Source organism: Leuresthes tenuis, unplaced genomic scaffold (assembly GCF_036924035.1).
Source record: "Leuresthes tenuis unplaced genomic scaffold, fLeuTen1.0.hap1 SCAF_21, whole genome shotgun sequence".
NCBI classification, from domain to species: Eukaryota; Metazoa; Chordata; class Actinopteri; order Atheriniformes; family Atherinopsidae; genus Leuresthes; species Leuresthes tenuis.
In genome coordinates this window covers 4,153,033-4,274,928 of record NW_027325375.1, presented here as the reverse complement: position 1 = coordinate 4,274,928, position 121,896 = coordinate 4,153,033, and the positions used below count along the sequence as shown (strand labels likewise).

General features: G+C 40.6%; 4 protein-coding genes across 7 annotated transcripts; 2 read left to right on the top strand and 2 right to left on the bottom strand.

The window, feature by feature from the left end:
• The first annotated feature begins 1,758 nt into the window (after window positions 1–1,758).
• On the top strand, window positions 1,759–4,202 carry LOC140279242 (cytokine-like protein 1). Its single transcript, XM_072374352.1, has 4 exons — window positions 1,759–1,911; window positions 2,004–2,048; window positions 2,326–2,472; window positions 4,141–4,202. The coding sequence occupies exons 1-4, from the start codon at window positions 1,759–1,761 to the stop codon at window positions 4,183–4,185; spliced, it is 390 nt and encodes a 129-aa protein (XP_072230453.1). The 3' UTR covers window positions 4,186–4,202.
• Window positions 4,203–7,877: 3,675 nt separating this feature from the next.
• Window positions 7,878–44,703, top strand: stk10 (serine/threonine kinase 10). Its single transcript, XM_072375066.1, has 20 exons — window positions 7,878–8,270; window positions 17,608–17,772; window positions 24,005–24,053; window positions 25,770–25,919; window positions 27,616–27,688; window positions 29,480–29,674; window positions 30,260–30,341; window positions 34,414–34,548; window positions 35,655–36,005; window positions 36,105–36,506; window positions 38,812–38,936; window positions 39,742–39,865; window positions 40,084–40,263; window positions 40,384–40,476; window positions 40,584–40,713; window positions 40,836–40,960; window positions 41,094–41,282; window positions 41,367–41,492; window positions 41,638–41,751; window positions 42,371–44,703. The coding sequence occupies exons 1-20, from the start codon at window positions 8,112–8,114 to the stop codon at window positions 42,509–42,511; spliced, it is 3,108 nt and encodes a 1,035-aa protein (XP_072231167.1). The 5' UTR covers window positions 7,878–8,111; the 3' UTR covers window positions 42,512–44,703.
• Window positions 44,704–44,940: 237 nt separating this feature from the next.
• Window positions 44,941–83,004, bottom strand: sh3pxd2b (SH3 and PX domains 2B). 4 transcript variants are annotated; one of them, XM_072375067.1, is made up of 15 exons: window positions 82,538–83,004; window positions 79,951–80,031; window positions 70,241–70,316; window positions 64,745–64,821; window positions 59,054–59,145; window positions 55,251–55,276; window positions 54,875–54,910; window positions 52,992–53,123; window positions 52,222–52,323; window positions 50,717–50,800; window positions 49,287–49,404; window positions 48,145–48,359; window positions 47,874–47,920; window positions 47,643–47,768; window positions 44,941–47,484 (listed from the first exon to the last, which is right to left on the bottom strand). In XM_072375067.1, the coding sequence occupies exons 1-15, from the start codon at window positions 82,607–82,609 to the stop codon at window positions 45,943–45,945; spliced, it is 2,826 nt and encodes a 941-aa protein (XP_072231168.1). In that variant the 5' UTR covers window positions 82,610–83,004; the 3' UTR covers window positions 44,941–45,942. The 4 variants fall into 4 exon arrangements, with proteins under 4 accessions (XP_072231168.1, XP_072231169.1, XP_072231170.1 ...); XM_072375068.1 differs by lacking the exon at window positions 54,875–54,910; XM_072375069.1 differs by lacking the exon at window positions 50,717–50,800 and having other exon boundaries at window positions 82,538–83,003.
• Window positions 83,005–84,644: 1,640 nt separating this feature from the next.
• On the bottom strand, window positions 84,645–91,315 carry LOC140280186 (leukocyte cell-derived chemotaxin-2-like). Its single transcript, XM_072375479.1, has 5 exons — window positions 91,206–91,315; window positions 90,862–90,929; window positions 87,679–87,769; window positions 87,190–87,335; window positions 84,645–85,086 (listed from the first exon to the last, which is right to left on the bottom strand). Exons 2-5 carry the CDS (start codon window positions 90,908–90,910, stop codon window positions 84,920–84,922), a joined length of 453 nt encoding a protein of 150 aa, XP_072231580.1. The 5' UTR covers window positions 90,911–90,929; window positions 91,206–91,315; the 3' UTR covers window positions 84,645–84,919.
• Window positions 91,316–121,896: the final 30,581 nt, after the last annotated feature.

The following is a 121,896-nucleotide window of genomic DNA, read 5'->3' as shown; positions in this document are numbered from 1 at the left end:
ACACGCTCTGTGTGGGCCATCCATCTTCACATGACGACCATCTCAACACGCAATGAAAAGTGACGAGCATCACTCAAAACCAGGCCAATCCCTTATTGAACATTTGGCGGCATCAGGAGGTGTTCTATTCTTTTAGATGGAATGAGTGATGACTGTGTCATATCATACCTTGACAGAGATGAAATGAAGCTACTTAACATGCATAGGGCCTCAGCATGGAAAAATCAACCACTAGTTTTGTAAATAAAATTCTTTCTTTGGCTTGCAAAATTAAGTCCTGGTTTGTATTAGATTCCATTTTTATTTAAGAGATGGAGACTTTCCAGTTCAGTAACCTAGACTAAGGTAAGTGTAGAGATTAGAAGTGTTGAAAATTAGCTTCCTCTAGTGGATGTAAAACACAAGACAGTATGATGGCTGCTGGTATTTGTTAGGGTTTTCTGGGAAAGGAATTTTCAGCATACCACACTTAAATAATAAAAATTCTGCTGTTTAACACCAGCCCTTTATACTGTGCAAAAAGGTTTAAAATATATGTGGTGAGTTTTTGTCCAGTATAGAAATATAAAAGGATTTTTGTGTTTGAACTCAAGTCATAAATGCACATATTATGGGAATTTGATGAATAATAATAAAGAGGACATTTCTAAACAATGTTTGTAGTTTATGGCCAGTTATCACATCGACTCTCTGTTGGAGAGATGTTTTGCTTGGACGTCTCTTTGTAAACTTGTGATACAGTAAATTCTTTTGATGATGCTACACCACAACTGCATCACAGATCCAGTCACCTGAAGTAGGTGGCCCTGCTCAGTAAGTTTCATATATAAAGTATATTCCACTGCAAGCAAACTCATTTTTATAACATGAAATGATTTCCACACTATGATGAATTAAAACAAAGTCCTTCATCTTAAGTTGAGGTCTTAACAGTTTACAGGCTGTTGGAGAAAACTAGTGTCATTGTTGCATTTGATCATTTAACGCGTAGGATACATTTCTATCAAATAATGTTCTTGATAGTAAGAAATTAAATGAATGGAAACAAATCCTCTGGAGGAGAGTTACTTTAAATAGTCAAAACAGATATTGCACATACAGTTCTGTGGTATCTTACTCCAGAAATGAAATGTTTTGGGTTCATGACACAAATCCACTGGCCCTTCTCCAACACCCCTCTATTAATTGTATAGCTTTAGTTTTCAGTCCCTTTGCAGATTCAGATATAATCCTCCAAAATGTGTACATGTACAACATGCTTTATTATTATAAGTTGTACTATTAGTCCTTTTCAGTGATCTCACAAACTATCCAGCAATAAATGAAGTAATTTAACTTGATCCCAACATTAAAAGCTGCAACAATTAAATAATAAATCGATTAATGCATCAATTATTATAATCCAGAAATGTAACAGACATTATTTTGACACAGCTCATTATTTTTACTATACATTTTTCATAGATTTGTTGTTTAGCTTTGTTTTGACTTTAAAGCAGCTCTGCTGTCCCCTCGCTGCCACATTTCAACTTTCACTTTAGTAAATAAAAAAGATCACTTCTATGAATTCTGTTGGAGAATATATTCTGTAGCTCCATCTAAACCGAACAAGTTCTTTGCCTGCCCTCCTTCCACAGTTGTATGTTTTTAGAGTAAAGAAAGGGGTGTGCTAAAAGGCGTCCACTTGCATACGTGGCTGCATGTGTTCGTTGGTCAGACAAACGAAAGCTTCATTGGGACAGCAGGTGTCAGTGAGTAATGTCGATTTTAAACCACTTGTTGCTTGTTTTGTTCTTTGTGCCACTGGCACTGAGCTCCCCTTTCTACCCGCCAACATGTTACTCTAAGATTCTGAGCATGACAGCAGAGCTCACCCAGATGGCTGCAGATTTGAAGAGGGACCCTGAAACTGTAAGTCAGCTGCTGTGTCGTTACTTTCCATTTCTGCTCCACATAAAGTTGATTTTAAAACTAGCTTCACCATTTTTTTCTTTTTAATCCAGAGTTACTGCATGGTACATATGCCAGATCTTTATCTTGATGTCCATGTAAGTATGACTTCAAATTCTCTTTAAAGATAAGATGTGAAAGTTAGCAAAGTTGGAAAAAAACTTAAAGCAACCAGGCGAGGTTTTTAGATGAACAGATTGTGTTTTAAATTCTTTTTTTAGAAGCTCTGCTTTTTGTCAGATTTTCGGTCGACTGTCACTCACACACTGCTTTGAGTTCTCTGGCTGTTGTTGGACTTTCTTCTGTGGTGTTTTGACTGCAAACCTCAGCTGCTGTAAATCATGCACAGGGACTCTAAATTGCTATTCATGACAGAATGCTTGTGTGATGCACAAAATGAGGACCTACATCTCCTTGGTGGAGGGCCTAAGGCAACGCCGGTGTGCTTACACTAGAGAAGTGAGGAAGCTGGGAGTCACTCTGAAACAGCTTTTCATCATCATGTCGCAGAAATGTCATGGGGTAAGACAAGATAAACTGCCTAAATAATCATCTGAGTTAATTTCTGATGGGTGTTTTGAAAGTTCAGTGGCTGTTATACAGTTTGTTCCATCCCTATTTGTGTTTTCCTGCCTGGAGGCTGGCCAGGTTGCTATTGTTGCATTTTTTATTGTAATTCAGTGACCACTCCAATGAGTCTCCTAACCATTTCTTGAGTGCAGAAAAACAACCATTATTGCCAGCTGCAGTTCAAGACTGTGGGGTTAGGCTCTAATTGGAGAGATGGCTAAATGGATGAGCACCACAACAATGGCTTGGCCAGCCCACAGGGAGCAAAGCGCTAAAGGAATGAGCCTTAGCAACTGTACCTTCAAAATAAAACACTTACAAATGTACCATTTTTGGTAAGTTAAGGTAAATAAATAAATCTAAAGGGTCTTCTAAATTAGATGGGCTATTTATCAGCTGATCAGGTAATTAGCGTTCTATTTGAATGTCAACAATAACTGAGGATGTACAACCCCTGGCAAAAAAATATGGAATCATCAGTTTGGGCCAATTCAACTGTTTTATTTGCCAAGAAAATAAAATACAGATACAGAGCAAAACACTTTTTATTCTATAGCTGAGCCATCTGGCTTTGTAAAACTAATCGCCAAAGAATTTTATCAAATCGTTTTAATTTAAGACACATTCTCTTATTTTCAAGACAAGAAGAGAAAAGGTCATAGAATCATCTTGTAATTGAGTTACTAAAACAAATTCCTGCACACCTTTAAGTCTGCGAATGAGTCCGCAGATAAAAGAGAGAGCTTGCAGAACTTAAATAGCTTTTGCAAGAGGGACAAGGACATTTGTTTTCTCCAATGAAACACACAAAGATGACTGTCTTAAGTAAGCAAGCAAATTTCCACAATCACTGATGATATTAAAGCACCAGGGAATGTTGCAGTCATTGCCTCTACTGTAAATGAACAAGTTGACGTTGGAATTTTACCCTCTTCTCTCATTCCATGAATCAGGAGGAAGGTTTGATGATGCTAAGGTCATTTTTACAGGATGGAAATGCATCTTGCACAGAGCAAATGTTGTTTAATGTTTTGCTTAATGGGTTTGTGTCATATCTGTGATTTTTCTTTTCTTTTTTTTTTCCTATAAAATGAAACAGCTGAATCAGCATCCTCCAAGCGAGATGATTGGATAGTTTTTTGCCAGGGGTTGTATTTTTGTTGCTGGGCTGCACTCCTAGGTACTGCAGCCTGAAATGAAGCAAAGAAAGGACAACAGAGAGGCTGCAGCTTAATGGGTCGCTCAGTGCGTGATTTGACAGGATTGAGCAGGGTTTATGCTGCAGATTATAAAAACCGTCCCATGCTCTGTGGATGTTTAATTCTGTTTACCTGACCTGTGAAGTCAGACACAACTGAGTCTGCAGACAGTGTCCTGCATCCAACTCACATGACATTTCTGCCCAGCTAAGACTAGGATGTGAGAAAGTCAGCTTCAAGTCTGACTAAGGTCAATTATAGAGGAAATACAGTGAATGGAGTGTGACTGCAAGTGTGTCATATTGATAAACTTCTGCTTAAACACAATGAATCAATACGAAATACAAAAATACAAACAAAACAATACCAAAAGTTGACCTTTCACTCACAGATGTTTTCTGGTATGTTTTTGTCTTGATAGGACTTGGTGTTCACAATCTATGACTGTGCTGCGCTGGAGCGTTAAGATACTGGAGGCTGATGATAATATTCATACCATTTTAAGGAGTGTGTAAAGAAAACCAACATGAAGAGGTTGCTTGAAATGTGTTAAAAATGGCTTCAGCTTTTTTAGGTAATCTATCCTCTACTGTCCTCTGTTCCCAAACAGTGGTATTTCTATTCTTCTTTGTCACAACACCCCAAAACAGCCATGGAATGATACAACAATTGATTCAAGGTGAGATTGTTCTGTCAGAAAATGCTTAGAGGGTTCATTGGACTACAACTCGTAATCTACAAGACGATCCCCAAATAAACTTCCTTGTAAAACAGAATCAGTATGGAGAATCACTGAAGTATAGTGAAGTCTCATCACCGTTTCTCAATATCTTCAATATCCAAGATCCTTGGTCTTTATAACCAATCCTAACCCTTGTGAAAGTATTTAGAGCAGAACTCCACTTTGTCAGCAACATAGACCCACCAGCCCTTGGCAGATACACTTTCTTCCATATAGCTACGTATGTTACCAGCAGTTATGAAACCAAAAATTTCTACTTCCTGTTTCTTATCTGAAATTCTCAAACATAGAGATTTGCTGACATTTCCAAGACATGATGAACAGATCTACTTCTAATAATCTGCCTCCTAACCCACGTGTGATGAGACTTTTGATTTGATGCCTTATTTACAAATTTTTTGTGTAAGTCAGTGGATGCGTGTCAAAGGTATCTTATGTGTAAGTAAACTGTATTATTCATGAATTCACATACCTTCAAAGTGAATAAACACAGATCAGCTTTAAATTCTACAATAATATGACCTTTTTTTTAAATAAAACATTGTGAAGCCTCGTGTGGATGTCAGAGTTAATCAGGAACTGATATACCAATTAAAAATGATCTGACAACCATCATCTCTATCTCTGAAAAGGTGGTGGTGGTGGGCTGGGGTGGGGTGGCTTTATGGATGATCTACAGCTGATATTTTCATTTTTACCATTGCAGGAGTATTAAAAATGCATTTGTTCAACTCAAGTAACTAAGTAAGCCATGTGAGCCAACAGAAGCTGCTAAATTATTACTTTCTTTAGTGGTGCTTTTTTGACTGTGACGTCTCAAAATGTGAAAAGGGTTTTTAGGCAGTTCTGAGTGTTCTATTACTCATCATGGATCAAAATGACAAACTTACTTACATAATGTTTCATGCTATCACGCTGGATCTTTGAGCTGTTGTCGTGGATGACAAACAAAGGAAACGTGTGTGTGCAACAGTGGCAGGTCATAAGACAAGTGGAAACCTCTGTGGGCTTGTACAGACTTGCATGAGCTTGCTTCCATACAGTCGGCTGTTGTCACTGTGGGATTTACAGGACATGTCACGAAACTATTAATGAACTAATAAGAATGCAAACTGACAACAGATAATATTCTACAATGTCATGTTGGCTTTGTGTTAAGTTTCGACAAACAAGATGACTAACATGGACGGAATAAATAAAAGCCTGTCTCATTAAAGTAAAACAGCAGAGCTGATGGTGAAACACAACGGCTCATTTAAACAGTGAGGTGCTTAACTGGTGACAAAGCAAAGCATGACATCATCCGACTGTCACCTGTCTTCTCGCCCATTATTGATAATTCAGCAGTTAATTATTCGGCTAATATTACCTTAGAGATAATAGATTAAGCTCCTAAAGTATTGTTCTGAATTTCTTCATGCTCTCTGAAGGGAAATGTTGCCTGAATTCACTGCCTCGTATTTCACAATTCATTTTATAATTTCTACCCAAAACAATGGATCGGACCAAACCTTACTCTTTCTATCTTTAGTCTTTAAACTTTTTACAATGCAGGCAATTGAAACAGCAGGGCCAAAGACGAATGCAATAATCAATCGATATAGGGAGAGTAAGAACACAGTCTAAATAATGAAATAGAATATAGAATGTGGTAAGCATTGATTGATGATGACTGCTTTGTTAGACAGGTGAGCGTGAAGGGATGTGGTTCTCCTGAGAAAATACAACTCAAGTCTGAGTTTATGGAGGTTTAACCTTCACCTCACTGATCTGAGACGATTCAACAGTCACACGTGCATTTCAGTTAATATAAAGGCATTGTTGAAGTGAAATTGTGACTAGTTAGATCACTTGCTGCTACATAAAACAGTAGAAGAGGAATGAATGAAGTAAGCACTTTGAAAGGTGCTTTAACAACCCAGGCCGGTTTACTATCTGACTGTGTGAGATTGTGACTGAAAGAGGAATCAGTACCACCAGCCCATGGCCAAAACATCCAAGCCAGGCTTAGCTTGTTAGAGAAATACATACATACATATCTGTCAATTTAGTCTCAAACCCCTCAGGAGTCTACAGGGAAGTTGAAAATGAGGAGGAGAATTTCAATTCAGCACGTCATCAAACCAAAGCACACATACAACTCCGCAAATCAGTGGCTTCACCAAAAGAGGATCGATGTTCAGCAATCTGTGGGGTGATTTAAAAAAGGCTGCGCAAAGACGATCCTCTCACATGGACTGTAAAACTTTAAAGTAAGTTGTGAAAGTACTGATGCCATTCAGCACTTTTACATCTGAAAAGCCCCCCATTTTAACTGGGATGTCCAGGCATTCTGTATCCACTTTATATATTATTACTTTTTTTGTTGTTGTTGTGCTAGTCTCTCCTTTATTTTAAGATGACAATAACATGTACTACAGTACAACTATCCATCACCAGTAAGCTGACAAGTACAGGCCTGTAATATATATCACATTTTAATTTAAACTTGTTTCATTTAAACTATGGCTACTTCATTAACCTATTTTTCATTCAATTCATTCAGCCATTAAATGTCAATCACTGTTGCTCTGGGGCAGAAGGTGACCAACAGTCCAATACCCAGAAACATTTAGTTCATCATGATACAAAACATAGAAGCAGCAAAGTCTCAAATCTGAGAAGCTGGAGACAGAAAATGTGCGACGTTTTTAAAGACTGGCGACTTAAAGCGCTTAAACATCTATCAGAATTCCTAAGCGGTTGATCGCAAGCCACATAATTGTTGACAATACCCAGAGATTGTTTGTTTTGCATTTGCCAAAGTCACTTTGTCTAAACAGTCAGCAGGTTCGTCGAGTCAACTGCTCCACCAGGGGGCGCTATAGCTCTGCCTGTGCATGTGAAGCGAGGAGTTAACGTTAAATGTTCATTATCTGAGGATTTTCATCCTGCTGAACTGTGACAAACTATCCGTTCACCTCTAAGTCATCTTTTTTTTTGTCATAAAAACAAACTAACTAAAAAGACTAAAGTAAATAGCACCGAGTAGCACAGTGCTGTAGGGTGAGCAGCAAAACGGTGTCATACTGTAAAAAAACTTAATCTCCACACATCAGGTGCCTGCCACAGGGCTCCCTCAGAAGACGCGTTGATGGGACAGCTGCTGGCGTCGCGGGAGAGGACCCGCCCAGCAGCAACCCGGACATGAAGTTCTGACGCCGCGCTCGCGCTATAATGACGACGACTTCAGGGACTACATTTCCATGACGGCGCTGACAGGACTGTTGAGTAATAAGGTGGGGCCTTTTCGCACAGTTTGAATCAACAAGTTGCCCAGACACTCAGAGGTTCCAGCTCCATCCGTGTGTGCGCGCGGCGGCAGGTGGTCGCACGTTCTGCTCTTCAGCCGCAGCTTGGGAGGCGGACTGTGACGTGTTTTCACCTCAGAGCCCGGGACTGAAATGGATGGAGTAGAATAACTTATCTGACAGAAAAAAAGAAAGCTCGGTTTCATTTCTTGGTCGTAAACGAGCGGAAAGTGAAGAGAAATAGTTCTTTACGGAGCTGCGCGCCTCTCCGAGCGTGATGTTCTCGGCGTAAAGATCCGAGCTTGCGGATCGTTTTCTTTCTTATTTTTTGTTGTAGTTGTAGCTGCCGCACTGTTAATAATGGCACTCGCAAGATTTAGTAAAATTCTCCGTTTGCCGACGATTGAAATCAAAAAGAAAGTCAAGCAGTATGAGCATGTCCACCGGGACATCAACCCCAACGACTTGTGGGAAATAGTTGGAGAGCTTGGCGACGGTGCGTTTGGGAAGGTCTATAAGGTGAGTGTGATTGAGGGGACACTTGGCACCTGTGGGCAGTCCATGAACCTCTTTCTAACAATATGTTCTCATCTGTCAATAAGTTACTCTTTCCTCTCAAAGTGTCTGTGTTTCACTGTGGTGTTAACTACTGGCCACAGATCATACCTTTCGCTGTTAGTCTGTCTTGTGCAATCACTTGGTGGACTGCTGCTGACATGGCCCTATGACAGATCTCTGAAATATGCTTCTGGTGCAGAGTTCAGCTGTGACTCTCAGCGTTGGTTGAAGTGGAACAGTTACTCCATTCAAAGCAACTAGCGGATGAAGCTCGTGGAGACTTTAGAAAAAGAAACCACTCGTCTAAAGTTTGATACTGCACTTCCTCTTCTTGTTCACTTGTTTACCGTGGCTGTAAATTCAGTATGAAGTGAGGCCACATGGGCAGAGAAAGCACTTTGAGTTTGTTGCAAACCTCAGCAGCAGCAGCAGCAGGAGGATTCTGGCTCAGAGGGGATGTTTAATCTGGATGTGCTGGCCGGTCAGGGCACAGACCCTCTGTGTGTGCACGGCCCAGTGGCGCACACTGGGAGCCTTTGACGTGTTGCGAGCTGCGCTGGAAGAAGTGATGCTTTTAGTGGAATCCTGCACCGGCCAGAAAACGCAGCTCTTTTAAGAGCGGACCACCTTGTTTGGGCAGCTTGTTTTCGCTGAAGCGTGCACACACTGGGGGAAGATGGGAGGAAAGATGAATGTTCAAAGTTCACCATTGCGCACAAAATCATGCATCCATATTTGATGTTTGAGTGGGTGGTTTGTTCGAGAAGAGGTTTCACATTGGCAACATAGTCAGAGGTCTGAAATGTTTAGTTAAATTGTGTCTCGTGAGTTTGGGAAGCACGTGAGACTGTCTGTGGATAGCTTTTTGATGATTAATGAAAGTCTTTTTACTTTGCTTCCAAGAAGCTGAGAAACTGACTGAGCACCAGTTGCTGTTAACCTTTGGAAAGGACTTCTTTGAAATTATGAGTGCAGGAGCATTCACAGTAAAAAAAAAGAAACTAAAGGCACAAATGCATTTAGGAAGATTAAGTGGCTCTTTGGTAGCAGGCAGGCTCTCTGAAATGCAGTGTGTCCCCACTATGTTTGCCTTTTCCCTTTCAAATAGCAAGCCTGTGCTTTGGCTTGGGTTTCCTCTCCTTGAGTGGGCTGCAGGAGGACAGATCCACACCTGTAGCTGTCAGATGGAGGAGTGGGAGTGGGGAGCTGATGATGGCCAAGAGAGGAAGTCGTGGGACAGACACTGCATCGCAGGGGCCAATGACTTTCTCTCACAGCTCCCAAAGCTCAGAATAATCACCCCATGTGTGGGAGGGAATGGCCTCTGGTGGTGAATCGCACATGTTTTCCGTAGTTAGACTTTGAGAGAAGAGGCTCAGTTTTCTGTCGGGGGCAGGTGTGTAGAGAAAAGCCAGTTGTGTGATAGGCAGCAGGAGAGTGAGGCAGTTCTAGGACAAAAGTAGAGTTTTAAAACTTGCTTGCATGTGGAAACAAAGTTGGTGTTCTATTGTTGACAGATTAAAGCCTTGTGATGAATTCAGTAGGTTGCACAGTGATAATTTAAAATAAATGTGAACATTGATTTTCTTAAAGTATAAAACATCACATCTCACAGACTACTGAAAAGAATTCTTAGTAGTATGCATTGCTCTCTGGTGAAGCTGTGAAACCCTTCTTTAAGAACCACGAATATTCACAAACTGATGCTCAACAACGTTATCTGGTATTTTCAATCAAATCTGAGGAGTAGTGGCTGCAGACGTGTGCTTGTGAGCTCGTCCCACCATCCTTAAGACGCTGTCACGGCGCCTTTTCCTTTGAAATAAAACAAAAGTCTGCTAATTTGTGCAGTTTGCACCAAATCATTTATTTATCAGTGATCCAGTCGAGGGAAAAAACTATGGAGCCACTGCTCCAGTTTTCAGTTAGGACCGTCGGTGTCGTTCTGCAGATATGTTTTCATTTAATTTTCAGCGACTATAACCTTTGAGGCGCCCGGTACGGGAACTATTAGCATCGGTTTAAGAATCTGAGTCTGTTGTCAAACTGCTTCTTTGTCCAATGTGAGGGCATTTTTCAGAGCTCATTTCTGGGGGAAGCTTAAGGAGACAGTGGAAGTGGGGGTTGTGTTAGGAGTTGTCGTAAAACATCTAGTTGCTGTCTCTGCATCGATTGGAGCAGTGATATGTTGAGCAGGGGTCGGAGTAGTCAGTGGGAGTTCCACTAGTAGATTCAACAGTTACATGGTGGAGGTGACTGAAATACCAGTATTACTAGTTTTACGAGAGTTGGGATGGTTGAATGACACCACGAGAGTTGGAGGTAATGTGGTTGTAGTGCTGCTAGTTTCTTTTTTTTGTCCTTGGTCAGTGCAGTCACACCACTTCCTGTTTGCATGTCTGAACCCAGCTCAACTAAAAAGCCTTTTATTGACGAGGGAGGATGTTGTCTCCTTAAAATAAACTTAACGACCAAAATAAACGAGAAGAGATTTCAGCCACTCTCCCTGCCTTCAAAGTATTAAGTCAACCTCTGACGGAGTGTCGTTCCAGCGCTGTGTAACTTTGGTCCAGGCAGGGGAGGAATGCTCCATCACAAAGCACACTTATTTACGCTGGTTTGCATGCTTGGGTCACATTCACACACTTGCTTTTTATGTGCAAATGTTTTTATACTGATTAGATGTAATAAAACCCTGGTGACAAACATTAGTACACGGCCACCTGGGTGAGTGCATGGATGGAGTAGAACGATAACCCTAAAGCTGAGTTTAATGAGAGTACACAGCACTTTTGACTCGATACACTTCACTGGACTCGTGCTAAATGAAAGATCTGTGCCATTGAAACCACTTGCAGTGGCTCCCTCATAGTTCCAATCACTACAGGAGAATGTTGCACTGTTCTTACGAGCAGTGTTTGATAGGAGGATGTCTTACTTTTGTCTGTCTCTGCGTGTTCACACTTGTTTGAAAGAGTGTGACTGCAACTGAGGCATGAAACATAGGAGTTGTATGCTTCCTCTGAGTAATTAATGAGCCACGTGCCACTGAGCACATTGCCCTGCTGCTGCTGCTGCTGCTGCTGGTGAAACGTTTCCATAGACACATGCAGGCTGTGAGGATACGCACCGTCAAATTCCCATTGTCCTTTTAGGTCTGAGGCGTAAAAAGACAGTGTGCCAAACCTGAACTTTAATTGTCTTGTGTTGTCAGTTAGCTCCTGCACAAGTGTTTTACATGGAAGCTCTGTTTGTTCAGACACTCTCTGAAGAAAAGTGCTTAAATTTTAAGATTTTAGACCAATGTCTGCATGGCAACTTTTGATTTTTGTGGCACTGTGAAGAGAGGAAAAAAAACAAGAGGCAGTTAACAGCATCTTAAAAGCCAGGACTTTATACGCCAATGTGCATATGGCAATTACAAGGTGGACTAAATGTGTTCTGATATTTTCCAGTTACAGATGGTAGAAAAGCAGTGTCCATGGATCAAGTTTAGAGAAATCCGTTCAAACTTAATTTTTGCACATCAGGTTTTTGGGTCAAACGTGTTGTGGTTATCCAGTTTAGACTGTCGGGCTATTACAGACTGTGGGACGAGTGAAAGTCTTCCTCAAAAATCACCTCGAATGTAACCATCCTCCACTGTCAAGGCAAAGACGAACACAGAGTTGGTGAGTGGGAGGGGCGCCGGTTTCAACATGCTCTTTCAGAAAGAAAGCCACAAGGTTTATGAGAAATGCAATACGAGACTTGAGAGTGATCTGTTCAGACGTAGTCAGTGTGAATGTTGCACTGCTCCTTTAAGTCTGGGTTTTCCTGGGTCTAATCTCCAGGTGCAGCTGAGCCCACGCTGACTGATAAGAGCCCAGCTGAGTGGGTGGGGGCTCAGCCTGATGGGAGTCCCCGTCATCCTTATGGTCACGTTGTTACTCGCTCTGCGAGTCTGAGACAAAGCGAAGGTTGTCGAGCTACAGTAGAAGTTGTAAAGCTTTCCAGTCCCGTGTCAGACAGCTAAAAGATGTGCGTCTACTCGCTGTCGTACAGGAGGTTCTGGTTGTTGTTGGGACCTTTTCATCAGCCTTTTTTTTTTTTTTTTTAAGCCACATTGCCATCAGCGTGTGAGATAGCTTTACTGAATAATCTGGAGGTTTACACACTCCTGCTACATAAAGATACTGCAGCACTCCAGTCAGTTGTAGCTTGCTTTCTGTTGTCAGGAAGTTCTGCTCATCTGTCATGAGGTTCGTGGTTTTCAAAGCACAGTGCGTGTATGAATGATTGGAGTGAAAAATCATTTGTGAAGCATCATTGTTTCCTGCCTCAGTGACCTGCTTTGCTTTAGGACTTGTTGCTTCAAGGTTGAGTGTGGGACATTTTGCAATGTTGACCAAAACTTTCACATCCTGAAGAGACTGGTTGCTTAATCTAAGGGTGTGTGTTTGGTGTGAGTTTGATCTCTCTCTGTTAAACGCCCAGTCAGCCTTTTAGCTGTGAGCTGTAGGAGTCCAAATCTGAAAGCTGAAAGCGTGCTTCACTTTGTCCATTTTTGAGGTTGAGGTTAGTCATAAGATCAGGTGTGAAGTTTGCATTTCCAGGGGAAAGTTAAGTGGTAGCTCTGAAGCCAAAATGTAACTTATTAGTCATGTTCCAGCACGCTGTCGTAACATGATGCCCTGCTCTAATCTAGTTGCTAGTTCCTCTTAAAAATATGTTCGTAGATTTGCATGATGTAAGCAAAAAAGCAAATGAATGTTTGTTTGTAAAGACTCCGTTGCACCCAGGATGGCCTGGATGTTCTGTGCACGCTCCACCGTTGCCTGAGCTGAAGAAACCAGTTATAACGGGAAATAAACACATAGTGTGTGTGTGTGTGTGTGTGTTTTTTTTTTTTAAAGGGAATGAAAGAAGCTAGAATGTTGAGCTTTGGGTCAGTATACCAAATGTGCAGAGCTGAAAAGTTCTGCAGCTTTGGTGCGTGACGCAATCAGTCGACTGTAAAAAGCCAGATCATACATGCTGAAAGGGGAGTGGAGCTCTTAAATTTGCATGTAGACATACTGGATGATGATTAAAAGAATGAAATTCAAGTTGATATTTTTTTACACCCTGATTCTGTGCATGAAGTTATTAAATAAGTTACCTTGCTTTCCAAAATGATAATTCCTCTTTCAGTTATGATGAACTAACTCCGTGACCACGTAGAATTCTTTTGACCCAAGCTTGTTTTCTATAAGATTACTGTATTATATTTGATCTGAATCTGTTGAAGAGCATCGTGTAAGTGAAAGCAGCTGGATTAAATTTGCCCCAGAAGTGCAGCTGAGAGAGAGATGTGACTTTTCTTTTCATCAGCTCTGGTATAAGACAGTTTGTACATTGCCCAGGAGGCAAAATCCAGAGAAGGAAAACCTCTTTTCTCTCAAGCTCCTCTCAGAAAGCTTCATTGCTGTAGGCAAGCAGTGACTTAAGAGTGACTCAGATTAGCATTTTAACATTTCGATAATTCAGCCTTTCTGCAGCCTGGAGCAGAAAGCCCACGTAAGATGTTAGGCTTTTGTAGCCCTTTGAATGGATCCCACTGAATCTATAGTGGACAAAAAAAAAAAAAACAGGCTTTTGAAAAGTGAGTCACCCCTGTCTTCAAAAGTAATGACACCTTCAAGTGTTTAGTAAAGAAACCTGACTATCACTGCCGCCGCTGTCAGCACCACGTGACCACGCGCCATAATGGACCAAAGCAAGCAGGTAATCTTTAAAGGCCAGCTTCTCCCGCTATAAAGCCATTCAGTAATCTACATACGGCTATTTAACGTGCTTTCCCTGCTGATCTGGATGAGAGGTCATCACTTCTACAGATGTCTGCGGCCAGATGTTGCAGAGGTGCTGTGAGACACATTCCTGCTCTGGGACATGGGGAGAGGTGGTTTACAGGTTTATGATGGTGGGCAAAGGTCTGACATGCTCACATGAGTCCCCCTGAAGGGAGTCATGTGTTGACTGTAGACAGCATAACGCAGCACCAAGGCTGAAAAAGGCACATGGGCGCGTGGTGTGCTCATTCAACCTGGAGGTGACTGACCTCTGATCGGTCACATGAAGTCATCTGGTCCGTTGACACAAAGATTTATTTATTTAGACTTCTCCTCTGAATGAGCAGAAAGAAGTTTAAGTTGAAACAGGAGATGATTAAAGTATTCTTTTGATATTTTAGTCATTTTTTTTACAGGTTTGCCATCTGAACAGCAGTTTGATCTGGGAATGCTCTCTCAAGCCAACACACCCACAGTAATCATTAACAACTTGATCAACATTGTTACAGTGTTGCACGTTATTATTCCCCAGCTTGATTGATTATGCACACAAATGGTAAATGGCACACTGGAAGTATGTGTGTGGGTGTGTATAATTACTCGGTCAGCAACTAGAATATATTTATCTGCTGACACATGATCCAGCAACGTGTGCTTTTGCAGGGAACCATTCCTAAAGCGGCCGACAGACGGTTCCTGAAAAGCAATGAACACATGAGATTGTATACAAGGTGATGAGATCCATTTGTCCTGTGTGATTTAACGAGGTGGATGGTGAGGATTTAATTTGATTCAGAAATGTTTAATTTAAAAAAGAAGAAAAGATATACAGACACTAGATTTCAATATGATGTAAGCAGATGACAAATTTGGATCTGCTCATTTTGAATTGGATGCCAGTATCTCGTTTATACATATAAAAAAAACCTCCGGGACAGTCCCTACAGAAGACCACAGTCTGATGAGACGCGTGCCTCCTTTTCAGGTTAATTAACAACAGGTCGTCAACATGACCGGATATAAGAGGGAGCGTCCGGAGAGGCCGGTTCACTCAGAAGTTCAGAGCGGCAGAGACTGAAACAACAAGGGATGTTGGTTCAACAAGTTAGGAATTTTGATTTCTAAAATGCAGAATTGGGAAGAATTTGGGGATTTCTTCACCATCTTTATATGGCTGAAAAAAAAAAATTTGCACAATTCTGAGGAATCTCTGGGGGTGATGAGGCACAATGCTGAAACCGGTTCTGGGGGGGCAGCGATCTTCAGGCTCTATCGGGAGTAACCGCATGGATTAGTGCACTTGGTATATATGTAACGTGCACACCTGTGAAGGCATAATTAATGTGAAACGATGCGTTAAAGCACCCTGTGCTATCATTCACTGCAGATCCTTTTCGGACAGACTCTTTTTTTTTTTTTCTTGTATTTCAGCAAAATGAACCGCATTCTGCACATATTACAGCAGCATGGCTCTGCTAAAAGGGTCTGGCTGTCTCCATTGTTCAGTTTGGAGATTTCCTCCCTCTGCTATTTTTACAGAGGGACACCTAACCCTACAACTTATTTGTCGTACTTGATTAAATACATCGTGTCTTGCATAATGCAAAATCAGATACAAGTCAGGCTTTATCTACCCGTCTTCATGTTGCGTTGGGCTGTTCGTACAGAAATGAGCACCGTGTAATGGATTAAACACACAAACTGTGGCGGCGGCAGGTTTAAAGTAAGGTGGGCATCCTGCCGCCGTGTGTTTATAATATGTACAAACATCCTAGTATTTGTGTGTTGATGTCATACTGATAAGTAAGAAGTCAAGATTTCCTGTGTGAGACGCACTGAGGTGTTCTGGGAGGCTTTCCCCCTCTCTATGGAGTGTGTACAGTTGGTAAGGTTCACCTACAAACAAGCACACATGCTTACAGTTTATACTGGAGGAGCTTCATTGACGTCATGCATTCCCCCCGCCACACAAAAATGCACCGCATAAATGCACTGAGGCACCGAATCCTTTGTGTACCTGCTTCAGCCCCCAAATCATCAGCGGCCCAGAGGCACATTCCTCAGCCTTGTTACCACTGAGATGTTAAGGTGTGTTTGTCCGTGACAGAGGGGGCTCTTTTGAAGCTGGGTCACGGGGGGTCAGCTTTTGATTGTGCAAAAGCAGCCCCAGTCTGAGCCTGATGACAAGTTGTTAACTTTCACTGGGTGAGGTTGGAAATGATTCTTTGTTCTTTCTAATGGTGTCCAGAATTAATTTGATTTTTTTAACTAAATCATTCCACCCACTCAGATGAGCCTGAATGTACAGAACTTTTCCTTTTGAGAGTTGGCACAGAGCAGTATGCTCACCGGTGCTGAAATCGCGCCCTCGGCGTAGCGGCAGAGAGCAGAGTTGGCAGTATAGTGGCGTATCAGTGTCTCGGTGTTTACTGTTGCGGCTCGTTACCTGACTGACTGATGATTGGATGGCAGGAGGAGTCGTCCTGTTGACTCACTCTGATGGGGGCAGTTCAGCTTCTTTGGAACTCTGTTTTCCTGTTGCGCGTGCACACACACACACACACGCAGGGCGTGCAGCAGTGTGTGTCGCTGAGAGTCTGCTGTGTTTGTTCAGATGTTTTCCCACAGCCCCTGTCTCGCAGGGCAGCATCAGCCCCCATCAGGCTGTTTAGTCTCTTGTCTTTCTGGGTGGACACGTGCTCACTCAAATGCACACACGAAGACCCCTCCCTCACTTTGATTTGTCACAGCCAACAGATACTTTCTCGTTCATTCAACTCACTCTGTGAAGTTTCTCTTAATTACCGACTGAGTCTGTTATCCTTTTTTTTCTGGCATCATTTGCTGTCTGCCAGATCTTTTCAGGGAACAAAATGGTCCTGGCTGTACTCACCGCAGTCACAACACTGAACACATGGGTCTGAATGCAGGATAAGCATAATAGCACAATAATGTTGCGTTTCACCACAACATCCCGTTCGTCTGGATTCACGACATGCTGTCCTTCACGTGATGTTCAGCCGTGACTCATTCAGCGGCTTCTTGTTTCTAACCAGCAAGGCGCTGGTTAACCTGTTCATGTTTACTCATTTGGAATTTTGCATTTTTGTGTGTGGGTGTTTTAGTGTAGCCTCACTGGCATTTCTTTCTGGCTTCTCTCTCTCCACGGCTGCTCAAACAGGGTGTGGAGCTTCCTTTCCTGTTTTCTGTTTAAATGTTAGTCAGCATTTAATTGTTGTGTGGTGGATCCTGATGTTTCTGCTTCCCTTTGGCTGCAGTTGCAACTGGAAAGTAATGTAAAAAAAATTCTATCTATGTGTATATATGAATATAGAATACATTTGTTTGTATAAATAAAAACCAATAATCTCTTTAATTTACTTTCACTTTGACAGATGTTTTAGCCCCAAAAAGACATGAAGCGAAATACAAGAATCCTTTAAAAAAAACAACAAAAGCCTCATGCAAGGCATGTTTTTGTCTCTCAGGCCCGTAACAAGGAGACGGGAGCCCTGGCTGCAGCCAAAGTGATCGAGACAAAATGTGAGGAGGAGCTGGAGGACTACATAGTTGAGATTGACATCCTGGCTAAGTGTGACCACCGCTACATCGTCAAGCTGCTCGATGCATTTTATCATGAAAACAAACTCTGGGTAAGTACCACAGAGGTGTGATTCCACCTCCAAGAGCAAACCACACACACCACTTCTTTCTTTATTTCTTTCTTCCTATTTATCCTTTTCATTACCCTTTGCTGAGCACCATTATGCCAGTTAAACCCTCTGAATCTAATCAGAGATTTAGAAGAACAAAATGATTAAAAAAAAACATCAAACAGACTTAATTATTTTTCTTTTTGTCAGAGCCCAAAATGTTCATTTACACAAACAGTCCATGAGTCTCTGCGTGGAAACACTGTGGTCGGGGGTGCTGCTGGATTAGATTGGCACTTAAAAACAAAGGGAGCTTATCTGCCCTCTAAAGTAGCTGCGATTCTGACAATTACAAAGAGAGGGCCGAGCAAACTTTGGACATGTTGTAATTATTCTTTCATGCCAAAGGCACTGGTATCAGCCATGTTGCTCCTCTGGGGATACGGCTGATCGGTCACGAAGCCGATCACATGAGGTAGACGTTCTCTACGTCGCAGCTTATTCACAACTTTCTTTGCTCTATGTGCTTTAACTCTTTTTTTATTTTTTCTCCCTATCTACACCAATCTCTTACTTCAAAATGTACATTTAAAAAAACCCATGAAAATCTTTTGTGCTCGCTGTCTTTGCACTCATCCGCAGTATTTTCTTTACAAGCTTTCGTAACGGCCTGAACACGAAAGTGTGAACGATCATCACAGAAGTGGAAAAACAAACCTTTTAACCATATATGTGTACGCTCACCAGATGTTCCGTCTCTTTTCTGACAGCCACGTTCATTTATTGCACCTACATATTTCCTTAAAAGACTGAGAACAGTGGATAGCCTAAACGGGAGTGACGGCAGATCCCCACAAATGACGAAATGTATCAGAATTGACCCTGTCCTCACCCTGATGTTACAACAAGAGAAAAAGATCACTTCAGTGTTTTCTCCTCTCGAGTCGTTTCTTCTCTCTCCATCTGCACACTGGGTCAAGAGTAAATTCTTCAGCTCCCTCAGTAATCTTCTGCTTTTTCCAGCCAAGGCAAATAAGAGTGACCTCATGTTGGGGCACGACCTTGAATATCTGAGGAATTACAGCGCAGTCTTGAGTCTAAAGATAGTTGGGTTTTCTTTTTTTCCCTTTGAATTTCTCTTGTGAGAGATGAAAAATAAGATGCTAAATGTGGCAACAAACCGCTTGTTGAGCAGCTGCTTTTTAAGAGAGTGAAGCTGACCTGTCAGAAAAAGCACTTTCTTAATAAAAGGATGTCCTGAATGTCATTTTAGGTTGCATTTTAAGGTGGTATTGCCTTGAGATGCATCTCTCAGCTACATATATTGAATTGTTAACAGGTTAATAATGATTGAGTCGTGAAGCCATGAAAGACTCTCGCTGTGGGGTGCCTTGCACTTCATAATGGTATTGCTCACTCGGCTGATCTTCTTTACAACAAAGGTTGCTGAAAATGACAGATTTTTTTATTTATTTATTTTTTTTTGGCACATTAGCAGCCAAAAACTCTGGTAATGCCAGTGATATACAGTGAATGCTTAGTTTTAGGTAGTTGGACTGAATCCAGTCTGCAGTGATGGACTCCTCAATGACTTCCTAAGATCCACTCAAAGAAACTGATCTCAAAATTAGGGCTTAACATTTTTTGAGTACATCACCAACTGGACACACCTTTAACCTGATGGACGACTTGCAACAAGATATGACCCACAGTCCCGGAGTTGGCCACAGCTGTGTTGGCCATAGCTGGAATTCCTAAATGTGGAAAGGTGAACCTTTTCCATCACTCAGCGGTGCTTTCTGTCACACTGTTTGTTTATGCAAAGAAGTTGAATGCACAAACATTCCACCCCGGTGGGTTTGTGTGTATTTGCGGTTTCAGACTCATAGACTTTGCTTTAACATTTCACCTCCAAGCTGTGTTCAGGTGCAAAATCATTTCCTCTTTCAGTTCTTTCAGAGACTTAGACAGGGTGAGCAGTGCTTGACTTTTCTGTAGGTGCATGTGCAAGCCTCAGGAGCCTAACAATTAGCCCGATGGTTGGTGGTCAGGCCTCTGTAGCCCCCAGATGGGTGAACTGGGCTGGGTTGGCTGCCGCATTCCAGTACCGACCCACCAGTGGTGCTCTCTACTGAGAATGAGAGAGTTTAGAGGAGGAAAGAGGAGAGAAAAGCTGTTTGTTCCACTTCAGGGAACAATCTGGTCTTCAGGATTGCGAGGCAGCCAGGCCCACAGCGTGAGAAAAAGAGGGCCTTTAACGTAATGCTGACATCAGCGTACTGCAAAGAATGAACAGAGACGGGGAGAATGGAGGACGGCTGTTAAACAGATGGACAACGAGACATTAAACACGGAGCAGGAGACATAATTTGGTATTGTTTGAATAAGCAACCCTGTCTATTTAAAGGGATGTTCACTAAGCAAAACTGTATCTTCTCTTGCCCGTAGTCGTATCCCTTTAAGAAATATCGACTAGATATAAAAAAATAAAAAAAATAGATGGAGACTATCTCTTCATTTGAAAAAGGTTAAAGTAAAATGGATGCTGTCTCTCTGGGGATATTTTGGGGGATTTATATGGCAATATTTTTCTGTTCTGTAAGCACTACAAGCAAAATTCTATCCTCCTTTATTGTTTAGTACAGGGGGCTGAAATTTAAGATGTGTAGATGTCATAAACCAGGCAGAACTCCTAAAACTGTCTAAAAGTCTAGATACTACAGGGGTAAATGGGAAAATACAGACATGAGACAAAAATCAAAGAGAAAACCAACAAAGTTTTATCGTTGGGTGATGGGGCTTCCACCAGCCACAGCAGCCTAACCAGCTGTGGTGCCATTGATAATACTGCCCTCTGGAACTGTACTGGGAAGACGGAAGTTCCATTTTTTTTTTTTTCTTTACTGATTACATCCTGCACTCACACGATCGGTCCTGAGAATGCTTTCAACCGTATGTTCCCCAACAGACAGCAGTAATGCATCATGCTTGTTAAATGTAAACCATCAGCCACTATTTTCAAATCCATTTACAGATACCGTTTGCTGTGGATCTTCACTAAGATGTCACATTTGTAGACGTTCGCGTTGAGGCACCAGCCGTTGAAGCAGTCTCTGGGACTGAAGCGGCTGCCGTCTGCACCAAATTATGAACCTTCTTTAAAGTCACTTAGATCTTTTGCTCTTGCCTTGTAGATACAAAATCAGAGTCAACTTTTATAGATGCCACTGGCAGGATTAGACTGGCTAATTGCTTTATGAGGACATATAAAATGCCTGTAACGTAACAAAGCTCAAAGTCCCTTGCAAAGGGAGATAATGCCCCCCTCAGAACACACAGCTCCTGATCCTGAAATGCCTTGTTTGAATGCTTGGATTTTTTTTTTTCTCCTCGATTCATCTTAATCACTACGTTACACATTTACATAATAGCTACATTTTTTCCCCCCTAAAATCAAAGCATGTGCGATTATTTCAGCGGGCCCCTCCTCCATCTGAAACTGTTTGGTTTACTGTTGTCATCAAAGCATTTCCATTTAATCACTTTTTTCGACTTGGGTTTCCTTTCATTTTGTGCCCGTCTGTAGAAAAGCAGCTAATTGTCAGGATCCATTTCGCTCCAGTTTGAGACTATAAAGGCTGACACGCCTTTCTGAGGGAATTTAGAAACCTTGGTTTAGTCTGCATTCAGTGTTACTTTGACAAATAAGTAAGAGACAATGTTGGTCTTACTGTGATTTTATGTTTTTACACATGCAAAAGCAGTATTGATGCTATCATCATTATAATGATTATTTTCAGAGCTGTGTCCGTAATGTCTGTCCCCAAATGTGAACAGCAATGTTTACATAATGACCGCGTCTCTGGCTGGGAGATTTTTAACGACCTTGTTACACCCGCAGTATAAAGACATGTACTGTAGGCTCGTATTTCTTTTCTTCTTCACTGCCGTTTGGAGGCAGGTCTTTGTTGCTGAACAACCTTTTGCTTTCCTTTGGCCTTGGACATAATGAGGCGAGAAATCACTGTGAGACTCCTAAGCGGTGAATTAAAGGAACTCTGCAGAGTCAGCGAGGCCTGGTCCTTTTATTTCAAGTCTTCCTTTAGGTATTTTTTGTTCGGTTTGGTCTCAAAAGAAATGATTCACGCTAAAAGCGTATAAATGGCTCATGTAAAATATTGGCTCATATCAGTTTGGCTCAGGTGTGTAACTCTCCCAAGTAGAACAAATATCTTGAGTTTAAAAGTACTAATTCATTGCTCAGACCTCTAATTGGTTTGTAAGTTCTATTACTTCATATTACAGCTGAAATGCTGGCAGGTGATGCATCAGTTTGTTCTGGTCAACTTGTAGGGCTTCCTGTGTGTCCGAGGCCTCGGTCTGCGTGCTCCTTCCACCCACAGCGGGTATGCTTTGCATGCAGCTTGACCAGTTGGAGCACATTCTTCACGGCAGCTCGACGTGTCACTCAAGCTTCCTTCAGGCGGCTGGGGGAATAAAAAAATCAAACTTGCTGCATAGAATCTGATGAGAACACAAACCACAGTTGCCCCTGACACAGTTATGTAGCGTACGGCTGTTTTGGTCGGCTGCTACAGTGCATAGTTCCTTTGATTTTTCAGGGTTACTTTAAGCAGAAGAAAAACAAAAAGACATCTTGCGCATTAGGTGGTGAAAAGGAATAGGGAAGTGGTTTGTGCTGAAACTCACCCTCCCTTTGTGCTCCTAATGAAACACTTGCACGGGGTGTGTGCTTTCAAACCACAAAGCTCTTTGTGGATATTTTTACAAGCTTTTGGCTTGTGTCACAGTTTGTGCATAGTTAGGAGGTCTATGGTTTAGCCTATGATTCCAACTTCATTCTCACGTTGAAGGTTAGGTGGTCAGTGAATGATGCAGAGAATTCACACTCTCCTTATGATGTCCTCACCTCCTGCCAACTGCATCAGGTGGGCAGACGAGTGGAGATCGCAGACCTTATCCAGCAGGTCATCATGCTGGTTGGTTGTCATAATTTGTTGCCTGCAGCAGTGTAAAGAAAATCAGGCTAAGAAACCAAAAATGTGCTGTCTCTTTTTTAAGCTACTATGATAAAGCTGCTGTCTTTATGATCCACTTGTTGCCATCTGATAGCCTGTTCAGTCACTTGAATACGAAGATATTTTTGTGCTTTCTTGACGTGAACACTGGGCAGAAACGGGGCGACCTTTGATACAGCGTGGAAGTGTAAACATTCGCAGCATTTGAGACCAGACTGCGTTTCTGCTATGTGCTGCTTAGAGAGCTGAGATACGAAACGGTCTTTTAAACAGACAGAGTTGAAAATGTCCTTGATTACGCATGACAAAACCCAAACTTTTGGGGATTGTCAGTCTAAACCTCACAAAAGAACATTGTTCCACTCGGTAGCTGCATACCAAGATTGGCATTCCTCGTCTTGTTTCTGTATGCGTGTGTCTCCATGCGGCCGCGTGCGTGGAGGCAGTTGTCATTTCTCGCATTCACATGTTCCCTTTGTGGGTGCGAATGTGTCTGCACACAAACACACCTTTTGTTTTTGTAACTGGCTTGACTAAAACGCCGCTCCCTGCCCAGTGCCAGACTGATGCTTTGACTGGGTTGTCATAACAGTCGGAGACTCTGGCTTTTGTACATGAGTGAGATCACACAGCAGGTATGCTGCACACCACCTGGGGTTGATTTCTGACCATTTGGAGTCAAAGTGTATAAGCTGCTGTTCACCTTGTCCAGGTCAGACGATATCTCCATTCCCACTAGGGAATCATACTATCTTGACTAGGTAGAAGATATGTATGGTGATTACTGGGAGTTGCTGCTGGCAAACAAGACGCCATTTAGGGAGGTTTTTTTTGTCCTTTTTAGCTCACTGGCACTGAGCTTTGTGTTCCAGGGAGTGTGTGTGTATTAAAGCCTGGCAGTTAATCACAAGCTTCAACTTTACATCACTTTACAAAGTGTGTGTATCATAGTGTTGTGCTCAGAGATGCCGAACGAGTGATGACATAACTTTTTTTCATTCATGGACAGGGATGAATTCTAATACTTCATTTGTTTTTTTTCTACTTTTTACTTAAAATTGAAAATTGAGTATAGCGTGCTACTGCTAAAACCTGAATTCTCCACGCATTTTTTTTCTTGTTTTTGCCATGAGAGTTGTGTGCTTATACATCTGGGTCAAGTTTAACCTCGCCTCCTCTCTTCTCTCTCACAGATCATGATTGAGTTCTGCCCTGGAGGTGCTATGGATGCCAATATGCTAGGTAGACCCATTGTGTTCTTCTGTGCTCTGTATCTTTAACACACCACCTTCCTCATCTGTGCTCTGTATCTTTAACACACCACCTTCCTCATCTGTGCTCTGTATCTTTAACACCACCTTCCTCATCTGTGCTCTGTATCTTTAACACACCACCTTCCTCATCTGTGCTCTGTATCTTTAACACCACCTTCCTCTTCTGTGCTCTGTATCTTTAACACCACCTTCCTCATCTGTGCTCTGTATCTTTAACACACCACCTTCCTCATCTGTGCTCTGTATCTTTAACAACACCACCTTCCTCATCTGTGCTCTGTATCTTTAACACCACCTTCCTCTTCTGTGCTCTGTATCTTTAACACCACCTTCCTCATCAGTACTCTTTATCTTTAACACCACCTTCCTCTTCTGTGCTCTGTATCTTTAACACCACCTTCCTCATCTGTGCTCTGTATCTTTAACACCACCTTCCTCATCAGTGCTCTGTATCTTTAACACCACCTTCCTCATCAGTGCTCTGTATCTTTAACACCACCTTCCTCTTCTGTGCTCTGTATCTTTAACACCACCTTCCTCATCTGTGCTCTGTATCTTTAACACACCACCTTCCTCTTCTGTGCTCTGTATCTTTAACACCACCTTCCTCTTCTGTGCTCTGTATCTTTAACACCACCTTCCTCATCTGTGCTCTGTATCTTTAACACCACCTTCCTCATCAGTGCTCTGTATCTTTAACACCACCTTCCTCTTCTGTGCTCTGTATCTTTAACACCACCTTCCTCATCTGTGCTCTGTATCTTTAACACCACCTTCCTCTTCTGTGCTCTGTATCTTTAACACCACCTTCCTCTTCTGTGCTCTGTATCTTTAACACCACCTTCCTCATCAGTACTCTTTATCTTTAACACCACCTTCCTCTTCTGTGCTCTGTATCTTTAACACCACCTTCCTCATCTGTGCTCTGTATCTTTAACACCACCTTCCTCATCAGTGCTCTGTATCTTTAACACCACCTTCCTCATCAGTGCTCTGTATCTTTAACACCACCTTCCTCATCTGTGCTCTGTATCTTTAACACCACCTTCCTCTTCTGTGCTCTGTATCTTTAACACCACCTTCCTCATCGACGTCGGTCTTGTCCATTCATGAATGACATTGAAGAACTGCACAGATGTGATAAAACCTGTTCCAAGTTGCAGAGCTCTGGATCGGAGCATCATTTATGTTACAGGGCTCTTTATGTGCTCTGACCATCTTCTACATTTTTTCCCAATTTGGCTTTGAGTACCTGGACACAGGCAGACACAGTGGAGTCCTCGGGTGTGGGAAACCCCCCTGGTCTGTTTTCACAGGATAATCCACATCCTCATTACTGCCTGTACCGCTCTGCAGCTAACCAAACACAGACAAAGTAGAGTAAAGTCTGTGGGCCGGGACTAGCTTGGATGTAAGACGGTCATCCTAATCTGGGATTACTTATCCAGTAACACTATCTGATCTGATATCCCAGGTTTATTTTGTAATGCTCCCTTTAAAATTCACACACTACTTCAGTCTTCAAGGCTTTGTTTGCCACGAGCGCATGTAAACTAGAAATGCGTTGTGCAGTGTGTGCGCTCAACAGCTTCTGAGCGTCAACTCTTTCATTCTGCTTTTGTTTAAACTTCTCGTCTTTACTCTATACTGAACCTCTCCATCTCGCCTCCCTTGCCTTCATCAGAGTTGGATCGCGGCCTTACAGAGCCACAGATTAAGGTGGTTTGTCGCCAGATGTTGGAGGCTTTGGACTACCTTCAGAGCATTAAGATCATCCACAGAGACCTGAAGGCTGGTAACATCCTCCTCATGCTGAATGGGGACATCAAACTGGGTAAGGGTTCAGGTGATCGGATGTTCTGTGCCATCTTGCATGCGAAGCCAGTGGGAAGTGCTTTACTTTATGATGGAGAATCAACAATAACAAAAAAAAATCTCTAAATTGCAAAATTTGCGCCGTGATTTGTTTAAACATATTTCATCTTTTGAAGAGAAAACCCTTTTACTGCCAAAATGATGCAGGTTCTCAGATAAACCTTCATTGCACTTTGAAGGTCATCTCCTTTCTTTGGCATACATGCGTGTTATTCACACACACGGTTAGAGGCCCCGCGTCCCTCCTGCAGCGCTGTCGGAGGATCATAAGCGAGCATTGTGTGGGAAAACTGCATTCTGAGAATGTTGCATATTTTCTTTTCGTTGGCTTTTTTCCTCCACATTCTTCACATTGCACAGCTGAAGTTGTGGACCCAGCCCAAAAGCCCGTGTGTTTTGGATTAAAGTGTGGCTTTCCAGAAAAGAAGGAAATGTCAGTTCAGAAAGTTGGCTCATCGGATGTAAAACTTCAGAACGAGAATATCTAGCTGTCTTTGGTGCACGTGATGCTTTTGTTTTTCATTTGCTAATCTAAGAGCTTCACACAGGTGTTGTTGGAATCAGCTGCACTTTTCTTTAATTTGTTTTCCAACCATTTCCCTTTTTTGTGCTTTAATATCAAATGAATGATTTTTGTCAGATACACTGGACTCACTGATCTGGACTTGTACTTTCCAGTCATGGATTCTTTCCCACTGTCTTGTATTCTTCCCCAACAGGCCAAAGTTAGATATAATCACTGGGAGTTGCCTCTTTTAAGCTCATTATGTCATGGCATGGACTCATTAAGCATTTCCAAGCTTCTCTAACTACATGTTAATTCAAACAAGGCAGCAATCAACTGTCTTTGAGGCCAGCCAAATGCAACAAATTTGCCAATGAGACACAAGATTGAAGCTGATGCGGCAGCCTTCTTCAGGTTTTTGGGACATCTTTAAAAAGGTCTTTATTGGCGATGAATCGCCCAGGTATCTTGGTACGCATCTTGTCTGTTAGGATTCTAGTTAAAACATGCTGTTGAGCGCTCATTTAGTTCCCTTTAATGTGCTGCTGTATGAGTATGCCTTGTAATATTTGCATATACCTACAATAGTTCTTTTGAAGACTCTTTTAAGGATTTTCTGGCTTACAGCACTGAACTGGTCACTTCCTCTTTAGGAGGTACAGTTTTGCTCCGCTACAGTCTCAACTGCAGCAGTTGGAATGATCCGTTTGGAGGGTCGGCGATATTTGAACTGTGCTCTGTAAAAACTGAAAGCCATTTATGTCCCCCGTAATAGAACATGGCAGTAATTGAAGGAGTAAGAATGTTGTTTTGTGTGTAAAATCTTTGGATCTTGGCCAAACACCTCTCTGCTGTGGCTGTGCCGCACATCATGTTGTAACTTACAGAGAGAAAAAAACCCGACACCCCTGTAATCTGAGGGTTTTGTAAGGGAGTTGGAGGGGACTTGTTTGGTAAACAGGACTGCTATAAATCCTCTGGATCTGGCTTTGTGTCTCCGCCCATCACAATGCCGTGAAAGCTTTAGAAGCTGCTGGTCTACGGTAATTCAAAAAGGGGGAAAAAACGATGAGAACTTTCCAACTCAATGTTAAATACCACAAGAGAATATCTGTGTTGTCTAATTTGCTAATAATTTGCTTTCTTGCAGCTGATTTTGGCGTGTCTGCAAAAAATACCAAAACCTTACAAAGAAGAGATTCTTTCATCGGAACTCCATACTGGTAAGAAAAAAGCAAGGTTAAAATTTCTTGATGAGATTTGTGCTTTGCTTCGTGCAGTTCGGTAATCACTTGACAATCCTTGATGCTAGACTTGAAAGGGGCCATCTAACAATCCTGCTCACTGAATCAGAACATCGTCTACAAATATATCGAACCAGTTCAGCGACATGCAAAAGTTTGGGAAAAACCTGCCTCCGAAAGACACAAACTTAGATTGCTTTCATAATTTTTGGTGAGATAATCTTTTTGTTTTTGTTGTGTACAGTTTTAGATTTGTAGGGAGCTCCTTGGTGTGTAAAAGTACAGGCACTCCCAATAGAGTTCAGCTTTTTTTTTTTTTTTTTCTTTTCACAAATTCTTAGATCTTTATGAGCTTGTCGAGGCTTTTGGATAGTTCACAATCGTCTTAAGGAAAGCCCGGAAGACACACATTTCAAAGCTTTAATGGAAAGTATTTGGCATCAAGAGACTCCTATAAACGGCTGCTGAGCACCCTTAAAATTCAAATGACGATGTTCACAGATGGCTATAAGAAGTGTTTTCATGGCACCATTTCCTCAGTGTGCAATATGGTTAATAATTGAAAGTTAACAGGACTGATGGAGGTCATGTTGAGTCTGGAAGATCAAGGAAACTCAAAGGGCAAACTTGAAGGCAAATCAAATCATTGTTTGACTTCAAAGACTTTGAAGTGATCTTAAAAGTGCAAAAGGATGCAGAGATCAATGAAAAATACACCTCAACTGTTAAGCACGGTGGAGGAGCGAACATGGTTTGGGCTTGTGCTGCAGTTAGTGGCACAGGAAACATTTCACTGCTAGAGAGAAGAATGGATTTAACTGATTGTCATGAAGAGGCCAACTGCTGCAAAAACAGCTGGAGATGAAAAGGGAACTCGAGAAATCCACATTTATTGTTTTGGCCTCCTTTCTTTTATAGTCTTTAGAAAACTGTAAAATATGGAAGTAAAGTAAATGTTATTGTTTAAATGATGAATTGTGTGATTGTTAACTTTGAACCTTTTGAAAATAAAGTCTTCTTTAGTTTTCTTCGTCAGTCACAGAAACAGAAAAAATAGAACGGTGGTGCCTAAAGCTTTGCATTTCCCTGAACACTCTGAGGGGTTTGGAAAGGAAATATAGTTGGGTGTGATGCATACAGCAACATCCCAAACTACAGACATTTAGGCTTATTACTCTTCTAAAAAGACTTGTTTCTCACTGCTTCTTTCAGAATATCTGTAAAAAGCATGAAGTCGTGTTCAGACTAAACCGTAACCTCGGTTCAGTGCTTTAATCCTCTGTTGTTCCCACCACGGTGCAGTTCTCTTCTCTAAACTTGGACAAACCAGAAAGGTTCCTCTGTGAACCTTGTTCTATTGTCTTTGTTGTCTTATCCCCAATAAAGTATGGTTTAAAGCTGTTAACCATTGACCAGAGCTCATCCATCAGTCGTGGCTGATTTGAGGACACTCCCATCTAAATTAAACTCCACTGTGCTCCAATGTTGCACAATACTGTTCTGGAAAGAATATACGCAACGTTTTCTTTTACTGCACGGATTAACGGAGTCAACAACAGAAGGCGACCTGCCTCCAGATTTCAACCTCTGTGTCTTTCCTCTTTATGACAAAGATTGTAGAAATATTTTTAGATCCTAGACATTGTAAACATCGATCGTTAGTGTGGTCACACATGGAATGTGGTTGTTTTTTATGCTAAAAGGCACAGGTGTTTTGTGTTCCACACTACGCAGCACCCATATAAATATTTAACCTTTATTTTGCTGCAGGATGGCCCCAGAGGTGGTGATGTGTGAGACAATGAAGGATGCTCCGTATGACTACAAGGCCGACATCTGGTCTCTAGGAATCACTCTGATCGAGCTCGCACAAATCGAGCCCCCACACCACGAGCTCAACCCCATGAGGGTTCTGCTGAAGATCGCCAAGTCTGATCCTCCCTCCCTCGATGAACCGCAAAAATGGTGCGGAAACCATATGTCGCATGTTAGTCCAGACTGTGTTGTGTCATTTATGCAAGCTTGGAGAAGAAATGGGGGACATGTATTCCACGAGTGTGTTTAATTACTCCTAAATGAAAAGCCCTGAAAGTAAAGCTGCTTTGCACAGTCTATGATTTATTGGTTGCAGCATAGACCATGACAGGCGGAGATAACGTTGTCTTATATCTTCCTGTCTGGATTTCCCCCAGTCATTTCATTACATTCTTTCACAACATTTGTGCACTTTAGTGTTTTATAAGTACTTTAGACAAGCCGTGTATCGGTTTGTCCTCCTATCTTCCACCTTCAGTCTCAATGTTCCATTGCAGCAGAATATATTGCTGCAAAAGCAAAGTTATTGGGTTCCAAAAGGAGAGACCAGGATAGGCTGCTGAATCATCACGCTTACTGAAAGCCCTGTTTTTATGAAACAGCTGTGTGCTGCTGATCTGTTGGTTCATATTATTTCTGTACAGTAAGTTTTTCTTCACTGTTCTTCCTAGCCTGTGCCATGTTCCTCGCTCCTCTTTTCTTATTTCCAAAGCTGTTTTCTCCTGTTTGTCAAAGGTCGAAGGATTTTAAAGATTTCTTGAGGAAAGCGTTGGACAAAAACCCAGAGACTCGTCCAACTGCAGCGCAGCTCTTGGAGGTAGGTCCAGACAAATGGGTGCAATTACAAGCTATAGAATATCATATAATGCTGTACTTTCACACATTTTCATGTCCATGTAAGATAAAGACAAAAAGAGGACAAGGCAGAGCAGATTAGTGTTTGATTTTATGACTCTGGTCCGGAAACGAGGGGTTACAGCTTTGGAACACTGCTGCCTGTTTGAGAGCAGTTGGTGTGGACAGATTACTTTCATAATACTTGTGACGCTGATATGACAGTGCATCTTACGGGTTGCCATGTAAGTGCACCCTGATATTGCCAAAATAGGCCAATGTTTCCAGAAAAGAAACTTGAATATCTGGGAAACATTCGATTCTTCATTTCCAGAATTTCAAGACAGATGACAGAAAGAATAAGAGTAGCATCTATTAAAATTCAGAGCCACAGTTTCCTGTCTGTATCCCACAGCTGAGGGAATGCCAGCTATTTACATTCCTGCTCTCAGCCAATAGTGTGCTGGGACCACCCTGAGCTCACCACCTCTGGCCAATTGAGAGGGAGGCAGAGAAATGAAAATCCTAAACCCAGGCCCGTTGGGAATTCAGGCTGTGCTCTCCAACGTACGGGGGGGGCGACGGGACGGGTGCGGTCCGTTTTTTGGTGCCGTGCTGGAGGTTTTAGATGTTTATCATGCCTGCTGCTCCTTACGCCTGCAGATACTTGTGTGATGAAAGCCTAACATTTAGCTTTGCAGTGGATGTTGAAGTGTGTGTGTGTGTGTGTGTGTGTGTGTGTGTGTGTGTGTGTGTGTAACAAGTCACAATGTGCAGTCTGTGGTATACAGAGGTTTACAATGGAGTGCTTAGCTATGAAAATCAGATGAAGTGCAGTCATGGATGAATGTCTGGAGTGTAGCCTGAACTAAATGAGGTGTGTTATTAAATTAAAGAGAAAATGAAAGTTTAACTCAAAGCTTCATGAAGTCTGTCATCAAACTTTAAAAGCGGAGTCATTTTTAGTTTGCTTTGTTTTAACTCCAGTCTTTGCTTTTTGCCATCCGTCGGTTCCACATGTTTGCCTGCAATAGATGTTTAGAAAACAACATGACACACTATCAGTCACTGCGGCGGGCGGCACACCATCTGAATGACTGGTGCTCATTATACTGTACAGCTTCCCTCCCACATAGTTTCTCCTAGTCCGGAGTGTTATGGTGTTTTTAACGTAGCTCATGTTGTAAGTATCAAAACAATCACGTCACGGCACAAAGTAGCCCCTGTGAGGTCTGTTGACTATACGGAGCAATGACAAATGTAAATTTGCTGTTTTTGAGATCACCTCACGAGATCCAGAAATCTCAAGAACTTTTGGTACATAAAAGTCAAGCCAGTGTTATTTGCGTGGACCAAAATCACAACTTGCCCAACCCTAATCCTCACCCCAGACTTTACCTAATTATAACCTTCAACCTTAAAAACAAACCTTAATTTCTGACTCACCCTTCAAAGACATGAGGACTGACCACTCTGGGTTCAAAAAGCTCACTTTATCCTGCCAAAGACAGAAGTGGGTAGCGCACACTCTGCCCTCCTCGCTTCACAGGTAACTCGGCCCGCACGCAGATGCCTGCTCTTAAACTCACAGGGCCATATTGTTCACGTTTCACCTTTTCACACCCAGCCGTGCATGTCAAATCTTCCGCCTCTTAGGGCCTAAAGCAACATGAAACCTAAAGGAGAGGACTTAAGCTGCACTGATCCACACCTTGATCCGTGGCAATCGTTAAAAAGAAAACACTGCTGGATTTGAGAAGGCAGCACTACTACAGTCTGGCTTTTTCTCCTTTGATTTGCCTCAGGGAACCGTGATTCGACCGAGCATGGGAGGTCTGATTTACTCAGTTGCAGCAAACAGTTTGTTGAATTCACCAACGTTCACTTCTGTAAATATTTCTGGTACCTGAAGGTAAAAAGAGACGAGATAGTTTTGATTCAGAATTGTAATTTTCTGCCATAATCTTTGGAGAAATTGCTTATTGTCAGCCTCCACATGATATCTTACCATCAAGTGCAGATGCAACTACTGTAGTTGATGTCATGCAACAAATTCACATAGAGTCCAAACATTCAAATGACTGCAATAAAACACCTTTTTAAGAGCTGTTCAATGTTGTTATAAAGCTCCCGCTCTGCAGTGTCCTGGTGGCTGGAATGTGCAACTTCTTGCATCGCATGCCAGGTTTGATCAATATTTACATGCTATAATCAGCACATTTATGACAACTGGACAGTTCTGAATGCTGAACATTTAGACACAGGACAACTCAGCACGCAGTCCCATTATCACGAATGATCGTGTCACATTTGAAGATCTGATGTGCAACTCTGTGCTCTGTTGGCAGCCTGAGGCGAGTTGTGAGGCGAGCATGAAAAAAAAAAAAAGTCAGGGAGGAGGCAGCAAATTGAAATTATTGCTGTGCTAATTAATGTTCTCGCGTTTGTACACTGTAATTATCTGGTGTCGTCTCATTCTTTTTTGGTGGGGTTAGTCTGCCTTTCTAAGATGTTGTTTAAAGAAAAGCAGAAGTTGCAAAGTTTTTATGTTGGCATTTCTTTTGTTTTTTGGACCGACTCGGTTTCTGGTTGTGTAGAACGCAGCAGTAAGAAGGATGTACCGGACAACTGGAAAGAAGCACACAGCATGTATGAATATCTGGTATTGCTTGGTTTTAATTTGAGTTATAGGCAAAACAATAAATCTACCATCTAATCCAGTTGCCTATCATGAGATTAATTGTTGGCTTGCTGTTTGAGTACTAAGTCTGTTATGGCTCTCGTGTCAGCATCCAGTTACCGCAGTCTTTAAGAATGACGCTGATGTGTAAGGACGCAGAGTTAAAGAAGAAACTCAGTTCTTTTCTTTTTGAGCTGCATCAAGCTTTCTCCTCTGAGAATGTCTCATTTGATTGTGTTTCGTAGTAGAACCGTATGAAGGGAAGAAGAGCCTGCACACAGGAGTTGGGCTATTTATTTACTTGTGCCCTTCAATGTCCGATCCCTCTCAACACTTAATTTCTAGCTTCAAGTCCAGCTCTCTGGGAGAAGGCATACAAGCTTTCATGTTAGATTTTCACTGGAAGTGTAGCAGCAGGTCCTGGGGATGCAGTGTTCACCTCATTTTCACCGCCACACGTTATGAACGACCTTTTGGCAGATCGCTCAGTGTGTGGTCGTTGGTATTTCAGCCACTTTGGGTGGGTGAGTTTGTCTTTATATATCCATCTGTGCAGCTCTGGAAGTTATAAAATCATAAAACAACCCTGCAGCATAATATAAAAGTGGCTCTCTTTTTTTATTTGGTAATTCAGTTTAAAGCAGTGGCACCTTTTGAAAAGATTTCAAATCCTAAAACCTAGAAACGGTTTTACAGTTGAACGTTAGTTTTGTTTGTGTCATAAGTGGAACTTTATCTGATGCTTTAAATGGGCTGGTGTGAGCCAATATGAGACATCTGTGACGGTTCACCTTAGGATGGATTTTCATATTCAAACATTGAAATCTTATTCTCTCCAACATAACTGTTATGTAAGACTTGAGGCCACCTTTACACACGGGCAGAGTCGAGGTCACATGTACACACACCCTACACATTTCATGGTCTAATATCACTTCTAGCTTTCTCCCTTTGTCAGCTGCTCTAATTAAATTACACTGTAGAGCAAAGCATCTGAATAATGAATGATCAGCCTTTTATCTCAGCTGCACTTATCTTTTAATTTAGCCTTTTGTTTTCCTTGTGCTCAACTTATTTTTGCCCTGTTTGCAGTGTTTTTCAGATATATATATATAAAAGGTGTTTTATGTCAGTCTGAACACAACGTCAGAGGGAGAGTTGCATTGTGGAGCAGCTTGTTGTTCAGGAACTGCCTGGTGTTTCCTCGGCAGTGAAAGTTTCTTGTAGCTTTATCTCACCTCCGCGCACCATATTGCTGTGCGAGTGTGTTTGACTGGAACTACTTTATTTTGCATATTGAGGCTTCATTTTTTTAAAAAATCATTTCAACTTGTGTTTCATTTAAGATGCTCATCAGTCCTAACTCTGCCCACAGCACAATTTTGTGAGATCAGTGACGTCCAACCGCCCGCTGATAGAGCTGGTGGCCGAGGCCAAGGCTGAAGTCATGGAGGAAATAGAGGACAATAGAGAGGAAGGAGAGGACGACGACACCATGGAACTCACTGGGGTACCAAACCTGCATCTTTTTTTGTCACTTTCTTCTTTAGTTAAAAAAATTAATGGGTTATAATGGTAATCATGATTTAAATTCCCAGTATAATGGGGCAGTTTGTTAACGAACAAGTATCGCTTTTTGTACAAATGTGACTGAGCTTTTTTTCCTCTTGCTGTGTGGTCTTAAGGTTTAAATGGATAAGTAAGAACACTGTAATTGAGCTCAAACCCATGCATGTAATCACATAGACATGCACTCACCTGCACATGTACCCATTTCCCGAAAAGCACACAAATTCTGCCTGAACCTCCTCCCTTTGTGTGTGTATCCCATGATTGCTTATTGACCCACATCGAGTAGCATGTTTTTTGGTAAACAGAGGCTTCCTGACGATGGATTGATTATCCGTTCTGCAGAAGCCATTCACAAATCCACAGAGGGCACAGGATTAGAAAGTAACAGTGCGAGAGTGCAGTCAGTACAAACAAAGGAACAGAAACCGGAATACTGGCATTCACCCACACCCACACACGGTTAAATATAGGTGCTGCTGTCAGCCTCGCTCCTGTATAGAAAACAATTGTTTTCCCGCAACCGCTGATGGAGTAAATAATTTAAGGTTGCTCATTGTTCTGATGCTGTAATCTGACCCTTAAATAAAAAAACGGGTGGTTTCCAAGTATCTACAGAGGATCTGTGGAAACCTTTATTAAAACAGGGGATGTTTTTTTCCCCCATCTGACTCTTAACTTTACTGCAGGGAACACTTTTGCTTATACTGTATATCCCTGTAAGTATCCTGAAGGTGCAGTTAGAAAATCACAAGTAACTGTAAAACTCTGGAACTGTCAGGGCAGTCTCTCTAGATTTGCTAACCTAGCCACAGATTAAAGTAGCTATCCAGGAGTATAAAGCTGGACTGACTGCATTCTATTCTAACAGAGGGTAAAGTTACTTCCTTGAACGCAGGAGGCTTGAACTGCTCCCTCCATTAGCAATTGGAATAAAATCAAAGGTTGAAAACATTAACATTTGGGAATCCACCCTGCGACTTAAAGCCTGAACACATCAAATGTTTTGTTGCACCAGTGCATAACAACACCTCTCTGTTCCCTCAGTCTCCAGGCAAGGAGCTATGCCAGACTAGTCAGACCAGTTTGGAGGAGGACCAGTCTCAGCACACGCCGAGCCCCACCACGGCCTCCCCAACCTCACCGGTACCTTTACCGGGGAGAGAGGTGCCATCAGATTCACTTACAGAGGACCAGCCGGACTCAGTCATGGTGGTCCCCGTTCCCCTTCCACGTCACAATCTCCCTCCAAAGGATCCTGAGGAGGACGGAGACAAGCTGACCGATGAGGTCATTCACGAGTCGAATAAATCTGAGAGCGAGGCCTCCACCAAGACTTCCAGTTCAGACTCGGGAATTGAGGATGGAAAGAGTACCCCCACACTGGAGGAGGACAAGGTGCTCAGCCAGTGAAACCTTACTGTATCTGCAGTTCCTAAAATGTTATCTGTGGTTTGTTCAAGGATTTTAGCAATAACACTTTTACTCATTTTTAAGGTTGCTTTGGAGACACCAGAGACTGAACAGCCGCCATCTCTTCCACAAAGTGAGGCACCTGCTGAACACATTGACATTGTCGTAGACCCAAATGTGCCCAAGGTCCTGGTGACGGAGCAGGAAAGTGCTACACTTCCACACGGAGAATCCCCCACTTCAAGCTCCTGCCCTGCACCCACTTCCACACCCTCCTCTGCTCCTACCCCTGTGTCCCGTTCTGGGCCGAATGGCAGCATAAGCAAGGGCACTGCAGAGCGGACATCGATTGGAGGAAACACTGAGACTATCTCGTCTTATATCAATGGAGGGATTTTCAACAAACGGTACTCTTATTCAGGCAGCATGATGTCAGAGAACATGGATATGTCGATCAACAAGGAGAGCATCTCCATGTCTGCAAGGGTGAGTCCCCAATGAAGCGAAACTTGCCTTGACGTATAAAACTTGTTGTTTAAATGCCAAGTGGAAGAACCAAAATATTGTTGTATTGGTTTGTAGAAGCAGAGAAGGTGAATGAAACGGAGCCCTCATTCACTGAATGGTTTCATGTCTCGTGCATGGTGAAATCAAACCATTATTTAAGGGTTAAAAAGGTACAGAGGCAGCTCCGTGCCTCTGTAGGAAAACCCCTCCTTGGAAAAACTTTTTCTCAGCACCCATCAGGGAACTGAAACTGCATTATGTTGTGTTTTGGGGTGTGGGTGTTAGCTGCCTGAGACAGAGGACTGCCTGTTTCCCATTAGGGCTTACACCACATATTGCCCTTTTGGGGAGAATACAGAGAGATCTAAAGTCTTAAACATTTTAGAATATGTTTAAAAAAACCAATTCCATGTCAGATACTTGATGATGTTTTGGCTCCAAAAAAACAAAAGCTGATTCTCTTGATATTACAGAAGAGGGTTTATCTCAGTTCAGTGATGTGTCCCTGACTATTCTAATGAGCGAGGGAAGCGAGAAGTTGGAAGTGAAGCCAAATATGCAACACGTTTAATTCAAAAGGGACCAATGGTGCCCTTTGTCTGGGCACAGTCCAGCATTCACTATTGTGAATGGATGTTTCTATGCAGCTCATTGTCACTCTGTTGCCTCTGGAGTCCATCTGACAGACCCTGATTGAAATCCTATTGACTTTTCATGGAGTCATGTCCGTTTGCGGCAAGTCAAGTTTTTCCAGAAGGGATTACACTGCAGGCAATCTGCCCCGCTTTCTTTGTTTCTGGGGTAGAACGAGTAAGGGTTCACTCGAAAGAGGTAACGATCGAGAGCATCAGTGTGAGCATGTGCACGTGAATCCAGCTACAACATTTGTGCAATTTTGTAAATGAAGAGTGATGGGAAGTCAACAAAGTCACGGATGACTTTAAACGGCTGAAAGAGAAAACAGCTAACACATCCTTCATAATGCCAGCGTGTACTCAATAACACACGAGCACATTTACTGTCATTGTAAATGTAACAGTTGGGACAGAAAGGCAATCAACAGCACAGAACTGCGCAAAGGTAGCATCATTTGTGACAGGAGCTTCACTTCACTGCTGTTTACTCAGCTGGGAGTGGACTCACCAACCTCTGCACGATGAAGAGCCTCACTTATTCTTCAGCTCATTGTTTTTTCACTCCTCACACTGTATGTAAAGCATTTATAGACCCAGGAAGTGACGACAGTCAGCCAGTGTTTGCTGAATAAACCCTGCCATATCATTTTGGTAAATATACTCTTCAGAGGCTTACTTGGATTGGCGACACTGCCACGTAAGCACTTGACAAAACAAGCTAAGTTTTCCATGACGACTATTTCTATGAAGAAAAGCCACACTCTGACTCATTAATCAGACTCATCGTTTATTGCAAATGACAGATTTGTGCTCGGATCCTCTCAAAATCCTCTAATACAGGACCATTCTTTAAATCCCTGTTAGGTTCTGGCCCAATATTTAATATTTGACATCAGGAAAAAACAAGGTTAAGTCAAGATGTGTCATGGTTAGTGAATGAGGACACGTTTTTCATTATTTACTTCCTGCATGGTGCTGACAGATGGAGCATCCTGCTGCATGTTGGAGAAGAACACACATAGCTGTCTTTTTTTAATTAGAATTTAAAAAAGACCATTTGAAAAACACGAACTCACAAAGACTTTAAAGAAGAGGTTTGAAGAAGTGACGGCGAGCCCTTTTTTTCACAAGCTGACTGAAAATCTAATGCGGTCTTCATGGAACGTCTGGAAATGTTTTGTTCAACAAACTACGAAAATACAGCACAATTTGTCTTTCAATCATGGTTTCTCAACTCAGACAGTTTATACTGAGCTGGCCCAGTTTGGAAAAACTATGGTATGTAAAAATGCTGAGATAGTCAGAACCACGTCATCATTCCTCTGTCATATATGGGCTCCGTAACCCTGAGCTCTGCTGTAGTCTAGCGGCTCAGTTCTACATTAGCTGCTAGCAGAACATAACAGCTGAACGACCGAAGTGTCAGTGGATAAGTTGCGTTGGGGGTAACATACGTACCAGATTTTGACAAAGACACAAAATGTTCCCTGAATTTGTCAGTTTTTTTATTTTATTTTTTTATGTAAAGCTCTGCACACACACACACACACACGTGCACGCATGTATCCATCAACACTTAAAGTTTAAACAAATGTGATATGGTTGCTGTTTTTTTCCCTAAACTTAAATGATCTCTGTCTGCCTGTCAGGCCTTTTCCAGCAAGACTCTAAAGCGAACAAGGAAGTTTGTCATCGACGGTGTGGAGGTGAGTGTGACAACCTCCAAGATCATCCGAGATGATGAGAAGAAAGATGAGGAGATGAGATTCCTGAGGTATGTGGTTGACTCCTGCAGCTTCTAACATCCATGTACTCGGTACTCACCATCTGGATAAACAGTTTGACTTGTGTGCTCTTTGTGTTTCTTGGAAATTTGAATCTTTGAAGCCTTTTTCTTAGGAATTGAGGACCATAAACAGTTTTGTCTATTAATTCCTGAGCTAAGACTTCAGACAGCACTGTGGAAAGTGGCCTTTTGGATGTTGTTTTTTACAATGCCAACTATTTAAAGGACCCTGTTCCCCAGGGGTTTAGGTTCTTAAGATTAGAGTACACAAAGACCCAAACTGTTATGGGGAAAAACACCAATTTGGTCTGCAAAATTAGAGAAAAGCCAAATGTTTTGGTTGTTTATAGTGTGGTGTGAAGATGACTATTCGAGGTAGAGGGTCCATGCTGCTTTATTGCTGTGGTATTGTGACAGGAGTTGCTCGATGCTGTTTTAAATGAGCACTTTCTGCTGTCGGGCTTAAAAAAAAAAAAAAAAATGTTCTACTGCTGCCATCTCCTGGTGAGAATATGACTTTGCAGGCGTAGCACACAGAACAACCAACCTGAAAGTCATTCTGGTCAGAAAAGATGCTGCTCTGGTTGTTCGCTTCTCAAAACCATTGCAGAGAAAACCTTTCCTGCTCCAAGATGTTTACTTTCCCTCCCTTCTCCCATGCTGAGGCTTGGCCTGCCACTGCATAGAAAACGGATGATGTCAAATGATTTCTAAGCTCATAATGAGTATTAATTGGAAGTCTTTTTTCTAAGAGGTTGACATAGATGTGTAAAGGTGCTGCGTGTGTGTTCAGACGGCAGGAGCTGCGTGAGCTGCGTTTGCTGCAGAAGGAAGAGCAGCGTGCTCAGGCTGCTCTGAACGCCAAACTGGAGCAGCAGAGGGAGCTAATGCAAAGACGCATTGACCAGGATATGAATGTGAGTTGACGCTTCGATAGCTACAACCTGCAACATTAACAGCAGTTCAGCGAGCATGCAGATAACTATTTACAACCTGACCTTCACCATCAGTTGTTTTAGACTTAATCAGGTGATATAAATAAGGACACATAGGTGACATAAACCAGAACATTAAGGGCTTTTTTTTTTTTTTAATTTCCATTTAAAATTCTAACGTTCTTGTTGGTGTGTCTCAGGCCAAGAAGAAGCAATATGACACTGAGCTGGAGTATCTGGAGAAGAATCAAAAGCAAACTATTGAGAAAATGGAGGTAGACCACAATGTTAAACTGAAGGAAGAGACCAAACGCATCAAAACTGAGCAGGAACGAGAGCACCGCAGGTTCCAGGATCAGTTAAAACAGAGGAAAAAAGAGGTACTTTTAGAACAATCTGCCTGAAGTAATGCTTGTTGCAACAAGACTGAATATAAAGCAAGGAATGACAACTTCTCACGGCTTGCTTGAGCTCTGACCTGAAATGTGGCTTTTTTTTAGGTAAAACATTCCGTTGATAAGCTGCCCCGAAGTCAACGGAAAGAATCCCTGAGACAGAGTATGACTTCTTTCCAAGAAAAGAAGATAAAAGAGGTATGTTGATTGGTCAGTGGTCATTTGAGCAGGCTAAACTCAGCCCAAAGGAGCCAAATGCATTCTGTTCTGCATCCCTTCCTTGACTTGTTCTTTGCTGGAATTAGGAGGAGAAATTCTTAGCGGATCAAAGGAACCAACTGGACACAACGCTGAAGATGATAGTCGCCAACAACAAGAGACAGATCGCAGAGACTGAGAGAGAATGCCTCAACAAGAAGCACCAACTTCTCAGAGGTACAGTGACCTGTCCACGTGACTTCATCCTCGAGTCCTCTTGATACTAGCCCCACGCCACTTTTGTGGGAAGTTACATTTGGGCAGTGCTTTACATATTCTGTTCTGATAACTGTGATTAGACCGTGAGTCTGTTATATGGAAAATGGAGGAGACGAATCTGTATGAGAGACACCAGTTGTTGAAGCAGCAGTTGAAAGACCAGTACTTCCTCCAGAGGCATCAACTCCTCAAGAAACACGAGAAGGTCAGTACCTCTTTGCACCAATCACCAAACACAGATTTAACTTGTCGTTGCATGTAAATCACAAGAGAACGTGTCTCTCGCTAATCTTCCCAAGTGCGTCTAAGTTTTCCCTTCTTTTTCGGTGTCTCTCCAGGAGCAGGAACAGATGCAGTGCTACAACCAGAGAATGATTGAGATTCTGAAAGCTCGGCAGCAGCAGGAGAAGAGCCGGTTGCCCAAGATTCAGCGCAGCGAGGCCAAGACTCGCATGGCCATGTTCAAGAAGAGCCTCCGCATCAACTCAACAGGCAGCGCCTCGGAGGACCGCGAGAAGATCAAACAGGTAGGGCCCCAGGGTTTCACACTCCGTGTCTGACTTGGTGTTCGGTTGATTATTCAGTAACTCACTCCCTGTGGGGCTCTTCAGTTTTCTCAGCAGGAGGAGAAGAGGCAGAAGGCAGAGAGGCAGCATCAGCAGCAGAAACACGAGAACCAGATGAGGGAGATGATCGGTCAGTGTGAAAGCAACATCAGAGAGCTGCAGCAGCTACAGGTGAATGAGGAGCAACACGTCTTCGTTTTGCACGTTACTTCTGAGGCACTTGTTTTTGTCGCATAATAGGTGTCACACACCGCAGTAGAAAATGATCAGTATAAGTAGCCTGCAGATGCTAACACAAGCTTGTTTTGTTCGTCAGAATGAAAAGTGCCACCTTCTGGTTGAGAATGAGACTCAGAGGCTTAAGTATCTGGATGAGCAACACAACCAGATGATGAAGGACTGGAGGGATCAATTGATGCCCAGAAAGAAGGTACTTCCAGCAACATTTTGCTACACAAATCTACTTTGTGGCCCCTGGCACACACAAATACCATATGTTTTGCCTCGTATATTTACTGAGACACAAATGTACTGTTCTGTTTACATTTTGTGTGTTCTTTGCTGGGGTTAAAGAGATGTACTGGACACTCTGGCAACATATTAACTCTAAAATGAGTTCAAAACTTTATAACGGTGCCAACTTTCCTAGTTTAGTATTAAAGATCTGTGTTTCCATCCATCCAGAATTCTTCCAGATGTGCAACGCTCTGGTGGTGATGCAGTAAATCTGTAGTTTCCTGCAACACGCTTGCAGCATGTGTATAATTATCTTGTTCTCTTATCCTAAGATCTAAGTATAATTCACATAATTCACAAGTGTTTCACAACTCTCTAAATTTCATGAAGGATATTAACTTCTTGCACAACATGAAACCTTCGGTTCATATTTATGCTGCATGCATGAAAGGTTTTCCATAAAACGCCTTGTAGCGGTTTTACCTGCACAACATTCAAACACAGTCGGGCTATATAAGATTATGCAGGCTTTGCAACACAGTCTCTACGCCGGTGCAGTAATCTAATGCACATTTTACTCCGCACCCTCCTAGGCTCTCGAAGATGAGCTGGAAATGAAAAAAAGAGACCAGGAGGCGTTCTTCAGGATGAGTGAGATCTCTGACTGCCCAAACCCCAGCTCTCCTCATAAACTCTCCAAGTTTGTGCCTTACCAAGACTCTTCTACCACATGAACGCAGATGCTGTGATGTCGCACAATGTTCCATTTGCCTTACCAGTAGTAGCAGCATACCTATCCCTCCATTTGGTTTCATTTTTATTTTAGTGAATATTTATGTTTTAACTCGTGTTTTAACTCACGTTTGATGATTATTCTTTGGAACAAAATGTTTGTTTGTATTTGGTGTGCTTCACATGATTCGCACACTCAGTATCTGCTCCCATACAGTGCCTATGTTTCTTTTTTTTCAAATGTTCAAGTCTTTCTTATTGCCCACCAGTGAAATGTGAGTAGTGTGACGCTGCAGCTGCTTCTTTAATGGAGCTGAAGATACCAAATGATCTGCTTTTACTGGGTAACTATTAAGAAAACACACTTTATCAGTGGAACAGTGTTATCCAAAGTGCCCGGCCCTGGAATTTCTTTTGTATGACAAGTAGGAATGCTATGAGTACTGGCGAGCCAGTAACCTTTTTTTGTTAACTTTAAATTATCAGTGACGTCTTCTGAATTGGTTGCCTTGGTTTAACTTTGCTCTGATGATCTGATAAACTCTGATGCATGTCACATGGATGCCAGAGTGTATTTACTGCTTAAAGAAAAGCAAAACCCAGGTTTAATACTGTGCTTTTTAATTAAAGCGTTGATATTTCTTTCTGAGACATCCATGGCATGAAGTACGGGCTTTAAATCTTTGTTTTTTTATTGATGGGGAATTAAGCAAAATTGTTATCAATTATTCAGGAATTGGATTTTTATCACAAGGGAAGACCGTTTTTCTTAGCGTTGCTGTTAGTTCGTTTTTTGTATTTTTACTGTAAAAATCAGCCACACTGGATGGGAACTGGCAAAGCCAAAGTAAAGTACAGTTTTTTTTGTTTTTTTTTCTATGTTGTGTAGGGAACTTAAACCTGTTAAGTGTACAAATCTTATACCAAGTGCGGTGAAAGAACAGCCTGCTAACCAATGTGCAATATTACACGTATGTCTCCGCTAAGCTTAAAGTTTATTTTTCTTAAAAGTTTGCCTTCCTTTGCACTGAGAGGGGGAATAATATGAAGAGTTAAACTCCAAATAACTATATAATAACCTTTTAAAAAAAATCTTAGTTTAAGTCATTTATAATTTAATAAACAAGAATTGAGTGGCATACTTGATTTTGATGGTCTGATTTTTGGAAAGTAGGGAGTGCAACCATTCAGTCTGCTGTATGATGCATTCAGCCTTCAGTTGAAACCTATCGCCTTGTTGAGTGAGGGAAAAAGAAAAAGTGTTTTGTTGCGGAGTTTGGCCTGCAGATTTACACTGAATCAGGTACAGCTTAATTGCTCTTTCTCACACTTTCTCTAAGATTTAAATTAATTGTGAAAGTTTATTTTCTGTTGTGTTTAACGGCTTCATCTTCTTCCTCTGCCTCAGTTTACATAACATTATTTGTGTGGAGGGACTGTGAGTATGAATGAAACTGTATCAGAAGGAACCACTGATTAAAAAAAGAAAAAAAAAAATGCAGATTTTCTAATTACTCAATTATGGTGACAATTTTTCAAAATTTCTCCCAGTAGAAGCACTAGAATGTCATGCTGCGAGGGACATCGAGGAGTTCAGTTTTGGACAAAGGAATTGAAAAAGGTGAAAAGCTTGATGATATCACCAGTTCTGTTACATCTGGAGCGATCACCGTCTCTCTGGTACCTGTGAAAGCCACGTTGTTTTTTTACAAACGGAATGGGAGCCCTGAAGAGTGCTGTTGGTGAAGGAGCTGGGAGAATGATTTAGAAACAGTATGACTCTTGAGAAGGGGAAAAAAAAAATCAGATTTTTTTTTTTATTGACTTAAAGCAAAAGCAGAGTTGATGTAATGACAATACAAAGTAAAAAAAAAAATCAATTACATTACTGAAATGAAACCATCCAACACATACATTTGCGTTGCAGTGTTCTGTACCCTCCTGCCCCTGAACATGTCTTCAAGGTTCCGTTAAAAATTAGCTTCTTTTCCAGCTGGTAACATATCGGCATTTGTGTAAAATGTGGCGTGTAGGTGGAACGTTATAGCAACTAGAAGCAGAACAGAATCGGTGTTACAGCTTGAAGCCTTGTCTGCACACTTGTCTTCTTAGATCGGACGAGTCAATTCGGGACAAGTGGGTGTGAAATTAGTGGCTGCATGTTTGACAGAATGTTCTTAAATGTTCCCTTAATTTCACTTGACAAAAACAAATCCCTTATAACTTTTAACTGCTCAAAGTGTACAAAGGGGGGGAAAAGAAGGGGGGGACTACTGGATGGACCAACAAAGGCAACAGTTAAGATAGGACTCTTACTACTGTACAATAAAAAATAATTTGCTATACTGAGCACGCTTGAGACCAGTCAAGCATTAATGTAAAACATTATTTTTGTACAATGGTCATCGCTTTGAGCACCACACTTCATTTAGAATACTGCAAGTCATTGCACAAACCAATGTAAATCCTCTATTCTTATGGTCTGACATGCAGATTTGCACTGCAATTCACATTTAGCAAAACTCAATTCCAGATGTGAGATAACACAAATACTTTTGACACAAAGCCTCCTCGCACCCTCTAAGTTTGGATATTTCAGCCTCGTCCTTCCATATTAAGAAATGAGACGGATATTGTGTTGTGCTGTGGATAAAAATGACAACATGGCACATTAAAAGGCCTGTCAAAATGCTCTGTGGTATTCTCCCTCCCTCCTTCAGGGTGTGCAAAACTTAACTTACCTCACCTGAACTGAGTGAAAGTGCACATCTGTTACAAATCACTGCAACAATGATTATGTGGTCCATAAAGAAAAGCATTGTGATGGCCGTAAACTAATACGCAGGTCTCTGCTAAAACACGCTGCATGTCTACTTGGTCAAAGATATATTGAAAAGTAATTGCTAATAGCACTTTAAAGCCAAGGTGAAGTTGATTAACTTCACCCATGAGCTCATGTGCAGCCTCCACCAGAGCGACTGGCGAGATTTGAACATCTGCTCCTGTGATGAGGATCCTTGATCTCCAGACAAATAATTCCAACGTGGACTAAGTCTATGGCTGCATACTGTTTAATAAGCACTGAAGCATTTTTGCATATACTATTGAGGCACCATATAAAAGGCATGGGTGATATATGTTTACTGCTCTTCACGTGTCTAGCCTGAGTAATGGCAAAACGGACACAAAAGCAAGTAAGAAGTCATAAAAAAGCGAGAAAAAAGACAAATAAGTAAACATCACAAAACCCCAACAAGGCGATGTGTTATTGCTGTTTCAGGTGGGTAGAATATTCTTATGAATATATATATATATATATGTATAAAAGAAAAAAGAGGTACCTATAAATAATAATAAAAAACTGAAGTAGCAAGCGATGTTTTGTTCTCTACTTATTTTTCCATACGGTTATACTCTAAAACATATTTACTACCTAAGGTTTCTTGCTCAGGTAGTTCGAGGGGATCCAGCTCTCGACATCTTCTCCTACATTTTTACAGAACCACCAACCACTGCTGTTTTTCTCCAGAACCTCGAACACTGTACCCACCTTGAAGCCGGATGTTTGCTCATCCCCCTCAAAGTCTGCCACAGCTAGATAGAGCTCATCCTTACTTGCTTCCTTTAGTAAAGGTGGAAGTTTGTCTTTGGGTGGTCCTGGCTTCTCACTCTTCAACTGAGGTTTGGGTGGAATTGGGATTTTATGCACCTTAAGCTCTTCTTTCTCTTTGGTTGGAGGCGGCTGAGCAAACCCTTTGGGTTTCGGGGGAGGGGGTCTGCTGAGTGGTGGTGGTCCTGGCTTTGGGATTTCCTGGAGTTCTCTTAGAGGAGGAGACTTGTGTTCGGTTGGGCTCGATGGGTCAGTTTTCTTTGGAGGAGGAGGTCTCCTTGGAGCCATGGTGGGAGGTCTCTGAGGGGGTTCCTTGTGGGGGGGCACGGCTGGTTTTGCAGAGGGGGGTGAGCTGTCCAGGTTAAGACCATTTGTGTGTTTTGATGGGAGTTTCGGCTCATCAGTGCACTTACCATTGTTAAGAAAAGGGACGTGGACTGGGGAAGAGCTAGGGGGCGAACTCTGATGGGAACTATTTCCTGCTCCTGAGGTGCCATTTTGATGGTTCACCTCACCTGACGCAGAGCCAATGTCTGCAGGTTTTGATGGCCTCAACTTGCTTCTCAGGTTGGTGATGTCCACTTTGTTCTCTGCTGGGGGATCTGGCTTGGCAGCTGGAACAGGTTTAGGTCTGAGCACCGGCTTGGGTTTCATAAGCACTGCAGGTCCAACTGCTTCCGGTTTCTCTTCTTGCACCTCTGGCTTTTGTTTTGGCGGCTGTTTGGGTACAGGCTTCAGATTAAACTTCTTTACCTCTTTGGCAGAGATCTTGTGGCCACATTCGAGACCCATTTCATTTCGAAGATGAAGAGCTTTGCTCTTATCATCTTTCTTGGCCTCTGCTGGTTTGTCTGGTTTGAATGGGGCAGTTTTGGGTGTAACAAGGGGCATGATGACCCCAGGTGCGGGGGGTTTCGGGGGCAAAGGCTTGGGGTGATCTGGTCTTGGTTTCTCTGCTACCTCCAATTCAAAGCTCTTATTAATGGACTCCCTTCGAGGAGGCAGAGCTGGTTTCTCCTCCACTGGAGGGGCTGCTGGAGCTGGCGGCAAAGGCCCAGAGAAGGCAGAAGTCCCTTTGCTGGCATTGGACTTCCAGTCTCTCAGCTTAGGCCGGGCACAGGACTCAGAAGCTGTGGTCGGCTCATCTGGTAAAGGCTTGGACCAGGTGTCATCTGTGCCTGAAGCACTTGAAGAACCACCATCCTCCAGCCTCAGCCTCTCCATCTCATTGGGCAGTGGAGCAAGGAAATTGGGTCGCAGGGCGTTACTGGTCTTCTTGTACTTGTCAATATATGTGGCAGGTGCCCAGCCCTCTTTGTCATCAATCTGAATATACCACCAACCACTCGTATTCTTCTCAATCACCTAATAGGCATAAAAAAAAAAAAGGGGGGTTCAATAAATCTTTTAAATTACTGACGTAGATAGACATACCCTCATTCAAAAGTTTAATTTAGAGTTGTGGTACGGTAAGTGATAGCACACAGAGTAATCTATACTTTAAAAAAATAAGAAAGTTTCACCTCTACTTTGACTCCAGCTTGAAAGCTAATACCATCTGGGATGGTGGTCTGAAAGTCTGCTATGGTGTAGAACTCCTCCTCAACCTGAGGAGGGACGGGCGGCTTGGGTAGGTTTGCACCACGTGGCTGTGGGACGCCGGAAAGATACATAGACATTAGGTTGATGAAAAAAAAATGTATCATGTGAAATTCAATTATTTTTCTTCCAAGACAAGCAGTATTACATCTTACAATGGTAAGATCTCTGCGTGGAGGAGGTCTGTGTCTCAATCCCACTTCTGCAGAGGAAAAAGATGTGGTGTCAGCAAGTCTTTCAAACAAAATCTGAAGTTAGGTTTTCATTTCCATTTGTTCTTTGGGTATTTTGACTGCGTCTGGGGATCACAACTGCTTCCTCAATTTCATCGCCGCCATGTTTGCAACAATTAAGGATTTATCAGTTGTGTGCGAGCCGCTCATATGTCTATGACACGAATCACAAGCTGCTGCTAAATTCACTTACTGCTTTTGTTGTTCTCAGAGAAAATCGAGAGTCTGTTTTCCTTCTGGCTGTTGTCTCGGTTCTCTCTCGCTGCGTTGTTTTGCTGGTTCTGTTTAGAAAAGCCTTCCAGGTCGTTTGTGCTGGCATGAGCAACGGCACCTGCCGACTGCCTTTGGCTCTGAATATCAGACTTCTTCAGGTAAGAGGCTGGGGCCCAGCCCTCACGGCCCTGGTACCTGCATGGAGGAGAAACACAATCAACCTGCAGTTAGTGGGATACCATCAACAGTTCAAGTATTTCTCATCTATGGTACTGTGGTTTCTGACAGTATTTGCACACTAAAATGTAGGAATGTTTTCTTTTCAAGAAAAACTGCAAAATGTTCCACAAGGGGAAGTTTGTTTGCATTTAAATGATAAATAACAGTTTTCATGTTTCATCAGCTTAGCCAACCAGTGGATATTTTTCTCCAGGACAATCCAGCCTTGGTCTGCGACTGGCTTAAGAGCTGAATACTGCGTCTGAATACTGCGTCTGAATACTGCGTCTGAATACTGCGTCTGAAATACTGCGTCTGAATACTGCGTCTGAATACTGCGTCGCATATACAGGAGACATAGACTGAGCACCAGAGCTGTGTAAAAGGGATTTTTCTCCTTGGCAGGAGGTTATTTCTGCATTTTAAACATTGAGTGTAGTTTCTAGTCTTCTAGTTATTTTTTTTAACTTTTTTGTCTGGGCATGACTGTGACACTTTTACAGTCTTTACGTTGCTTCTACGTAAGAACTTCCTCAGTAATATCTTGTAAATCTGTGTCTGTCTGTAAGACATTCGATATTAAGCCCACACAGGTGTGCCTGGAGGAGTACCACAGATGCACTCCATCATGAAAAAGACTGATGTGTTCCACTAAAGTTGTCCCTTAGCTTTATTTGTTTTGTTAAATATCAATGTGATAGCAAGTGTCAACCTTTTTTAATTACAATAGTTAATTACAGTTACAAATTATGTAGATGTTCATTTTCTAATTGATCAAACATGACATAAGTTATTGAGCTTTTGGTTTAAAAGTCGAAACACTTTCTTGGGCTACTGCAGGAGAGCATATTTACTTTTATTACGTTTGCCATTAGCTTACAGGATGTCAGGGGTTTCAATTACCTGATCTTCCACCAGCCTTCCAAATTCTTCTGAATAACTTCGACAACCATGCCTCTCTCTAGGTCAATCTCATCCTCACCCCTGGCCGAGTACGGGTAAATCACCGAATACTTCTCTTCTGGAGTTGGAACAAAAGCACATTATTAAATGTAAAAGTACAATGACAAGTGAGGAATTTTCTGTGTGCAGGGTCACAAATACTGGAACACAAAAAAATGCCGATGGATGGGAAAAGCTGGGAAACAAAGCACACACACTGGCAAACCTGGATTATAATGACTTGGAATGTTTTTAAAAAGTAGCAATTTTCTTCACATTCAAACTGATACAAAGGTGAAGGTGGGCAGGTCTGCATTCACTAACACTGGTATTGTTGGTGTGCACTAAAGATAACCTAACAATGAAAGGGCTCCACAATGACCTTTTACCTATGATTCAGGATGAGATACTGTGGGTACCACGGACAGGCTGATTAGGAATGATCACATATTTAAAGAAGCAAGGCTGGGGCAACATATGGTGGAATGAGAAGATATAACACACACACAAGCTCACAGCTCTTGAACCAGCCCTCATTTCTCTATATATTGCCAACTAAAGGTCCGTGCTCTGTGGAGGATTCATCCCTCCATAACACTTGTTGCCACTGATTTTCAGTCCACTTCTTGAGTCATTTGGCATAGCTCGGCCTTTCCGTGGAGGTCATTTCTGATGGAGCTTTAGTGAACAGAAGGTGGATCAACTGAAGGACCAGGTGAATCTCTTAAGTCCTGTTTCAGGTCTTTGCAGTCAATGTTTCCTATGTCTTAACCCTCTGGGGTCTGAGCCGTAATGAGGTCATGCAATCTGATCACGCCGGCGTGATCACAGACCTCAGAGGGTTAAGGACATGAGTTTCAGATATTGTTAAAGAAATGGGGAAAGTGATGTGAGTGTGCAACAGGCTGCTACTAACAAAGTGACTAAAGATACTATTTAAAATGTGCTCTTTGCCAAGTAAAAAACATACCTATACTTCTGAAAGTCATCAGGTAAAAGGAATTAACTGCTAATGAGTGAAAAAGAAGACAATGTTGAGAGATGAACTTTGAAACATCCTCAGAAAGTCTGGATAACTGTTGCTCAAGACCATTTTAAAAGATTACAGAAAGGTCTGGCACGTTAGAAGCAAATTATAATGAAATGAGGGGTGGATCAAGACTTACGTACAAAAGTGTCTATAATTAGCTTTAAATAGTTTTAATCTTACAACCAAATGCACAATACATTTTGCATGCAACAATTTCATTTACATGCCAGGGTCACTCATGCAACCTTTGTTCATGCATAAAACATATACACAGATGTGCACTCGTGTGCGGAGACACACACACACAGACACACACACACACACATTCAGTAAAGGGGGAAAAGAAAGTCGTGCGCTCCACCTGGCCCAAAGCCTGTGCTGAATAGATCCCCTAAAGTTCTGCGACGACCCACATGCCTTGGCAGTGACCAGAATCTCCGAGGCACTGGCATCCCAGTGCAGTGAGCGGGGCAAAATAGGAAGTGAGCATTACATGTGCCATTGGGATGATGTTTCAGCCTAAATGACAGCACTGATGGGGTTTTTTCTTCAAATCAATGGGAGTAAACTTACAAGCTTATTCTACTTTACCATGATATTGCACAACAGTGTTGGCGCGCCATGTTGAGCCTAAAGTGAGAGTTTTCCTGGTCATATGTATGAATCTTTTATCCCTGCTAACATACCATCAGAACTTACACTGAACGCATTACCTGCGTTCAATATTTCAAATTAAACTATAAAAAAAAAGAAAAAAGAAAAACCTCCTCTGACACTGATGGTTTTCCCGGACAGCACAATCACATTACATTTATTTCTACATTACAATTCCGGTACATCGAAAAACATAATTTAAATGTTGTCTGGAAGAATCATTAAATCTGAGTTGATGCCTGGATTTGAAACCACATTAAAGTGCTTGTTATAACTGAATAATCTGAAAAAGGTCAGTGTGAGACATGCCAAGACAATGTTAATGAATGTTTCCATTTTCATTGTCAACTTAAACTGAATCAAAGGGTGATCGATGACATCTTTTCAACAGTCACAAAAGGTTTTGTGCAAGTCAGCAGAGGTAATGTGATATACTGGCAGACCTGTAGGAACATGTGTTAGTCATACCTCTGTATGACGTTCTGCAGTTACAGTGGACCAAACTGCATGCACTCAGATGGTGTTGCAGAAATTTAACTGTTAATTAGCTGAATAGTCTGTTTTACACAGCTACTGTGCTGCTGCAGCTAACAGAACACAAATTGAGTTTTTTTGGGGTGTCAACTTTATTGTTTATGAGCTGCAGGAGCAGTTTACACATAAAAGGAAGCATCGGCAGTGTATTGTTCTGGAATAAATGGGCAGTATGTATTTACTACTTTGCGTAGTTAACGCATCTCTGCCAGCATTCCTGTCTTGCAACAACAGTTTAGCTTTCTTCTGTAGTTATTCATACGTTCTTCACACCTCTCCTTTCATCAAACCGTTGCTCTTGACTGAATTTGTGTCAGTAAAAGGCACATAAAATGCCCCCTTTCAAGAGAGGGCACAAAGAGCCTGAAGAGGAAGCCCTGGGTTAACAAAGATCATAACCACCACTGTGACACCCTTTACCCTTTGGAGTGCTTTGCCTTAGGCCCACGCACCCTGCCAGAGTGTTGGCATCAACACACATCAACTCTCCAGAAAAGCACAATGCTGCATGGACTACAGAGGGCAACAGTAAAAGTCTTACACGCTCTCATTTTTTCAACAGTTTAGAATTGACTTGCACACTGGTTTCACAGTTTTGATTTAAAAAAAATCCAAATTGTTTCTTTTTGGGGATGTCAGACCTAAATAAAAGTACCTAGATGTTAAGCTGAAATTTACCTTCTTCCCCAGGAATAGTAAAGTCATCGGGGTCATCCTGTGCCTCAAGGCAAGTAGCAGGGACCCAGCCCTGGGCATCCTCTGAGCTCACAAACCACCATCCTAAATGAGCAGAATACAAACACATCCATGGACAAGATCTCTTGAGAATTCAGTTTAAGGATTTGTCGTAATTTATCAGCCTCATTTACAAAAAACACTTAGATTTTAAAGTCAACTGGACCAGATCAGAACCATGATTGGGTATAGAAAATAGAATGTGCCAGGAAATTAGCTGTGTGAAAGGGCATGAGGTTGAAAACGGCGGGGATCTTTGAGCCCCCAGGCTGCACTGCAACAAAACCAAACATGATTTTGTGGTGAAATCACCGCATGGACTCTTCTTATAACATTATCTAAAACCACAGTAAGTGGACACTGTTCACCACTGCATGCACAAATGCAAGTTATCACTTCTCTGGGCCTGACTTAATGTGAAATGGGCTGGAAAACTGTCCTTTGGTCTGGCAAATCAAAATCTGAAATTCTTTTCTTGGGATGATGGTGCATCATCCGGTCTGAACCTTTTGAGGTCTGTGTGTTATTCTCTTTCTATTCACAGTTCACAAAGGATACACACGTTTAAAATATATATATATATTGGGAGAAGGGTTAAAATATACAAATAATATATTTGAATTCTTTCTTTTTGAAACCTCTATGTAACACCTGTCTGAAACTAGCAATCTCGGGAACAGTCATGTAAAGAAACTATAACTGAATGAACTTGCCTGATTCATTTTTCTCAATGACCTCCACCACCTGACCTACATGCAGGCTGATCTCAGAGCTCTCCTGCTTCTCATAGTCTGTTACAGCCACATACTGGTCGAGGAGCAGAGGGTCTGCAGAGGTTGAATCTCCTGTTAGAAAAGGGAAACAAAGTCTGACGTTTATTCGGCTCCATCTCTATGCTCCTTTCTTAGGTAAGCTGCAATTGAAAGCTTGATGAAGTGGAAAAAGCCTCCCCTCATTTTATTCTGCTATTTACTTAAGATCTTTGGTAATATTAGCTAATGTGGTTAAGGAAACTCCATGACCTTGGAATCATATGATTACATCTGCGTAGTTTGAAGGTATTGACCTTTAAAGGGTTTTATATCTCCTTGCCCAAATATAATGTGACCTTTTAAAATGTCATATTTCAAGAAATCTACTAAAAACCACATCTAAGCATGGTCCTTACACAATAGCTCGTATCCAACTGTAGAGCTACATTTAGAAGAAAAACCTAATCCCTCTTATGATGAAATGCCATGAATAATTCCGAGATAACAATTTGTCCAAAAGGTATTAAGTAAAAAAGTTTAAATGAGAAGAGGCTTGTCTGCGGTATTCACTGAGACACAAAGCACAGGAGGTGGTGTACGAGGTTGGAAAGACGGAACGAGGGAACTAAAAAGCTTGCAGTTGAAGAAAGGGAGATAAGGAGAAAGGGGCTGAAGGGCGTGATTTGGAAAGGGATGGAGGGTTAATTCAATCACTGACATGAATGCGATTTCACCATGGAAACAATCGAACTCCACCAAGACCCACCACCACTGTTATCTACGACTCGGCATTAGAAAAATCAACTTTAACATACAAGGGGCTCAGAGCGCAACTACGTGTTACATTTACAAGAATAAACCCTGCCAGGTGAACGTCACCATATACAGTCATGTGAGAGCATGAAGTAAACCCTCTTTCAATTCAAAGGATTTATAGATAAGGATACAAAGGATAAAAAAATAAATAAAACAATGTGGTCTTGAAATGACATAAATGGTCAATTAATCAAGTGCATTTGATTAGCAGCACCTGGCTGCTATTTACCCACTTAATTCCCACGGAGGCAGCAAGGGTTTTCCCACACCAGATCTGTATTTTGACTTAATTTTTGTTCAACAAATGATGGCCAAGTGAAATATGTTGTGCTGTTGCTCGCCTGAAGTTGTATTTACCAAATTTTAAGACCTTGTGTCTTGACATGCTGTTAAATAACACCTTAGAACTAAAAGTGGGCGTACGTTCCTCTTCACATGACTGCAACTGCAAAATGAAACAACAACAAAAAAAAACTATCCAACTCTTTAGTTTTTTTCATAGCGTTTTACCAGATTGTAAGTGTCCCACCACTTCAGTTAGCAATGAATCTTTATTCAGTCAGTGCGATATTGCAGTATTAGTAGAGGAAACATTTCTCAGAAGTAGTACTAGCAGAAAAGTAGCAAAGTTAGCTTAATTTAAAACAATGCTTCTGAGATAGCAAGCTAATAATGTCGTTAGCCCCTGTCATGTAATGTTTTAATAATTTTTAATTCATGACAATAGCATTCAGAGGCATATTGACATCATTTTGCTATTTTAAACAAATCAGTTTACAATATTTATAGTTTTTAATGCTTTAGGGAACTTTATTGGAGACTTATATTGAAACTATCCCTACTGTGAACCACTTAGATTTGAAAATTTGACGTTGTTTGCTTCTCTTACAGACCCCAACGCAAGCCCCAAGCCCTCAACAGAGCCACATCCCACCTGCCCAGGCCAGGGAAGGAGAGGGGGAACAGGCCATTAGCAACCCACTGGGTTACACACACAGCACGACAAAGCATGACAGTGCGTTTACTACCTCGCTTTAGGAAAGTAGTCGCTCTCTCCACAAACCCTGATGAAAAGGAAAATGAATGGAGAAGAAAACTGAAAAAAAAATAATATGGATGCAACTGAAGAACAGTAGATGAACTGAGAGAATACAGAGTATATACAAAAGATGAGAAAAATAATGATTCTTTGCTCATAAATTCAGCTAAAGAGAAAGTCAAGAATAGTGAGTATGTGTAAAAAAATAACTATCAAACTACCACTAGATGGAGGTAATGTCATGTCATTTATCATTAAAATATTTTTCTGCACTTCCTTTTGTTAAAAAAAAAAAAACTAAACAAAAAGAACAGGCCACTTAACCCTGTTTGCATTTTAATTATACAAACAAAGCAGAGTCTTACCTGACTTCTTCTTTCCAATGGGTTCCCTGTTAAAGAGAGGAAACCATCACAAAACGGCACCACTTATGAGGGAACCTCTGACTTTCAATGTTTTTCCACATATACAATTATTATTAATTATTATCTATTTATATCTCACAAGACATCAATAACGATGACTATTATCTCATCCTGTGTAATTAATATGAAACAGAAACATCAGAGGATCTGGATCTGCTTCCATGTGTAACCCCGGGCCAACATGTAGAAAGAGTCTCTGGATAGCTGAGCTCGAAAAAACCTGGCCTGATGTTAAATTAAATGCAGCATCTGATGGGTCTGTTTCAGACATTAGCCAGATAAATAGACCATCACTCGGAGGCAGCAGTCAGGAGCTGATTCAACGACCAGATGTCTCTAAAGAAATCATTGGTGGCAAATGCTCAGTTTTCCTCACTTTCTCTCCTGCTTTGTTATCTAAATATTGCTCCCTTAACTTTATGGCCTTCCATCGCCCCCTTTTTCCATCTCACATCTTCCATGTCTACTTAGCTCACTCCCTCATCTGCCTTGATCATTTTTCTTGGCAGCTACTTTCCATCCATTTCCCTGCATCCACACGAACACTTTCAGTCTCATAAAGCATTGTTTGATTAGTAGAACTGTTAATTGTGGAGACTTAGTCTCAATAAATCCTTACCCATAAGCATTCCCATTAATGTGCTATAAAAAGAAAGACAAAGGCAGGCCAACAAAAGCAGTACCAATAATTCTGCTCATTGCAGAAAAATGTGCATAACATATTTGTCTGCTTGCTTTTTCATTTAAAAAGAGGTGAGGTCAGGAGAACATAATGTAGTGGGCACCGCCAGTGACCCGGATCCTTGACCCAATGGGATTATCTTCACTAGTTTAGTAAAAAACTAAATAAATCCTCCCACATGTGTTTGCATCACTTTGAGGCTAGTGAGAAGAAAATTGCTGGAGAGCAAATTTTACTTTTAAAAGAACATTTATACCCTCAGGTGATACTTTTTAGTCACGATAAACAAGGGAAAGAAAAGCCAGCTTTATTGTTAGAAATAAGGTGAAACTTATTAAACTCCCCCTACAAAAACAGTTCTAACAGATTAGCTCTGATGTCTGGAGACTTTCTACACCTAATGGAAAACCTTATGGAAAACTGCTGCCGTACAACACAAGACTCAGAATGTCAATTTAAGTGATAAATGCCACCTCTCCCTCTAACCCATCTCACTTCATTTAAGTGTTTCTTTCTCTACTGGCTGTATAAAAGCTTCTAATTCTTTCCATCAGTCTTGATAAATCAGGATTTATCAACCGAGTATTTCGTGTCTCTCTGATCCATACTATCAGCTTTTCCTTTAATTGTCTCACTCTTGTTACGACACATCCTCTTTTCTCCAGATTTCCTCTTCTCTGACTCATTTTGAGCTTCACACACTTCCTCATTACAGTTCATTTCTCCCGTTCCTCTCCTTTTTGCTGCTCTTAAGGAAACAGTCTAACAGGTCTGTCTCATGGTAGCAGATTTATAGGCTAAGATAAATCTTCTCCCTCAGTGACTGCTGTGTCTGTACACCAGCCTTGTTGTCAGTCAGCCAAACAACAGAAACAACAGAGGGCAGTAATCCAATTTCAATAAAGACTAACCAAGGTCTTTCCTACACTTATCCTACTCAAGTAAATGCTCCCTCTCTGTCCTACCTCTCCCTACAAAATGCCCGAGGTCTTTTTATGCAGAGGTAACCTCACTTCTTTGGCAACCCCCTCAGGGGGAGGACAGAGGTGAAAATAAGTAAGTGAGAATAAAGTCAGAAGCCTATAAGCAGACTTTCAGTTTTTTCATCCAAATTTCCTATTTGATATCAGACATTAGGACATAGGCCTTTTATGTGTGAACGTGTGTGTCCGCACGCAGCTAAAATGCCCTCTGCTGAGCAGAGTCAAGACTTGTTATCAATGTCATTTCAGCTCATCTAACAACATTACATTTCTGGACATCAGCTTTTTAACAGCTCATGATTGCAAAATATCTTGCTTATTTTCATTAATCTATGGGATTATATTCTGCTCTGCTATTTTGGCAATCGGCAATAGTCCCTCTCCTTCTGCTGGCCCACTCTCCCTCCTGCTCAGTATGTGAAGTCATTCCTCTACCTCATTCAGTGATAAGTCCATCCTTTTTAAAAAGCAAAGCTGAAAGCACACCTCAAAGTGACAGGCACATTGTAGATGACAACGTGACAGACTGTTGGAAGAACCCACTTCACATTCAGTCCACACAACCCGCTTCTGTTGATGTTCCGTATTAGTCACCCAAGGGTAGACAGGAATTAGTTTAATCAAAAACATGAACATGAGAACTGCGCTGCTGAAAGAGGAAGTGTTATAACTACACTTTAGAATATTTTACAAAAAAAAATGCTCTTTTTATATATGTAGAGAAAACGTCTGAACACAGAATAGGACTGAGAGGACATTACATTTTTGAAAAAGACATGCTAACACACACACACAAAATCAAGTTCAGCCCTCTGAATTCTCTTTGATGCAAAAGCAGTTAGAGAAAAGTGACCAAAACATATTTCAGAGTGAAGGGGGACTAATTGGTTCCTACACACTTACAAAAGTGAATGATGTGTATTTGAAAAATGGCACTATGTATACAGAAGACACAAGATACTTTCACAGTTTTAACTCATTCAACTGCTCCAGGGCCGTCCAAGGAAATCAAAAATTCCACAGGTGGGAAAGGCAAACTCACTAAAATCTCTTCAGACATGAGTCAAATGTCTAAAGAGGGTCTTACTCGGTTAAGGTCAGTGTAGCAGATGTAATGGTAGCTTTAGAATATGGCTCGCCAAATGCAGTTTTATTCCACAATGCCCAAGATAAGCAACAATACTAACTGATTAAACCGCTCTGGAATAAAGACTAAGAAAATAACACATTCTAAAGTTTAAAGGTTTAGTGGCAGATTGCAACAAAAACCAAGACCCTCTGTCTCACTCCCTTTCAACAAGTGTGCAGGAGAAGCTGTGGGAAGCAGACACATTATCAGTTCGTCCACTCGGAGCTACTGAGGGAACATTTAGGTGTTAACGTTGGTACAATGTACTAGTATGGTCATTTTACAGTGGACTGCTTGCACATACGTCACATGTCACACGATTTATCACAGTTTCCTTCCTTCTGCGGATACTCCACAACACTGCACGTCAGAGTGTGAGGACACAGAGGTTAAAACTAATGCCCCAGCTGACAGCTGGGACAGGAAAATAAAAATCTCATGGGCCCACGTATGAGCCCAACCTCTACTGCCCTGAGGCTGCCGGTAACCTTAAAAAAAATGTGCATATGTATGTTAGATGTTGCAATCGGGTGCCGACTCACGGCTTTATTTTGGCACGTAGAACTGTCAGCGCTGAAAATGAGGCTAATATGTTGGGCAAGATTTACAAGAAACAAGTGAGCTAATCACAATCATTTAGAGCGATCGTGCTGTCTCAGCTGTCTGGAGCTGCAGCTACATGCTGACATGCAAACTCAGCACTTAAGTGACCCATTAAGTGCATTTTTACCTAAAATAATAATAAAAAAGAAAGTAAACACCAGGATGCAGCGTAAGATTAGAAAAATCAGACACATCACATGGTATAATGAGTGTTCATTACCAGCTGAGTGGATGATAAATGCTGACAGGACGTGACATGACACGAAACCTGGGGGGGGTTCTGGTGTGAACCAGAGGGTTTCTATTGCTTTAGGTCTCTCTCTCTCTTTCTTTGTGTGTTACTTACTCCTTGGGTGGGTTGAGGTCTTCAGGTCTGGTCTCAAAAAACACTCTGACCTCTTCACACTGGGAAATGTAGACTGGCAGCTGAATCAGAGCCTGCAAGCACAAAAAAACAGGTTATTACATAAGCTGACAAGTACATTCACTTCAGAACACACAGAACTCAAGCAGAGAAATGTTTGTCACAGCAGGTCATTTCTTTAATTCATTTGCTTTAATCCATTCATGCCCTTACTACTGTAATTCACTATCCCAGAGTATCAGTCAGAGGCCCCTCCCTCGTCTTCAGTTGAGTCAAAACACTGGAGCGAGACACATTAGTGAGACAAAAAGGCATGAGCAAATCATTCCTGTGCTTGCCTACCTGTAGATCTTACAGCTCACCTACAAAGCCATAAATGGCTTTGCACCTCAGTAAATCTCAGAGTAACTGAGCTGGCGTGTTTGTCCCAATCATCCCAATCTGTAGCTACTTTCAAACTTTCCACTTTGTGAAAGTCTTTGGTCCGTGACATTTTTCACACATTTTATTATCGTGTTCTTCTGAACATCTGTCTGACCTGACTGGACATGTCCACAATTCAATTTGAAGTGTGGACAAGACTTTAAAATGATGTTTGGTCACTGTAGTGACTTTACTGGGATCAAACCTTTAACTTCTGAAGTTACTAAGCTTAAATATTTCATTCTGCTGTCTGTATTTGCCTAACTGTGTTCTGAAAAGCTCTCCTAAACTCTCGGGGAAGCATCGGGAACTACCAGCAGTGAGCACACTTTACACAAGGTTCTTTTCATTTGTGGAAATAACGTGACCCTCGCAAACAGCATGCCGTTCTGTTAAGAATTTCAGTGGCTTTTTCAACATGGACGCTCTTTGCCCATTACAGCCTGTAGAGCGAAGTGTCGATTAAAAACGCAAGAATGTGCGCTTCATCTTAAAACGCACTGTTGCCGTTGTTTACCTGAAACACAGAGAATATGTGGAAGATACTTCACAACATTTAAACTCAATTTTGTCACTTCTTCCTTGATCGGTTTGTTTTCATCACTTTTTTCTGCTCCGAAGGTCAGTTCATGGATCACTGTTGCCTGCCTTCCTCTCTCGTCCTACAGCTTTGTGGAAGAGTTCGAAAAGAAGAGTGATGAGCCCTCGACAACAAGGCTTGAGATGAAACACAAATTGTCACATTATTGGTTTGATGTCTCACACACAGACGTGAACACGACCCCCCCCCCCCCCGCCAGCTTGGCATGTTATCGCTAAGCTTCTTGCTCCAACTGTGCGTTTTTGTTCTCTCCTGAGTATGCGTTTTATCTGCCTGCTCCACTCTTTCACTCACTCCAAAGAGAAGAAGGAATAGCTGCCAACAGTGACCCTGTGAGGTCCATCTCTTGCTTCTGATCAAGCTCGGCCACGCCTCTATTTGCTGGCAAGCAAAGCTCAGTGCTATCCATCAAGCTTCCTCTGCTGGCCTCTACCTCTGATTTTAATACGCTTAAGTGTTTCAGTTTTGTCCTTTGAAGGAGCAGAGGCAACCTCTCACAATGCCTGTCACACTGATATAACATCAGGGCTGATGTATATGGAATGAAATCCAAGGGCCTAACCCAAGTGTCCTTGCAATACTTACGACTATAGGTCCGTGCCAGCAGCTTATCTTGCGTTGGAGGACAGCAACGTCACTGCTACTCTGGACAAAACACTATTCTGTTCACCGCAAAATAATACAGGAGACTATTATGCTTCCTTCTAAGCTTCATCTATACCTTGATATGTTAAAGCTAAGTAGCCGATTTAATAGCCTTTAGTGGTTATCACCAGAGGACCCCCCAATGTTAAATCCCACAGCCCAGAATGTTGCGATGTGCCTCAGGGTCAGAGTGCACCCTGACACGCTTATCCTCTCCTTGGATTTAGTTCTCTCCTCATGTCAGCCAGTGCTCTGTCCTCTCATTACAATTCTCCCCAGAGAGGAGACAGGAGAGAGGCTCAGGGTAAATTATGTTAAATGGACTTTATGGGTGTTCTTTACCGGGGGGGTGGGGCGCGCATTAAGGTAATTGGGTTAGTCTGCACATGTGTGCGTGCATGCAATAGTGCATGTGTGTGTATATTGTCAAAGGAAAAATATGTAAAAGATTTGGAAGGTCTAATCTTCACTGTATGTGCATGTGCACAATATCTTTTTGAAAGCAGGCCCACAGTGAACAGTGGAGCAGGAATGAGAAACGAGTATCTGTTGGATCGCAAATCATATGCGTGTGATCATGACAAAAAAAGCTGCTGAACTCAAAATAAAATCCTGATGATCAATGCATTTAAAATCTTTCGAATGCTGCTCTACGACTTATTTGTGACGAAGCAGACATTTGTCAGTGTGCTCCATCCCATCACACCGCGTGACCTGCCCAGTCATCCCAGCTAAACAGTCTTACTCTTGGTTTAAGCAAACAAATTCCTGATTCCATGTTGTTTTCTCCTTTTCCTTCATCCAAATGTTTCCTTACATGAATAAAAACATAAGGCTGCGAAACCAGGGAAATTCCATATGAGTCAGGTTAAAGCCTCAGCTGTACAACAGAAGGGCTGACTCAGCTCTTCAACAAGAAAAAACATCGAGTTTCACCTTGTAAACCATGACTGCTTATGGTGGTGGATGAAAAATGCCATCTCAGTTGATACAGTGGGCTTTGATTGGCGCCACGGTCAAAGTTGAACTCTAAAGTGCTGTCGAAAGGTTATAAGATGTTTTCAGAATGTCGCCATCACAAAAATACAGAGACAAATCAGCTCTCAAACTGTTTTTTCTTATAGCTTGTCAGACATTTCCACAACATCAACTTCGACAGTAGAAAAGCTGTCTCAGCTTTTCCTATAAACATCCACACCCACAGACATGAACCAACAGCTTCACCCATTCCTCCCCCAAACTCTTATTTTTTACATAAGTGGTTAAAGATGTTGCCTACACCAGCTGAGCATTCCTTTAACTCTGGATGACAAGGAACCCCTCCAGCCCTCAACATTGTTTATTATACATTAAAGCTTCTCCCTTCACCCCAGGGCCCCGTGGCTTGTTGTTTCAGTAAGGGGGAGGTGCTTATCGGTCCTAACTCTGAAACTACTTTGTACAGTGATGAGATGCTCAAGGAAGAAGAGAAGCAATCAATGATTAAATAAGACGAGAAACAGAGAGACTGAACAAGTATGGCTTGTTTGGAGGGGTTGTCAAGAGAAAGGACGTGGCAGCACTGCTTTGGTCTGCCAAGTGTCATCTGAACAAACCACAAGACTTCTGGAATGATGTCCTTTGGACAGAGGACTCCAAAATGGAGGTCTCTGGTCAAAATGCACAGCAGCACACGAGGCAAAAATTAAAGAACATATCCGCACCAACTGTCCAGCACGGGGGTGGAGGGCTGTTGATGTGGGCTTGTTTTTACAGCCACAGGACCTGAGCACCTTGAGCTGATCACAAAGTATTTTAGAGTCAAATGTGAGACCATCTATCTGACATATAATTCATGATTTCATTCATGCAACAATACAATGTTTTCGAGTACAGCAGCTATTCAACCACAGATGGGCTGAGAAAGAAAAGACACAACATGCGGCAAAAGTCCAGACAGCAACCCAATTAAGATGCTGTGGCAGGACCTTTAGAGAAGTTTGCATAAAATTCCTCCACAATGATGTGAGAGACTGATAACTTCAGACAGAAAACAAATACTTATTTTTGCTAAATGTGGTTCAACAGACTAGTGAATCATGGGGTGTACTTAGTTTTATCCTCCCACTGAATCAGCTTTCCTACTTATCTCAGTTTTTTTTCTTCTTTTCTTTTCTAGGGGAAGTTTTACAGGGTTGAAAGCCTTAAGGAAAAGCAACACAATGTAACAAACATTCAGCCTAAGCACTGTGACTATCCTGCCGAAGCAAGCTCAACAACAGAAAACTCTTTGTCTTTGCCTTAACTCTGCCAACAGGAACTGCCACATGCTAACGCACAACAGTAGTTTTTCTGATAGCTCTGAAAAGGCACCGATTTCCACCTTCACCATGTGAAAGGCAGCCTAGCAAAGGTTATCATGGAGCAGCCACAGCTACGTTTTTACCACAGACAAACAGTTGGCATTCTGAAAGAGAAGAACGTTTTTGCTAAAAGGATGAATTTCAGTCATGATGAAGTGGTGGTTACATATCTGCCCCAAGTAAAGCTGTAAGTCACTCACCTTTCTCAGTTTTACGTGTACTTCAGCTACAGTGAACCTACAAAATATGTTCAGTCGCATTTCCTCATCCTTTCTTGTGATCAAGGCATTAATCTCTTCGTGTAGAAGCCATGCATAATGCACTGTTTGCCTTGTGTTTCAGCTGAGGGAAGGAGCTGGGTTTATTGGCTCGTATAACAGACACTACCAACACGTTACACCACACGTTTATGTCATTTTCAAGTGTGCATCCTGTCTGTCCTCTGTTGCTGATGACAACAGAAGATTAATGCACTAAAGTAACTTATCAATCATTTTTACAAAAGGGTTTATCCTACAACTGAAATATCACTTTTTTTCCCCCACACACTATACATTGGTTTCTCAAGAAAAAAAATCTCTTCTAATTAGTTTCTTTTCACAGGGACACAAGTCTGTGTGAGAGTCAAGCTCCTGTGGAGCTTTTAGGACACTTAAGCTTGGTGATGCTAGCTGTCACAAAGGTTTGCCCCTGAGAGCCGAAGAGCTTAGCACGGCAGCAACAAACAGCTGCCAATTTAGAAAGCAAGGGCAACAGGATTATTCAGAAAGCGGTTGGAAAAATCTAACTGTATGAACCTTCCTCTAAGACGAATCTTACAGTGCAGCTGATTTCAGTCTTAAAAACCATTCATTTGAATGAGGAGGCAATGGTGATAGGGGCACACGTTTGACAAATTCATGCTGTACAGCAAGGAATGGCACAAATCAATAAAAGCTTTGGCTTTTATGGAACAAATAAGTTCTATTGCGATACAATGGCCTGGTCTCTAAGTGCATCCTCAAAGCATAACTCTTGGAAAATGTATGTGCATAGAAGACGTTAGAATTTAAATTAAAACTGTTGTGCCACTTGCATAAATGCACATGACTCTCTTGGCTTAGTAAACTCAGAAGAAAGACCTCATCCACTGATGTCTAAACAAATAAAATTACATGTAAGCTGTCAAACTCCAAATTAGTCCAAAAGATCGCAACCATAATGAGAAGACGAAACATATGACCTATTCAGAGCACTGCTGTTTCAAAGTTTATGTTCGTTGGCTTGAAATTTTGTTGAAATGTGCCAACATACAAACACACTTTTTAATCAGTCGAGTCGATTTACAGTTCGTAAACACAGGGTTCCTCATGGTCTCACGCATACAGTAACACAGCCCCACTCTTGCAAGGTGAGAGAAAAAAAATACACAAGACTTTGTCTTCAAATCTAAAATAGTCTCACTGTTTAATTCTTTTACAGTTGCAAACTTTAAAGAGGTGCTGAAAGAAACAGCTTCCAGTATTTCCCCATCTACTAAGATTATTTTCCATCTTGTTGTATACCGATACATCACTGGAGACTTTCTTCGCTGATTTCAGCACTTGATACTGAGGATATCAGAAAACATGAGAAATAAAACAGATTTGCAGGTTTTGTCACTGTGTTAGTCAATGAACGCACCCTGCAGTACTCGTTGATGGGCCTCAGCCTCTTCATTGCTACGTCTCTGATATGGCTCCTCCTGAAGAGAATCTTCCCTGAAAGAGCAGAAAAAAAAGACAAGTGAAACACAATCACTTCATGTCATCAATAGAAAAAGGTGTGTGTTTTTTCTGCATGAGTCAGGTGAGGGGCTACGTGAATGCAGGTATTTCTGCGCCGTGAGGAAAGGATTTTGGGAAGGCAAATTATGTCTGCATGACAGTTCTGCCTTTTCTTCTCATCTCTAGACACACAGACAAGCTGTGCGTGTCTGTGCACGTCTGTGCACGTCTGGGGAATCACAAGAAAAAAACCCTTCTATACCTCGCCAACTTAACGGTATTCAGGAAATTTCACAGCCACCTTTTATTTTCTGCTCATTCGGATTGTAGAAGGTTCAACAACAACTTTCCAAAAGACTGCTTTGATAAAACCTTATAAGTTTCTTATATACAAGTTACTGAACTGCAAGCATCCAGATGAGAAGCTGTGGTGTTTTCTTCTTAAAGAGACCTGAGGATCTATCAGGAGATTGCACTGAGCCATAAAGCCCAGCCATCACAGTTCCAGCCGTGTTACTCGTGTTTTCTGCTTCCTGAACCCCTGGGATATTTCTTGCATTTTACTTGTTGTCCTTTGTCATTTTGATCTTACGGTTAGTTTAGCCCATTTTGACCTGATGTGCCTTCTAACCATGGGAACTGTAAAACCCAGTCTTTGTGGAGAATGCATGACTGCGTGTGGACTGCTGACTCCACATACACAGACGAGCAGACCTTGCAAATTTAACAAAATAACCACAACCACCAAAAGACCCTTCAGGTTGATTCAGGTGGTTGAGAAAAACAAAGACAAAACCACAGGAAGCTGCATCACTGTGAGAACATGCTGAATAGTGTCAAATGTCTAAGCCTTCACCAGTAAGCCTCAATTCAGCATCACAAGTTTTCAGAAATTCTGTCTATAAAACGTACAATTTGGGGGAAAATAGCATGAATTTCCAGAACAGCCAATCTGAACAATGGATTTATTGGATGAAATCAGTAAATTCCATCAAATAAATCTCATCACTATAGGATCTCTCCAGCTGAACATTTACTGCAACTGCTTTTCTGGAGTGAGATGTTTAAATATGCTGCTGAGGCATTGTCCTATCCAAGCTATCAAATCAAACGCCAGTTGTCAAATACCTCTCAAAAGGACTAAACGTGGGCTTATCTGCATATGGACCAACGAGACAAAATGACATCTAAATGTGACATAAGATCACTGGCAGTTTCGAGCTTTAAACCTGTGTGTTGTGTGTAATATCAGAGACCCAGTCTGTACATGTCAGTAACTCATGTTCTGGATAGAATATGACATTCGGAAACATGCATCACTGGTTGTTCATATGAAAAATAATGTGAAAAGCTGGCATCGTCTAGATATAGGAGGAATGATTAGAGTCATGTACATTCATCTTCTGTCTTCATCTAATTTCAAGCCATGCGTGTGAAATCTATGAAAGCAGTAATGCATTACTTCATCATCTCACGCCACCCGAGGGCGGCTTCTTGGTCGACCTAATTTTGTTGACCACAATCTCACAGAATGCCTTGAAACCTTAAACATATATTTGAGGCGTTAAGGAAGTGAATCTTGATGAACTTGTATGTCCAAAAATAGCATCGGGACACATTATTCAAAGTTTACACTTCCAGTTAAAAACACACATTTGAAATTAATGGACTGGCACAAACTCTATGACGAGCGCTCATGTTTCCAGGCCGGTATGTCCAACATGTCTCTGCTGATCCCGTCATCTCTTGCCACCAGCAGTTTGAGAGTGTTCATGTGACCAGCCCATAATCAAACACGAGATGCTGAATTCTATCGACAGTTTGATGCAGTCAGTATTACAGCCTCACTAGATTATTCACATACTGGATATAATCTCCCTAACAAGTAAGAGAGCCTCTGTCTTCACTTCCCTCAACAGCTGTTCATCTGATCACCATCTGGGCTCAGGCTGAACTAAAGGTGTTGCTGGCAGGCAGGTGGTAAGTTTTGGCTTTTAGGAAAAGCTGAATGTGCCACTGGAAAGAAAAAGTCATCTGGATTTATAACTCAAGATACAACAAGAGCACCAGTGCAAGACAGAGCTCGTAACATTTTAGCTTCTTGATTATATCATTTTCAAAATCACTGGAAGCCAAAATAAGAAGAAAAAATATCCCAAGTGAAACAAAAATTTGGTGAGCTGCACTGTATATATATATACATATATATATATATATATATATATATATATATATATATATATATATATATACATATATATACATATACATATATATATATATATATATATATATATATATATATACATATATATACATATACATATATATACATATATATATATATATATATATATATATATATATATATATATATATATACATATATATACATATATATATATATATATATATATATATATATATATATACATATATATATATATATATATATATATATATATATATATATATATATATATATATATACACACACACACACACATATATATATATATATATATATATATATATATATATATATATATACACACATATACATATACAAGAATAAAGACAGCATTTTATTTGAATGTGCATGATCTGACCAGCTTGATTTTCCATCACTTTTGTGAAGAGAAGGACAATCTAGTACTAAGTAAAGGATGACTTGACTGAATCTAATTAAAAAATAAGAGACGACATGTCGAAGGCTTTGGCAACATCTAGCCAGCATCTGAAAGGACACGCTGCCTGGACAGCTCTCAAAAACTAAAGACATTTGAAAGTCAGCCCTCAGATTCCTACTTCTCTGCCTCTGTCTCACTCATTCTTCCTCTCCTACCCTCATCACTTCTTAAACAGAAAGCGTACTTGAAGACTTTCCAGAGCTCTCTGGGGTCAGGAATGAAGCACTAACTCAACACTGCTCACTTTGTATGCAAGGCAGCTCATGGATGCAGCCAGTGAAAAGAGATTGTTTGGGGAGGGAGGAGGCAGGGAGGAAAAAGCCACTGCATTGGAGCCATGGCTGAGGCAGGCTAGACTTTATGGCAAATCTCCGAGCCAGCAGGCTGACAGAGATGGCAACACAGAGAGGGTCACTGTTGCTCACCTCACACAGAAAGCTGTGCTCGCGTCTAACCTCTTAATCACCGGACTCTGCACCCTGTTTGGTCTCTTGGACATTTTAAGTTTCTGATACAAAGCTAGCTCTTGTGACAAAGTCCGATAATTGCGACTGATTTTACACTTGATATTTAGGAAACATTCAAAAAATATTCCCAGGCTTTAACTTTGCATCAGCTGAACTCGGGGCCTGACTCAGACGGAACTTACCATCACATCTCTTAAAACAATTTGAACTTTCACAGCTGATACCCGTCTGACCTGAGATTCAGTCACATATCATGTAATTTCTGTAAAATGACCTGCCCAAAATGACACTCCTAAAATGGATGTGTGGAGCAGACACCTTTGTTATTTCACCACATGGGACAGGTCTGCCAATGGTGTGCCGATTCAAATCGATCGAGAGCAAAAAGAGGAATGTGACGTGAATAAGACTCAAGCAATGAGATCATCGTATTCCTGCTCTTCATCAAGTACTGTCAGGGAAATGTGAGTCATTAGGCTGCACAGAGCTGTACTTGACCTAACCAAATATGCTGTGACTCCTACTGTGGCGAGCAGAGAGATCCCCGGCCGGAATAAGAAGCTGAAAAAACAGCGTAGTGTGGTTCAATCACTGAGAGAGGGAGGAGGAGAGAAGGCAACCAAAATTACAAATTCAAAGTCGACTTCTGGGAAATATCACCTCTTACCCATAGGAGGCCTTAGAGAAACAGACTCACATTCCATCATTTTTCAAAGGCTAATCATCTGGCACTGCCTTAAAAAGCAGCTATCGGGAAACCGACCCAACTGATCATTTTATCTAAATGTGGGATGCTGAGGCAGCGACGACCATGTTTCAGTTGAGCGTTACAAAAATCCTTTGTCGAACTTGAAGGCTGAAGGATAAAGAACAACGTGTAGTCGAGCATTTTATGTACACACCAGGCCATAAAAAGAAAAACTGAGTAAGAAGTCGGCACTCTGTACATCAACAGAAAACCTCTTTGCTGATGTGGAGATACTGAAGGAGTAAAAACAACTTGAGGCCTTGAACAAACCGAACCAAGAAGGGAAAACCACTTCAGTGCTCGGTAAAGTTGGCCTCAGTCCACACATGCTTTGTAAGTGAATAGTTTTCTTGACTGTCAGGAAGCTTCAGCAATTCAAGGAGCCGTCAGATCTGTTCTGGGACCGATAGTAGTAAAAGTCATTCTTTGAAATTCCTTCCTTTTTTTTTAGCAAACTTATGCCACGATGCAAAGGCTTACCAACGTTCCAAGAGGGTGCCATGTAGAGTCAAATAAGTCTAACTTTTAGTCTCTTAACAGCTCTACAGGAGCACCTTCCTCAAGGAGCACTCGCAAAGAAAACAAGAGTCAAAGAGAACCAAAAGAAAGTTGCACCGAAATAAGTTTCCCTGGAAGATAAAGAAAAAAAGGACAGAACCTTTGTGGGAAGTAGACTGAATTTCTCTGATTAATAAGCTTTAAAACTAAAAAGTATGAAGGAAGTAGACCAGGACTAATGGTTATACATAGTCAGAATGCTTTGTCTGACTTTAAAAGGGGATAGAATGAAAAGCTGAGCTCTCTCTTTTCTGTTCCTCCCACTCAGAGTTTATCAAAGTGCGTGTGGTGATTCTGACTGCAAGTTCTCTGAATGAGTTCCAGACTTGCATGAGCATCAAAAAAAAGGAAAAAACCCATCCCCTGCACCAGTGGGGGAGATGTGGGTGGAGTCTATGGGTGAGGCTGTTCTCTCATAAAGAATCACTTTCAGCAGGAGTTCAAAAGTTGGAACAAGTAAACCAAACGGCCTCACTCCAAACAAACCTCACTGCTACTTTTATTGTCGGAGTGAAAAGATGATGATTTTGCTTCGGCCAATCACATTTCACACAGAGTGAAGATTCAGCCATGACGGCGGTACAGCTTCATCTCGATTTTAATGCTTAGATCTGTTCTAAAACTGGAAAAAGATACGCTGAGAGATGATTTGGTTTTGCTTAATGCTTGATGATGTTCTTTAAACTACCAAAGTTTCTTGCTTTGTTCACAGACAGTAAGGTAGCAACTCCAGCTCCCTCAGAGGGGCTCTCTGCTCTCCTCAAGATCATTCAAAGGTTATCACGACTCTCTGCTGTGCCTTGGACAAATCCAAAGGCTGGGGTGATCAACAGGATTATAATAACCATGCAAGTAACTCTCCCTCCTTTCTATTCCTGAGAATCTGCAATCGTGTACTGTAGGTATGTGCATTCATGAGAGGGGGGGGGCACCGTGTCTTCAGCTCTCACCTGGTAGGAACGGAATGATGCGACGCTTGGGGTCTTTCTGGCCTCCCTCCACTGGGAATTTATCCAGCAATTCCATCTGAAACCACAAAATTAACTGTATGTTACTGGCACTTTAAGCATTTACATTAACATACAGTACATACACACAGTTCCCATAAACAGGACAGCAGAGGGTGGTTAGGAAGTGATTTTCACAAATCAGCAGTTCCTACGAGGAATCTGGCCAATATGGGCAGGTCTGCCAATGATTAGGAATGTACTGAGCAGATGGTATGGTTTTTCCCCTCAGCTGCATATGTTTCTGTAGCTAAGGGCCTGTTAGCAGCAAGGCACCACTGACATAGTGGAACATTTCTGTTCCCATCATTTTTAAAAGGCCAATAAGCAGTGGTTCCTTATTTTTCCCCAATCTTCTCATTTCATTTTGATGAGAAGTTTTGCTCTCTTTAGTCAGTCTGAAGAGAAAATCTTAGTTTGCATTTCTGAACATACAGCGTATAAATACAGTAAATGTGATTGAGTGCATGTCCTACATGCAGCTGAAGCCAATAAAATAACATCTGGCAACACTGACCCATGAACTCCTGCACGCTCAGCTCCTTTAATGCACTTTTTTTACTCTGTACTGTTTTCACATGCAAAGAAAATGAATTCATTATCTCTAGTTTATTCAGTCACCATTTCTCTAAGTGTATATGTTCTCTTTTTTTCTTCTTCTTCTTCTTCTCAGATCAATTCCATTGAGACTCGGTTTTATTCATTTAGCTCCATCTCAAAGCACTCAAAGTCCTGAATTAAAAGTTCTAAAGTGCAATAACTTCAAATGATGGGCATCATTTATGAGACGAAGGGATTTGTGATTTCATAAATTCGAAAAGCAATGGCTCAAACTACGACTGATGCTTTTTGGTTCTCAGCTTTGACACCGACCTGTCAGGCACAGCCTTCTACAAATGGCACGGAGCACTGGATCATATCATCAAATGAAAATGTTGATGCCAGTATTAGAAATGAGAGACTGGTGAACAAATCCTGCGCATTGAATCAAACTGGATAATACTATATGATCCCAGAAAGATTTTAATTTATTTTAAATGTAGGATTCTTTAGCTGTATGAGATCCAAAATGAGTTCAAATCAACTTAACTTTCATTTGGTCAACAATTTGGGTCACACTCGCGTCATATCTTCTGCTCTCAGCAAGAGAGAAAAAGGCTGGAGCACAAACCCACTGCGAGCTGATGCAACGTAAAAAAGTATAGGGCTTTATAAGTTAAGTGAAACTGCTGATGTGGTCAGAGATTTATCTCTCAAGGCTGTCAAGAAAAGGTGTTTCTCCAAGTGTGCAGCCTGGAAATGACTTTCACGTCACTCGTCATTAAGTATCTCGGAATCTTGACTATTTTGAGACTCATTTGAAGAACGTCAAACTGTAAAGACTCAAGGGTTTCCTTTTTTATGAAATACAGTGTGCACTAAGCACACAGACGCCACATCCTCATTTTGTGAATCATTCCACAGTTTTTGTTTTTTTCCCTTTCAACCAACTGTCAAGTGATCCCACAGACAAAAGTTTTATTATATTTATGGCACTGTGGTCTGTGAGGCATAAAGAGGAAAAGTTCTTACCAGCTGTGTAATGAAAAAACCTTTGACATGCAGTCTAAGACCTTTTTCTTTACACTGAGGTCTCTTTTAAAAGATACCTGAAGGCAGGAAGAAACAATAGTCTCAAGAAGAAATGGAGCTTCACACCACAATGCTAAAATTACACACTGCAGACCTGCCGGATAAGTTCCCTCCCCCAACAACAAAAAAAACAGCAGAGAAAACTACTTTACTCAGATGCATATTAAACCGAGAATCGTCAGGCATGTCAGACAGGAGAATTACCTTTGCTCTGATAAGGAGCATAACCCAACTATAGCTATAATTGAGTTAATCTCACCGTGTAGACCCACTGAGTGACTCACAAGACTGAGATCTCTTAAGTTCTTTTCAAACTGCTTGAAAAGCACACAAACCCCTGCAAACTTATGGCTTCTGAGCGTAATGGGAAAGTCAGTCAGCATTCAGTTCACAATCAAATTGCAATCAATATTTAGCAGCTCCAGCTCCAGTCGGCATTGAAGGAAGCACAACTTCCTGCAACTGAACGCTTCCTCTCAGTTCCGTCGTGTGGGGCTGATGTCTGAGGGCCACTGAAACACAATAAGCTAATTATCTCAGAAAGTTGTGATCATCAGAAACTGGGAAGTGTAATGTCGTCCTTTTGTTATTGTAGCTTACAGGCCTGTTATGTGAGCTAGTAGCATTATTGGACCGGTTCTGAATGTACTGCAGCCCTCAGTGCCCTGAGGGTAAAAGTGCTCCTACTGGCAATAGGAAAGGATTTAAATGGCTTTTTTCTTCTTCTTTTGCTGAACACAGGTGTACCCACGTTTAAAAACCTAGTTTAAACAAAGTAAATGGTGTGTTAAAGCAGCACAAGCTCCAATAATAACCCTAGATGAGCTAAAACTCACAACAAACTCTGTTCCTAGGTTATATGAGGCAACAACTGGGCACAATGCACAGTCTGACCAAACCTTTGCCTGAAGCTACACAATAATAACTACAATAGAGCTCATGGCTGTCATGATAAACACCATATTGTCGAGGCTGTGAGGGTTAGGTCCAGCCTGACCAGAAACAAGAACATAAGAAGATAGTTGGTGCACAGAATGACAACTGTTACAAAATACTGAACATAAAGAAATAACTGGTGTCAGTTCAAAAAAAGCACACATTTAATTCTGCTTTTCTACTTAGTTACAACGGAACGACTTTAGGATCATAAACACAGAGCTTTATATTTAATGTGCTTAAAGCAGAGAGTCACAACCTCTAACTTCCAGTGTGCAATCACGGAATATTTACCATTTGTTTTCTGATCCTGTCTCCTTTTCCCAAATGTGCCACAGGTGAGCTGAAGCTTAGTCATGGAAACATGCTACAGCACCAGCACAATGAACACTTTACTGTCAGCTGTGCAGGTCTGGCAGGATTAAGAGAATTTAGCCTCTTAGCTTTGGCTTCAGCTTAAAGTGCCGAGTTAATGATTTCACAATAAGTTTCCACATCTAAACGGTATAGTTATCATGTCTCTTATCTGGGCCTAAATGTTTGATTGTATAGACTTCTTATGCTCTATGTATCACAGATTCTTTGTTTGGTGCTCCTGTTTATCCAGTATTTCAAACAAAGCGTCACAGGTTGTGCTCATCACTGTATACGCGACGGGTGTTTGGAATAAGATCAGTGCACGGACTGTAACTTATTAATTCAGATTCCTGTAATACAGCAACATTGCCCTAAAGCTGTAAATAACGATTACAGAAAACATAAATGGAATTACTGACAGCTCTGTCATGCACTGTCGACCAGATCAATACAACCAGAACTGATTACTGGGGAAAGCAACAGGGGAAGCAGTTGATTAGCTCACATAGTTGTTATCGAAGCAGCAGCTCTCCTTAACCTAAAAAAAAATTTTTAAATGATTTGCATTGAATAAACAGAGTGATCACATGGCTTATAGTAAAGGTTTAATGACAAAAATACCATCCACCTCAAGGCATCTTTAAAAATACATCTGTCAGTGAGCTTCTTCTTTTCTTTTCTTTTTCTGAACAATGCTCAAGATGATCCTTTAGCCTCAAACATGTAACATAAATATGATCTATAATTACAATAATATTTATTAAAGAAAAACAGTGAAATGAAACAGACTGAAAGAAACGGGATCTTCTTGACAGGCAAAAGAGTTCACCCACCCTTCCTCGTTTAAGATAAAACAGAGACGGAATTCAATAAAACATAAAGGGGGTGCACTGAAGTCCAAAAGCGGCCATTTGCCTAATAGTCTGAAACTTTGCCAAAGACACAGCACCACCGTAAGAAGGGCATATGAATACAGAGACGGGCAGCCAGACAGAGAGAGACACAAACAAAGAAGATCCGATACCCCACACATTGTAATTGTTCCCATGTGTGTCGGTGCAGGCACACCCCAGTCTCTGTGTCTACTCTCAACCTTGTATCTACTCTGTAATCAGAGTCACTCAAACAAGAAAAAGGAATATGGAGAGAGCAAAGTCATTTCTTCAAAACAGCAGTTACGTCATGCACTCGACATCCAACAGGGAGGTCAATGACAAGCCAAGCGCCTGTTTATACTCGCTCGTGGATCTCCACATTGACAACTGCAGGCGCCATAGTTCATAGCTGGTCTTATCACAGCACCTATTTTGGATTTGGGCTGCCACGATTAGTCGACTAGTCACGATTAAGTCGACTATTAAATTTGTCGACGACTAATTTAATAGTTGACGCATCATTTTTTTTGGTTTATTTTTTCAAACTTTGTTTTTCTCTCAAAACTGCTGCGGCACCTTCCACTGCTGCCTTTGCCTTTCTGTCCTTGACACACATGCGCAGTAGTGGTAACCGGGGGTCAGCCGTGATGTCACAGGAAGTTAAACCAGACGGGCTCTGGTATCATGGCTACCCGGCAACGGAGCTCAAAAGTGTGGGAGCATTTTAAGAAAACTAAAAGACAAATGTGTGCAATGCGATATCTGTAAGGCAGAATTGTCCTTCCACAGCAGCACAACGACGATGCACGAGCACCTGAAAAGGAAGCATGTTGTTGTGGCTGATTGTGAAGAGGAACCCTCATCTTGGTAAGTAACTGGCTAGTTAGCTGCTAAAATTAGCATAAACAGAGAGTTAACTTGCTACTTACTCATATTGATATATATATAGCTGTAAATGTTAACATTAGCGATGACGATTTGATTAATTAGCCTTAGTACACATATTTCATGTGTTTTCTGTAACGTTATAACAGTGATGTGTTTGAATAGGAACGCTAATGTTTTCTAACGTTACGTTTCAGTGCTAAAAAAGTATGTTCATCTTCAATGGACGGTTAAAAAGCTAGCTACATGCACACCTCAGCAAGCGAATGTCCTGACTGAGTCCATACTGAACATGTTGGTGTTATATTTGAGTCAGTGAGACCAAAACTTTTTGTGAATAATTCCTGAGTTTCAGGTGCCTGCCTCATTTGATTTAAATGCAGCTAAGTTTGATGCCAGAGACAAATGAAGGAAAGAAAAACCCTTAAGTATTTATTATTGTGTGTTTGCTACACAGTTAAATAATTGTTTGTTGCAACAAGCTGCATATTTCATCAAAGGGTTAATGAACTATGATATTAATTGTCTTTTTCTAGTTAGCATATACCTTAAACACTCCAAGCTGAAAGCTAATGAAGGTTATATAAGAGCAGCTGCATCCTGGTGCAAGCTGTATGTTTTACATATTGAATAGTCGACTATTAAAATAATCGTTTGTGGCAGCCCTATTTGGGATTCACTTTTAGGACAAGCTCTACACACGTGTATTAGACTGTCATGTACAGAGACATGTTACCTGTGTACACCTAATCAAGCATGGACAGTCACAACAAACTGGTTAGTATCAAAATGTCCACAAAGATCCTCATGCGCACCCCTCTGATGATGATACTTATGTTATGGGTATTCAAGCAAACTCCTGCTTACTCTGATAGACAAAGTAGAACATCCCCGCTGCAAAAAGCAGAATACAATTCAATAGCTTATTGATCTTAAAACCACTGTCTGTCGCTCTCTCTCAGTCATGCCAGCCTGAAGAGGAGAAGGCTCATGTTCGGAACAATACTTGGTTATCTTTTTGATCTACAAGAAAAAAAAAATATGCTCATAGCTACGTTAGGGGCTAGAATGATAATGATAGCCATGCTACTGGTGCTTTTATTAAGTACTGGGAGCACAGAAATCGCCCAGGGGTTCTGGCTCTCAGTGTTTACTCATACTGTTATACAATACCTGTGAATTATCAGCAACTGCACTATGCTTAGAATTTAACTTGGTCCCGTGTTGTGTCCCAGCTAGTCACGCGGCGCAGTAATTACAGAGGTTGATGCTTAGTTGCAGTTAAAGCAGACACATAAAAAAGCACTTTATTTCTGTGCTTAATAGCAAATATTTGCGTGTCTGAAGTCACAAACAGGGAGAGGTTCGTGATTGCAGGAAAAACTTTCATTTTACAAGGTCATCCAGCCTCATTTCTGGTTATCTTTTAACTTCAGATCATGCTGCATTCACTGTACCTCAGAATTGGGAAGCTGAAACTGTTTTGCTCCTTTTGCTCTTCTCTTCTTATCAAATCCCATCATTAATTATATATAGTTCACGAAACATAAGTAATAAGTGAGTTAATAATGCTCGATAAGTACTCTATTACCGTTTTATGTCCTTTTTTGTCAGAAGTGTAAAATTCCAATTTCCCATTTGTTAATATATGCGTCACAAAACACAAAAAACAGGAATATGGCAGGAGTGAAGTCCACCGTGTTTCTGCTTAGTAAGGCTGCACCACATCTGAAAAATTTATCTTTTTCGCATTAGAAATATGTTTAGACGAGCATTAATAAGGCCCGTATTCCACCTTGAGAAAGTTCTGCTTTGTTCTTGTTCTACAACTAACCAGCATGCACAAGTGCAGATGTGGAATGCAGCCCTTGTTAACAGACCTAAGCAATGGTCATTGAATATCGCCCATCATAGGGTTTTTGCCTAATATCATACAGCCTGGTGATTAGGTATATAAGAAACACCATTACATATAAAACCGTTTGATTTTTTCAAAACAAGATTTGTTAAGTTGGCAGCAATGAGCAGAAGCTGTAAGGTGAGTGCAGCTCAGATTGTTGCTCAAAAAACCAGAGGAAAAGGTGGGGGGTGGGCTGTGCTGTGGCTTAGGAGCAGGACAAATACACACAGGCAGCTTTAAAGGGGACAAAGTCGGCGTTAGACCGTAAATGGTGCTGGCTGATTTCAGACCTCATTTGGAAAAAAATACTGGTTCAAAAAGGTCCCTGAAGATTTTTTTTCAATTGAACCAAAAGGCTGTGACTAGTGTGCTAGCTGGTACTGCCAAGAGAGAGATAAGATTTTCCCAGTTCTGGCCTCTCTGTGTTGTCTCCTTCTAACCCTAAACCTAAGAACAGAATTTGATATCTTTCTCATTACACACAAAGCCCTGATTGGCCAAGCTCCAACCTATCTGCAAGTTGTTACTGTTCAAAAGTTCTGTTACTTTGTTACTGCAGATGGAAAACATGTGACAGCTGAGCAACTCTGAATAAGCAAAAAAAAGTTTTCAATTTTTCCTACAGCTGTAAAGTAGAGCTGTGGTGCACTGCTCAGTGAGACGTGTGGGATGGAAACTGCTTTGGGTGATACAGAAAGAAAAGTTTAAAGATGGCATGATGAATCCCCGATAAAAGGGAAAAACATTCTCTAAAACTCCTTTTTACAATCAACAGATGACAAATATCTTGAGCAAGAAGAACATTTGGCGTTTGTGGAACCTTCCTGTGCAGCGAATGCTGTCAGGCATGTGAGGAATCAGACAAATGGTTTAAAAGCCAACTGCTTTCATCTAAAAGAGGCATCATTGGTAAGCAGGGTAATGCAATGTCACTTCAAAAAAAGGCGTGACTTATGGTGATACCTATAAACCTGGAAAATTTATACATATTTGACTTTTGTGGCGATATTTCCCAACCCCAAAGTCAAACTAAGTCAATGAACACAGCTTGTTTTTTTCTCAAGTAGGGGCTGCTTAGCGCCAGCTGTGCTGACAGGATGTGGTGAATGACACATCCTGTCTGGCTCTTTAAAGTCCATCCGAATCACAAGACGGCAGCATTCAAACCATGAGATGAGAGGTGACGAGACCAGGCGGTGAGAAAAGCAAGGGAGGATGACAAGAAATAGAGTGGTGGCTAACGAGGAGAGTTGAACGGCTCAGCCACATGTCATCATGATGCTCTGTCACCTGACAGAGTACCTGATGATGACAAACCACTGCCTTCATTCTCATTATAGCCAACAGCCAAGATGAAAAATGGACCTTTTCAGAAAGACTTCAGAAATCTAGCTTCAAAAGGTCAGAAACAACGCTGGCACAAAAACTTATGAGAAGCTGATGAGACGTAAGTGCATTCAGGCCAGCCACTCCAGTTGGCTTCCAATATATAACTGCCAAACCTTACGGGAGATAAGAAACTCATTTCTAATCTCCCCATTTGAGTTTATCTTTTGTCCACCTCACCACTAAGAACCCTTCCACACACTGTCAACTCAGCAGGAAGCAGATGAATGGCCCGAGGGTGGTGAGCGACAGGGGAATGCTCCGGATGAAAATACTTCAAACATGTTCATCCGATTCTACGGCAGCGATATGCGTCAGCCGGGAAATGATCAGTGACGTTTTGTCAGTCGTCGTGGCTGTTTTAAAAGGTGCAATACGACTAAGTGTTTACTCTTTAGCACAGAAATGACAATATGTAAAGTGAGTGAATAATTACTAACAGTAATCACCACCACAAAGAAAACTGACATTTTAAGGCCTCTTTATCTCCTTAACTTAAAAGGCAAAGCAGTGCTGGATGATGACAGGTAATTCATGGAATAACCGACATTGAGAATATCTGATTCAATCCAATTCATTTGGGTACAGAAGAGCGCCACATAAAAAAGGATGCCCAGCCAATTAATTTTTATTTCTTATTTCTATTATATTCTCTTATATCTTTATCTACACAATGTCTACTGGTTAGTTTGGTTATAACCCAAAAAAATGAGCATCATTTTTGACCAATCAGAGGAGGTGGGGGATTTTGGGAGGACCTTACAGAGATTAGAGATACAACACTTCAGACAAGATGAGGAAAAACGATGTTTTTTTACTACAAAAATTCAATTTAAAAGAAATCACTGAATCTATTTTAATTGACCCCATCAATAACGCTGTAAATATGAATAATATAGGCTCTTTAACAACCATATGAATGCTGTTAAGACAGAGCAGAGAGCTGCCTTTAGTCATCGTGTTCAGCCAACTTATGCTCCTCGCAACATATTTTATAGTTTACTACAAATGGAATTAGTAATGAAACCATTAATGGCCTTTTGTTTAACATTACACCGGCGGGCTCAGGAAGCTTGGGTGAGGCATTACATTTCTTTAGTTCACTGCTCATGCCTTGACCATTCTTATCAATCAATAAGAATCTAACTCGGTTTTCTTTGACTGTATGCTGTGCTTAAACTGACTACATGCTCATTAAAGGCAATTGCTTTTCTGGGTTTCCTGGAGTCCATGCTCTCCGAGCTCAAATGTGGCCAGTCACCCAGATCCATCACCTTCGAAAGAGGAAGGCATACGAGGATACTAATGAGATTCCCTCCTTGCGCAACACACACCAGCAGCCTGACGTTCAAGAATGATTCAGACACGTCTGTGGTCATCAGTGCGGCCTCCCCATTCATCACTGTCCTCTACTGACTTCATTGGAACATTTTCCGACTACTCTGGCACAATATAATTACCAGTGTCATATGGGTGGAGCACAAAAAGGCTGCCAAGAAGTACTAGGTCCATAAGGGAGGAGTCTTGTATGATGAGGACAGTCCTTCCATTGCCCTCCTTACCGATGCTCATCTTTAGTGGAACATGTCCCTCCCTGGCCCCTGAAACATCTGTCTGCATACACTTACAGCACGAAAAGAAGAACACACAACAGACATGCACACACTAACATGCTCACTCACCTGGAGGTCAAAGAACTTGCTGTAGCGTCTGTAAATGATTTCTGTGCTGCCATCGCTCCAGAACACTTTGATGATGTAAACCTGGCAAAGCAAAAGAGAAAAATAATTAGAACATGCAAACAAACCAAACTGCCATCAACATCCAAACCCCTGGGCGCATCACTCCCAACTCACAGTGCCATTATTTGGAGGAGCCGTGAATCCCAAGAGGCCGAATGAGGAAAAACAGACGCACTCTTAGTTAGCTAACATGAGGCATCAGTCAGCGTTAACATCCGCTCACATGAAAGCAGCAAGGATATCCCATTATTTCCCTTCCTAGGCCATCTGAATCATTTCCTGGATCTTTATCCTGCACACAAGCAGCAGAGTGACTATATTGGCTTTTTAAGGATTACAGACGTGGCAGATAGTGTCTCAAAGAGGAAACAAAGGGACACAAAGACAAGGTGATGTTTTATTTGACACAATGGTGGCACCAGATAATAAAATACATATTGTACCTGTGCAAATGCAAGTTCACCACTCACACACGAACACCTGTGTTATATTGCATTATGTCAAATCTAATCACTGACATCTGGAGGCAACAGTCACAGTTTTTTTAGTCTGTTCTCTGAAAAGAAGAAGGCAGGGGGAGGAGATTGGAAACTCCCTGGTGGCTAACTGTGTCTGGCTGACTGCTGCTGGCTCTCCTCCCAGACCCTCTCTGGCCTTACTCTTTCTTCCAGGGCACTAGATATGGTCGTGGACAGGTTGAATAGAAGAGCTATACAGACAAGTAGTGAGACTGTCTTGATCCAATAACAAGAGTCACCAGTTACTTATATTGAGTGTGTGTGTAAATATGAGCTTATCTACATGATAAGGTAATCCCCTCTGGCCCACAACCGAAGTCAAATTACAGCTAATAATAGAATAAAACTGTTCAGTGCATTTTTTCAGTACTATAGTCAAACATCAGAAAGACAAAAATACTTGCTAAACTAAAGTTACATCAGCTGATATCCCAAACACCACAAATGTCACAACAACCAAAAAAAATGGTGATAGGCTGGATATAATGTCTCACTGTGATGCACGGATGAGCCTTAAAACGGATTTCTGTCCTCCAACCAATCCTCAGAGCTCAGGAAGGTTTAAGGCGTGCATGTGCAAATAAGAGGACCAAAAGTAATAAACAACACAAGAGCCCAAACAGACAGATGGAGAGGACATGGGGCCACCAGCACGCAGAGTCCTTGACCACTGACTCTCACAGCAGCAGAAGCTCTGTCGGTTCCAGGTTTTCATTTTCACACGCATGGATGCAAACCAACATATGAGGCGCACACTGTCGACACAGAACCAACACAAACACCTGCTAAGGCCCTGGCGGTGGCTCTGGTTGTTGGGCTTCCTGTCCATATGATGTCATACAGTGCATGTTGCTTTATAGGAGGCGTGTGCACGCACTTGCAGGCGAATGCACTCACAGTGAGCTACTCCCATTGCTCACTCCATGACAAAACAGCTCCATTCTTCACCAACTGCTGAAACACTAGAGACGATGATTTGTCTTTTTGACATTTTTGTCTCCCACACAAGCTCTGCTTGACCTACACAAAAACAAAACTGTGCCAGTACAGTACGAATCCCCTCACATCAACCTTTGCAAACTTGCACGTTGTTCCTTTTGTCTAATTCTATGAGTACAGTGGATGTTCCAACCAAACGAAAATCACTACAGCTGACACAGATTCACAGCACCGTTACTGAAACTGTTGTTAGAGGTCATAAAAGTACAGATCCACGGGCATCCCATTCCACTGTCGAACGCTGCGGTCACTGCGACGACCTCAACAAATCCATTCCTTATACTTCCTGGTCACCCTTGCCTGCAGGTAGGTTTTGCGGACTTAACTGGAGCCCTTGAAGCATGAATAAGCTTAAAATGTGCATCAGGATTAGCCCTTATGGTGAGTGGACATGCCTGTGGTGATTTCTGAGAACTTCCCCTATGTGACACACAAGGCAGAAGACATGAACAGAGTTTAAACTGAGATTTTCCTAGAATTCAGGGGGCTGGACAATGCTTACATTCACATAGAGGTATATGTGACACTGGGGGTCACTTGAAGATATGCAAAGTAAGGCAGGGTCATAGGTCACATGAACCATTTAAGGTCTCCACAATGACACCTAAAAAACAAACACAAGGGCCTTTACTTTCTCTAGACACAGTTGTCTATTCAATTTTAGACCCAAACAGATGACTGCAACAATGGACAAGCACAGGTTATTGTCTCTTCACCACTATATGGATTGTTGGCATCTACCTAAATCATTTTACCTGATAATTTTACAATCAGGAAAAAAAAGAGAAAGAAATCAAAACTATTCTTAAAATTTAAGACATGATCCAGGGATTTAAAATGCTGTGGAACTCTATTTGGCCATTCCGGACAGGCTTGGTAAACTGTAATTTGACACTCTCTTTGTTTTTACTTTTCCCAACAGGAGAAGAAGCAGAACTGCAGAATAAGGTGGTTCTGTTGCTCTCTAAACGCAGCAAAGCGCTGCTGTGGGTATCCAAAAGGGGGCTTACGTAGTGTTTGTTCGGATTCCTTCGCTTCTGGACATCTTGCACGGTTACTTCTTGCACGGTGCGCCGTGGCATGATGTCCTCTTCTTTACGTATCCGTTACAAAGAAAGGCAGAATTCCCCGTTGGCACTCACGAGCGATCACACCCGGTTGGAAAAGTTTTCACCGAGACGCTCCTTTGTCATCCGCGTTGCTCAGATCTGTGACCTCAGACTGCGAAGTCGTTTTCCTTAAAGATACCACGTCAAATTTCCTGTCCAACATTCAGCCGCGCGGAGGAAAGAAGTTGGCAGTCTATCGGTCCCTGAGTCCCCCACTGTCTTGCCTTGTCCCGACCTGCAGACGGCTCCAACCAAACTCCCAGCCTATCCCAGCTCGCCCACTCCCATTTGAGCTGCTGGAACGCTCCGTGGACCAGCCCTCAGGCGTCACAGCAAACCACAGGCTGTCCGTGTTAGCCCGAGCGCCATGAACTAGTTCAGTCCTTACATACTAGCTTTGTGGCTGGGTGTGTGCACTGATGGGCTACTGACACGTGCAAGTAAAAAAGAAATAAACGCATGAACAATCTGACATGCTTGTTGACAGCGCGAGGGCAAAGAGATGAATGTGCCTTGTTACTGTGCCCAATTTAAAAGAAATAACGTTTTAATAGGGTCTGTACTCCAAAGCCAGTCATAAGGTCAAAGGACACACCATCAACAGTTTAAAAAGGGCTGAAACATTTTTCTTAAATTTGCTTTCATCCAACTAAGTTAACTTTAACGATTTAATTACTGCGGACAGACTTTGCACAGCAAGCTAATCAGCCACGGTATAAATAGCAATTTGCTTTTCCAACCCTTTTGTTACTACTTTTGGCTTAAACTTTAACAAAATGTTTATTACATTAAGATCATCTATCATGTATCTGCTGTTTAAATTGATTAATTTTTCTAACTTTTTCTTTTCTCGTACCAATTAAATTTTACCATCTGATGGTTAGCATTTTCCATATTTTCTTTAGCTTTCTTTAGCAGTTTAGTTAAGCTCCCTGCTCGTTTGCTAACATTAGCAGTTTCCACTTAGTCTCAAAGAGCATTGCTGTGGCATCACTGCTGACATAGTGCAGATATAGTTTTCTTTTTTCTTTAATAAATATCTATTGAATCAGTGCTTTATTACTTAGAAACTGAATTACAAGTTGGCAAGAAGGTATTTTTGGCAATAGTGCGATTTTGTAATGCAGGTCAACCATCTGCCCCATGACTTGTGCACACCTGTGTGAAATTGACCATATTTGCCTGCCATCATTTTGTGTTCCCTTTGACTCTGAGGAAGAAATAGTGGTGTCGAAATGTTTGCACTATTAAAAACACCATAAGAGTCAGTGACTTCCAAACTTTTATTTCCAATTTTAGGTTTAATTTAGCTGCACTGGAAATATGGTAAACTCTATAATTCACTGACAAAAGCTGCTCAGTTCATACTGGTGTTTGTACTGTAGGTTCTACAGTCAAGAATATTAACTCCTTTTATATTCTTTAAGATCACACAAAAGAGGACTGAACGAGTAGATATGGTTTATGCTAAATATGATAGCATCCATAGATTGTACATAGATTGTATGGCCAAGTTTGAGGTTTTTACAGCAGACTTTGTTGCAAAATAGCTCCATCTTTTGGTGTGCTGCACTCATTACATTGACACTGTCTATGTGGCAGTTCTATCTTGTTCAGAAACATAGCCCATACAGTACAATTTCAGTAACCTCATTCAAAATAATGATTGCATTGGTTATAAAAAAATAAAGATATGTGATTCCCCACTTTATGCCTGTCACATTCTGCATTTTTCTTTGAGCTGGCACATGGGAAACAGAAACCAATTCAAACAAAAGCGGAAAATGTTGCATAATTCAAATTGAGATAAAGGAGTCCATGTTGTGGGATGGAACATTTTTCACATAAAAATATAGGAGGGAAAACATCATGAGGCATGAAATGTATGTGTTTATTTTTATATGATTTTCAGTTGAACGTGATAATGATGGTCTTGAAAAATAACACAAATTGTTGTAGAAGTGGAGACCTGATGATGAAATATGATCAGTTAAAAGTTGGCTGTGAGAATTATATACTTTCTGACGATTTCTGAAAAACAATACAGTGTTGTTCACAGGTTTGGAGACATTGACTTTAGAGAGAAAAGGTTAGTATGGCTATAATACAGATAAAAAAATAATATTCAGACTGATATATTAACATCTGTGTCAGCTTTGCCAAAAAGAGGTCCATTCTGGGGGCATATAAAACATAGGCTGATAGAATCCAATACACCAGAGTAATCTGATGCATGTAATCTCACAAGTAAAGTAAATTTATATAATAGATGAGAATCAGAGGTCATATGAAAGGAGAAGGGTCAGTACCATCACACATGCGCAGTTCTACATGCGATGTTATACCAGAGAAGCGTTCTTGTAGTGGCAACACATAGCCTAAGGCTTCTCCCTGAGCCACCGGGCCGATGTAACGGTAGGGACGGATGTTGAAGATCTTCACGCAGTGCACTGCATGAGAAAGAAACATATATTACATCATGATGCAGCTACAAAAATGCCAAAGGTAACACAGCTTGAAACATATATAACAGTGTTTTGGCACCAACAAGGCGATTCCCAAAGAGCTGAAAACTTGGCCTATCTCAGCACGGTGTTCAGTTTGTCTTTAAAACATGTGACGAAGCCGGAAAAGTGAAATACAAAAGACAATGTAAGCATGCTTAAATTAATATTTACAGCAGATATCTGAAAGTGATGCCCTTAAGAAAGAGGAAGAAAATCCAGCTATTTAATTTCCTATCAAATGAATTATTGATTACCACTTACTTAATAAACTGCTGCATATACCCAGGTTTTAAAGTTCATGACTCAAAATATTGAATTCGTTTAAACTAGTTTTCACATTTTGCACATGGTGCGCATCAAGGTCACCTCGGCCGTGGCGAGGAGGTGGACTGCCCCCCCACCGGCTGTCAGTTCACCAATCTTTGAGCAGTGAGAGCGGGAATCGACGGCTGCCCTGGCTGTAGTCTGGTCTTGAACAATTATATGCCCACAAAATAATGCCCACATGAATGATCAAAGGTTTCTGTCACTTCCTGGCCATTTACTTTTTGAAACTCTTCTGTTTCCCTTTACAGTAAATTATCTGTAAGCATTGTGGTAACAGAAATTAGTATTACACTTTTATTTTCCAACCATGTATTTAATTTATGGTGGTAGAGATGCGTCTGGCCCTTCAGTTCACCGAAGGCTCAATAAAACCAATGTCCCCATGGAGGGGTGGATGTCAAAATGGTATTCTTAGGGAAGAGAAGAGAAACAGGAAGACAGGAAGAAAAGGCTCCAGTATGCCAAGTTTCATAAGAGCTAACCTGAAAATCAGTGGCAACAGGTCTATGAAGAGACAACGACTCCCCAGAGACCAGCTCTCACCATTACTGAAGCAGTGGGGGGGACTTTGTTGAAGAATAAAGGAGCTCAGACCAAATATATTGAATTTCAAACTCATTAGATCTGTACACTCTGTTTTTGGCTTATATACCGTTTTTCTATTTATGTTTGCACATGTTTCGTTCTCAAATATGAATGTTCACAACAATGAATGAGTGATTTTCAGTCTCAAATGGACAAACATGGGATCAAGACCCTACATAGATAACATAACATGTCTGTTACTATTCTGCAGACAAAAGCACCCACACTGCCAAGAAGAAACAACAACACAAAAGTAGGCTACAGAACACAGTAAACTCCACACCGTCATTAAATCCTACAGGCACCTAGCGATCAGTGTCTCAGCGTTAATGTGGGTATCGTGCTGGGGTAATGTGTCTCTGTGATGTGTAATCATGTCTCTGATGTACCCGGAGATGAAAGGAGCTGACGGTACTTGTGTTCTTCTGATGATACAGTTCAATTAGAGGTAGAAGCAGAATGAGGACTAATGATGTTTACTTGTCGTGTCAGCACCTTGTCAGCTCAGGATGGTCTCAAAATACATTAACCTGCACGAGCACACACACACAAATATACATTGGATGGGCATTTTTTGGCACAAGCACAGATGAGCTGCTTTGTTCTGTAATGATGGCTCTAAGTGGGGGCCTTTTAGTCATGAGCAACTTTTGATGGGGTTTCGCATGAAGATGAGTCCAAGTGTGGAAGGGAACCCGGAGTTCAATAGAGTCTCAGCCATGCTCCCTGTGCACCTTTACTAATCCCTCAAACTTGCTACTTTTCATCCCCAAATAATGCTTTCATCATAATAACTTTGCCATTTCCCCAGCTATGGCCTGGATAACAGGAATTCACACGAAGAAGTTACATCATAAGCTTAAAGTGGTTAATTAAACCCACATACTTTCTGTTGTGGTAAAAATCTCCAAGGACAATCTGATGAATTTCTCCAGAAAACCGAGAGGATGTGTAAAGCTATTTTTAGCCTCACTAACAGCATGGATCAAGGAATATTCTGTAGGGCACTAGACCGGCCCACCACTTTAGTAGCAACATAAACATTTCAACAGCAACTTTGTTTTTCAAAAAATTGTTATGAAATCTTCAGGAAGCAATTTCTCTTGCTCTTATGGACATTTTGCTTTTCCTTACCATCACTGAGAAATTTGACCCCGTCATACTGATTACCAGCTGGATCTTTCCGGGTCACTGGACCTGCCAAAGAGCCAGAGAATGGAGCATTGATGACACTGTAGTCATCACACACCAGGTCCACTGCTTTATGGCGGCCTTTATCTCTGTAAGGAAAAAAAAAGGCTGCTGTTACACAATCATTTCAACTTTTAAATGCTGTTAAGATTAAATGTGACCCATGATGATTTATCCTCAAATGACTCATGACTCATACTTTTTGTGATAAAATATAACTATTTCCAATGGGATGCCAAACTATACCCAACAACTATACCCAGTTGGTCACACAGCAACACATAACAGAGGCCACACAGTCATTAGTTCTGAAGAGTAAGCAAAACTCAAAGTGACAAATGCTGTGTTATCAATAACTACACCTTGAGGCTGTCACTTCACAGAATGATTGATCTTTTGAGGCTTAAGCATTAATCGGATCGGGGGTTTCACCTTTTGGAGTTGAAAGCTCCACAGCCATGTGTATCACAGGCCCTCACTCTGTTGTTGTGATGACCAGCACAAAAGACACTCCAGGCTCCGGCTACAGAGGAGGATAAATGTAATCTGTTATTCTTTTCCTCCCCCCAAAAATGCACCACATTAAAAGCTGAGTCACAGCATATCAAAAGGCCAAACATGAGAATGGTATTTTTAAAAAACTTTTAACATCCACAATCTAAGTCACCACATTTTTTATTAATGTGGAAATAAGGCCGATTACAGCAGAAAGGTACAATTTATGTCATTTTCTGACATCCTTTGTGTCAGTCATATGTCAGACATCGATGCAGCCACAGACCTATAATAACATTTTCTTGGGTGAGTCCTGGTAAGAATTTTTTATTTTTTTTTTATCCCATCTTGGCAAAAAAAATCTGTGTATCTGAGACTGTCCAAAGAAGTTTTCTGGAAATGTTCATAGTGTTAGCCTTTGGGACATTTGCATGTGCTATTATGTATTTGTATTTGCGCATATAAGTGGGTCTTCAAACCTTGCATGCAACACTGTCTCATCTTGGCCCCTGAACACCTGTCTCTCAGGTAGTAGCCTCGGCAGATGTGATGGTTTGCCTGGCAGATGCCTCCCAATCTGGTGCACTCGATGTCACTTTGTGGTCCCTTGGAAACTCTCTTACTTCCCTTGTTTTTAACCTTCCTTCTCAGAGTGACAGGCTCGGGTCTTGTGCCATTAGCGGGTGTGTAATTTCTTCTCACCTTGATGTTGAAGGTGTTCTTGCCAGAGCTGGGAGATTCTTCACTTTCCCTCATTTCTGTACTCAACAGCACATCTTAGGGAGAGATGAAAGGTACCGAGAGAATTAAGTGCAAAAGAAGTAGGATCAAAAATGAGAATGGCTTGAAACAAGTTTCTACTTTTGAGGACTGAATCAAACTTTTGTGAGTTGGATATTTGGGCTTACCTTTAACTTTGGATTTAGTGGCTAAGGAACTATTGTTATTATTATGAGAGAGATTTTCTTATTCTGCACGTAACATGACACACAAAGAATACAAATCTTTATGTCTGTCTGGCTCATCAGCATGCTGTTAAATGATACAAAGTGGTGAAGAAAAATGACACTTTCTCTCCAATTTTAAGCTTTTACTTATAAGGACATAATAAAAAAAAAAACCTTCTGATCCTTATCAGTTCTTAAAATTACGATGACCAACAGCACATGACATATTAAACTGTTACTATCTATGTGATGCTTTTGTGGTGATCTGTGTTTGGTCTTCTCCAAACGCATTATGACCAAACAGTTCATCTTTTGTGTTGTCTGTCCAAAGGACCCTGTTAAACCTAAGCCGGGCTGCAATGTTCTTTTTCGAGTGAAGAGGCTTTCTCTTTTTGTCTTTGTCTTTTTGTAGTTTTTCTGACATGAACTTTAACATTTAACATGCAAACTGAGGTCTGCAGAGTCTGAGATGTCACGCTTGTTTTCTTTTTTTAAAGTTCTCCATGCATCATCTGACTTTGGGGAGAATTTGCTGGGATGTCCACTCTTCCGAAATTGGCAGTAATGTTGAATATTTTCCCCTCATGAATAATCTTTTACAATGTAGTTTGATGGACTCCAAATGACCTTATAACCCTCCCCTGATTGACGGGTGGCAAGAGTTGCTTTTCTAAGATTATTGCTGTCTTTCCTCCATCTCGTTGTGTTAACACACACCTGAATGCTGCAGACCAGCGAGCTGCCTAAACCTCTGCTTTTATAGAGGCGCTCACACTTGCTGAAAATCAATCGATCAAGTGTATTGGATTAGCAGCACCTGGCTGCTGTTGCCCTCTTAATCCCATTGAAGAAGTAAGGGTACTTTGTTTTCCCTTACTGCTCCTACATTTTGGCTTTATCTTTTCCATGATGACACAGGGTAGGTAGTCATCATTGTGTTTTTTATCAGAGGTCGCATTTACCTGATTTTAAGATCTGGGAGGCACCAGATAATTTCTTTTTGATATCCTGATATGTTAAACCTTAGAAGTGAAAAAGGGTGTGTCCTTTCTTTTTCATGTGACTATATATCCACTGAATGGATGCAGATAAGGAGGATGTAGAAACTCACATAGTTAATATGAATAAAACAATAAATGAAAAGATGAGTAAAACAACAAAAAACGTCCTTGCTTTTGAAGTGGTAGCTCGCAGATGATTGCTTTGGCACACTTGTTGAGAACTCTGTTACTTGTATATATATGGACACAGTGAGTTAGTTTAGTTATTCATGGTGTGTTCAGTCCTGACAGCGTTCCAATTATCCTGCCCAGACACGAGTCTCCAATCTTCATTAATATCAGCGGCATGGAATATTTCAATCACGCTGCCAAACCCCAGGAACATACCGTGGACCCAGTTATTGAAAGAAGTTGCTTATCATAGAAAGGTCTTAATAACTAGGTTTGTTGGGGCATAGAAAGATATTTTTTTCATATAAAACACAATTAGAGAGAACAACATTTAATGACTAATATAGAATACTTGATGCTATGTTTTTTGGCCGGTTACAACTTTAGGGTGTTAAGAATTAAAGATATAAAACAGATTGATAGAAACAGAGACAGACATAACACTGACTGGCTTTCATGTGTCCATTTACTCATCTCGACTGGGTAGCTCTCATATGACTGCCATCTCATCTTCTCCTGTTACTCTACACTCTCCGAGAGTCAGTGCCTGCCTTTAGCTTTTCAGTTAGATGCAATAATGCAATGTTGCATTAGGCACTCAGTCATGCTTTAAATGTGCCATCTACTTGTGCCAACACACAGTCTTTCCAGCAATGGACCCAACAAGGTTTGTGTTTACAGGAGTTTACAGTTTCCTAACAGGGTTCAGTTCATGGAAATTTGTGGTGCAGGCAGACATTTATACACCATTTATTATGTCTATAATAATAACCTTATTAGTATACACTACTGAATGGAAAATTTAAGTGGGTATATGCCTGCAAATGCAAGACTACAGTAAGTGGTTGTGCATAAACATTTTAAGTGCATTTATGTGTTGCTTTGGCAGCGTGATCGACTTAAAGCAGTTGCTAAAATGCAGGCACCCAGCATATGTTCATATGCATGCAGGTCAGAATGGAAATTTAGTAGGTGATAGCAGATTAGAGAATGCTACTTACAGCATACCAGAAGTGTTGCAATAAGGCAGAACCTCAACAGCAATCTCATCTTTTGAAGATTAGAAAAACTAGAAAAGACAATGCAGGATGCTGTTATTTTGTTTTAAATCATGAGAATGAATTTAATCTGATCACACAAGTGAACCATGTGTAACATTCTTATGTTATTATGCTGCAGTAAGCTAAAAGCTATGTCAGAGTTATCTACATATATATCTACAAATTTCACCCAGGGATTCAAATCAAGTGTATTCTTGTACTGTCCAAAAGACAGTTAAAACACACCCTCTCTAAATAGATTACTACTCAGAAATTCTGGTGGGAGAAAATAAAAGTATACATACCAGTCATACAGAGAAGCTGAAGTGCTGCTGCAGGCCCTGTGGGTAGAATCACAAAGCTGAGACTGTTGGAAAGCCAGCCTGCTGTGGAAGCTCCAGGCCCAGGCCACAGGACGTTCCCCCTACTGTCAATATTGATGTTGAGCACATTCATGGGCTGGAAAAGGCAAACCTTATAGACTTTTTGTTGCTGTACCAAAAGTCACACAGTGCAAGTTATTGGCAAGAAAACAGCTGGCACTGTCAGTAAGGTCTCAGTCATACTTCACTGACAAAGTATAATTTTGTCATTGACAAGAAATTAAAACTCAAGGTCTATAGATAATCAACATTCTATATAAAGGAATCGCTCAGTGATATAATTATGTAACAACTATAATATCAATAGAGAATGATAAGTCATCAGCAAGATGAGTTTGTATAGTACTAATTTGTTTTTTGTTTTTTTCACATTTATTCTGAGGTGGAAAATGTAACTGCTGTTTGCATTAAGTTATTCACAGTAGTAATACGGAAAGTTTGCACGGCTCCAATCAACCCCCTGCCAAATAAACTCATTAGTACATGCTGTCAGCCGGCATAGAAGTGTTTTATCAGGCTTAAGGAGACGATAATGGAAAAAAAAAAAAACATTTAAAAAGACGAAAAAGAAAAAAACATGAAATTCAGCATGGGTCTGGTGTTTATTATGAAATAATTAGCTTTAAGTCCTCAAACAAATACTCATAAGTAAATCAGTGGTAGGAATTTCCCCGTCTGTAAATGCTGTAAAACACGTGAGTTAGGAGTTTGCTTTGTGAAGTTTGCACAATGGGATAGTTGAAGATAACAAATCAGATTTTGTCTAGTTCACGTGCAAGGTAATCCAGTCAAAACAGAAGACAATGCCCTGTGAATAATTGAATGTGTTAAAAGCAGTGGCATCTCTAATTGAATTGTCTTTATTTAGGCAATGCCATTGTTCACTTAGAACAGATATACTATCCTTTTACTATACTTGGTCTACCTGCACATTGATTACAAATGGCCCTTGTGAATATCGGAAATCTGTCAGCTTGCTTTGTTCCCAACTGTTTTAAAGAAGCTGCTGTTAAACCAATTCATAAGGAATTCTGTTTGAATCCCTCTCAGCCAAAACACTCTAGGCCCAGATCCCATTTTAGACAGTAGTAGTAGTAGCAGCTTTTCTTCTTTTCCTTACCTCAGCCCCAGACACTGTTGATTACAGCACCTAATCATAGGATTCAGGATTTGTTAAGGATTTCCGATACTGTTTTCTAATGCATAGTTTCTCATCATTCTTACTGAAAATTCAGTGTACTTTTAAATCAGATTATGTCCAACTCCTGGTCTGTTGTGTGAAGTCCCTCAGGGTTCTGTTCAGGGTCCTGATCTTGCTATATATTACTCCTGTTACAGATCATAGGTCAATTTAACAACATTTCAAACCAAATTTTCTGCTGATGATATTGAGCTGTACTGCTTGTTTAAGGATTCATGTGACTAACAACATGCTGACTTTGTAAAGATACAGTCCATGAGTCCTTCAGTGGCCAATGTGCACCTTAAACATTTCTGCATTATTTTTCAACGTTTAAAAAAGGGGTTCTTTACCACAGCAACACGGCACGTGAAAATGAGCTTGAGAAGTGAACGGAAAAAACTGACATCTCGTGGTGCAGATGAGGCCACTGTAGAATTTGAGTTCTTTTATGTAAACAGTAAGCTCCTTGCTCTTGCTGAATTAAAATTTACTAAGTGTAGAAAATGGATTTGGTAGCAGCAAGTGCAGAGTTTAGCCTTTCGCGGCCAGACACCATTTATAACAGAATGCATGGGCAGAGGATTAAACTGACGGGCTGTATGGCTTGGAGTTTGTGAAAGGAGAGAGGAAATTAGTGAGCAAAGGAGACTAATAAATGGCAAAGAAAATGAGAATCTCATGAGAGATGGAGTAACAGCACTCAAAGGATAGTGAGTGAGGAAATCGAAGGGGAAGAAAAACAAAGACGATGGAAACTAAATCTTCTTGAAAGAGACTAAGAAGTGAAATTAGGAAAGACAGACGACCTGGCAAAGAGAAGATGAGAATGAAGCAGTGGACACCCCAGGTAGCCTGTCTGCATCTTAAACACTTTCTGCTCCAGCAGAAGAAAGGCTGGTGTCTCCTCAATGAGAAACCTTTCATAAACATGGCCACTTAAATAGAAACATGCACCACACTCTTCAAACTCCTGGGAGGACAGAGCTGACATTTCACTCAGCTGCTTCTCCGTCAGTTAGTTCTGGCATTTCAAGGAGAGGGAGATGAGAAGCCACAAGTGTTTCCTAGCAACAGTTCGCTGCAAAAAAACCCTCCTCTTCCTCCTCCTCCTCCCTCCTACTCTCTTCCACTTTCCCCCTCCTAAGCTCCCTCCTTCCCTGAGATACGAGTTGCAGCAATGCACCACTTGCTTTAGACCTGAAATACATTCTAATTCTCTTGACTCTCCCTCCTTCTTCCTAATGCTCCCTTCAGCAGACTGCCATGCCTGCATCAAATGACATTCAGGCCCCTGTCATCTGTAAAGAAATAGCACACAGCCAGGCTGCTCCTCCTTTCAGGATGACGGCTCTGCAACCGAGAAAAATTGGCAGACAAAATATCAAAAGAGAGCAGTGATATGTCACCTTTTTCAAGCTGAGTGGTTTTAGGAATGAGTCTGACTTTTCCATTTTTGTTGTTTGAGAACCTCTTTCCTGCTGAGGTGAAAGAAACAGGCTTGTGAAAAGGCTCTGTGGTCTGCTCGTGGACTGGAACTGCTCTGAGGGTCTAAATCAGCTTTCACAACACAGCTGCCCCAGTCACACCAACTTATCTGTGTCGATTTGTAAACATATTCTTGGGGCTTGGGAGAGGATGCTTAGCCAGCCTGAACAGACAAACATGCTGGTGGCTGCAGACAGGGGGCTCCAAATACCTAATCATTTCTTCTATTGAAAGGATTTCAATGTCTTCCACAGAGGACTTTTAAAAAGGGTATTAGTAGATTGACTGAAGTGTGGCCAAATGTCTCAGTTCCTCAATGTGTCTGTAGGGAACAAAACAACATTTAGAGTATCCTTTCACGTAAACAAATGTCAATCCATGTTTTTCATCTCACTTGTGAATTTCCAGGAACCTACAGCACAAGTTAAAAGCCGACCAGAACAACAAACTGTGAGACAACAAAGCACAGGACTGAATGCAGCTGAAATCTTAAGGCCCAGGAGGTTCAAAGATGTGTGCTTCCATCAGATGGGTTGCAATGTTATTCCAGAGCTATAAATAATCTGCAACAGATTTGTGCAGTTAACGCAGCTGTTAACACAAGCGTGTGCATCTATAGTCCTTGCTGAAGATCCCACGACTCAATTTACAGACATGAAGGAGGAAAAAAACACAAAGTCACCCATGACACAGTAAAACTAGTTCTATGGGCAGGGGGGGGCTCACACTTTAAAGATGAAAGCCTTTGCAATATGCATGAGTGGACATAACAGGAGTGGTGGAAGTGATGGTCCAAGACGATAAATGTCTTGCATGTCATGCCCAATCATGTACGGATCAAAGCAAGGGTTCATGACTGATAGATCAGCATAGAGGAGTGTGAGAATATCAAACGCAGTGAGGAAGATACTTAAATCACATCCCATTGCTTTGATGAGGAAGAAAGCAGGGCAGACAGCGAAAGGTGAGTTGGAGTAGGGAAAAATGAATTAAAAGAGAGCAAAGTCACAGCTGAAAACCACAGGAGGCAGCCACATCACCTCCAAAAGTATCTGATCCAGACTGAGAGGCCATTTGATTCTGGATCTATTCTTTCATGGAGCTTTTATGAGACATATGAAAAAACTTAAGTCCAGTCTCTCAGGCTGGAAATGTCCATGTAGGCACAGTTATCACTACAGCTTCAGAAACCTCAAACCCCAGGGCTACAGAATAATGTTTTTCACAAAGAAATTCTGTTCATCACATACTATATTGCAGGGGTTGGACATGGTGAGCACAGACACAGCAGCAACTGGATCGATTAGCCTGCACTGTGAGGCTGCATTGATGAGCGAACAAAACTGATGACCCCAATTTTCCCTTCCAATATTGTTGTTGCACACATATATAGGAGAAATTGACTGCTGTAAGTGAGGACAATGTATTACAAATGAGTTCCTATCTTCTCCTACTCTCATCTACGCAACATCTCATTTAAAGTATGTTCGTGAAGAAGTACCTAATTACACCCACATTATCTATAATTACTGTATTTTTACTTCATGCTTCCGAGATAAAACTCCTCTTATGCTGCTCCAGTCTGTAATTAGCATTAGCATACCCCTGCTACTCACACAATTAGAAGAAGTAATACCAAGATACCTGTCCAACAGGCAGAGAAAAAACACACCAGTACCTCCAAAGATATAGAATAAGCCTTATTATGTATATAATTATTCCATAACTACAGCTCTGTTTAAAAAAAATTAAAAACTAATTACAGAGCTGTGTAGAATATAAACAGAATACAATTATGTGCAAATTAATTTAATGTAATCATTTACATTTAATATGCGCTGCATTTGAAACTTAAAGCCAGTGACACTTTTGAATGAGTCAATATTGACACGGGGGTATGTTTTACCACTGTGTAGCCCTTTTTTTAACTTCATTTGTGTTAGTTCTAAAATAAATGATTCCTCATTCTTGCTTGTTAATGATTTCCACTGCTCAACAGTTCAGGGCCTCTGTTATAGTCCCTTTTTTGTTTTATGTGTCAGGTGAGATCTGGACAGCTGCTATAATATGATTAGAATGTGATTAGGCTTTGCCTTGTTGAGAAGCAAGACCTACCTTGAAAACCAAAACCCATCTCATGACAAAATGTAAGTAAAAAGTCTTAGTTTCATAATAAAGCCTTGAGAATTTCACTTTTTTTTTTTACTTTTATATCACATGTCATTAGGTGACACCATAATGGTAGTCAATACCATGTATGTTCAATTGCTGCATTCTCGCTACGTGATGACATCCATGTGTGGCACGTGGCTTCATTTACATCTCACTGCATCACAATGTAAATTTTATGCACTGTTCATTTGGATGCTTATTAGGAAGAAGAATGGAGGATGATGTTTGTCTGCTGAGTCGGATTGAAGAAACCACAACAAAGAGACTTATCCAACGAAACATTTTCCAAAGACGCTTTTTTACCACTTTATGTCCAGTCATGATTTGTCACTTTTGTAATTAAACACACACACACACACACATATATATACATATATATGTATATGCAAATTACACATACCATGAGTGTAATGCATAATGCATCCCCATACAATCAGCTACAGCCTTTTGATCTGTGTGCTGATACCAAGCTGGATGATCCATTTCTTCTTCAGCCTAGAGAGTAGCATCCATGATTAAAAAAAACAACAACATGAAATTATCATCAGGCCTCAGGAGATTTTTCACTTTGCCTCAGATCCCCTTTCTGACATGGTGTGGAAACACTCACCTCATGCAGAACAAGACGAAGAAGTTTTATTTATTTATGGATTTTAGGAAGAGTAGCAATAAGCCAGAAGAGCTGGCTGTGGGAGGAAGAATGATACACAAGCTGCTCAACAGCAAAGCATGGAAAATGCTTCATACCCTCTACACAACATACTGATTAAAGAAATGAGTGTCTTCAGTCAGAGGCATCTTCAGCTTTTACAATGACTCTGTCTATGAAGAGAGGACCCCTTTAAGATAAATGCACACTTTATCTGCCTTTTTTCTTCTATTCTATTAAATGCTTAAAATTTCCAATATTATGCCAACAATCTAATTTTCTTTTTACATTAATTATTATTCAATTTGCTAAATTAGCTCAGCTTTCTAAAGCCTTTCTTATGCTCAGCGGAGTTTGAGCTTGCGTTTATGGATGAAGTGATGATGTATGTATGTCTGAGCCCAGCAAGGATTTCCACTACAGAGTCATGTATTTAATGCAGTAATGCAGTAATGTAGGATCACAGCCATTCATACATATATATACATATCTTATTACTGCTGAACCCTTTCTCACTATCAGCAACACTCAGTCTCTGTGGGATGAGCAAAGTTACTGACAATCCCCCAGTTATGAAATGTTCCAACAGCTAATTTTTTTCCCAATCAGCATGAAACAGCATGTAAATTCTGTTGCAGACAAACAACATTTTAGGAAATTGAGTTGTTACCGGTAATACCCAAATCATGGCTAACAATGACACAGTACCCTTATATATTGTGATGAAAGTGGTGAAAGACATGATGAAGAAGCCAGGCAAGAAATCACATGAATTGTTGAGTCTTCCAGAATAACAAATTGTACAGCACTAACAGCAAAATCCTTAATATAGACTTCCTAAAGGCACAGCTGCAGTGACATACCTGCCAAGCTTCCCAAAGGGGCCTGTTTCATTTTGGCCAACCTGCCAACGATGACTTACACTTTGTTTTGAAGCAGGTGAACAGGGGAAGTGAAGGACATAGAGATAGGACAATGCAAAGTGTAGAGTAACCAAAAGAAAGAAAGTTTTCAGGTTCACAACTTCATCTTATTTTCGATCTAAATACCTAGAATGTATTTTAGTAACAATATCCGTGATAGTGAGGGAACAGCAGAACAATGTAGTTCACCCATGTGCTGTTTTTAGAAAACACTTGAAGTTAAAGCACAGAGGAATATGATATATCAGGCATTGCTTCCATCGTTCATTGTTGGTTTTTGGTATTTTCAGGGCTTTTTACAAGTACAGAATCTCCAGTCACGTCTTTGGCCAATAATGAGGTACAGGTAAAATAAATAATAGTTTGAGAAGCCAGCCTGTGCAGTCACATCTATCTAAAGTGAGCATTCAAGTGAATCATATCTTACAATGAAACACATGGGTATGGTCCCATCAGATTTTCTTGGGCACTTACTGTTTCTGAGGAGACAGAAGACAGAAAGATAAACTGCCTGTTGCATGGTATTGATTACTTTTGAGGGGCTGCAATCCATCATCTCGGAAAACTTGGGTGTGAAAATATCAACTCCTACCTCTGTCACTTCTTTTCTCTCGCAGAGGAGATCCTTAGACTTACGTTTGGCCAGAAGATGGCAGAAATGATCCATCAGAGGAGGCTACCAAGGCAGGCAGGAGGCACGTTGCAGCAGCGAGAATCTCATACGTTAATTACACAGCACTCTCATGCCAGGGAACGTGATCATTCAAACTGGATGGAAGCGCAGTGAGGGATGGAGAGATGAAAGGAAAATAAGAGACAGAGAACAGGCAGGCTGAGAAAAAAAGGAGAACTTTTGTTTTGCTTGCTAATAATTGTGTCACTGTGTTTGCCTGATAATAATCACCCCCACTCAATATGTTGATACAGTTTCATAGCCTCTTTTTATATCTCTGTCCACATGATTGCAAGCAAGACCTGACAAATCTGTATAGGCCAATTTGAACAGGACCCGCTGACCTAGCTTTAAAGACCACGCACATACACACACACAGATATTCTCATACTCAGATGTATTTCATCCCTAATGTCAGACTGAGGGTCATTCACTATATAGACACTACCTACCTTTACTACAAATACAGTTAACGATTACATGCCTTGCTCGTAGCAGCACACAAGGGTGTGACTTCAAGCAGATGTCAAACAGCATAAGCTCACTTTCTGTCCCATACCGGCAACTGAACATGAAGCCTTTTGGTTAATTAATGGTTAGACATTATTAAATAAATAGCGGCATATATAAAGAAAAGATCACAAGAATACTGTAAATGATTGACGTTGTTGACTTGAGAATTATATTCACCAAGAAAATGAATTATGCAAAACATTTAGAAACTGTTCATATTACTTTTTAAGTTCTTTTGCAATGCATTAAGACAAACCTTCACAATTCACAGTTACATTCCTAAAATCCTAAAACGATATTTATATACTTACCAAAAGGCTTACAGCTCTCTGAAATCAGTTCTCTTATACAGACTTTTCTGTCAATTTTTAAGGAGCTTCTGTGTAAGTGGAGTGAAGGCAAAACTACAAAAATGTTCACATTTAACTATATAGAGTTTGTTAATTGAAGCTGTAGAAGTCCGAGTTAGACAAATCCGTCATAAATAGATAGCATTTAACAAGACTCTTTTTGAGTCTTATTGGCTGCTCAACACACATACAGCACTGAGCCCAACCATACACCTACTCACATGTCTCTGAATGCATCAGAGGGTAACCTGGGTTTCCAGCCCTGTCTCACTACAAAAACCTGCATTAGGCACCTTTGTCCACATAACCAAAACATAGCTGTGTCATGATTCTTGTTCTTAAATTGTGATGTTGATGTTGAGATGCATTCACCTGGCATGATGGGAATCACGACCCATGAATCATAAATATGTGGCTGTCCCAATATGCATTTTCAGGAGAGGACTCTATATATTGACTGAAGTATGTCCAACACTGGAACGCTTTGGAATGTGTGAAAAAATGTTGATGACGATCTGCTGCTTCCAACTTTTTTCATGGGAGATCATTGTACATGTATATATATCGTAATTCACTGCACAGATGTTGTAAATTAAGTTACTTGAATGCTGCAGATTTTTGCAGATGATGCTGCAGCTATGAAATCAAGATTTTATTAGATCAGTGCAACTGTCTGCAAATGCTCCAAGTGAGCAAAAGTTGCAACATATTTTCAGACATCGTCACAGTTTCTGATTTCTAATTTACGTTTAACTGTCTAACAAAAGAAACAGAAAGGAGCTAAAGATTTATCCAATGCTAAATGATACGTTTAATCTACATTAAATTCTGTAGAATTTCTGATTTGATTGTTTATTTGGTCTCAGAATTTATTCTAAAGTTATATTATGAAGGCGTCTCGTCAGCACCAGTTTGGACAAGAACAACAATTGCTTTACATATGCTTGAAAAAAGTGTGCTCCAACCCTATAATATAATTAACTAGACAAGTTTAGTTTGGTCCTTGGAGACCAGTTTAAAGTAGAATCAATGTCCTGTCAGGAGGTTTACTTTTTGTTGGTGGTTGGTATCACACACAGGTGCTTGTGCAGTTAACTGACTGGATAAAGGCATAGTGATTAGAATCTCCACTGGAAGTTAGTTAGAGGACTGGTACTTTCAAGGTTGCTTGCTTAGAAGAAATTACCAGAAGGAACTGACTCTTAAAAGCCAAAACGATTATGACAATACTGCTATAGGCTTAGTGATTAGCAGTATAAGTATGGATCTGTGCATTGAGTAAATTTTATTTCAGCATTAACACAATAATGTGCAGAGAGGATAGCGTATACAAATGAATCCAGGTCATGTCTAACTTATTCAATCTTTGTCCTCTTTGTCTATTTCATTAAAGCAGTAATACAATCACATTTTGCATTAACACTGAGGGTTGGGGGGGGGTTGAATGTGCAGACCAGCGGACCACCACATTGCTTGCCAGTGTCAAGGTAGGCAAAATGAAAAATGAAACTCAATGTAGGGAAGAAGTAATCAAACACCAAAGTTTCAGCAAACATGGCAAACCATTTTTAAAGGGTAGAATTTTGTTTTTAGTTATCCCTTTGACCTTTCCTGCTGCTACACTGATTCTCAGTCTGAACCTACCACCTTTTTCCATCTTCAGCACATAACCTTTCAGAGCAAAACGATTTCACTCCAAGACGATGACTTCATGAATAAAAACTAGGGATCTCATCTCTGCTGATACATAAAAACTTAACAACATTTCTGCTAAAGCTTTTTTAACCTTTACCCCGCAGAGTCACACTGTAGATTTGGTCTTTGGAAGCAGCACATGATATATAAATAGAACTAAACAGTTTTAATATGTTTCCTGTGGCATGACAGACTACAACCGTTTATATCAGGCAACTTGATAAGGTTATCAAAGATAATGTGTTTTGTTTTTTTTGTCAAGCTCCTTGTATTGTGGTCTTGTGCATATGTCTGATTGTGAATGAGTCAGATAGCTATAAAGTGTGCTTAAGGAAATACAGACAACTAACAAAGGCGACTTGTCTTTGTTAGCAGGAGTCATTAGTGTCACCGTGGTCAGGCATAAATAGTTCAAAGAATGCACAGGGGTAACTCTTTACCAATTTAGCACAGCCAGCATTTATTAACTTGAAGACTTTATGTCTGTGAAACAGTTTATGGGAGTTATCCTGAACTCCCGTGATGGCAATGTTCTTTTCCAATATGTGAAAAATGCTTGTCAAGAGCTGCACAGTGGTGTGGTAAGCACTGTTGCCTCACAGCAATAAGGTTCCTAGTTTGAATCTTAGCTTGGGCCTTTCTGTGTTGAGTTTGCAAGATCAATCTGTGCATGTGTAGTTCTTTTTGGGTGCAAACAACATACCAGTACTCTAAATGTTAGGTTAACAAGTTGATAACAGAAGCGAATGTGAGCATGCATGGTTGCTTGTTTCGTTCTGTGTCCATGATTAATTGGCGACCTGTCCTGGATGTAATCGGTGTCTTTCCCAATAGCAACTGAGATAGGCTGCAGGCCCACCATGACCCTGGATTGAAAATTTCTCAATGTAATGAAATCTTTTGAGAAACTTTGGAGTTGGGTGTACAAAGGACTACAACAAGTTCCATACTGAAGACATGATGTCATAGATGCTTTTTTACACATGAGACAGTTACAGAACAATGCTGCTTCATGTCAGTGCCATGATAAAGTAAGTACAACTGTATTTCAACTAGTACTGCACAGATAGGGAGTCGTTCCTTTCCACAGTCGCCACAGGCACGCTCAGGATGGGAGATTGGACTGAAGACAAGTTTCGGTGCAATCTGTTGGTTTCCTTAGCTAGGATATTAATTTTTTGAATTGGGTCTATATGAATGAATTGGATTATGATTACAATGAATTGAATTCCAATTGGCTTGAATTGGACTATATTACTTAAGTGCCTTGAGATGACAATTGTTGTAATCTGGCGCTATATAAATAAAATTGAATTGAATTGAATTGAATAGCTAGCTTCTCTGTCGTTAAAAGAAAAACAAATGATAAAAACAGCTAATGGTATACAGCTAAATTATTATCTTTAACATTCCAGATTCCAGCTGGGATAATGTAAAAACATTTGCATTTTCAATTTCAGGTGTCAAATCATGAAATTGAATGAAAATTGAATGACATTTAAACTTAGCTATATGACAAACTTGCTTAATAAGAAAACATGAATGTCACATTAGCCCAATTATATTAGAATCAGTTGTTTACCCTATGGAAATTTCTTTAACTTCTTATATATGTAATATGTATTATGTATTGATAATGTATATCTACTATAACTGACTAAATTATGTTTACAAATTATGAATACAATCACATATTGAGACGAAATGTGCTTATGACAAGAGTTCTTATGTTTTGGATCCCTTTATTTCAAATCAACGAATAGTTAAAAGATAGCAATCTAAGGGAATCAGCTTACTACTGTATCTTCCAAAGTTCTTAGAGTTCTTGAAAAGTTAGATGCAGAACCGTTTGATTGTAAAATAAATTATATAGTGGCTTAAAGAAAGTGGATGCAGGCTTTAGAGTTCTCTGGGGAAGGAAGGGAAAACTAAAAAGAGACTGAGGAGGTTTTATGTGAAAGAGAAGTTGAGGGGATTTGAGTGTGCTGAAAGAAAAGTAAAAAAGAGAGACTCATCAATGAAATAACAAAATGCAAGGAGGCAGGAGTCACTGTCTGCTGTGAAGGCTGATCCTCCTCAGTTAGGAGTGTGAGGGTGGATAGGTGGCAAGGCTGGCTAGGAACCCAATAAGGAATGACATACATCACCGAACACTTCTCTCCTCTGCAGATAGGTCCCCAGTTCTATTCCACAAAACCTACTTTTCTGCTAGAATCAGTCCAACTTCACCAACATTGCCCCCAAATGTGAAGGACGTGTTTTATTTTGCTGCACTGACTGAAATGCTGTCATAACTTACAAAACTTATTAAAATACACTGCTACTCTACAAGCAGCGCCAAGCCTCTAACCCTATAGATGTTCATGGAATAATTTCGTTTATCGATCCCTTTCCATGCTTGTCCAGATATGATCTTTTCAGTAACAGAAAATATACATTATGCATATTATCATGTATCACTGTATGCTTTGCATTTAGCTAATTAATTGTAACATTAAATGTGTCACAAACAGTGCAAGCAGCCACATCTGCTACAGCTACAGCTGTTGGTTTGCTGAAGAGGTTATCATTACAAATAACTTGAGAAAATCATCTAGAAAATGAATTTTCTTGAGATGATTTCTTAAGATGTTTGAGTAACGTAATGAAACATTTTTGTATCTGATAAAACAGATATAAAACTCTAAATCAAACAAACTCACCACAGTTTGGTTTGATGAATAAATTGATGACTGCTTTGGAAGAGCGCTTGAGTCGAGCTAAATGAGGCCTTTGGCTTCAAACCTGCTTTAGTCTATTTTCTGCCAACTCATGGGAAACCTGGTGTAAAAACAACACTGAGATATAGCGCACAATCACTTTTTATGTAAACAGCTGCTTATAACACTGGAGGGGCATAAAAGCAACCGTAACATTTATTCTGATTACTATTCTTCTTCATTTTATAAAGTGTGTTGAATATTCTAACTTTGTTTATTCTCTTCACAAACTACTGTGGGGACATCTATGTGTATGTCTCTGTTTAGTCTTTCTCTAAGCATTGATCCAAACCCTAAGAACTGATCTCTTAATTATGCTCATATTTTGGTATTTGTAAATATGCCAATAACTCTGTCTCACTCCTCTACTGCTTGCCTGTTGTTTCCCCTTTGCAGAAGCAAGGACACCTGGGCTGCACCACTTCCCGCTCACCAGCTCCAAAGACAAAGACTCTGTGCCAAACAAGATAATGCAATAAAATGTGTGACATTTTAAGCAGGAGAGGAAAACCCACTGATGATTGAGCAAATCAAGCGGTCCTGAAACAAAGCAGCTTCTTGTTTTTGGATCAAAGTTACATTTATAGTAACGTGTTGAGTTGCAGAGTTGTCAGATCTTGTAACTTACTTCATCCATCCATTCTCTCCTCTTTACTCCTCAGCTGTATCTTGTCTGCTTGACTCTGCTCACTGTACCATGGAGAAAATAGACACACCAACTAGCTCCTGTGTCACAGAGAAAAACACACATCAAATGGAGTCACGCCGAGCAGACACACATGCAGAGAGGACCCATACAGGGAGTGCAACAGATGGGACCCAGACACACATCCATGCAAAACAGAGAAAAAAAGGAACTAAAGAAAAGCAGAGACTCTCATTCTGAACTCAAATGCAACAAGTGCATACAAATGAAAATAGCTTTTAACGTGACTATTTTAGATGACTGGTAACAATATGTTGTTAATGTTAAAGCTAGATAAACCTTTATCCCAAGTACCATCCCTGAAAAAGTTAGCTCCTACATTGTGACAGAATTATGTTTGTATGAAATCCTCATTGTTTGACTCTGGAATTTGTATGTATTGTAGGAAACTCAAGTGTGGATAAAATATGACACCTAATCTTTAGGAGGCCCCTTCAACATTCTTGTGTGGGAATGTTGACTCAAAGACACAAGACCTCTATTTACAATAACCTTTGACTTGGGAAATGACTTGAGGGACTCTCTCCCACCAGATTTGTGCCATAACTTATCTGGAAGACAATAAAATACAGTTGGCAAATCCTCTCATTGAATAAACAAAACCTCTTTTTTTGTCTGAGAGAAAATGAAGACCCAATTTTAGCAATTCTGATACTTTATCCATTCTCTTGCCCCTTTATCTAAACCATAAGGTGTTTCCTATACCACCATACGTAGTCTATGCATTTCTTCGGTTTTTACTTTAAGGTTCATGCTTCTTGTTACATCTTTCAAGAAATAGTTAATATATACTTAACAAGTTGTTGTCGAATGTTTCTATTTGTAATTTTGGTCAATTCAAAGAAGAACTCATGAAAAAACACTGAGACTGATTAAGATAAATTAAAATTGCTATTGAAATAGCAGAAACTAAACTAGAAAACTAGAATCGCAGCATTGGGGTGTGGATTTTCAGTCAAGCAACAGTTTACATAAGTCTATCCTTAAGCTACTAAGTAATGCTGCTGAATTATGTCCTGAAATTGTTTTTTGGAAAGAGCAAAGTTAACTTCAGAATTTTTGGAAATGAAATGTAAACCTTTTTAAAGATGTTTTTATGAAATTTTCTTTATATTAAGGATGTGAGCTTTGTCATTTTCCCCATTCATTTGTTAGGTCACAGTAACCATACTTTTGCAAGCCAAACCCAAATCTAGTGTTCTGAAAAAGGTCTGGTAGCACCCATGTTTATGTCTGGTATGGAATGAAAAATGTTCTCATTTCTTTATATTTATTGTACCAATCACAATGATCTTTGGCGGCACTAAACCCAGGGAGCATGTAACACTGCCAGTGCATTGTCAGAGGAAAACCTGTTTTACTGTTTAACTCAGTGCAAACAAGTAAGAATGTCATGTCAATAAACAAATAATGCAACTGTAATAACATTATTTGTAGCTCTTACATTGCAAGAACCAAGCAGTTTAGCCTTGCTGCACAAATCTTTGTTAGAATCTGCTATTTTCAGCATGACAGTTGCTGGACTGGAGGGTTTAGTTCCCCATAGTGATGGAAAAGTTGACAATTGTAACACACACCAGCAGTGGAAGGGAGGAAGAATGCTGTGTGAAATATGTGACTGAGGACAAGCTTACACCAGCAGTTGATACAGTCAGTCAACTTGACCGTTCACTACCAGTTTCTAATCAACTGATTTATGAATCCAAGTCTTATTGTAGATATGGCTCTAATGGGATCTGCATAAGCAGATGGGCAACAGCAATGACATAAACAGATATAGTTACTTTACACTATGATGGGGGGAATAAGGGTGGGGGAATATAAGTGTCATACAATTACTTTGTACTTACCTGTTTGTACCTGTCTATACCGTCAATCTGTCGGTCGGATCACGGGGGGGCTGGAGCCTATCCCAGCAGTCATCGGGCGAAAGGCGGGGTACACCCTGGACAGGTCGCCAGTCCATGAGTCCATGAGGCTAACTCATGAAGTCAACTCCAGTTGCCCTGCTGCTTCACATGTGAACTGGCTCACACACAAATCCCGTATACAACCCCAGTTCTTGAAAAACAGTAGGGGCGCTATGTAAACTGAACTCAAAAGCAAGAATGCAAAGATTTGCAGATCTATTTCTCATCAAATGTTGAAGGTGAGGCATTTTGCATTTTGATCAAAAATATTAGCTTATCTTGAATTTTATTGTAGCAATACATCTTAAAAAAAGAAACAGCCAGAGGAACATATTGCAACCAACTGGGTAAACTGACATCAGATCAGAAACATGATTGGGTATAAAAAAGAGCACCTTAGGGAGGTAGAGTCCCTCAGAAGTAGAAATAAAAGTTCAGCAATCTGCAAAAAAACTGTGTTTTGGAGAAAATGAAGAATGATGTTACTCAATACAGAATAGCGAAAATCTTGAACATTCCATCATCTATATTACATTTTATCATCAAGAGATTCATAGAATTTGGATACAGATGAAAATCAGTACTGGGTTACATGATCTTCAGGACCCCAGGTGACACTGCATAATAAACAGACATTATTCATCATTCTGTCTGCAGGAATCATTGCATGGGCTCGGGAACACTTTCAGAAATTACTGTCTGTCAACACAGTCCCAATCCACAAATCCTGATTAAAGCTCTATCATGCAAAGAAGATGCCATGTGCGAACACAATCCAGAAACACTGTCATCCTCTCTGGACCGAAGCTCATTTAAAATGTACTGTGGCAAAGTGGAAAACTGTTTTGTTGTCAGATTAATTACATTTTTTATAAAAAATTTTAAATCATGGACACTGCATCCTCTAATTAAAGGGAAAGGAGGTCATCTTGTTATCAGTGCTCAGTAAGAGTATGCATAAGTGTTTATGGAAATGGAAACTTACACATCTGGAGCATTTAGAGCAACAAATGCTCCCAATCAAACGTCTTTGATGGCCTTGTATATATATATATCAACAATTCATCAATCAAAAACATGTTGCGTTTTTAAAATCTTCAAAATCCTACAAAGAGGCCCCAGGACTGTCAAGCAGCTAGAGTCTTACTTCAGACCAACAACCCTCTCCCCAAAGATCCAGCAACTGGTCTCCTCAGTTTCCAGACGTTTCCAGATGCCACAGATGCCACAGTGGTAAATATGGTCCTGTCCTACCTTTTTGGGACATGTTATTGTCATCATCCATCCATTTTCAATACCCCCTTAATCCAGTTCAGGGTTGCGGGGGTTGTCGGAGCCTCTCATTGCTGCCAATGTTCAAGAGGCGGGGCAACACCTGGGGGACAGATCATCATCATCATCAAATTCGAGATGAGCTAATATTTTTATTTTTTATTTAATAGTAAATTATCCCAATTTCAACCTTCGATATGTCTCCTATGTTCAATTATGAATACATTTTTGGTTTTTGAGATGACATTGCATAACATTGCATTGTGTTTTATTTACATGACTTAAATTTTCAAATTAGGGGTCATATTAAACATACCGTTACAGTCTGGGCGATTCATTTAAGTTGCAAAATTCGTGTCATGCTCCCTATCATCTCCATGCCTGTACGTCTGCTGCGGCCTGCTCCACTCTGCATGCTGCTTGCATTTTCATCTCAGCCCTCCACCACCGCAGCATCCAACTTCAATCATATTTTGCAACAAAAATCTATAAGCAGTTTAAACATGAGTTGTTTGACTGAAAATAGTTGTATAATATGTTGGCACAATTTCTTATCCTAATAGAAAGTCAAAGATCAAGTGGCTTTTGATCACAGACTATCATGTTCCGATATGTTTAACGTTTTATCAACTGAATGTTTGCACCACTTTTGAAGATATCCCTTGGAGGCATTTCTGAAAGAATGAACGGACACATGCACATACTATACATGTGAACTGTTGCTTGGACAACCCACAAACATAACTTATCTAATACAGTTTTGTACACAGGCAGGATCCCGCAAAGACTAATGGAGACAGCTGTCTATAGGCTTAGACTGCTGGGGGGCCTCTAATGTCACACCTTTCCTCACTTTGCTCTCTTTTTCCCCCCTGTTTAATTTCTCAAATGACATTATGTACATGCAACATTATTGTGGTTATTAACTTGTGTTTCCCTGTTCCAACAGGTATCCTTTGAATGGTGTTATGGTTTTTTTTCCCCCCTCTTTTCTGTCTTCCCAAACCCCAGCTGATGGAGGCGGATGGCCACCCTTCCTGTTAAAATGGAGTCGTTCCTTTCCACAGTCACCACAGGCACGCTCAGGACGGCAGATTGGACTGAAGAGAAGTTTCGGTGCAATCTGTTGGTTTCCTTAGTTAGGATATTGTTTTTGAATTGGCTCTATATGAATTAATTGGATTAATTAATTGGATTTCATTGGATTATGATTACAATTAATTGATTTCCAATTGGCTTGAATTGGACTATATTATTTAAGTGCCTTGAGATGACATTTGTTGTAATTTGGCGCTATATAAATGCAACTGAATTGAATTGAACTGAGCTAAGTAAAATGATGAGTGATTTATATACAATGAAACTGCTCTCATAAAAAGATGGCAAGAACAGGGAGAGGATGGCAGGTATTTCTACGAGAAGGTGGCTTTGGTCTCAGGGAGAGGAGATGCTGGTTAACAAAGTGTTCAGGGATTCCTGTCGAGACTGTGAATTCCAGAGGGTTTGTACTGATTGGTAAGTTGTTGCTTTGAAACTTGAAATAACTTCCCTGTGGTGAAACAGTTGTGGTAATGGTGGTGGTGGTGCAGGGTGGCTTTCCTCCTGATAGTTGCTTGGTGAAGGACTGGCTGATACGGTCACAGTCTTCCTGTAAGATAACTGAAAGAGATTGTGACAAGGTCCACAAAAAGCTTGACAAAAACTTGGTTGACATGAAAACCTGGCTGGTGTTGTATCACTTAGGAGAACAAATGAACTGGCAACGAGAGGAGAGGAGACTGGAGCAGGAAACACAGGATCTGCCGCAGATGAGCATTATCAAGTCACCACCAGGCGCCACGCCCACTGGGAAACAGGAACCACACACACAAACAGGGAGAGAACATGGAGAAAACCCAACAACAAACCATGGACCCTGACATTATCTTGTCATGTAATATGCAGAAGCTTAAGATGAAAGCAGAAGGTGTTGAATTAATCATAAGATAAATATTGTGCAATGTGTACAGGATGATGAGATACTAAATCAAAGTCAAAAATATTTACAGCATGAGCTAATAGATTAAGTGTGCTGTTTGTTTGTCCCATGGTAATAGTGCAAATATATAAACATAGAAGTGATTTTTCTTTTCATCAAGTGTTTTAGTCAATTTCTGATTGTTGGACAGCGTGGTGGGATAAATGGTGCTTAAAGAAGAGTTTATTTAAAGGCAAATTCATTTCTGTCATCAACTGACCGTATAAGAGCTAGGCGTAATGATCCTTTACTTATTAATAAGAAAGAAAATTAAATGAAAATGTTATTCCTTCACCATTCTGAGAATAAACAAGCATGGCTATTATTTAAAATCTTCAATTCGTCAAGGCTCCAGGGTGTATGCAGTGGTATCTCTGCGGCACACACAAGGTTGCACACTAGCTGTAATATCAGGATTAAAGCATTAGTCCATGATAAAATAAAAAGACAAACAATGTCTTTGGATGAAGGGATAAGAAAATCAAAAGCCCTCCTCCTTGTCCTACCTTTCATATTTATTTTCTGGAAACAGAAATTATGCTTTACTTGTCTATCTACATACTCTGGAGAAACCTGAATTAAGTTCTTAGCTTCATTAAATGCAGTCTTCAGGGTAAAAAATCTTTTTGCCCTGTGCCAAATGTGTGTTGGGAAAAGCTTTGACCATCAAAAGGATTAAGTTAGCCTTGGAAAAAAAAGATGAATGAAAGAACAAATTCACACTGAAATAATGATAAAAAAGGATGGATTATATCAAATTTTCCATTGGCATTCCTCAAAGGGAAGAGTTAAGTTTAAAATACTACATTGCCAAAAGCCACCTATAGCATGATACAGATATGTACATATAAAGAGAAGGCACCAGTAACATTTTTATCATACATGTGGACTCTAATAAAAACATTCTATCAGGCACGCTTGCTCACACATTCACACACAGAAGCATCATATCTCTGGTGTTCACCTTGACTTAGCAGAGGGCTGTCTTCATAAATCCCCTCTTATCTCGGGTCTCAAATGCACCCAGATATATGACCATGGAATCTGATTGAAATATGTAACACTATCAATAGCAGTGATGGGAAAACCATTCCTCACACACGGACAGTTGTATTTCCATCACTTCAGAGGATACTGACTGACATTAATTCCCAAGAGACTTAACCTTACCGTAACTGTGACGAGTGCTTTCCTGAAGCTAACATTTCACGAACCTGTTTTTCCTCTGCACAGAGAGAATCCAAAGGGCAAAAAATGCTAACTGTCTGCGACAGAATGTTATTGTACTCTGCAATTAGTTTTGTAATCAATTAGTCACTTGTAATGATGTAGGCAGATGCTAATATTGGCTGGTAAATATCTCTGATTATACAATGTACCTGACATTCCTAAAGTGTGACTCCTAATTTGTATGGATAAAGTAGAAATCATCAGGATATTTGATGGTGGTGCATTTTGTGTACAGTACTAAATAAAATCATTGATACCTCTTCATTTTAAGCACATGAATTTGAATAGCTTGCTGAATAAATGGTAAATGAAACATAAGCTAAATAAGTTGAATCTTTTTCACAATGATGTAAATATGTCAACACTTGGTCAAGAACTTCTAATATATATTATATCATACAACTGTTAAGATGTTTCCAGAATGAGGTGTTAAGAAAGAGACTGATTGTGGAACAAAGACATCTTAAGAGCTTCAGCTTGAATTGTAGCTGTCTGGAATATTGGCTTTGGCCTGTACCTGCATACTGAACCATGAAGAAGACTCCAGGGGGCCCGACAAAGACACCAGTAAAGGCAAGGCATAAAAAGGCAAGACAAAACTTTCACATATTAGCCAAAGTTTCTCCTGTGTAATGTTCCACAAAAAGAAGAAACCAAAGTAAGCAGCTCGATATTACAATGCATCACTTTCCTTATGAGCTAAAAAAAGACAGAAATAATAAAGTAAATAAATGAATAAATAAGTTGCTATTGAGGAGTATATTGCTTCACACACAGTAAAACATGATGGAGCTTCCATCGTGGTATGGGGCTTGTTTGCTGTCCCTCATCCTGTCATAACAAAAAGATGGAAGAAGCTTTCTCAAACCAAGGTGTACAATGTGTATCTGTAATCTTTAGTCCACTAAATTAAGAGGTGAGTTTGTGTTGTTCAATACTTTTTTTACATTTTTGTCATCAAGCTGAAAGAAAAACCAAACTGATTTGCATTTTAATTTTGCTTCATTTGCATTTATTTCAGAGCATTCTGAATTTGTGGTTAAAATTCATGGGGACAAATCATTCTGACCAGCATTACACATACATTGTGTGTTTGTTTGTAGATTTTTCATTGATCATGGTTTTCTTGGAATAGAGATTTACTTCCATCTTCTGTGAATGATAACATCCTTCCAGAGTAAACCTATCACACAATCAAATAAACATTTGCAGGGAATTACCTGTGTCATTGTTCTGCCTGAAGACCTGTTCCAATACCAGCTCTCTATGAAGAAAGAGTGGATGAAATTAAGATGTGAGAGTAGATTCGTGAAGACTGTCGGGAACCATAAAGTTAACATAGTTAAGTAGTGGATTGCTAATGCAGATCAGTGTTGTCAGATCTGCACAAGTAAAGCAAAGAAAAAAATGTGTGTTGTGAGAGGGGACCTTAATCAATTTATATAGAATAAATAATGCTGCGCTAAAACTAATGCATTCTAATATACCAGTTGGGTAATGCATCTTAACAACATAATGGTTATATTATTCAATTTTTGTTTGAGCTGTTAAACTGACCATAAACACAGAACTCCCTTCTGTGAATAATTCAATACAGCCCCATGAGCTGTTTTAACAGACTGAGGGGAAAAAAACACAAACTGATAAAATGAGCCAATAAAGTGAAAGAGTTGGAAAACAGATAGGATTTGTAAACTTTAGAGAAGATGCATGAAAGTCAGCTCGTTGAGTAGCCTGGGAGAAAGTTAGACTGACTTAGTTTAGTGAAGAGTTTCAAGGACAGATAAAGCAGGATTGTAGAGAGAAGTGAGAGTCAGATGTGGACAGAGGGCACCCAACGAATAGCCAGTGCATCAGAGTACCAAGAGACAAGATCGTAAGGAAAGAGACGAGAACACAGGTAGAACACTGAGGCTACAGCATTGGCTTCCAGTGGGACAACCCACCTGCAGAGCAAAGCCATGGGGCATTGACACGGCCCGTTCCATGATTAATAGAGCTGTCACTTATGACAAATGCTGCACGGGGTATATGACCTACTTCAAGACAGCGGAAACACAGCATTCCTCCTTCTCTTGCTTCTCTTCTCCACAAGTAAAAGAAAGAACTATTCCCCCTTCTTTTCCTCATTTTTGTACCTGGGGTTCTTATCTAGGGCTGTAAAGATCCTCTGTACTGACCACATGAATGAAGAGGGACTGTCCTGAAATACTATTTTCCATTAAAAATGTTTTTGAGGGAGGGCTGCAGTGTGGTGTGCTGGTGAGCACAGTCGCCCCACAGTGAGAAAGTTCCCGGGTTGAATATTGGCAGGGGTCTTTCTGTGAGGAGTTTGCATGTTCTTCCTGTACAGACCTGTGTGCTCCAGCTTCCTCTCACTGTCCAAAAACATGCAAGTTATGCTGTCATGGCCCTGTGATACACTGCCGACCTGTCCGGCCTTTACCTTGCTTCTTACACAATGACAGCTGGCTTTGTCTTCAGCCACCAAGTGACTCTAAATCGGATAAAGCAGGTTTAGAAAATGGATGCATTGATTATTTTTGAAGGATAACAGTGCTGGCCATTCCCTGTCTGGTTTTCATATTAACATTAATGAAAATTAATGTGAATAAAACTTTATTACATTTCTTATTTCTACCTGTGTTACATCTGATCGTCTTTTCATCATCCATCTATCCATCCATTTTTCTTTGCGTTGCATGTCCAACAGTCTGAGCAGAGATTGGGATATAGATCAACTAGTAAATCCACAGCTTCACCCCTAAGCTTGGCTCTCTGCTGATTCTCACCCCAGCCGCTTCCAGTTTTTCATAATTTCTTTGCAAATCCCCCACCAAGGCCAGTGCTCTATTTTTCACTTTTCAAAACAATGACCTGGATCCACACATCATTTAATGAGGACTTCATTTGCCTATGGTCCACCTCTCCACCTCGTGTGATGAAAATTCACCTGATTGTTTTACGTTTTTGCAAACAAAGTCACAAACTGACAAAGAAGGAAAGAAAAACTCTCTCCAAAGTGAGTTGTGATGTAAAAATTATTATAAGTTACTGTTCTGTTCTATTAAGTACTGAGAGTCACAATTTACGCTCTAAGCTGTATTATAACCTAAGGGCTGATAAGTTTTAGATTTTGTGCCAACAGGTGGAATAGTATGCAAAGGTTCTTCATCCATCTTCTATTTTCTTTATATTCCCTCATTAACTTTAAATAGGTTTAAAATGCTGGAGGCAGAGAGAGGACAGTCAGTTCTACATAAAGTTTTGAAGTTTGATAGCGATTGCACTTCTTGATTGAAGTGAACAACCTTACAGCATACACAGATAGCCCTCAAATGTATTCCCAGGAAGAGAAGAAAGCTGGTAAAAGAGGTGAAAAGCAGAGGACACTCAATAAGCATGAATATGCATGTAGGGTAAGAGATTTTTGTGAGCTCCACTTGTTGTGAGCTATTAACTTTCTCTGTTCTGTCTTGGGAGTTGGAACATCAAAAGGTTAGGTGTATGCAAATTGTTCTTTTTCACATAAACTGTTCACTAAAGCAGAAAGCACTTTGTGAGGCTTTTTATCCTGTGACCTCACCATTCAGTGGAGCTGCGTGGAAATTCTTTTGATCATGAAATAGTTGCCACAAAATAAAAGGGGTCATATTTACCTTCACGCAGTAACAGCATAGTTTAGGGCTTTTGCAAAATGAATTCATAGTATTGCGATAGTAAAACAAAGTGCACATTAAAATACTTATACGCTAAATTGTGTTATATTGTGGCCCCGTTGTGTAGAACTGAATGCAAATTGCCGCTGAGGATGTAGTTGTGTCCAAAAAAACCAAAAAAAATCTGATAACGTTAATCAGGGACTGAAATCAAAATGTTGATTCAGTGCATTTTTTCTCTACTTAATAACTTAAGTAGATGCTGTTCCACTCTAAAGACTAGGGGATGTCGAACATCTATCCATGTTCTATATCTGCTTAATCCAATTTAGGGCCACGGGGGGGCTGGAGACTATCCCAGCAGTCATTGGGCGAGAGGCAGAGTACATCCTGGACAGGTCGCCAGTCCATCACATGGCTACACAGAGACAAACAACCATCCACGCTCACACTCACACTCACTCCTAGGGACAATTTACAGTCACCAATGAAAGTAATATGCACGTTTTTGGACAGTGGGAGGAAGCCAGAGTACCCGGAGAGAACACACGCATACATGGAGAGAACATGGAAACTCCACACAGAAAGGCCTTGCTGGGAATTTAACCTGGAACTCTCTTGCTGTGAGGTAACGATACTAACCACTAAATCCCTGTGCAGCCCGATGTTGAATATATTCATTAAAAATAGTCTAAAATGTGTAATAAAGTTTATGCATGTAAAATAAAACGTGAACCACAGGTGGAATTCCTATTAAGATACTTAACTAGTGAACTTATTAAGTTCAAACCAGTTTTAATCAAATTGTAATCATCTTCACTTGCATGACACCACTCAAAGAATTAATTAAAAATATCTCACAACATCTGATGTGTTTTATATGTTATACTATGAATGAAATATTAGTTTGTGACATTTGCAAATTATTACATTCTGTTTTTATTCTCATTTCACATAGCAGCACAACTTTTTGGAATTGGGATGAAACATATATTCTTTTATTTCTAGTTAAAAATGATGTTGCTGTGGAGAAACAATTCAAAGATGTAACTGAAAGACCAATCTTACCAAGAGATTTATGGTCATGAAGATTGTATATAAACTGCAAATTTGTGTCCTGTTTGGATGGCGCCGAGCCAACACTGGGTTTTAGGACCTGCACACAACTCAGCCCCAGATTACTCCCATTACAACACTGTGGAGGGCACTCCAACAACATGCTGGAGGCTGAATCCATCAGGTCATAACTTTTTGTGTTCACTGTTTATTATTATTTGCTACACAAGATTGTGGGTTTTCAAGAGAAATGAATGTTGGCTGATTGTAACTTTTTAATTAAATTCAATTTGGTTTATTTATGATACGTAGTGGAGATGAAGAGCTCCCTTTCAACTAAAAAGAGACCTCCAGCACAACCAGACTGAATAGCAGCTAGGAGCCTGAAACAACCTTTATCCTTGAAAGGTCATCAGAGCTCCCTTCGCTCCTTTCCATGGAGGGGCATACTTTTTCCACATCCTTGTTTGGATACACAGGGCCTGGATCTATGAGGCCGTGTTAACTGAGGAGGATTTATCCAGACTCCTCGGTTGCTTGGTCTTCTTCCCCCGCGGTGAGTGGAATATATGGTGGACGGGGATTGATAAGGTTTTCATTCCCATTAACGAAGTCCCACCTTAAACAGAAAGAACCACTCAAGAGATCAATATTAAGTTCAGCTTTTGCAAAAGGGGAGAGCCGTAACCGCTTCAGCCACAGGTGTATGTGTCTAAGCAACCTCCAACAATCTCCGACTCCCTCCTTGCAGCAGCCTGGTTTTATTCAGAGATAAGAAAAGTGGAAGAGCTTTACAAAACAAAAGGTTGCATAGAAAGTTCAGAGCATGACTCTGTCGAATGTTTAGATATGGAGACACATCTGCAAATTCAGAGTGTGAGACCTTGTAGAAAATCATACAAAGAGATACATCTGTAAACTGGTTTGAATCAGGCATTGTGCGTTGTAATTGCACTCAGTTAAACTCTGTTAACCTCTGGGACACTCTGTCCTGAGGCATCTCCCTTTGTCTATACGCACACACATTTCATATCACATGACTGGAACTAATACTGCATATGATTCATATATGGCATGCAGAATTTATGGTATAGCACATGGTATATCATGAGATAACAACTAAAAACTCTAACAGGGATCAAACTCTCAGCTTTTATGTCCCTTAACTAGGGGCATTTCTGATAAAAATTGCACTACTGCCTCTCTAAGCATGGCTCTTTTTAATGCCCAATCTGTGACAAATAAAACGTTCTTACTGAACGATTTTATACTCTCCAAAAATTTGGAAATATCTGTTTCCATTCACCCCTCATTGAACTCTGCCCAGATGGTTACTCCTTCATCGGCCAGCCTCGGACATCTGGTCGAGGGGGAGGTCTTGCTGTAGTCTTTGGGAGTCGGTTCTCATGTCGTTCATCAAACGTTTGCCACATTTAATAATAAAAATCCTCTTTACTGTGCTGTGGTGTATTGACCGCCTCACCTGTTTTTAAAGGAGTTCAGCAACTTTTTATCTTCCACCATGACGCTGTCCTGTCAGGATGCAGTTTTGATTTTAATGTTTTTTTTACCCAGCATGGATCTGGGCCCACACATATCCCCTTATAATGACATTGATCTTTCAACAAATCTTTTTCTTTCATGTTAAAACAAGACAAGCGCCTGTTTTAAAGTCCTGGGTAAATGACAGTATTCGCTGTCTAAAACGTTCTTGTTGGGAAGAAAAACTAGCTTGCATGTTCAAATGCTTCACTTAAAGGACGTTTTAGTTTCTTTTAACAATGCAGTTAGAGATATGAGGGCTGCATATTTCGCAGACCTGGTTTCAAAGAGCAGAGGTAATCCTAAAGTGCTATTCAACACCATTAGTGATATTGTTACTCCTACTCCTCCTGCTGTGCCAATGTTCTCTCATGAAAAAGTCAGTACTGTGAGAAGCAGTAATTCTCCCTCGGCTTTTTCAATGTCTGTTCGCAGTCCAGTTTCTTTATCAGAGCTGGTCAAATAACCCTTCGCTTAGTGAAATCACTTTCCCGCTATCTTGAGATGTTACCTACATCCCTGTTCAAAGATGTCTTTTAGGCCATTGGTCCCTGTATGCTCACTATAAATAACTCTTCTCTGGTGTCTGGTCAAGTCCCTGTTTATTTAAAGAATGCTGTCATCCACCCACTCTTAAAAAAGTCCAAGCTTGAAGTCCCCTCTCTTTTTAGCAGCTACGGAGCAATCTCATTTTCCAAGATTTTAGAAAATATTGTGGCTAAGCAGCTACAGCTGTTTTCGGAAAGAACAGCATTCTTGGTTGTTTCCAGATAATTTGCAGGGCTCATTCCACTGAAACAGCCCTTCTGAGAGTTTCCAATGACATCCTAATGCGGAGTGATACAGCAGGACGGTCTGTCTTAACCATCACATCATGCTCGATAGGCTGAAATACTTGGTTGGTATAGCAGGATCTGCATTGGAATCTTTTTTCCTCATATCTATCTGGATGATCATTTTCTGTGGCTGCTGCTAAATTCATCCCTTATCTATGGTGTGCCACAAGGGTCTGTTTTGGGGCCTTTCTTGTTTCTTGCATATCTGCTCCCTCTTCAGCATATCTTAAGTTCTTATAAGGACATTTCTTATCACTGCTCTGCAGATGATATTCAGTTATACATTTCCTGTGACCACATGATGTTTTTAAGGTACAGATCTTGCTGAGGAGCAATGGCACTGGTTTGCTCTTGTTTTTATAATTTAAAAATACTGCCAAGCTAAGTCCCTTTGTGTCAAGCTCTGAGATGGAAATGATCATAGATTTCTTTTATTTCATCACATCTAGATTATTGTAATTCTATATTCACTCTTACGTCATTAGGTTGTCAGAGCGCTGCTGCAATGCTTCTAACAAAATCTTAAAAGTACTCTCATGTCACTCTCACTGTTGTGAGGCCAGCTGCCCATCCACCACAGAGTTCACTTCAAAATGTTAGTTGCAACATATAGAGCTCTACATGGACAAGCATCAACTTACATCAGAGAACTTTTGTAGCCATACATCCCCAGCAGGTCCCTAAGGTCATGTGATTAAGACTTGCTGGCTGTGCAGCTCACACTGTTGAAAACTAATGGTGCCAGAGCCTTTGCAACAGTGGCTCCCACTCTCTGGAACTCCCTTCCTCTGAGCCTGAGATCCGTGGCGTCTGAGATCTCTTTTAAAAAGAAGCTGAAAACCCATCTTTTTTAAACTTGCTTTTGATTAGTTGTTGTTATGTTTTGACATTTTTCATGTTTCCTGTATTTCATTGTGAAGAACTTTTTTTCTTGAAAGGTGCTATATAAATAGAATTTTACTTACTTACTTTCTTTACTGCTTTCTATTATCACCCAGTTTCTTAAACTATGTGAGCTTTAAAAAAAAAAAAAAGCTTGAATGGGATACTTTAAGAAGAATAACTTAACAGTTCTACCTGTCAGTCAACAAAATATTGTCCTAATTTTGACCTAAGTCAGCACCTGCAGCCCAAACAGTTTGTATGTGCATGTATCTGTCCATGTTTGTTCATATGTATGCAAACCTTAACATGTGCTCTTTTTTGTGTGCCTGCTGGCATTGCTCCATGTGTGAATGTGTCGCTGCATATAAATGTAGATCCTTGTGTTGTATGACCCTCTGTGTGACTCGGTGATCCATGAGGTGGGAGTGAACAATGTAACGCAATGCAAGTGTGTGTGTGAAGTCATTGCAAGGAGTGTGACAGCTCAGGTCAGGCAGATGATGGGGCAGATCAGAGGAAAAAAACAGAATGTGATGAAGAAGTCTCTTGTATTGCTCACTAGAGGTTTCTTAAAACATGACAAGTCCATTCACACTTTCTGGGAAGTGGGAAGAAAAAAGACTAAATATAGTATACATGAATAAACACACACACTCACACACAGGAAAAAATACACAGATAGACACATATATATACAGAGACAGAGACATACATATCGAGTTTGAATAGATGCTTTTCAAGTAGATATTTGACTTCTATTGATCTAATTTTATTTTTAAACCCTTAACACTACAGTATATTTTCCACTGGAGATATAGGGGCATTTTAATGTGCTTTTCCTGTAAGAGTATCTGATGGATTTTAATTGGAGCATGACGGATCACCATTGTGCAACCCAAGAAGAGCATATGCAGACATGGTTGACGATGTTTGATTACAGTTATTCTTAATAGAGAAAAGATTACAATTAAAAACTATTCTTACTTATTTGTTTGTTCTGTTTCTGTACACGTATTTATGTGAGGTCAAATGTATGCACATAAACATTAATACATTTTACTAGCACACGTTTGCATTCACAACCGAGTAGAACTATGGTCCCAAATACTTAGTACATCTATTTTAATCTCCAAGGGCAGTCACACACTGTTAAAGTGTTATATTCACCCATAAACCCCACAATTGTGCATTGATCGCTTTGACATTAGAGGTAGGATGACATCCTGGCTGCAAAAACTGAAATGACTTTCATCACTTGCTGAGCAAAAGGATCTTATAGTGTCTCCTTGGTTAACCATACTATCTTGATACATAATTTTCCTGATTTCCGTACGGTTCCTTTTCTTCCTTTTTCCTCAAAATTTCCTTTTATCTGTCTTCTGTTCCTTTGTGTTTTCTCTCACTTGAGATTTGGGCTACTTTTTTCCTTCCTGATAACAACCCGCTATGTATGTTTATTCTCAGATTCTTTCACTTCTCTTTAGTTTTTTTTCTCCCTTCCATCTTCCCTCCTCTTTACCCTACAATTTTGCTTTATAAATGGGCCCTACGGTTCTCATGAAAACTTATGTAGCTGGTAATCCTGTATTTAGGATTCATCCTGTATTTTTCGTTCATAATGTCGGCCACACTGCTCGTCTCTGATCTTTTCTTGAGTAAGATTTGCATCATAACTCTGCTTGTGAGAAGAGATGTAACAGCATACTGAAATGGAGTCACAGTGGGAGAGTGATGATTTTTTCATTTTATATTTAAGTTTTATATTATGTCAAGGTCACTTAATATTTCAGCAGAAAATGATAATATGAAGGGCAACAAAGTTCCTTACAGAGAGTATTTTCAAAAAGGAAGGCACAGTAAAACACAGTTACCATAAATGTTTTTTCTCCAATGTCAAAGAAAAATGTCCCTTTTCTCATTGCTTATTTGGGTCGGACAGGCACAACTAGTGTGACATGAGCTGTTGTCACACAGGAGCTGCAATGCTGAAATTCTCCAGAGATGTTTGGGAGGAAAAGCATGTGTTACTGCAAATGTCTGCAGCTTTCTCTGTTAACTTCATGAAGAGATTTTCCAGCAAGCTCTCTGGTAACATCTTCAGCAGATTGCACAAAAAGACGAGGTTTGAATATTGCAGTTAGAGTTCGAACACACACACACACACACATCAGGTGCATCGCATGAAGTCATCATTTGCAAATGAAAACATTATTCTGATGCTGAATTTTGTGGTGAGCGCACACGAAAGCTTTATTCTTTTTACTGATAAATCTTTCTTATGGTCTTTTACATTCAACTGGGGGATGTTATTTTCTATTCTGCATGGAAATCTCAATAAAAAAGTATCTATGATGACAACTTATGAAAAACTTTTCCTGTTCACTGCCACTTCTTCATTCCCTTTTGAATTGAGGAAATTTCTGGAAATGATTTGCTATCTTCTTATAGCCATCTTCCACTTTAGTTATGTTAATTTTCCAAGAGCTTGGCAGCTGCCCAGGGAAACACACTCCTGCTGATTGCTGGGATAAAGATTGAGAAGTTTTTGAAGACATTTGAGATCTTGGTATCTCCAAACTTTTACATAGTTCTTATGTCCTTTTTTTGTCCCCACTTAACATTTTTTTTTGTTAAGTTGTTCAGTATATATATGTAAATATATATATATATATATATATATATATATATATATATATATATATATTTGTATATATCTAGGAGTAATATTAGTGAGTCATAGACAAACTCCAATTATTTTTCGATCTGCTTTCGCTCATCGTCTTTCTCTGCCTTCTCTTTAAGCGTGGCACCTCTCTTCTTCCTTCACTCTTATATCACAGGGAGCATTGTGTAGAGAAACCAAAAGGAGCTGTCAGGATGCATCTTGAGAGACAAATTGCAATAAGTGCTACTTCTGACATTGTAAGTGAATGTAACACATACCTGAGGTGAGTCTGCTGAGCCACTACAACTGACTAGCATTGGGATCACAAATGTGGTTGTGTTTCTGTACGTGGTGTAATAGGAGATGGGAGATCAGCTGAGAGAGTTTGGTTGTCAGTTGACAGTTTCCGCATTTCAAATGGACAAATGTAAAG

What these genes read in the sequence shown, in the direction of transcription:
- LOC140279242 (XM_072374352.1), top strand. Translation starts at nt 1,759, where the DNA reads ATGTCGATTTTAAACCACTTGTTGCTTGTTTTGTTCTTTGTGCCACTG. An exon ending in TGAAGAGGGACCCTGAAACT is followed by an intron (nt 1,912 to 2,003) that starts GTAAGTCAGCTG and finishes TTTTTAATCCAG; the next exon opens with AGTTACTGCATGGTACATAT. An exon ending in TGTCGCAGAAATGTCATGGG is followed by an intron (nt 2,473 to 4,140) that starts GTAAGACAAGAT and finishes TTGTCTTGATAG; the next exon opens with GACTTGGTGTTCACAATCTA.
- stk10 (XM_072375066.1), top strand. Translation starts at nt 8,112, where the DNA reads ATGGCACTCGCAAGATTTAGTAAAATTCTCCGTTTGCCGACGATTGAA. An exon ending in ACACCATGGAACTCACTGGG is followed by an intron (nt 34,549 to 35,654) that starts GTACCAAACCTG and finishes CTGTTCCCTCAG; the next exon opens with TCTCCAGGCAAGGAGCTATG. An exon ending in GAGAGCTGCAGCAGCTACAG is followed by an intron (nt 41,493 to 41,637) that starts GTGAATGAGGAG and finishes TTTGTTCGTCAG; the next exon opens with AATGAAAAGTGCCACCTTCT.
- sh3pxd2b (XM_072375067.1), bottom strand. Translation starts at nt 82,609, where the DNA reads ATGCCACGGCGCACCGTGCAAGAAGTAACCGTGCAAGATGTCCAGAAG. An exon ending in CCATCAACGAGTACTGCAGG is followed by an intron (nt 59,146 to 64,744) that starts GTGCGTTCATTG and finishes TTGTGCTTGCAG; the next exon opens with GCTCTGATTCAGCTGCCAGT. An exon ending in CATTGAGAAAAATGAATCAG is followed by an intron (nt 52,324 to 52,991) that starts GCAAGTTCATTC and finishes CTGCTCATTTAG; the next exon opens with GATGGTGGTTTGTGAGCTCA.
- LOC140280186 (XM_072375479.1), bottom strand. Translation starts at nt 90,910, where the DNA reads ATGAGATTGCTGTTGAGGTTCTGCCTTATTGCAACACTTCTGGTATGC. An exon ending in GGAGCTTTCAACTCCAAAAG is followed by an intron (nt 87,336 to 87,678) that starts GTGAAACCCCCG and finishes TTTTCCTTACAG; the next exon opens with AGATAAAGGCCGCCATAAAG. An exon ending in GGTCAAATTTCTCAGTGATG is followed by an intron (nt 85,087 to 87,189) that starts GTAAGGAAAAGC and finishes TTTCTCATGCAG; the next exon opens with TGCACTGCGTGAAGATCTTC.